The 112372-nt window shown below is 45.4% G+C and overlaps 1 protein-coding gene and 1 pseudogene across 2 annotated transcripts; both read left to right on the top strand.

Annotated features, from left to right (window-relative positions):
• The first annotated feature begins 4764 nt into the window (after positions 1 to 4764).
• MYO5C (myosin VC) lies at positions 4765 to 112040 on the top strand. 2 transcript variants are annotated; one of them, XM_064365687.1, is made up of 41 exons: positions 4765 to 4809; positions 17087 to 17197; positions 20280 to 20445; positions 20920 to 21064; positions 24183 to 24339; positions 27325 to 27468; positions 28214 to 28295; positions 30451 to 30558; positions 35373 to 35479; positions 38867 to 39132; positions 42998 to 43079; positions 46163 to 46303; positions 48039 to 48164; positions 51475 to 51558; positions 52864 to 52998; positions 53425 to 53522; positions 54648 to 54734; positions 55206 to 55317; positions 56097 to 56308; positions 58574 to 58739; positions 60592 to 60738; positions 62483 to 62647; positions 64240 to 64333; positions 66963 to 67026; positions 70614 to 70794; positions 72722 to 72815; positions 73116 to 73179; positions 73264 to 73344; positions 74517 to 74697; positions 77007 to 77100; positions 78750 to 78813; positions 79896 to 80064; positions 84053 to 84140; positions 86047 to 86145; positions 87442 to 87596; positions 91083 to 91172; positions 93631 to 93781; positions 94459 to 94741; positions 107326 to 107500; positions 108293 to 108373; positions 110267 to 112040. In XM_064365687.1, the coding sequence occupies exons 1-41, from the start codon at positions 4783 to 4785 to the stop codon at positions 110417 to 110419; spliced, it is 5229 nt and encodes a 1742-aa protein (XP_064221757.1). In that variant the 5' UTR covers positions 4765 to 4782; the 3' UTR covers positions 110420 to 112040. The 2 variants fall into 2 exon arrangements, with proteins under 2 accessions (XP_064221757.1, XP_064221758.1); XM_064365688.1 differs by lacking the exon at positions 86047 to 86145.
• Positions 13456 to 14308, top strand: LOC105710007 (nucleophosmin-like; annotated as a pseudogene).
• Positions 112041 to 112372: the final 332 nt, after the last annotated feature.

The following is a 112372-nucleotide window of genomic DNA, read 5'->3' as shown; positions in this document are numbered from 1 at the left end:
ACAGGCATGAGCCACTGTGCCTGGCCTGTTTTGTTTGTTTTTTAGTGGAATTTTGACATCCAGTATGGCAGACTAAGGAGCTCAGCAAATTCTCTCCTCAAAAAGGCAAAGACAACACTGCAAAAACAACACTGCAAAAACAAAACAATAACTTTAGGACTCCATAAATTGACCAGCAGCATACAATAAGTTAATGACCGTTACTTATGAAAACCACTGAACTCTACAAAAGCAGTGGGAATCTGGTAGTCTTGCCTGGGGCTGCTCCAAACATCCTTCCCTCCTCTACATTAAATAGCATGGTGGTTCTAGCAGGGTAGGGCAACCTGTGAAAACTGACAGCTTTGCTGCTGGAGGGGAGTCACTTGATTTGGAGAAGTGAGCAGTAAATCCTCAAGACCAGAAATTACAACGCGATCTCAGAACTGTGAGAGAGCAAATTGTGTTAAGCCACTCGACTTGTAGTACTTTGCTACAGCAGCCTTAGGAAGGTAATACAATATTAAGCTGAAGTATCTATGATAAGATGTATATTTTAATCCCTAGAGAATCACCGACAAATTAACTCAAGCAAGAGAGTTCTGTGGCCGGGTGTCGTGGCTCACACCTGTAATCCAAGCACTTTGGAGGCCAAGGTGGGTGGATCACCTGAGGTTGGTTGTTCAAGACCAGCCTGACCAACATGGTGAAACCCCGTTTCTATTAAAAAAGAAAAAAAGAAAAAAGAAAGAGAGTTATTTTTTAAGGGTGGAAATTTTTATATATATATATTTACACTCACCAGACTATGGAGGATTCATCACCAGACTGGGAGGCAACAGCCTGGGCTCCAGAGTCAGCCACTTGTCCGTGCACAGAAGAGGAGAGGTCTCATGAAGCTTCAGTGCGGCCTGGGACCCTAGCTCTTTCTGTAACAAGTTGTTTGACATGAGGCCCAGTCAGGAGGGCCCTTTGCAACTGGGCTCGAGGAATACAAAAAGGTCAACTTGTTTTTGCGATTGTCTGTTGTTTTTCAATAACTAATGTATAGGAACAGATTGAAATAGAAATTTCTCCGAAACAGTGCTGGATGAATGCCTCAAGGGACTCACACAACCTGTTCTGGGACTTGGTGACCACTGTTTGTGTCCATGTTCAATGGAGTTCAAATTTAATTTTTTTTTCTTTTTGAGACAGTCTCACTCTGTCGCCCAGGCTGGAGTACAGCAGCCCAATCTCAGCTCACTGCAACCTCCATCTCCTGGGTTCAAGCAATTCTCCTGCCTCAGCCTCCAGAGTAGCTGAGATTACAGGCACCTGCCACTGTGCCTGGCTCATTTTTGTATTTTTAGTAGAGATAGGATTTCACCATCTTGGCCAGGCTGGTGGTGAACGCCTGACTTCAGGTGATCCACCTGCCTTGGCCTCCCAAAGTGCTGCGATTACAGGCGTGAGCCATAGCACCTGGCCAAATTTAATGTTTAACTATTCCTCCATAGCAACATAGTAAGACTCCATCTCTATATAAATAAATAAATAAATAAAATTTAAAAATTAAAAAACTGGCCAGTTTTTGTGGTCAGTTTAAAAAATAGCCTTTCTGCCTGGTGCGGTGGCGCGTGCCTGTAGTTCCAGCTACTCGGGAGGCTGAGGTGGGAGGATCGCTTGAGCCCAGGAGTTCTGGGCTGTAGTGCGCTATGCCGATCAGGTATTTGCACTAAGTTCGGCATCAATATGGTGACCTCCTGGGAGCCAGGGACCACCAGGTTGCCTAAGGAGGGGTGAACCGGCCCAGGTCGGAAACGGAGTAGGTCAAAACTCCCGTGCTGATCAGTAGTGGGATAGCACCTGTGAATAGCCACTGCACTCCAGCCTGGGCAACATAGCAAGACCCTGTCTCTATAAAAAAAAAAAATAGCCTTTCTGATTAGTGTGTTATGATGTCTCACTGTGGGTCCAATCTGCATTTATTTCTATGATGACTATTTATGGACCACTTTGGTATTCTCTTTTGTGAAATATCTGTTCAAGTGTTTAATCCACTTGAACTGGTATTTAAACAGATATTCAACCAATTCCTCTGTTTTCAGCCATACACACTGTTGGTAGAAGTATACATTGATATCACAATTTTTTACAAATCTCTTTAGCATTATCTGCTAAAGTTGACCATTGCATTACATACCTGTGATCCAGCAATTCTGTTCCATTTATGTACCCAACAAAAATACATATATTTGTGCATCAAAAGACACCTAAAAAATGTTTATAGCAGCATTATTCATAGTAGCTGCAAACTGAAGCGACCCAAATATTTATCAATAGGAGAATGCATACATTGTAGAATATTTATACAATGGAATACCAGACAGGAATGAGAGACCTCAAACCACAGCTACATGCAACAACATGAATAAATACCATTTGGCTTTTTAAGCTGAATGCAAGAGTTGCACATGTGATTCCATTTATTAAAAACATCCAAAACAGGTAAAACTCATCTATGGTGATACAAATCAGAACAGTGGTTATCTCTGAGAGACAACGATTTGAAGAAACTGGGAAAGTCTTGGGAAATTGGTAACATTCTATGTCTGGATCTGGTGATGGTTACTTTGATGTGTTGATGTGTTCCATGAATAAGAATACATTGAGCTGTACACTTATTTGTATACTTTCCTGTATATAATTTTATTCTTCAATAAAAATTTTCTTTAAATAAAAAAAAGCAGCTAGATTCTCTTTTCAACTCTGAGCAATCAGGCAACTGTTGCTACTCACCTTATAGCTTTTCTTTATATAAAATAGAATTATTTGGGGCAATAATGTAAATAATTTTGTATATAAACAAATACAAAACGGAAGTTACCAAAATCCTCTCTCTGTGGCATTTGTGGCATTTATCATTATTGATCAATGCCAGGCCCTTCTTTATATTTTTGATCCCCTTTTTGAAATCTCTGATTCCATTTCCCTCCCTCATAGATATCCACTCTTGCATATTTAATGAATGACTTTGTAATTTGTCCTCCACACACACTTGTACCCATGAACAATATTTAGTATTGCAGTAAGACTTGGGCTAGACTTCTATTCAACATTTTTTAAAATTTCTCTCCGAGTTAAGTAGATCGTGTCTATTCCTGCTAGCAGCTGTAGGGTTTTACATGTATATGCTATTTCTTTTTTTATTTTTCTCTGCTGTCTGCCATGTATATACTATTTTATTTATTCCCCTGTTGATATTTAAATGCTTCCAACTCTTTGATATATAACCATGTTGTGATGAACATCTACTTGTCTCTTTGGGTGACCATGTGAGAATTTTTCTGCCTACATTTATTGTCATAACTATTCTCAAATTGCTCTCTAGGATGGCAGTATAATTCCCACCAGCTATGTGAGCAAAAAAAGTTTTTCTCACATCCCAGATGGTATCTGATATTGTCTAACCTAAATATTTTTGCCAATATGATGGGTATAAATATCTCATTGTTGTTTTCCTTTGTATTTGTCTGATTACTGCTAAAGTTGACATCTTCTTATATGCTAACAAGCCATTGAAGTGTCCCCATCTGTGAATTGCCTATTAATTTTTGTCAGTTGTAAAAATTGGATTTCTTTTGCCAATTAACAGTTCTTATATATGGAAACGACTGTAACCCAACATTTTTAAGATTGTCCCTCTTTTTTTTCTAATAATTTCCTGGTTTTAAGTTTTAATCGTGAAAACATCTGGAGCATATTTTTGGCTGCAGTGTTTGCCATGGATCTGCCTTTATTGTTTTTCCATATAACAGGCCCGTCTAATAAGTATTCTTTTCTTTCCCTATCTGGTCCTTAAGGCTACTGTATAATGCAGGGCTCTGTTGGTGGGCTCAGCATGTTCCCGTACTCATGTATCCGTTCTCATGCAAGTGTCACACCGTTTTAATGACACATACTGCTTTGTTAAGTCCCTATACATATGGCAGGGCAAATTTCTCCCCTTTTAGAATTGTCTTATATAGGGCTTTTATTCTATATGAAATATAGAATCATTGCACAATTTCCCAAAAGTTCTGTTAGGATTCTGATCTCAATATATTAGGCATATATATTGATTTGGGTAGAGGTGACACCTTAACCGTATTAAACATTCCCATCCAGGAAAATGGCATGTCTCCGCGTTTACTCGGGCCTTCTTTTAAGGTCTTTAGGAGAAATTTAAACATTTTCTCCACAAAAGCCAAGGGCATTTTTGCGAGTGTAATCTCTGGATACTTTACATTTTGACTGATATTGAAAAAAAAAATTGTATTGCATAGACAATGCTCATATAAAGGAACATTACTTATTTTTGTATTTGATTTTGAATACGATGACCTTGCTGGACTCTCTTTAACACTTTCTTTGTGTTCAGTTCGTTGATTCCCTGGGGTCTGCCATGTAAATGGTTGTGTCCTCTGCTCGCTGAGGCGCTGACTCTCGGGCCAGGCAGCCTCTGGATGCATCTGTGCCAGCCCCGGAGTCGAGCCCCCGACCCCGGCCTTCTCCACCCGCGCTCCCGCCAGGTGCAGCGGCAGCGCCCAGCCCCGGCCAATGGCAGCGCGGACTCGCCGGGCCCGGCCTGGAGCGACCAATCCCGCCGCTGCCCCCTCCCCTCGCCGCCAACTCGGGAACGGGAACGCCAGGCCGCTGGAAAACTTTGGGCAAGATGGCCCGGCGGTGATTTCCGTGGCGGTCTCCTGCGCCTCAGGCCCAGCCCCCGAACCTCGCACGTGCGGCCGCCCCGGCCTGGCCCGGCCCCGGCCCCTCCTGCCCATGGCGGTGGCCGAGCTGTACACGCAGGTAGGAGGGTCCGCCGGGCTCCCGGGGGCGCTGGGGGGGCCGGCCCTGCTAACGCTGACTCGACCTGGCGCCCGGCCCACACCTGCGCACCTGACTCGGGCAGAGCTGGCGGGCGGGCGCGCGCTGGGGGCCGCGGGGACCGGGGGCACGAGCGAGCGTCTCCCCTCCGGCGCCCAGCCGTGCTCCGTCGCTGCCCGCGGGGATGCCCCCTCCTGGCCCCGCACCCTGGCCCGGGTGCCCTGGGGGTGGGAAGACCCTGTGGGAGGGGCCCCCTCCTCTGCCGCTGCAGCCTCGGGGCCTAAAATTCCCAGTCCCCAGGGGTCGCGCGTGCGTCCCCATCTCCCGGGACTGGAGCGCCTCGGCCCCTTCCTCCCCAGCCACCGGTGGAATCAGAGTTGCCCATGGGGACGTAGGAAGCGGAGACGCTGGCAAGTCTCCCGGCTCCTCCTGGGACCCCATTGAACGACTTGGCACAGAAGCTTATGGTCGCAGTGTTCAGGCTGCTTTCTAGAATTCTGTCTTCAAAGTGCATGAACGTGCATGTAAGCTCATCAGATGCCTAAAGCTGAAGCAGCCTGGGCCACAGGCTTGAGGGCACTGTAGTGGCACCAAGCGCTTGGGGAGCCCAGGGGCCACGACGTGCAGTCGTAGGATCTTCGCCTAACACGTGTACTGTTAGCAAAAGTACGAACACTACGGTTTCTAAAGCGCCTTTCACATACCCTGACTCGGGACAACACTGGAGCATTAGTCAGAAACTTCCTCTTTCTGCTGGCAGGGGCTCCACCTCTTACCTCGGAAGGGCAGCATTCCCGCATGTGCCCCAAACCTTCTGAGATGGGCTTGGGTAATTATTTGGATAAAGAGATTGTGACAGTGTTAGCACTTTTGGAAAAAAAAATCCATTTGAATAACCGTAAAGCCTGATCCTCCTGTACACCAGTGGGGGAAATCTAGAGTCCTCAGTATTAGGACGAGTGGGACTGGAATCCATCTATTTCCCCGCACATGGGCTGTAGCTTTCAGCTTTAAAAGACACTTTCGCCGTAGATAGAAAAGATAGTTATAAGAAATCATGTTTCTATGGTTTAAGCAAACGTTTTTCTTCTACTTTGATTACTTAACAGTCCAAACACAAAGCAACCAAACTGCACTTTCTCTGCTGTTGCATCTGCATTTAACTGGAGTTCTAAATGGACAGGGTTTGAATTGCCCTAGTTTTGTTCTAGAATATTTTCACCAGTGAGAGTGTGAGCCCTCAGTCAACCAACCGTGCTTCTTCGGCCTTCAACTTACTGGAAGTTTAAGAAAAGTCTTGAACTATTCTTAGACGATACTTTGGAGGACAGAGAAAAATGCCGCTGCTGCACCTGTTTTAGGTGGCGGTATTTCCAGAAGCAGAAAGACACAGGTGCAAGCAGCCCTATCTTTGGGTGCCTCAAACCTCAAAAATTTATTAAATGTCTAGTAAGTACCGTGTACAATGTAGGAAAACTGATAGGAAGGAGTTTAAAGGTACAAGCTTGGAGGGAATGAGAATCTGTGAATCCCAGAGACAGAAGCAGCCCTGATGGCCATCCCCACTGACCTTCTGTCCAGGTGGACACCTGCGTTCCTAGGCTGCCAGCTCCCTTCCAGGTGGGTTGTCGGCCCCATTTTGCTGGAGATGGGAAGGGGTAGGGCCATGGCAGCCAGAGAGCGAGGTCAGGGCTTTATTCCCCAGTGGTGGGTTTTGAGTGGGCGCTGGCAGGATCAAGGGCGGTGTGTTAGGACTGAGATTTGTCGTGTATGACAGCAGCACCCTTGGGCTGTGGAGGAGAGACGCTGGGGTCACGTAGCTGAATTCTCAGTCACTCCAGCTGTTGGAAAAGAATTAGAGCTGCAGTGTTGGCCATTGTTGGAAACAGATGCTCGGTGCTGCATAGAAAAATTAGCACGGAGACAAAGGATTTTTAGCAATGCAATTTTTACTTCCTGGACTGCAAGAAAGGTATCCTTGCTAGCCATTTTGCCACGAGAGTACAATGAACAAAGGGAAACAGACATATCTATTTCTTACGCATTTGGGGTTGTTCTTACTGCTGTGTTTGATTTCCGTTGGCTGCAACAGACCTTACAATTTAAACTAAAACCTTTTAAGTTGGCTAACAACTGAAAACTTTTTTAACAGGTAAAAGCAGTGGAGAGCTGGCATGTGCCCGTGAGCACGTCCAGCACAGATATTTTGGTTAAAGTACAAGGATGTAGAATGTACTACATGCCTGTAAGCATGGCATGTCTAACAGCCACATAGGATAGGGCTTAACAAAGAGTTATTAGATTACTTATGATTTATTCTTCAACAAGAAAGGAAACTTTAAAGAGGAGCTTTTTAAATTCCCACAGCCAGCCGGGCGTGGTGGCTCACGCCTGTAATCCCAGCACTTTGGGAGGCCGAGGCGGGTGGATCACGAGGTCAAGAGATCGAGACCATCCTGGTCAACATGGTGAAACCCCATCTCTACTAAAAATACAAAAAATTAGCTGGGCATGGTGGTGCGTGCCTGTAATCCCAGCTACTTAGGAGGCTGAGGCAGGAGAATTGCCTGAACCTAGGAGTCGCAGGTTGCGGTGAGCCGAGATCGCGCCATTGCACTCCAGCCTGGGTAACAAGAGCGAAACTCTGTCTCAAAAAAATAAATAAATAAATAAATAAATACATTCCCACAGCCGTGGAGGGTGGAGGCAGGTGAGATTGTGATGCTGGACTGGGGAGTGGGGTGGGGGATGGAGGGACCAGCCAAGGATGACATTTGAGGTTAGAGTCTGTATGAAAGAGAGCAGCAGGTTGGTGCCCTTGAGAGAAAGAAGGATGTGGCATGAGGAGGAAATATTTCTTAGGAAAGTCGTCAGGCAAGTTTTGTACTTGCAGGGGTTGAAGGGGTGAGGGGGCTTCCAAGGGAAGGTGTGTTGCAGGGTGGGAGGTGTCAGAGGGAGGGGATGGGTCCTGCCGAGGTCTTCGGCTCAGAGGTGGTCACTGAAGCCAGCAAGACAGTGAGGGCCTCACCAGGGTGGGAGGAGGCAGACAGAGAAGAGGGCCAGGGACAGGCCAGTGGGGAAGGCATCTGTGCAGGGAGTGAGAGGAAGCAGAAGGGCTGAGATGGAGCCATCCAGAGGAGGAGCAAACAGGGGAGCTGGAGGGTACCCTGTGAGAACAGGGAAGAGGGAACTCCCAGAGAAGTCTTGGTGAGGGCAGCGATCACTGCTAAGTGAGGAGTAAAATCATCCATCTCTCTTCAGAAGCTACGGGCACCATGCCTTAGAAATGTTCAGAGCAACAGTTCCACTATTTGACGTCTCCCTAAGAAGAATCGGTCTGGCATTCTCTGCTTGAAGGTGTTTAGAAGCTACCATTGCTTTCAGACTCACTGACCAGCCACGAGGTCCTGCCTCTCTCCCTGCCTTCCTGCTCTTACCTGGGTTCACATTCTGCCAAACCTCTGCCGTTCCCTCAATGTCTTGCCTGTACGTTGCCACTGCGTGTCTTGACACATGGAACTCCACCAATCTGACCTCACACAGTGCCTTCCATATTGCCTGTTACCAGCTCGTGAACTCTGTGTCTCCCTCATTGACCAAGAGCTGTCAGTGAGCAGGGGACAGTGGGGGCTTCATAAATGTTTGATGTGCACCTGTGTGCACGACTGAACGTTTCTGCTTACAGAAAAAAGCTAGGACCACAGAGACGATGATACGGATGATGGTTATTTTTATCTCTAAGTCATTGAGTACTTCTTAGGTGCCAGCTGCCATCCTCAGGGTTTTATGTGCCCTCTCTCGTTTAATCTGAACCAACAACTCTGTGTGTTAGATGTTCTCACAGTTTTAGAAATGGCTCAGGTCAAGTAAGTTGCTAAGGTGATGTGCACGTGATGGAGCCAGGGTTGAAAGCCTGTGTTCTTAGTGCCTCTCACCACCACCACCTCCGTTCAACTGCCTTTATCTTCCTCTTCCTCAAGGGATCTGACCTTTTCCCCGCACACAGTGGGCTTGTGGGAAGTTCATCCACTTTCTACCTACCTCTCCTGACACCTGTTTATGTTATTCCTTATAATAACTAAGTTGGAACCAACTCCAGTGTCCAGCGAGAGGGGCAGAGTTGAGTAAGTTCCTGAAGACTCACATGACAAAACAGCACGAAGCCACTGGAAGTACTATTTCTGAAGCGTCCATAACATGAAACTTGGTTATGTGAAACATGGGGCACAACAATTGTATATGCCATGTGTGGATAAACCCACAATCTGCAAACAAAGAAAAAGACCACATATATCGCTGCCTAAAGACTGGGCGGCCTTTTTTTCTAGTAGCTGCAGAGAAGTCCCCAAAGATGAAGGCTGGGGACGGGTCGTTAGGTTTGGCCACTCGGTTTGGTCCTTGGCGTCATTCCTGTTTGGGTAGAACTATGAAGGGGACACGGAAGTCCTGACGTGATCGGTGAAAGCGGGGAAACCAGCAGAGGACTGCAGTCTGAAGACAGAAGAAAGGCAGCAGGTGCGGGTTAACCTCAGAAAGGAGTGAGGATGGGAGGCCGCGGTGGCAGGAGTTGAAGGCACAGAGATATTGAGAGAGAAAGAAGAAAGCCCAGAGGGCTTGACAGCTGCTGAGAGGAAGAGTGGGTGGGAGCGAGGGCTTGAGAAGAGTCACAGTGCCACCAGCCTTTCCTCTGAGAGTGTCCTTCCAGACCCTCAGCATCCGGGCCACCTTCCTCTGGGTGAATTTTCACACCTTGATGCCCATGTTAGTGGCATTATTCTCTAGCCTTGGTCTGCTCAGCCCTGAGAACGGTGCAATTCCCGTGGGCATCCCTCAGTGCTTCCTGGCACTATGTTAGCGCTTCGTTTGTGCTGGTACATGCTCTGCCCCTGGTGGGTCAAGTCCGGGTCCTGCCCCTTACTAACTGGGCAAGTTATTTAACCTGAGTTTCCACACCTGTATAGTGGACTGAATCGTGCTTACCAGCTTGGGAGGGCACTATGGGGATTAATGCATGTAAAATCCTTAGCACAACACCTGACACACAAAGGTTACTTTTCTAAATACTGATGCTATTATAATCGTTGATTTTTTTTTGTACCTAATTAACAGACTTTACATTTATCCCTATAAAATTTTCCATTTTGTTGCTTAGTGTTCAAAGTTTCTGTAGCTTGTAAAAGCCTTTTGACTCTTGATCATCTTCGGCTAATCATTTCAGCCGCTTCTTTGATACGTGTGTTTTGTTTTCTCATCTACGATACTGGTGAAAGTGTTGAGGGAGAGCGGAGGCAGTAGAGCTCTGCGGCATGCCTCTGGAGACTTTTTGTTTTTAAGGTTGCTCTTGCTCATTAATTAGAACTCGGGTTATGACTGTTTAGACAGGTTCACTAGAGTCATTCCACCATGTATTTCTTTCAGTTGTGCAAGAGGAACTCACAAACTTCTTCAAAGAAGTTCTGCTGAAACTCAGATGTGCAAGGTCAAGAGAAGTGTCTTGACTAGCAGTCCAGGGCCCCTGTCTAAGATGCGATCGAAGTTCAGTGTAATGATTTTTTTTTTAATTTGGCTATTCGAAATTGTTTTTAGACTTCTATATATCATTAATAACTGTGGAAAATTAAATGTATCCATTGTATTATGTGTGGGTAGTTCAAAGAGAAAAAAGGGGTGAAAAGACTGAAATACTAAGTTTAGTCTTTAATTGGTGCAACGGAACCACTGGGAATTTGAATTTTTGTTCAAAAGTTGTTTATGGAGTGCTAGCTTTGGGAAGTCATTGCATGGAGTGCTAGCTATGGGAAGCCAAGCACTAAGACTCTTGAAGTTCAAATGCCAGTAGGGGAGATGGGAGGCAGCCCAGATACTGGGGCAGGGGCCGAGAGCACTCAAGGGGAAGCATCCAGCCCTGCTAGATGGAAAGCGGCAGGGAAAGTGCCACAGAGGAGGAGCGTCTCCAGCTGCTCCTGACTGTTCAGAGCTGTTTGCTCATGGATGGGGAGAGGATGGGTGGGGCTAGGGTGGAAGGAACAGAAGTTCACAGCAGAAAGCCAAGGAAGGCCTACCATGTTCCAGAAAGTGCTAGTGGTTTGGGGTGGCCACTGGCAGAGGGTGGATTGAAAAGAGGGTGAGGCCTGAGTAGGGAAATCGCCCAGAATGTTGGTTGCCTAGGTCTGGCTGTTCCTCAAAAACCATGGGGTGGTGATTTGCAAGGCTTTTCTCTTGCCAGGCCCCACCTACAGGAATTCCAATCAAGTACGGGTGGGTGAGGGACAGGTGTCTGTCTGTTCAAAGAAACCTGGTGCTCAGCCTGGCTGAGGATGCCCCCAGGGGCTGCTGCACCAGTCAAGAGAAGATTGGTGGGGATAGGACTGGGGGCTGATTTATGGCCTTGGCAAGGGGGCTGGTGGGTGGGGGGATGGGAGGGGCCAAGAGGAGAGAGCTTTTAAAAGATAGTCTTTCCAGCTCCTGGTGACCATTATGCTGTTGGGGGTAGAGACACGGCGGTGCCCAGCACTGTCCGAGGCTTCTGACATGAGGGCAAGAGAGCTAGGGAGGAGGAGCGTCAGCATCACCAGAGTTTGGAATTTATGAGTCTACGAGGACATTTAGGGGCTGACATCTTGGAGGCAATTGGAAACTTGGTGTAGAGTTCCAGTGCACGATCTGGGCGGGAGGTCTCAGATGCACAGGTGCAAGGTGGTTGCAGAAGCTGTGGAAATGGGTGGAACTCTCCAGAAACAGCCTATTATGAGAAGAGGCTGGGAAGGACCTCGGGAGACATGGACATGGGGGAGTGGGAGGGGTAGGGGAGCCAGGGAAGGGGCCTGTGAGGAGCGAGCGAAGAGGAGGAAGAGAGGGGCATGGTGTGGCAATCTGGCCTGGCTGACCTGGAGTGTGGACACTCCCAGCCCAGAAAGCAGTTCTAGGAGGGAAACTCATGGCGTCCCATCTTGTCCCATCTTCCACGCAAGTCTTCAAGTCATCTCTGTGGCTAATGCCAGAAGAGCCCTCAAAAAGTGGGCGACGGGAGAAGAGGCTGTTCTCATCTCACCTGTGTGCCTGGGGGGTGGCTGGCATGCTCTTGAGCACATGAGGTTCAGTGGTCCCGAGCCTCAGCTTGGGGCCTTGGCACGGGAGGGCACTCGGGGAAGGTAGGAGGTGGCCCTCCCTTTCTTGGCTCTGCTGCAGGGCTTGGCAAGCCGTCCCGGTCCCAGTCCACAGGCCCCTGCCCCGTGGGACGGCCCCATATTTGGGAGATCAGGTGACAGCTGGTTACATTGTTTGCTTGGACTGCGGACTGCATTTATTTCTATGAATGCTGTAAAGTTAGATCTTCCTCCAGTTTGAAGCATTGCTTTGTGGGTAGAGGAATGTGAGGGAGGAGGGGATGGGAATGAATGGGTGGAACTTACCTGAAGCTGAGTAAACTCATCGTGTTTACTTACCAGGCTGGGTTTCAGCTGCAGGACGCTCAGTGCCAGCAGACACCAGGATCGCAGGGTGTGGGTGGCCTTGGTTACTGGGCTGAGGAGTCATTGGTCTTCACTCCAGAAGAGAAGCCGCCAGTGGTTACATATGTCCTAATACTGCCTGTCATTTAATACCACTTTTAGCTGAAACCAATCCGAAACTGTTGGTAAGAGAGCATGTGGACTCTCAAGTAGGTGGTTCAGTTGAGAGTTCAAGATTACTTTCAGGGCCAGATTCGTTGACTTAACAAGGAGTTCACACTGGGAGTCACAGGCCCTAGCTCCGCTGGAGCCCCGGGCCTTTGAGACTCTCTGTGTGCTGTTTGGTGAGTTATTGTTCTCTCTGGGCTTCAGTTAGGGGCTCAGTAAAACTAAAGGATTGGTTGGCCTAGCGACTTTCACATTACCTCTCAGACCCCCAGGCTTCCTTGGAAGGCCCCCAGGGCCCTCAGCTCCAGCTCCCATCGGAACACCTCCAGTTTCAGCAGCTTCACTTAGCCAGCTGTCACAACTTCCTTTTGAAGTAAGCTTTCTGCAGCTCTAAAAAGGAGTTTCACAAGCAACTTGGAGTAGACAATCAGTTCTGAGATCCTGTAGTGGCCAATTCTTGATAAATTTGGTAATTCATGTACGATTCTTTTTGGGGGGCATATATTTTGACATTTGCCTTTAAAGATTAATATTCATTGTTCTGATTATGAAAGTAATAGATACATATTGTAGAAAATACATCTAACTCTCAGATACCTCTTATGAGGACCCCAATCCTAATCCATTTTAATGGAAGTGAGCTTCATGAGGTTAGTCACAAATATTTTCAGTAGCAGACCTGGGGTAGGAACTGTGTAGCCCGTGGCAATAAGGATGGGTGTGGGTGTGTGTGTCTGAGACAGGCGTGTCTGTGTTTCTTTATGAGGCTTCCATCCTCCTATCTGCACAGGAGTGTGTGTCAGCGCCTGCCAGGTCATTCTTCCATTCTCTCTCTCTCAAAACTTAACCCATCCATGTCACATTTCAGCAAGCTCCTACTTTTTGCTATCTGTTAAAGATTAAAGCAACTCTTCCCTGGTGTGATTCCGTCCCGCGTGGCTGTTCTTTTGAGCAGTGGTCATTTATCTCCGTCCGCCTTCTCTTCCACCTAAGTGCGTGCCGCCACCCAATGGAAGATTTGATGGACATGGACATGAGCCCCCTGAGGCCCCAGAACTGTCTTTTCGGTTGTGAGCTAAAGGCCGACAAAGATTATCGCTTTAAGGTGGATAATGATGAAAATGAGCACCAGTTATCTTTAAGAACAGTCAGTTTAGGAGCTGGTGCAAAGGATGAATTGCACATTGTTGAAGCAGAGGCAATGAATTACGAGGCAGTCCAATTAAAGTAACCCTGGCAATGTTGAAAATGTCTGTACAGCCAACGGTTTCCCTTGGGGGCTTTGAAATAACGCCACCAGTGGTCTTACAGTTGAAGTGTGGTTCAGGGCCAGTGCGTTTAAGTGGACAACATTTAGTAGCTGTGGAGGAAGATGCAGAGTCAGAAGATAGAGGAAGAGGATGGGAAACTCTTAACTATATCTGGAAGGCGGTCTGCCCCTGGAGGTGGTAGCAAGGTTCCACAGAAAAAAGTAAAACTTGCTGCTGCTGAAGATGATGATGATGATGATGATTTTGTCGATGAGGAAACTGAAGAAAAAGCACCAGTGAGAAATCTGTACGAGATTCTCCCGCCAAAAATGTACAAAGTCAAATCAGAATGGAAGAGACTCAAAACCATCATCAACACCACGATCAAAAGGACAAGAATCCTTCAAAACACAGGAAAAAACTCCTAAAACATCAAAAGGACCTAGTTCTATAGAAGACATTAAAGCAAAAATGCAAGCAAGTATAGACAAAGATGGTTTTCTTTCCAAAGTGGAAGCCAAGTTCATCGATTATGTGAAGAATTGCTTCCGGATGCCTGACCAGGAGGCTCTTCAAGATCTCAGGCAGTGGAGGAAATCTCTAAGAAAATAGTTTAAACAGTTTGTTAAAAATTTTTCATCTTATTTCATTTCTGTAACAGTTGATATCTGGCTGTCCGTTTTATGATGCAGAGTGAGAACTTTCCCTACCATGTTTGATAAATGGTGTCCAGGTTCCATTGCCATGAATGTGTTGTCCAAAATGCCTGTAGTTTTTAAGATGGAACTCCACCCTTTGCCTGGTTTTAAGTGTGTGTGGAATATTATGATATGACATAGTAGTAGAGGTGGTCAGATGTGGAAATGGTGGGGAGACAAAAATATACGTGTGAAATAAAACTCAGTATTTTAATTAAAAAAGAAAAGGTTAAAGCCACTCAAATGATTTAGGAGTAGTCATGATTGATATCCATCCAATGACTTTTTTGTTTTATTGATTAAGCAAGGTGATTTATATTAACTAATAGGTAGGTCCCTCATCCAACATGTCCCAGTCTAGTACTTGTACCCTGAACGTCGTTGTTTTGGATTTTTTTTGCCTTTGAGATGGAGTTTCACTCTTGTCACCCAGGCTGGAGTTCAGTGGTGCGATCTCGGCTCACTGCAACCTCCGCCTCCTGGATTTAAGCGATTCTTCTTCCTCAGTAGTTGGGATCACAGGTGCGCACCACCATCCCAGCTAATTTTTGTATTTTTAGTAGAGATGAGGTTTAACCATGTTACCCAGGCTGGTCTCAAACTCCTGACCTCAGGTGATCCACCCACCTTGGCCTCCCAAAGTGCTGGGATTACAGGTGTGAGTCATTTTATTCTTATTCTTTTATTCTTATTCTTTATTTCCTGTTTTATTCTTATTCTTTATTTCCTCCAGCATTTTTTTTTTTTTGAGACGGAGTTTCTCTCTTGTTACCCAGGCTGCAGCGCAATGGCGCGATCTCAGCTCACCGCAACCTCCGCCTCCTGGGTTCAGGCAATTCTCCTGCCTCAGCCTCCTGAATAGCTGGGATTACAGGCACGTGCCACCATGCGCAGCATGATGGCTCATGCCTGTAATCTTAGCACTTTGGGAGGCTACGACAGGAGGATCACTTGAATCCAGGAGTTCAAGGCTGCAGTGAGCTATGATCACGTCACTGCATTCCAGCCTGGGCCACAAAACTAGATCCTGTCTCTTAAAAAAAAAAAAAAGAAAGAAAAGAAAAAAAATTTTATAGTGAGCACCTGTTTTACCACCTGGATTCTGGCATGGACATTTTACCATATTCATTGTATCACATGACCATGCATCTTTCTGTCCTCCTATCCAACCTTCAACTCATCCTATTTTTTTGAAGCATCGTAGAGTAAATCATATATCAATACACCTTCTAAATATTTTAGTATGCATATTAACTAGAGTTCCATATTTGTTTAATTTCTATGTAAAATTTACAGACGATAAAATGCACAAATCTTAAGTCTGCATTGTCAGAGGTTTGAAAAGTGCTTAACCCCTATGTAACCCAAGCCCCATCAAGATACAGAATGTTACCATCACTCCCAGAAGATCCCCTCGTACACCTTCAGTCACTCCCTGGCCCCAGCCACCCACCCTCAGAGGCAAGTACTGCTGTGAACTTTTTCCCAGCATGCATTAGTTTTAGCTGTTCCAGAGCTTGATTTGAAGAGACTCACATAGGAAGTGCTCATTTGGGTAAGGCTTCTTTAACTCAGCACACTTTGGTGACTCACCCATACTCTTGCTTACATCAGTAGTTCATTCCTTTTTGTGGGGAAGTTGTATTTCATTGTATGGGTATAACTGTGGTGTTTTTTAAAATTCATTCTCATAAATGGGCATGTTTGTTTCTAATTTTTGGCCATTATCAATAAAGTTACTGTGCCCCATATCACAGAATTTATATATCATTCTTTTGAGGGGGCATATATTTTGGTATTTGCCTTTAAAGATTCATATTCATTGTTCTGATTATAAAAGTAATAGATGCATATGGTAGAAAAATACATCAAACTCTCAGTTGTCTCTTTTAAGGACACTAATTTTAAAATCCTGTTGGGTCAGTGGGCTCACCCTTAGGACCTCATTTAAACTTAATTACCTTCTGAAGACCCTGTCTCCAAATATAATCAGTTGGGAGTAGGGCATCAGCATATGAATTTGGGGGACGCACAGTTCAGCCCTCAGCAACATGGCTCCACCTAAAGACTTGTACATCGGCGCTGAGCCCGGCGTGCCAGTTGCCTGCCGGAATTGAGCTGGGTGGCTGTGTCTGGACTTTCGCATTTCCCACTGTGGGAATCCTTGACAGCCCACCAGTGTGGTAAGATTATGATGACATTGCTGTAACCGTACTTTCATAGCATTTTACAAAGTTCTTTGAAATACGAAGTCTAATTTAACCTCCCACTGAACTTGTGAAATAGGTGTTGTGCCGATTTTATGGATGAGAAAAATGAGGCACTAGAAGTTAAATGTGTGGCCCAGAGCTCCATAGTCAATCCGTGGTGAAAGAAATTCCTCTCCTGTAACTCTGTATGGCCCTGAGATGTTTCCACTAAGGGACTCACAAATTTCTTTCCCACATCCAGGCTTTCAGCGTTCAAGGTTTATCTAGGAGGCTTTGGGAGTTCCGTTGCCTGTAAAATGAGGCAGCCAGGCCTGGTGCGTTGCAGATGCATGAAAGATCACCTCATAAGCAAAATTAGGTAGACGTATTCCTAGTGAAGGAGTGGACCTAGTGGACAGAAACAAACCTTCCTGCGTCTAACCATGCAGAGATCTATGCTTTTAAAGTCCTGAAGGTTCAGCTTTTCTTTTTCTGTTGGTCAGTACAACAGGGTTTGGATTCCTGATCCTGAAGAAATTTGGAAGTCTGCTGAAATAGCCAAGGACTACAGAGTTGGTGACAAGATCCTGCGACTCCTGCTGGAGGATGGAACGGTGAGGGTCCCTGCTGTTCGTAGCTCTGACGATGTGTAAAGCGGTAGCTGGGGTATGTGTGAGGACAGGGGCCCATGGACCCCCATGTGGGATGTGGGAGGAGCCCAGAGGAGGGTGCACATGTGGGCACCAGCACCATCTTCAGATGCCCCCTGGTGCCAGGAGTCACTGATGTGTCTGTACTCCTTCCCTCCCACCCCATGCTGCCCTGTGTCCACCGGGCCTCTCTCTGTAATGATGGCCCAGCTGCAGGAGCCAGGTCTGTGCCCGGCGTTGCATTTTCAGGCACCCAGCATTGCTGGGAGAATGCTGAAAAGTGATTCACCATTTTGGCTTTATGAGTCTCAGCCCAGAGATTGGGCAAAGATGAAAAACTTTTCTGAGCCCAAGGCATACATACACTGGTGGAGAAAAAACATCAAGATGGGAAGGGGAGGAAAATGAGAAGAGGGAGAGAGAAAATAAGGCAGGGAGAGGGAGGAGTGGGAGGAGATGACGTACAGAAATGTGTAAGGGAGGGAGTGTGGCAGGGACAAGAAGGCAGGGACACCCAGCTTTGTGTGACATTGTGAGGCGCCTCTGTTGGTGCTGGTGTGCTGAGGAGGAGGTGAGGATGAACTTTAGCAATTGCTCCCGTGGTGGGATGAGCCAGTGAGGAGCTTCCTTGCAAGGCTGCATGTGCCTTCTGATGACGCAGCTTCTGAAGACTTTGCATTTGCTTTGAGTGCCCCTCATGAGTCGATCTTGCCTGCCATTGCTGTAGTGACATCCCACTAGATTTGAGCTAGGGTGATTGGATGAGTTTAGAATCAAGTATCTGGATACAGAACTGGGCAGGAGATTTGTGCACCATCTAGATCCCAGAGGTGTGTCTGGGGAATGTCATGTGAGGATTAACTGACAAAATAGGTACATGGGTTCTGCAGAGACAGGACACACTATTTCTAATCAGACAGTCCTGGATTTGGGAGACATTTCCTGAGATCTTGGGAAGGGAGAAGAACATACAGGTTAAAGACGCATCCTCTAGAATCGAATGATCTGGCTTCAGATCCTGGCATGGCCACCTGTTAAGTCTTTAACAGCAGGCCCCCAGTATTCTCATAGGTACTAAGGAGGTAATGACTGTGCACTGTCCCAGGGCTGCGGAAATGTGATGAGACAATCCAGGAGCCCTGGGAAGAGGTTGCTGCTCCGTAGGACTTCCCTTCCCAGCAGGAGCTCCTCGCAGCTTTTATTGAGTATCTCCTGTGCACAGTCTGGGCTCCAACAAGGGATCAGATAGCTTTGTCTGGGGAGGAAAATCTCAAGGCAGCAGCTGCAGTGGCAGTTTGCTGCTTTAGTAATACCTGCAGGGCCTCAGGTGGCTACATTCCTGGCCTTGACCCTGCTGCAGAGGCGAGTAGGATGGCGGGCAGCCAGACGGCTCTTGAACTCAACCCTTTGTCAGTACCGTGAGAGACAAAGCCCGTGTGCGGTAGGACAGCATCACCTCTGCCTCCACCTGTCAGCATAATGTTCATCACATTTTCTCCCCTCCCCCAAAGACTGCCGGTCCCGTCTTTCTGTTTCTCTGTTGTTTTCACACATAACATACACAGAGGCCAAACCAGAAGTGGAGGTTGTGGATGTACAACTGAAAAACAGAGACAGGGAAAGTAAGTATGTATGAGAAGCATTTTTCCTGATTTTATTCTCAAAATAAAAGTGTTTAGGTTGAGACTATTCTGGTCGGGGTTAGGTCACAATACAATTGCATTGGTAACAGGGGAGCGGGAGCTGGCCTGAGGACCCATGTCCAGGTGTGGATTGCCCTGAACCGCTCGCTTTACGCAGAACAGACCAACAAGCAAGACCCCTGCCAGCGTCAACAAGGAGGCACTGTGCTAGTGAGAGAGCACAGGCTTCAGAGTGAGGCCCAGATGAACTGCGTGACCTTGGACAACAAACTCAATCTTTCTGAACCTGTTTCATTCATTTTCTTGGTTGGAGTAGTCCCATCCTCCCTGGAGGGCAGTTTTGAGGATTAAGTGGAACAATCCATGCTGAGTGCTTGGCATGGGTCGTCACAGTGGCACTTGCTAAGGGGCAGCTGGGCCACCTTGTGGAGCTGGTCCAGGACCAGAGATCAGAAGGAGTCCAGAGATGCTGACTGAATGGCAGGAAGACGGCCTGGGAGGGTGGAAGAGAAGCAAGCTTGCTGGGTAGCCAGCTCAAGTCGCTTTAGTGGGGCTTCACTTCCCCCAGCGGTGAAATGGGAATGTAGGAATTAGAATACGCTGACATTGGGAAGGCCCAGCCGTCTGTGGCACAGATACCACGGGGCATGCTCAGTTCACCTTCATTCTGCTCCAGCAGCCGCTTTAGGAATACTAGGTTAAATCCAGCAGAAGAGGAGCGAGCCTGGGAAAATTACCTGGCCCAGGGCTGAGAATGATAGGAATAGACGGGCCTGCTGGGGGAGCTGTGAGCCCGTGAGCATGTGGGCGGCTGCAGACAGGAGGTACCTGCACCGGGGCTTTCACAGAGAGACCACCACCTGCATGGACTCCTTCAGGTGTTTGTCAGCACCAAGTGTGTCATCTTTGAGCAGAGACTCAACAACCTTAGAGCTTAAGGGACCTTAGTTCTTTGTGTCGTTTTAGCTGCGGCCTCTTGTCTTTAAATGAAAACTTGCATGGCCTCAGCATTTAAACCACATACAGCTAAAGCCCCTGTGGGAGATTCAGGAGGGAGCACCTGGATCTCTGCCCATGTAGCTTGCCCAGCACCTTTTACTGAGGCCTCTGTAGCTCTGAGGACCCCCGGTCTGGTCTAGCTCCTCTTCACGGATGAAAGAAGTGAGGCCCAGAGAGGGCGAGTGACTTGCCCAAGTGCACACAGCCAGTGCCCTTGTCTCCTGCTCCTACTTTTCATTATTCCAGGAGTCAGCTGTGGAGATTTTCTTGTTGCTAAACATACATTCGCTTTTCAGGGTCAGTGATGACTCGAGTGGAAGGCTGGATAGGACAAAGGACAGTGCTTCAGCAGAAACACCAAACATCTTTTCTTTCTAGAGCTTTAATTTTCCCTTTGTCCACAGGAGCTGGATTATTCTGTCGATCCAGAATCTCTGCCTCCACTTCGGAATCCTGACATCCTCGTGGGCGAGAATGACCTCACGGCCCTCAGCTATCTCCACGAGCCTGCAGTGCTCCACAACCTCAGAATCCGCTTTGCAGAATCCAAACTCATTTACACCTACAGTGGTAAGGAGAGCATTTCTAGGAGGTGAGGGGCAGTGCTGGAATGTGAGCGTGCTGTCTACAGCCTTCTGGTTGTTCTGTGTTTATGCTGAGCACCCAGAGTTTGTTGTAAACAGTGTCTAGGTGGGGAGAATCTTCAACAAGAACTAAGACTGGAAAAAGAGGAGATGTAACACAGCTAGCGTCTGAGTTTCTCATCGGAGTTGATACATTCATTACTTATTTTGGGCAATGATATTATTTACATCGTGAATTGCAAAAGCCTCTCTGTTTGGGGGGCATTTCCACCTGTCCTGTCATCCAACCATCAGACCAGCTTGGGGGTATAGGTGACTGGCAGGGAATTAATTCAGTGCATAAAGTGACCTGCCCAAAGTCACACGAAAGGTTTAATGAGTGACAGAGCTGGGGTTTCTCAAACCTGGGGAGGCAGGTGGCAGTAAGAATCTTTTAGCTGCATCTAATATCTTTCCCCAGGAATCATTTTGGTGGCCATGAATCCTTACAAGCAGCTGCCGATATACGGAGATGCCATCATCCACGCCTACAGCGGGCAGAACATGGGCGATATGGACCCACACATATTTGCCGTGGCAGAAGAGGCATATAAGCAGATGGCCAGGTAGCTTCCTGCCAGGCTGGACTTCCCCTTGCTCTGCCAATGCTCCCTGCATTTACCAGATTGTCACAGTGGAGGGGAGGTAACCAGGTTGGGCTCATTAAGAGACAGGCCAGAGGTGGCGCTTTGTTGAGCCAGCTACCTGGAATGAAGAGCAGACAGCTGTTACATGTACCTGACCTGTCCAGACTAAGTTTCCTGGGTTTTGTTCCTTCAAGGCAGTCAAGTCAGCCCTGCCAGTCTGGGAAGAGCAGATGCTTTTCTTGCAGTGTGTTTGGTTGGAGAGGATTGATTTATTCTCTGCTATGAGATATTTAAGTTTTTATTTTTTTTAACCTATTCAAGGAAGCAGAATCTGATGACGGACAAGCACAGGTTTTAGTAGCAGGAGACTTGGAATTGTATCCTAATTTCACTAATAGGGACTGTAGGGCCCCCTGGAGTCCTCGTTTTCACTAGTATGAAAAGCCTCCTGTGAATGAGGTACCGTGCGCACGTTCCCAGCTGTCATCTGGGATGGCCTCAGAACAGCCCACGATGTAGATGTCTGGGCTGTAAACAGCTTCGGGGAATAACCCACCCAAGTTAGGCAGCAGGTAAAAAGGCAGATCTGGGATTTGGGCTCAGATTTTTAAACTCTAGTTTATTTTCCCGTAACTGTCACTTTTGTCTTTAATGTCTTCCTCTGTCAAGTATGGAGAATAAAAGCACGACCCTATCTTTGTAGCTGCCTTTACAGTTTGCAAAAGAACTTTCATGTACAGTGGTCTCCCTGGAGTCTTACAGCAGTCCTGTGAAGTCGACTCACTTCACTGCCCTCATTTCACAAATGGGAAAGCTAAGGCACAGGACCTGGACCTGCTTGTTCTTCACCTAAATCCTTGCTGAATAACCCCAGCCACAGCACCTGAGCTCTTTCTGCTTTATGTCTTCGTCTGTGAGCTGGACTCTCAGGGGCACCCATTCCTGGTTCTGCTGCTTATAGTGAGGAAGCAGGTGGTAACTTACATGAGGTAGAACACATGCTGCTTTCCTGCACAGACGTCTGATGGGCAGTCTGGGGCTAAACCGAGCCTCTTCAGAGTCATCAGAGACCTGGTACCGTGGAGCTCCCTGTCCCTGGGGTGGGGCGGTCATCCTCAGGGAGAAGCTAGTGCTCAGCTCTGTCTTCCATATTCTAGGTGACAAGGCATATGAGGGGAAGGGTTCAACCCTCCAGGTTAGGGAGACTTTCCAGAAGCCCCACAAAGCCCTTCTGCTGACAGCTCATCCGCCAGGACCTAACTCACACAGGGAGCCTGGGATGTGCAGTCTTTCACATGCACAACGGAGCGCTGGGTAACCACTGGGGCGTAGTTTCTAAGAAGGAAGAGGAGATGCAAATGCTTGCTGGGTTGAGAATTAGCAGCTTCTGCTGCACTGAGATTCCTTCTAACCCTGAAATCCTCACGGTTCTGAGATTTTCCCTGGCTCCCTGCAGGTCTCCCAGGTATGGTGGAGATTAGGATCTGGGTGTCAGTGGGGTGAGCTCTTTTGCACTGTAGGGCAGTGCTCACTTCAGCCCTGAAGAGCCGGTTTCTCCCTGGAGGTCCATCTGTGTAACTGCAGTAATAGAACGGAGCCTAAAGCAGGCTTGTGTTGGCCTTGTTTGATGCTAGACAGGTAGTGTCCCTAGGGGCTGTAGAACAGGGCTGGGATTACTAAAGCCTGTTCTGTGCCCTGAGGGACACTGAGCATGTCATTCCCCTTCTCCAAGTCTTCATCTTCTCTCTTTGAAATGAAAATACTGGACCGGGGCTCTATACCCAAAGTCTTCTCCAGCATTCACATGGGAGGCTGTGGCTCTGTGGTCAAGTCACTCCACCCTGAATCACCATTTTCCTCCCCTATAAAAGAGATATCTATGTCATAGGATTTTGGTGAAGCTTAAATGAGAATCTGTATTCACCCAGCACCTGGCATGTGAACGGTGCTGCATCCACAGAGTAGTGTTAGAAGCTTATACCATCACGGTCTTATGACATGAAAAGTTTAATGCATTTTTAAGAATCTCTAAATTATATAACACAGCATGTTGGCTTACAGAGCGCATATGTTCCCAAGCATCTTTTGAATAATTGCTCTCAAAATAATGTCCTTGAAAATGTTTTTATATTTAAGTGGGATGTGCAGGAAGGAGTTGACATAAGGCCTGAGGCTGCTATCTTTAGAGGCCTGCTTGCAAGGCGGCCTGTGGCTGGCCTCTGATTTCATGATGATCCCTGGCATTTCTTGGTTGATAAAGTGGCTCATTTGACCTAAACTTAAGTTGTTTGTGTAAATGGTGTTCTTTATGCTGAATACCTGCTTTCCTTCTGGGAGCCTGCAATGTGGGCATGTGCTAGGCAGAAGGTGGGCACTGCATCTCTAATGAGCTTCCCTGGCAGCCAGCATTTCACATGTGCCATCAAATTCCTTGCTGGGGGAGTTGAATGTGTCCTTGTGACCCGACTGGGAGAGGACCCCTGGAAGTTTACACCTGGGTTCCACTGGACCTCACCCCGTGTGCCTTTTCCCTTTGCTGCCTTTGCTCTGTATCCTCTTGCTGCAGTCAGTCTCAGCTGTGAGTATGACTGTCTGCCGAGTCCTGCGAGTCCTCTTAGTGGATCATTGAACCTGGGATTGGACTTGGGGCCCCTCAACATGGTGCTCAGTAAATACATATTGACAGGCAGCATGATGACCTGCGCAGGGTCCGTCTAGAAAGACGGTGCTCAGGAGAGGGTGGGGAGGGCAGAGGAGAGGTGAATTCAAGAACAGAAGTAAAAAGCAAAAATCCTGGCCAGAGACTGGGAGGCATGGAAAGGAGCAGGTTTTTGGTTGGGTTCAAACGTTGAGTAGGAAAGCAGTAAGCAATAGGGATTGGAATAAAGGTTGGATGAAAGATGGGAACTTTTAAAATTCTGTGTTCTGCACCATCACATAGAAAAAAATATCTAGAAGGAAATAAATTGAGATTTAAAAATAGCAGAGTGACAAAACAGTTTCCCTCCTTTGTCTTGTCCGTGTTTGTCTTAATTAGCACCTATTGCCTTCTTGATGGGAGGAAACTAATATTTTAAAACTCTTTTATTTGCTTTAGAAACAACAGAAACCAGTCCATCATTGTAAGTGGGGAGTCAGGTGCTGGGAAGACAGTGTCAGCTCGCTATGCCATGAGGTACTTTGCCACCGTCAGCAAATCAGGCAGCAACACTCACGTGGAGGACAAGGTCCTGGCATCCAACCCCATCACCGAGGTGCGTACCACGGCGGAAGGCAGCTGTGTGTTGATGATGGAAATGGGGTCGGTTGGTTTGTGTGCTGTCTAGGCTAATTCAAGTTCCCACCCCTTAAAGACCAAAGAAGTGAGGGCAGGAAAGACCCAGGAAGCCTGTTCGCTGATGGGATTTGAAGGAGATGGGGGCAGAATCGCTATTTCCAATGCTCTCTCCTGCTGTATCCGCTGGGCTGAAAATCTACCACCAGACAGAGTCCTCTGTTTACATTTACATCCCAGGGGAAATGTCTTCAGCCACAAACATCACTGGTACACTCAAGTCACTGGTGTGCTCCAGCCAGCTGGCGTCAGCTTTCATGAGCTGATTGTTACAATATTCAGGAATTTTGCAAGCTGATTGATAAACCTTTGGTAGTTTGAAATCAGTCATGGGAGGAGCATTTATACCTTCTGGCTTGGCAAAGGCCAGATGTCAAGACTCTTCCTCCTGGCCTCCCCCAGAGCCAATTCATCAGCACACTGCTGACTGGGACAGAGGGTGGGCAAGGCCAAGCGTGGCAGTGCCCAGGGTAAGGAGACAGCCCTCAAGAAGGGGGTACCCAAAAGGCACAGAAGAGGGTCCTGCAAGCCAGCTCCAGCTGCCCTGCAAAATGGGAAGAGGATTGATTTGAATTTATCTGGAAACAGAGCAAATAATTAATAACATTGGACTCCTAGACCTCTTTCCCCTGTTTTCTCAAATCATAATCCTCAATGAATATTTATCAGTCCACCTACTCTGTTGAGGCCACTGCGTAGCTAATGTGGGAAGTGATGGAAAAGAATAAGACCTAGTCTCCAAGTATAAGATTCTTCTAACCTAACGTAAGAATATTTTAAAATTAAATAGAAACATAAGAGGGGAGGCGGGGACTAAGAAACACTGCAAAACTCTTAGTCCAGAGGCATAGGTTTACTTAGAAACGTAAATTACAATTCAAGATACCAATAGAGAAGTTATCAAGGCTGGGTGTGGTGGCTCACATCTATAATCCTGCACTTTGAGAAGGTGAGGCAGGCGGAGCTCAGAGGTTCCAGACCAGCCTGGGCAACATGATGAAACCCCATCTCTACCAAAAATACAAAAAATTAGCCAGGCATGGTGGCATGTGTCTGTGGTCCCAGCTACTCAAGAGGCTGAGGTAAGAGGATTGCTTGAGCCAGGAGAAGGAGGTTGCAATGAGCTGAGATTGCACCACTGCACTCTAGCCTGGATGACAGAGCGGGACCCGGTCTCAAAATAAAAAAATGTCATCAAGAGTCAGTGCCAAGTTAAATGCCCAGTGGATGATCTTGTGTAAATATTTAGGGTTTGTCTCCCCCAATAGACTGTACACTCCGTGAAGGCAGGACCACACATCTATTTAGTTCACCGGTGTTTACCTAGCACATGGCACATAGTAGGTGCTCAGTAAATACATGTTGACAGGCAGCATGATGACCTGGGCAGGGTCCATCTAGAAGGACAGTGCTCAGGAGAGGGTGAGGAGGGCAGAGGAAGGGTGAAATTCAAGAACAGAAGTAAAAAGCAAAAATCCTGATCAGAGAATGGGAGGAATGGGAAGAAGCAGGTTTTTGGTTGAGTGGAGAGGTTGAGTAGGAAAACAGTAAGGAGTAGGGATTGGAACAAAGGTTAGATGAAAGATGTGAACTTTTATTTATATATTTATTTATTTATTTATAAAGACGGGGTTTCACCATGTTGGTCAGTGATCCGCCCACCTTGGCCTCCAAAGTGCTTGGATTACAGGCGTGAGCCACCGCGCCTGGCCAGATGTGAACTTTTAATTGAGCATCGTAGGTATCTGGGGCCCGAATGAGGCCAAATACCTATGAGGCACCTCATATTCTCTCATTTAATCCTCCCAACTCTGTAAGTGTTCTGGTCAGTCTGGGCTGCTATTATAATAATCAATATACTTTAGTATAATATACTTTAGTGTCATCGACTGGGTGGCTTATAAACAACAGAAATTTATTTCTCGCAGTTCTGGAAGCTGGAAGTCCAAGATCAGGGTGCTAGCAGGGGTCGGGTTCTGGCGAGGCCGCTCTTCTGGGTTGCAGACTGCTGTCTTCTCACGGTACCCTTACGTGGAAGAAAGAGAGCAGGAGAGGTCTCCGGGATCCCTATTTCGCAGGCATTAAAATCCCACTCCTGAGGGCTCTACCCTCATGACATCATTACTTCCCAAAGGCCCATCTTACGATACCAATACATAGGGTTAGGATTTCAGCATGAGGATTTTGGGAGGACACAAACATTCTGTCCATAACAGTGAGATGCTTATTATTCTCATATGACAGATAGAGAAATTAAGAGCTGGAAAGATGAATTAACTTTTTGGTTTGTTTGTTTCTGAGACAGGGTCTCGCTCAGTTACCCAGGCTGGAGTGCGGTGGTGCAGTCAGCTCACTGCAACCTCCACCTCCTGAGTGCCAGCAGTCCTCCCACCTCAGCTTTCTGAGTAGCTAGGACTACAGGCACACGCCACCGTGCCTGGCTAATTTTATTTTTTATGTTTTGTAGAGATGGGAGTCTCACTGCGTTGCCTTGTCTGGTCTCAAACTCCTGGCCTCAAGTGAATTTCTCGCCTCAGCCTCCTGAAGTGCTGGGATTATAGGCATGAGCCACCGCCGCCCCCAGCCAATGAATTAACTTTTAAGACATTCCAGTCTTAAAATACAGATAGCAAAGATGGAACCCGGGGACCTGAAACATCAGAACCTGTGCTCTTTCTAGTGTTTCCCAGCGTCTGCCAGTGGGACCGAGGAGAGCCTTGAGCAGCAGGCTTGGGATTCGTCATGTTCCCTGCCAGCCTGGGGTTGCTTTCTTTCCCCAGACCTCCCTCTGCCAATCAGACCTCCCCCTAGGGTACAGGATTGTGTTTTACTAAAAACCCCTCCAGTAATTTTGAGGCAAAAATCTTTTAATGTGTTTATTTCAAGAGAGTCTTATGTTTTTTAGGCTGTTGGAAATGCCAAGACCACACGCAATGACAATAGCAGTCGGTTTGGGAAGTACACAGAAATCAGTTTTGATGAGCGAAATCAGATTATAGGAGCCAACATGAGAACTTACCTCCTGGAAAAATCCAGAGTTGTCTTTCAAGTAAGGATAAAAGTATTAAATTTCCTTTCTCCCAACTTTTTTTAGCATTATTTACGTTTACATCTCATTATATGTACTCAGGCAAGCAACATGATGCTGAGTTGAAAAATAGGGTTTTCTTGCCTTTGATTTGCAGTTCGGATTCCTTTTTCTATTTATTAAAAATTGATGGATGAATAACTGTGATATCAGATGAGTTGTATGACTGCAGGAAAAGGTTACGACTTCTTTTATTTGGGGCATTTACAAAATCCTGATAGTTTAAAAAGCAAGTATATCTTTCTAGAACACAAAAACTGTTTGAAATAGACAAAGCTGACGGACTGGCTTTTCTATCTGGAAGGGAATGGAATCAGAGCTATTGAGGGGGGTTTTAAGAGAAAGGCTTTTCTGCCAGTAACATGGAGAAAATTCTCATTGTTTTGGCGCAGGAGGGGAGCAACAGTAAGCCTTGTATCGCAGGAAGTTTCTAAAAATTTCATCTAGGATGAGTTACATCATTCCCATTTCATAGAACGTTTTCATTTACTAACACTTTCTCTGGGTCGCTCGTTACTTGGAAGGCCATCTCAGGCCACCCAGTTCTCAGCTGAGAGGAAGGGCCTGCCTGTGAACCGGCCAGATTACATCCTGGACAGCAGAATTGTCCATCCAGATTAGCCATCTAGGACCCTCTAATTAAAAACCTGGCATTTTTGCTTGTAAGGATTTGGTGTAATTTTGAGGACTTTTCTTTGTCTTACAGTCGGAAAATGAACGAAATTACCACATTTTCTATCAGCTTTGTGCATCTGCACAGCAGTCGGAATTTAAACATCTTAAATTAGGTATGTGATGGATGGTGTGTGGAAGGGTCTTTCTCTCATGTGGGGGCTTAAATTCTAGATTAACTTTCTTTGTATAGTAATATGTCTTTTTTTGAAGTATTTGCCCAAAGATACAAGATCCTTTGGTTTCAAGGACAGAATTGGTGCATCTAATTAAGGGGATGGATTAGGACTTGGGGGATGAGTTCAGGGAGAGAAGGCACTCTTAAGCCTGAGGGTTATTTTTAAAGCTCATTGGGGCCAGGATGGTGGCTCACATCTGTAATCCCAGAACTTAGGGAGGCCAAGGTGGGTGGATCACCTGAGGTCAGGAGTTCAAGACCAGCCAGGCCAACATGGCAAAACCTGGTTTCTACTAAAAATACAAAAAGTAGCTGGTGTGGTGGTGCATGCCTGTAGTCCCAGCTACGTGGGAGGCAGAGGCAGAAGAACTGCTTGAACCTGGGAGACAGAGGTTGCAGTGAGCCAAGATCATGCCACTGCTCTCCAACATGGGCAACAGAGCGAGACTCCATTTCAAAAAACAAAAAGGCTCATTGGGTGGTTGTGGTCCTCCAGCTAGAACCGTCTGAATAAGACTTCCTGACAGCTGGAACATATGGTGTCACCAAACTTGCCTTTTTATTTGAACATTTATAGATAGTTGTTTTTCTAACACATATGACATGTTAACTCACTTTTTTTTTTTTTTTTTTTTTGAGACGGAGTCTCGCTCTTGTTACCCAGGCTGGAGTGCAATGGCGCGATCTCGGCTCACCGCAACCTCCGCCTCCTGGGTTCAGGCAATTCTCCTGCCTCAGCCTCCTGAGTAGCTGGGATTACAGGCACGCGCCACCGTGCCCAGCTAATTTTTTTAGTATTAATAGAGACGGGGTTTCACAATGTTGGTACCAGGATGGTCTCGATCTCTCGACCTCATGATCCACCCGCCTCGGCCTCCCAAAGTGCTGGGATTACAGGCTTGAGCCACCGCGCCCGGCCTAACTCACTTTTTAAAACAAAGCACCTCTATCATCATCTGAACTCCCTTGACGGCTCAAGGTCATTAATTATTTGTAGTCATAATTAATTATACTTCAGAGATGGCTAAAACATAGGGCTGTTTGTCCTTAAATACAATAGTCCCCGAGCCCTGTACTGTCACAGCTCACCTGCCTTGGCCGTTTGTGTTATGCTGGTAGGTGAGAATTGTCGGAGATAACTTTGAGTGTGTTGGAGTTGAACTCACGCTCTCTGATTTTGGAGAAGTGGCTTGTATTCTTGGAATCTAAGTTTCTGCAGATTTCACATGAAGGTGATATCCTTGGCCTTGTCTACCAAACAGAATGTGAATAGCAAACCTGCAGAAGGGCTTTTCGAAGGATCCTCTACTATTTAAACATTAGGGGTGTGTGTGTGTATATATATGTGTGTGTGTGTGTGTGTGTGTGTATGGGTATATATAGTCATTATCCTGATTGTGCTAATGGTTTTATAAGAGTGTATGCATGTCAAAAATTCATCAAACTGTACATGTTAAGCATATGCAGTTTATTGTACATTTAGTAAACCTCAGTAAAACTGTGTAAAAATGTTAGGTGCAGGAACAAAAACCATGAGCTTTAGAGTTAGGCTTGCATTTAAATTCTTGCTTGCCATCAGCTATGGGAACTTGAAAAAGTCACTTTACTTTTCTGAGTCTCAGCTTCTGTGTCTGTAATGTAAACTTGTTTTTTTTTGTAGTTTCGTTTTGTTTTTGTTCTTTTGAGACAGGGTCGCCCAGGCTGGGGTGCAGTGGCGCCAACATGGCTCACTGCAGCCTCTAACTCCTGGGCTCAAGTGATCCTACTGCATCAGCCTCCTGAATAGCTGGGACCACAGGCATGTGCCACCATGCCCAGCTAATTTTTTGTAGACATGGGGTTTTGTCCTGTTACCCAGGCTGGTCTCGAACTCCTGGGTTCAAGCGAGCCCCTTGTCTCAGCCTCCCAAAGTACTGGGATTACAGGCACAAGCCTTTGCGTCTGGCTTAATTCAGAATTCCGAGGAATAAATGGAATCACCTATGTAAAGTGCTTCACACAGCTTGTTAAGTATGAACTTCCCTGCTTTTGATAAATGTGTATGTCCAAATTTCGGTGTTACAGACATAACAAATCTTACTTTTTGATTTCAGGGAGTGCTGAAGAATTTAATTATACAAGAATGGGAGGCAATACTGTCATTGAAGGTGTGAATGATCAAGCTGAAATGGTCGAAACTCAAAAGACCTTTACGCTTCTGGGTAAGGGAAGATATCCCATCTAAGGATGTAGCCATTTTCTCTTAAAAAAAAATTAAAAGGTGGGCATTCCCAGTATAAGTGTGTTCAGAAGGCTCCTAATCAATTCTAATTTTAGGATAAACCCTCAGAAGATGGTTTGGAGACTAAGTGGTCAAGACTGTGCTTTTGCTTTTCCCTTAAAAGAGCTAGCTAGAAATTAACTCATTTTTTCCCTCAGGCTTCCTGGCTCACTGTTAGAGGCATGGGCTGCAAGCCCTGTGAATGCTGTAAGCTCTTCTAGGCTGAATACAAGGATGACTGGTGAAGCCAAGGTCCGATTCGGTTCAGAAGTGTAGCGTTGGCCTTCATAGGTCTCCTGATGATGACAGTAAAATAGTGGACACTCATGTGGAGCTTACAGTGTGCTGGGCACCATCCCAAGCACTGCACAACCCTGTATTAACTCATTCAAGCCCTCCAACCAGCCTAGGATGTCGGTGCAGGTATTTCTCCCATTTTACAACAGGAAAACTAAGGCACAGAGACGGGAAGTGATTTACCCAAGGTTAGGCGGCCCATACAGAGTAGAACTGGCTTTTGCACTCCAGGGTCTTCAAGCATCTTGTTTTGTTTCCTTTTTTTTTTTTTTTTTTAAAGACAGAGTCTCTCTCTGTCCCCAGGCTGGAGTGCAGTGGCATGATATCCGCTCACTGCAACCTCCACCTCTCAGGTTCAAGTGATTCTCCTACCTCAGCCTCCAGAGTAGCTGGGACTATAGGCACGCGCCACCATGCCTGGCTAATTTTTGTATTTTTAGTAGAGACAGGGTTTTACCATGTTGGCCAGAATGGTCTTAATCTCTTGACCTTGTGATCTGCCTGCCTTGGCCTCCCAAAGAGCTGGGATTATAGGCCTGAGCCACCGTGCCCAGCCCAAGCATCTCATTTTATACAAAAAACCGCGTATCTTCTGTTGCTCAGATGCCGGCACAGGTGGACCAGGCACGACTCTCACAGGACAGCCAATTGTTCCCAATCCGTCTCACCTTACTTTTCCCACACAGAGCTCCTGTTCAGAAAGGCTGTCTAGCAGCTGGTATTTATAAAATCAGGCATGCACTCTCTCATTTTGTATGAGTCTAGACATCCACATGATGCTGCCAGTCAAAGCTTCTGATCAGGGTGATGCTGTTGGCCATTTCTGCGTCTTGCTGAAATCTCCCACCGATTCATTCTGAGTGCTTTCATTCTCGTGGCCTGGTTGACTGTATCTTAATGTAAAAGGCTAAGAATTTCAGGTTAAATACATCAAAGTAATAGGCAAGATGATCACAGCTGGATAATGGAGAAGGAAAACAAGATGATTTTCTAAGCAGAATCACTGTCAGACTCTGTTCCTTCAAACCTGCCTCAAGGAGAAGGGCAATTTAAGCTTTTCATAAAAAGATAAACACGTTTGGCACTGATTAACGTTTTCTGAAAATAATTATAGTCGTCATTTCAGTCTTTGTATAATGTACTCCATGGAGAGGGGGCTTGGTGTTTGAGGAGGGGACAGGTGGCCAAGCTCTGGCTGGGCTGAAGGGGACCTTGGGTCACATGCCCTGTCCTGCCCAACCCCCATCTGCCTTATCCTTCTGAGTCCTCTCTCCCACCTCCATCGTGCCCTCCTCACAGCAAGATAATATAGGGCCAGTAGAGTGAGCTTTGGGATCCAGTGAACATGAATTCAAATCCCAGTTGGCATGAGTCTAAGGCTCCCCTCTCTGAGACGTGGTACCTTGATCTGTGAGTGGCAGCACACCTTGCCTTTCATGACAGCTGGCGAGGAAGTGTATGTAAAAGTCCCTAGCACCAGGCCAGGCACATAGCAGGCGCCCGGCAACTGCTGCCCCCTGCCTTCTCTCTCCCTCCGTTCCCAACTGTCCAAACCCTCAGCGTCCTTTGAGTAAAACCGTCTCTTCTTCTATGAAACCTTTCCTAATTGTTGGAGATGAGCAGTTTGCAGCCATTTGCCCCCATGTATCACACAACTTAGGTTATGTTTACAGATTTCCACATCACATTTCTCAGTCCCAGAGCCAAAACTAGGACAAGGCAAGAGAGGCACTCATTCTCAGGGCCACTTATGTGCGGGGTTGGCCCTGGACACTTAACCTGGGCACAGGCTTAGACGTTTTAGACAAAGCCCTCCGGAGTTTTGTAGAGAGTTGGAGTACAGGGTCCTCTCCTGGCCATAATGGTGATGGCTGCCGGCGGTGCCGTGTGAAGTTGGGGCCACCGCACCTCTTCCCTTCGAGAGAGGGTACCTCAGCAAGTGCCCCTGCTCAGAATTTTCCTTCTCCTGGCACGAGGTCCTCGGGGCTTCTCTGTTTAGACATGCTGGGTTGAAGCCAGATGGCTTCATGAATGCTGCCGGTCTTTTCTCATACTGCGGTGGGCGCTGGTGTTAAACTGCTTAGATACGCCTTACCCAGCGTGACCTCGGGTGAGTTCCCTAACCTTCCAATGCCTTAGTTTCCTCCTCTGTGAGTTGGGAACAATGCTAGGATTCCTCCGTGAGGCTGTAGTGAGAATGAGATGAGCTGATACAGGGAAAGTCCCGAGGACAGTGCCTGAGGCAGTGTTCCATCCACTTTCCCCTCCACTTCTGCTGCTGAGGTCCCTCAGCTAGCAGCGAGATTACTCCTAGAGAAGCACGAGGGGATGGATTTTGACTAAAAAGTCCCTTTCCTTTGCTCTTCTGCTGTGTCTTTCTCTTGTGATTCATCCACTGATCCCTGCCATTTGGGTGTTGCTATGACCTTTTCTCTCTGATGAGAAGAACACCTTGGACCTCAGGCTCTAGGAGCTTGACCAGTGAGCTCCTCCTGGAAATCTGATTGAGGCTGGCATTGCTTTTGTGTGACAGGCTCGCTGAGGATGATTACTTAACACAGGTCTTGAATTCTTTCTTTCATATTATTGCTTTGGAGTTGTCATCTTTCTTTTGTGTTTCTGGAAGGCCTGGAGTAGTTAAGGGATTTAGTCACGGATCACAGAAAGCAGGGAGGAGTGCCAGAATGGAGGCTCCCACACTTGGCATTTTAGTTCCTTCTCATGATTACTTATCTGTCATTGCTGTGGTGGAGGCCTGGGGGTATATTTCTGTTGGACACATCTGTCCTTCAGATGGAGGCGTTACCTCCAAATGGAAAGGCAGCAAGTGCCTGGACTCAGCTGGAGCTGGAGTCCTTCCTATGTTCTTGAACTGAAATCTTTTGAGACTGATTTTATTTAATTTTTGTAGTAGAGGAGACTCTGGGCCGGGTACAGTGGCTCACGCCTATAATCCCAGCACTTAGGGAGGCCGAGGAGGATGGACCACTTGAGTCCAGGCATTAAAGACCTGCCTGGGCAACATGGTGAAACCCCATCTCTACAAAAAATTATCCGGGCATGGTGGCACACATTTGTAATCACAGCTACTGAGGAGGCTGAGGTGGGAGGATTACTTGAGCATAGGAAGTTGAGGCTGCAGTGAGCCATGATCACGCAACTGCACTCCATCCTGGACAACAGAGTGAGACCCTGTCTCCAAAAAAAAAAAAGATTGTAGGTTTTTGAAATTATTGAAGAGCGTGACCTACCTGCTAATGAAAACTCCAGGTATCCCCAAGTGAGGGGTCACTGGCTTCCGTTCCAGGGTGGACCAGGCAGCCACAATGCTAATGAACCTGCCCACCTGCCCGAGCGCGTCTCTCAGCTCCTCAAGTCACCACAGTGTCATCAGCACACACTGAGGGGATCCCGACCTGGCAAAGCCAGGCTCACAGCGTGCAGGTCTCTACTGTGATTTACAGGGTTCAAACAGAGTCCTTTCTAGCAGCTGGCTTTGTTTCTTTTTGGCTCCAGGAAATGTGCCAATCCCCTCGGTGAATGAATATGATATGTAGTCATAATTTATATTCTATCTACAGCAGTCAAAGCCCCAATGGGAAACATGGGGCAGGCTCGCAGTAGGATAAAAGAGGGAGGGATTGTTTGTTATTTACAACTACAAAGGCGTGAGTGGAGTCTAGGGGAGCTGTTAAGACGAGCGGCAGTGGGCACCTGGGGGCAGCAGCAGAACTGTTCACTGCTCCTTCCCATGTGGGCACCCAGGTGTTTCTGGAGCCTGGAAGGAGAACTGGGTAAAGTCAGCCCCAGAGGAGTAATGACCTTCTGTCAGTCAGGCCGTGCAGCCAGCCAGTCGGAGGCAGCCTCGCAGGGAAAGGGACTGAGGAGGACGCCCTCAGAACCTTCACTGCTCCTCTCTGCTCTCCTGCCAGGCCTCCCCATGAATCAAACCCAACCACAGGCCAGAGGGCATGAAAGGACATTGCCTTGGTTTATACCAAGTTCCCTGGGGCAGATGGCAGAGGATCTGGAGGGGCAAACGGAATCCCTCCAGCAGTCCCACCTTAAAAATAATTCAGGGATTCCGAGAGCTTGTGAGCAAAAAGAAAACTGGAAAATCATTCAAAATAAACCAACCACAGGATAAAGGCGAGATGACTCTCCAAGGAACCTGTGAAGTGGTGACTCGGATAATAATTTCTGTGTTGAATTTCCTAGCAGCCATGTCAAATTGGAAACTGCTGTGTGGACACGTACGGTATGTGTGTGCTACCTGCGTGTCATGAGTCTACAGAGGCCGACTAGAAAGAACGGTGCCCAGATGCCCCCGGTGTCCACTTCCGTTCCTGTCCCAGGGCTCGGCACTGATGTTACCTGCATGTCTCTAGTGAGTCCAGGTGCCCTTCTAGGCAGAGAAGAGATGCAGCATTCCTAACCTGGGAAATTGTTTGTTTTCAGGTTTCAAGGAGGATTTTCAGATGGACGTTTTTAAAATCCTGGCAGCCATCCTACATCTGGGCAACGTGCAGATCGCCGCGGTGGGCAGCGAGAGGTCCTCCATTAGTGTGAGATGCTCGTTTGTTTTACTTTCCGTTGGTCGGAGGGTCGCAGTGGAACCGGCTTGCAGCTGACCTGCCTTTGCTTTTTAGCGCCAGGCATAGTCAGGTCTCCTGGGTAGACTGGTTTAACAGGAAGCAGGCGGCAAAGTGTTTCCAGGGGTTGCCTTCAAGGAGTCAAGCCTCCTCCCCTTGCAACAGTAGAGGAGGGGAAATGTATCCATGTGTCCTGTGTGTTTTTCTTTTTCTTTTTCTTTTTTTGAGCTGGAGTCCCCAAGCTGGAGTGCAGTGGTGTGATCTCTGCTCACTGCAACCTCCGCCTCCCGAGTTCAAGTGATTCTCCTGCCTCAGCCTCCTGAGTAGCTGGGATTACAGGCACCTGCCACCATGCCTGGCTAATTTTGTACTTTTTCCAGTAGAGACGGGGGTTTCACTATGTTGGCCAGGCTGGTCTCAACCTCCTGACCTCAGGTGATCTGCCTGCTTCAGCCTCCCAAATTGCTGGGATTCCAGGCGTGAGTCACCACGCCTGGCCTTTGTGTTTTTCTTTTATTCAAGTATGTATGGAGCATCTACTAAGTGCCATGGACTGTAATAGGATCTGGGGAAACAGCAGTGAACAAAACAAAGCAAGAAGCCCTTCAGAGAGCTTATGATCGGGGGAGGGAGAAGACACACAAGCAAGCATGGGCCCCAGCAGCTGGTGACGGCTGGCACAGGGGCAAGTAAGCATGCAGAGGGGCTGCGTCTTCCATGTGGGGTGGTCAGAGAAAGTCTATTTGAGAAGGTGGTGGTGGGCAGCAGCCTCAGGGGATGAGGAAGCAGGTCATGCCTGTGGATGGTGGAGAACGTTTGAAGTGCAAACGTTCTGCAAGTGCAGAAACCTTCAGGCAGGAGATGTCATTTGAGAAATAGCTGGAAAGTCCGTGTACATGATACATGGAAGGTCCATGTATCCAGAGAGGGTGAGTGACAGGGAAGGCATGGATGAGACCAGAAGGGGAAGGGGGGATCGCAGACCACATAGGACCTTAAGGGTACTGGGTAGTTTTCAGCAGAAGGACACCCCTACCTCCTTACACGTGCTTGAATTGGACGTCATTGGTGCCAGCTTCCTGGGAATGTATTCCCGTGTAAGTTTTGTGATAGGTTTCTTTGTTTAATGGACACAAGTTGATGTGTGTTTCTTCTATGACACACATTATGAGCGGTGATTCTTGGGAGAGGGGTATGTGTTTAATTAGTCTCATCAACGTCCACGTAAAGGAGAAAACAAACACAAGTAAAAAATGTTTCTAGGAAACGCAGACTCTGCATACCTTTAAGCTGCGTTAACAGTGACATGTCCTAGTCAGCGCAGACGGCCGTATCAGAATGCCACAGGCTGAGTGGCCTAAACCATAGACGTTCGTTTTCTCACAGTTTTAGAGGCTGGGAGTCTGAGAGCAGAGTGTCATCCTGGTCGGTTCTGGTGAGGGCTTTCTGCCTGGCTTCTAGACGTCCCCCTTCTCATTGTGTCCTTGCGGTGGAGAGAGAGCAGACACTGCGATGCCTCTTAGGAGAACACCGATCCCAGCATGGCAGGTCTCACCCTCTTGACTTGAGCCAACCCTGATTACCTCCCAAAGGCCCCTCTCCAAATACTGTCAAGTTGGGGGTTAGGACTTTAACATGTGACTTTTGGAGGGACACAAATATCCAGTCCATAACGATGTTGATTTTCATGTCCTTCAAATAACTGATGGGAATAAGTTGATCATCTTGTGTAACCGGTGAGTTCCTGGCTCTCTGGTACCAATGATTTGCGGAGAGAGAAGAGCCTAGTGGAGCAGGAGCTCCTGGGCTCAGGACTCGAGGCCTGTTGCCGTGACCAGGAAGTAATTCTCCTTCCTCTCCCCCAGCTCTCACCTCAGCGCCCCTCCCATCCCCCTGCAGTGTCCAGACCTCCCAGTCAGTCAGTTCCAAAAGTGGGAAAGCAGGGAGAGGGGTGAGGAGAGGCCTGGGGGAGAGTGTGGTGTGTCTGAAGTGCCAGCTCCCTCTCTGTTTCCTTGCTCAGTTACCTCAGAGAAGCTGGGCCTCTGCCCTTTCTCCCCTAAACCCCCATGGACTAAAAATGTGATGTCTGCCCAACAAATGCCATCACACTGAGCCCTCTCCCGTGAAGCTTGTTATGAAGGTAGCATTTTGGAGGAGGAATTAAAATTGATTGACTGAAATTCCTTTGGAAAGTCTTCTAAGTATATTTGTAGAAAATTCCCAGTCCTATAATTATTGGTCCTAGATTTGGGATCCATTACCATCCATTTGTATCAGGAACCTGAAGTGTTGGACACATTAAATTTGGATGAAGCCATCTGACTTTTTGAAAAACTGCTGCCCCTTTGCATTTTTTTCCCATAGCAGTGCCTACAGCTGAATTGTTTTTGACTCAGAAGGTTTCACTCTTTCTTAGAAGGAAGGAAACCAAATGCCTCTGCCAGTCCCTTCCCTTATGAGCTCAGGCACATCAAGGCCAGCTCTGTGTTACTGTGATGTTGATCAGCAGGGGTGTGGGTGGAGTGCAGGGAGGGGCCAGCCTGTTTCCTTGGCTTCCTCCACTGCATCCCCAGGCTTTCTAGTGCAGTTCTGTGCGTTTCCTGGTGGGCCGGAATGGTGCCCGCAGGTGAGCCTGCCTTGGGAGTTGTCCTGCCTGAGAGAGGAGCCAGGAGTCACATCCTTGCCTAAGGACAGGAGCCGTTTGTCCACACCAGCTGAAGGGAAATGGGGGCATGTCTTCCCTCTTTTCATTTGCTGGCCAGTGGGGCAGGTCTCATGCCTGGGCTTGGGGGAGAAGCAAGATTTCACTCTGTGCATTTGGGAAAAGTCCCACCCCAGCCCTTGTGTCAGTGGAGGCACTGGCTCAGCCACAGGAACCCCACCTGCTTCTGCCTGGCAGCAACACCCAGGTACCTCCTGGGCCAACTATCCGGGCAAACCCCTGGCCATGCAAGGTGGGGCAGGGTGAGTGCACACTCTGACCAGTGGCCCAGGGTGGTACAAAGGGAAGAGAGAGGGCTGCATACACACCCACAGGAACAGGGCGGGGTCCAGCGAGGATGGCTCCTTGGCCTCAGTCACCGCTGACATTCTTTGGTTAAAATGAAAAATCAGTGTGGGACTCCCAGGCGTTGCGGCAGGGGTGGTCTGCCAAGGGCCAGGTACAGGACCCACGCCACTGCAACCTTCTCGCTCTCCTCCCTGGTCTGTCTCCACCTCCTGAGGCCTGTGCATCCTTGTGCCAGCTACTCCTCAGCTCTTGCCCAGGCCTGAGTGTGGGCACAGGGGCCGTTGCCGGGTAGGATTGTGTGGCTTTAGATGGCTGGGCCGCCCTGATGGGGCTTGTCCTTGTTTTTGAAGGAGGATGACCGTCACCTGGAGGTGTTCTGTGAGCTCCTGGGTCTCGAGAGTGGCAGAGTCGCTCAGTGGCTGTGCAGTCGCAAAATTGTCACGAGCTCTGAGACGGTGGTGAAACCCATGACCAGGCCTCAGGCTGTCAACGCCAGGGACGCACTGGCCAAAAAGATCTATGCTCACCTGTTCGACTTCATTGTGGAGAGCATTAACCAAGCGTTGCAGTTTTCAGGCAAGCAGCACACTTTTATTGGTGTTTTGGACATTTATGGGTAAGATTCTCTTTGGTGAGCCTGTCTTTCCTCCTTTAAATGTTGAGAACCCCATGATTTTTAGATCATTTTGTTCTGGTTCCGTTGTATTTCGCATGATTAGAAAGATAACATTCTCTGCTTTTGCCCCAGTAGATGCTAAGTACACTCTCCTGGGCTATGGTGCTGTGTATTTAAAGTGCATTAAAGAGATGCCGCATTAGTAATGACCAATGTCAGGAGCTTACTGGGTACCAGCTCTGAGGTTGCTTGCTTTCCAGGGGCTTTCTCGCCCTAACCCTCAAACAACCTTGTAATGATCCCCATGTTAGCGATGCAACAACCACAGCTTAGAAAGACTCAATCACTTGATCACAATTGCTCCGCAAGTGGGAGCACCCAGCACAGTGTGAGGCTCTTGCTGCTGCTTTTCCCACCAAAGGCCCCGAGGTCCCTTCCCATTCGAGTCTCAGGGGATTACAATTCACCTAGGCCTGCACCTTGCCCAAGCCCAGCGGCCAGAGGTGAATTCAAAGCCAGGTCTCTGATCAACCGCCCTCCACCCCTCAGTCCTTTTCTGTTCTTGGGTAAGAAGATCTTGGATTTTCCCCAGCCCCGTCTCCAGGAGGTCTTACCCTTCATCCCACTCTGGAGTTGGCTTCTTTTTCACTCTCTCTGCCTGGTCCTCCTCTAAACCCCAGGCCCAGCTCATGCTGCTGAAGCTGCTGTGGAGTAGCCAGCGTGGAAGCTGGCATGGAGGGCTCCATGGAGATTGTTGTCCCTCAGGCTTTTCTCAGCAGCTGGCCCCGGTGCCCAGCCCTTGCCCCTCTCCTGGAACCCACCCTGGTTTCTTACCAGGAGAAGGGGAAGATGGCCCATATAAGACTGGCCCATGACAGGCATCATGGGGTATTCCACCTGGATTGGGGGATCATCCCTCACACCCTGGCAAAAAGCAGCTCAACCCCATTCCCCAGGCAGAGGCGAGAGCCCAGCCCTGGTCTTCATGGCTCTGTGGCTGCCTCCTGGGGTTGAGGAGGACAAGGCCACACCATGCTGTTGGACTTGCACCCAGCTGGAGAGGCAGCTTTTCCTAGAGCTGTGGAATAGGAGACTCAAGGGAGTTGCTTTGTTTAATTTAGATCCTAAGTTAATACATATGGCTCCCAATTAATAGTACATGTCAACAGTCATAATACACTTAATACATTACTGGGATAGTCTCGTCAATTATTTACCTCGTCTTGTGCCAAGAAAGTGCTTGAGCAGCCTGTAAAAACCTAAGTGAACTTTTAAAAACTGATAGTCTCGTTAAAAATAGTCCTGTTTCATTATGGTGGAGATACGTGATTGTTCTGTTATTCCCTGTTCTTTTGGGTATTTCCAAAATGTCTTTTTACATGGCAGTCCTTTATTTTAAGAACATATTGTTTCATATTTTTATCCAATAGTTGTTTATGTCCCAGGCACTGTGTTGGGCGCGATTGCTGAGCAGAATAGACACGTGGCCCCTGATGCCGTGGGACTGAGGCTGTGGGGGAGGCAGGCGGGCAGGAGAGGTTGGGAGGAGTCCTGGGAAGGGAGGAAGGTGTGCTGGACGTTAGCAGCGGGTAAGGATAGAGCAAGGGCAACCACGTGCAAGGAGTAGCAAGCTGGACTGTGGTCCCCAGGCGGGATCCGGGACCACTGTAATAAGGAATTAGAACTTTTCAGCTAAGTGGAAAAACCTGAGTTTTTATAAATTCACAAAGACTTGTTAAAGTTTAAGATTTCTCTCAGAATTGCTAACAATAGCATGTTTGCTGCCACCCTTCAGTTCATGATACACCTCCAAAAAATCAGCTTGCTTCTAAGCAGCCTGGCTGCAGCCTGGGCCCAGGCCTTTCCCACCCGCTCCAGCAGCCTCCCTTCTAGGCTAACCCTCGCACAGGCATACCTGCAACTTTTGAGAAAGCTCAGTTTGACCTGGAAATAAGGAAACCTCAAAGGAAGAGTTAGCATATTTGAAAGCAAGTAAAGCTGAAGCTATGAGCTTCGAGGTCTGAGCTGAGAGCGAAAGAAGGCCGGTGACTCCCTGGCCTGTCGTGTCTTTATATTCTTTGGACTGAGAGTTGGAAAAGCCTGGGTCTGCGGGTCAGACCCCCGGGAGTGAGCTCTGTAGCATACCAGTTACGTGACCCCAAGAAAGTCATAGAACCTCTCCAAGCCTCAATTTCTGCATCTACAAGATGGGGCCTCTCTTGCAGGGGGATTTTGAAGATGAGATGAAAAAATTATGTTGTGCAGGTACCTTGAAAACCATAAGCACGATTCCAGTGCAAACTGTTACCATAGCCAATGTGCTTCTGGCATTTTAAGTCACAGATCTAGATCTTTCCATGGGTCCTAAACTTCAGATCTTTGTGCCCAAACATAATGCGTTGATGTTTGACATTTTGCCGGGTTCTAGAAAGCTCTGTCCTTGGCCCCAGCTGTAGGCTGCAGAGCTCAGTGAGACCCTTTTGAATCTCCCCCAGGCCTAGCCCTTGCCTTGCTCCCATGAGCAGACCAGCCTCCGAATCTCTGAGCAACCGAGGCTGCACGTGGAATGGGGCTGTCAGAGCTGCTATGAGTCACCCTGGGGCTGTCTAGAGGACAGTTCAGGTTCTTACCTGGCCCAGGAATTCCAGATAGAGCCAAACTGGCTCCGTCAACCTGGGGGACCCGTGGTTGGAGCTGGCAGGAACCTCTCAGGATTAGAGCGATTCAGAACGAAGCTTTGGAGGCACCAAGCACTGGGGTCGAATTCCGTTTCTGGCACCACTTGCTGGCTGTAGGTCCTCACCATGGTCACCCCTTCTCTGACCCTCCTGTGTGGGAGGCACAGGAGCCCTTCATATAGGGCAGTGTTAGGGTTAAGGGAGGTGAGATGCATAAACGCTGACATCTTAAAGTGCTCAGCAAGCTTCCTTCCAGCAGGATCTCATCCGGCCAGGTGGTAAATTTGGTGCATCTGTTTTGTGCGGCCCACACCATGTTTTGCAGAGTGGGATCATTTACTTAAAAGTCCCAGTTTTCTGACTTTTCTTGAGAATCAGTTGATCTAACATCCTGGCCTGCATTTATTCAGGGCCACAGCTGGCAGGAGCCGAGCAGCAACTGCCCCTTGGTCAATCCTGACGGCTCTGGGCCCCGTGCGGCTCGCCCTTATGCCGTATCCAGCCTGCTTCCCAGGTCTGTCCCCAAGGGCTCCTCTCAGTTCTTGAGCCTGCAACTCCAAGGCAACTGCAGAGGCAGCTGATGAAAGTCTGAACGTGGAATCCAGCCGCGTCTGTCTCATCCCTGTCGGGGTGTGCTGGGCTGTGGGATATGAAATGACTTTGCCCTTTTCCTCCAGGAACTATGAAAGCAGCCCTTAGGGAGGCAAAATTGTGCTGCAGTTGTGCTGCTCCTCCCCTCCACAGACAGGAGAGAACAGAAAACCACATTGCCTTCTCATTGGAGGCACAGGCCTCCGAGGCAGCTTCGCAGCTAAGTTCTGACACAAGCTGTGTGACCTTTGGCAAGTTTCTTAACCTCTCGGTCTTATTTTCTGATCTATAAAGTCAGAATAATAATGCCGACGTCGCTGTTGTGTGGACTACATCATATCGTGACATGCCTGTCTTATGGCCTGGCGTGGGGTAGGTGTCTTATACCTATCAGATTCCTTCCAGGGGACGACCAGGAAAAAGGTTATTTATAAACTGACTACCAGGATATCATTAAAACCAGAAGCTTTGAGGGGTACTTAAAACTTGTAGATGACATAGCAAACGTTTAAGCTTCTAAGTGTTAAAAATATCTCTAAACAAATGCATATGTCCTACTTCAGGTTATATTTTAACTTGTTTAAATTTTATTTCAGTTTTGAAACCTTTGACGTGAACAGCTTTGAACAATTTTGCATCAATTACGCTAATGAAAAACTGCAACAACAGTTTAACATGGTAGGTGACCTTTCTGCCTTCTTGACTAGTTCTCAGCTGTGTGTGTGTGTGTGTGTGTGTGTGTGTGTTCATGGAAAGAGGCATTTTTCCTTTAGGTTTTGAATTTTTCTGCAAGGAGCCTCATGCTGGGTCACTACACCACCTTGTGGCCAAATCTTGAAATCACACTCTCTCATCTATTTCATCTTTTTTGAACCACCTGCCAAACGTGTGAGCCTTGGATACAGACCCTCTGTGCAGCCAGACAAAACTACTTAGTTGGTTGCCTGAGACCTCCACTTTCTTTCTAGCCTCTCTGCCTTTGCAATTGCTGCTTTCCCTGCCTTAACCTACCTTCTCCTGTTTTTCCCCATTGCTTTATCTTCATCTGAACAACTCCAGCATGCCTTTTGAGATCCAGCTTCCCTGAGAGCCTTTTGTGACACCTCCTGGCCTCTCCCTGTGTGCTTCCTTATCACAGGCTCGTCACATGGAATTATTATCATTTGCATGCATGTCTCCAAATAGACTTGGTCACCTGGAGAGGCCGGGACTGGCATTCTTTGTCTCTCAGCCGAGTGCTTATCTAGGCGCATGCAGCACTAAACAGCAGATGGCCGATGGATTATGGGAATGAGTTTCTCCAGCCTTAATTTAGAACAAGACATATATGGTACCTTCCTAACTACCACCAAGATCAAATGTTCTTCCCATGGAAACAGACAGGAGATGGATTCCAATTTTTTCCCCACTGGGAAGATTTATTTATTCAAAAGACGTGGAGTGCATAGTGTGTATACCAGATAGCAAGTTAATTGCTGAGATAGAGAGATGAATAAGGCAATTTTTAAAATGTTGACTAAATGCTACTTGTGGCTGTTTTGGCATTTGTTATTGCTATGTGTATTAAATACAATTTTAACCTCTTACATAGGTTTCCTAAATGCAGGAACTATATTGAATTCACTTTTGAATTCCCAACAGTACTGATGCTTGTCTGCTCCTAACAGAAATCAATGAAATTAAAAGTTGATTGGACATCATTCTACATTGGCTTTACCATGAAACTACTCTCATGTTTTTATAATTACCTCCTTAACATTTATATTTGGCTCTGTTTCTGAAAAGCCATGAAATTTAAAATGCTTTTTACTAACTCGTTTTCTTTTTAGCTTCCATCCTAAACTTCGGCTACATGTTCATGGGAAGAATTTTGATTCCAGTTCATAATAGAAATCACACTTTAATATCCTAACAGTTACTTCAGGGAAAGGCTATACCTTTGTTAGTGTTCAGTCTTATTCTCCCTCAGAACCCCTGAGGAAAAATAGCGTGATGTCTTGGAGAGCGTGGGCTTTGGCTCAAACTAAATTGGGTTTGAATCTCAGCTCTACCACCTCCTCCCTCTGGGACCTTGGGCTCTCTGAGCCTCTGTTTCCATGTTTTAAAAATGAGTCATCATTACACATTGTATGCATGTGTCAAAATATCACATCTACCATATAACTGTGTACAACTATTATGTATCAATTTTAAAAGAGTCAATATTGTGAGAAGACCTAATATTGAATCCTACTCAGAAGTTTCTTTTTTTTAACCCAGAATTAATGTATAAGCATTAAATTTCATTCCATTATAAATTTTTATTCCTTTAGCATTTGCAAGGCTTTCCTGGAAGTTTAACATGAACAACTTCAGCTGAGGTTTATTCCAAGTACCTATTCAGTATATCTCACCTGAAGTCAAACTCTCTGTGGCTGCTGCCCTGCCCCCTGGCTGCAGTGCCGTGCTGCTCCCCAACACGTTCACCTTAACCTCAAAGTGAGGATGCAGATGCCTTGCCAAAAATCACAAGCCAGAGGCTACAATTCTATTTTTGCTTTTCTCTCCTCTCCTGTTCCTCTTCCTCTTCCACTTCCTCTTCCTTCTCTTCTTTTTACCTCTTCTCTTTTTCCTGAGTCATCTGTCAATGTGTAGATCCTCCCAGGATGGGTAGTACCTTCCGTTTTTGGCACAGAAAGCTTTGGTTAGGACTCTCCTGGTCGCCAGTCCCCCTCATCTGCTGCCACTGTCCCCTGCACCTGATGCCCCCAGGGAGCTCAACAGTAGCAAGTGTAGAAGTGCTGGCACCACCTTCCCCTCTCAGCCCGCTTACCCTCCACGTGACTTTCTGTGGTCAAGTCATGCCATGGACCCCGTGTCCTGAGCCTGACGTTCATCCTGACCTTTCCCCTTCTCATCCTCCTCCCCAAGTCCCAGCCACCAAGGTCATCAGGCTGAGTTGTTGTTGGTCTCACTCCCTCCGGTCTTGTCCTCTTCTAAGCCATCCTCCAGGTCTCATCTTAACCCCTCCACCCTCCAGTGGCTCCTCACTGCTCCTAGAGAAAGGCCATAGGCCCAGAATTCTCTAGGGAGGGTGTGAAGGTCTCCGGTGATCTGACGCTTTGCCGCCGCTTTGCCTCCTGTCCTGTTTTTTCTAACCTGCTTGAGGTGCGTTTCTCAAGCGCCCATTGAGCTTTCATGTGGTTCCCACTGGGATTCCTCCATGGGAGGCTTTTCTTCTTGATGCCCCCCCACCCCACCCCCACCACCTGCCAGCCAAACTTCCTTTCATCCTCCATGGTAAACCTGAGTACATCCTTTGGGAAGGATACTTACTGCCCGAATAGGTAGTGCACAAAGATCTCTACGCAGTGGGCTTCTCCCACTGGCCCTGCAACTAGCATTCTCAGGTAGCTGGCACCACCCAGCCAGGCTGCATTAGGCCAAAGAGGCTGGATTTGTCCTCGGATAGCTGCTAGCGGGAGGGGGCCCTAGGACCACACTGAGTACCATGTGGTGCTGGTGGTGACATAGGCTGGCCCAAACCACATCCTAGGAGATGGGGACCCATTCAGACCAGGTGGAAAGATGACAGCTAGACCTGCTTTAGGAGCTCTGCGGTATTGATCATCGTATGAGCGTGGTCTGTACTTCAGGGTCCTCGTGTTTAAACATAAACATTACAGATCAACTGTTTACGTTTTCCAAATGCTTACCTCCTGCTCTCTGGAAACACATTTTAATATTCTGTTTTACTTTCTGTATTAACTTTGGATTCCCAGCATGTCTTCAAACTGGAACAAGAAGAATACATGAAGGAAGATATCCCTTGGACTCTGATAGATTTCTATGACAATCAACCGGTTATTGACCTGATTGAAGCAAAAATGGGAATTTTGGAGTTACTGGATGAAGAATGCTTGGTAACTTTTAAGAATAATTGTTTTTCTCAGCTTTTAAGTTGTAACAGATGAGCATTTTGCAAAGCAATTTTTTTGAAGTGTACTTGTAAGGTCCTGATATTTACCCAATTGGTTGGATATTAATGCTGGGACGGCATCCACAGCAGGGACCCCAGAGGGCCTGCCAGGCCTCCCGCCTCGGCCTGCGTAGACCACCCCTGGGGAGCTGCACCGCCTCTTAGGTAACGTCCGACACGGAGGTGGACTCCGAAGCTGTCCCAAGGTGTATGTAGAAGTAGGCACGGAAACAGCAGGTGACTCCACTCCACTTGTCGGTGACTAATGAGAATTGAGTTTTCTTTTATATCCTGGTTCTTGTGAGTCATCAGCTATAGCTGAAAAATCAGCGTCATATGATTCACGGCAAGAGCTCTCTAGGAGCTTTCTTACCATTTCCGTCTGGAAAACTGAAGTGGGCAGCCTAGCAGTGTCTCCCATGGGGCCACAAGAACAAATAATCCCTAGGAGAGTAGTAATAAGGTTTTGGGGTTAAAGGATTTTTTTTTTTTTGAGACAGAGTCTTGCTCTACACTCAAGCTGGAGTGCAGTGGTGCGATCTCAGCTCACTGCAACCTTCACCTCTTGAGTTCAAGCAATTCTCTTTGAATCAGCCTCCGAAGTAGCTGAAATTATAGGTGCATGTCACCAGGCCCGGCTAATTTTTGTATTTTTAGTAGAGATGGGGTTTCCTTCTGTCTAATAAAAATCTGTATCAAGAATATATATATATATATATTTATTTATTTATTTATTAGATATATAGATAAATATATATATATATTTATTAGACAGCTATATAAACGTGTATCAAGAACAAACTTCTCAACTAGCTTAGTACTAGGAGATATGCCCTTATTTCAAGGAGTGAGTTAATTAGGAAGTAAAACAAAAGAAAAGCTCTTTTCCTGAGTTAGGGGAAGGGGAGGACTCTATTCAGGTGGCAGTCTTTTCCCGTTCACCTGTGAATAAAAGTCATGTTTATGTAATGGAAGCCACACTCTTTTTTCCTGAACCTTTAGACTTCTTTGGGAAGAAATAAAATACTGCCTATTTCATAGAAATAAAATTCTTCATTCTAAAGTCATTCTGTGACCATTTCTATTTAAAGTTTTGTTCTTCTAAAGGGACATTGATGTATCTATTAAAATATCACCTCAAATACCCCACAAATATATCTATAATTATTATTTGTCAATTAATAATAATTTTTAAAGTGCCCTAAAGATTAAGATCAAAGACAAATTAATGCCTAAAGTTGCTTTTTAAAAAGCCTCTAAGGCCAGGCGCAGTGGTTCATGCCTGTAACTGCAACACTTTGGGAGGCCAAGGTGGGTGGATCATCCGAGGTCAGGAGTTCAAGACCAGCCTGGCCAACATGGTGAAACCCGATCTCTGCAAAAATTAGTTGGGCGTGGTGGCAGGCACCTGTAATCCCAGCTACTTGGGAGGCTGAGGCAGAGGTTGCAGTGAACTGAGATGGTGCTGTTGCACTCCAGCCTGGGTGGCAGAGCCCGACTCCATCTCAAATAAATAAAAATAAATAACATTAAATAAATAAATAAATAAATAGCCTCCGATTGAGAGCAGTTAACTCTAAGGTGCCGAATCATCTTGGTTTCTTAGAATTAGTGCTTTTTCTCGCCTGTATGAATCTCTAGTTTTCTTACTTGCTATTTGCTTTATTTTTCTTTTCCAGTTACCACATGGAACTGATGAAAACTGGCTTCAAAAGCTGTATAATAATTTTGTCAACAAGAACCCCTTGTTTGAAAAGCCTAGAATGTCGAACACATCCTTCGTCCTCCAGCACTTTGCTGATAAGGTACTGTGAAGGTCTCCAGCAATGCTTCTACCCAGAACCAGCACAGTCTCCAGAAGGAGTAGGCAGGCCGGGAACGTTTCTGGTCAGATTCAAGTCATACTTGCCCTGTAGCTTTGATGAATGTGTGTTTAACGGTTCCTGATTTGTTTTTATGACAAAATACCTGAGTTTCAACTGTACTACTTTAAAGACGAATGTGTTGTTAGAAGACCTCACTTCTGATTTTGAATTTCCTGTGAATTCATTAACCTCTTATCAGTTTGTTTTCTGTATGAAGTTGTGATAATCAAGACAGCATAATTCTTTCCTATGATGAAAGCCATTACCTTTTTCTGAAGTTCTTTTTGATTAAACTGAACTGTATTACGATGGTAACCTAGGTTAACTCGAGATGATGATGGGTTTTCTAGGTTATCTTTGTGCTTTTTTTCATCTTTTTTATCTTTTTTCTTCTTTATATGTCTCCTTTTTCTTTTTACTAAACAAATGTTATTTCTCTAAAATGAAAATTTTTTTTTTTAAATCACATCACTGAAAGCTTAGCAATTAGAAGGAAAAAATCACCATAACCACCTGGCCTCCATGCACATTCTTACTTGTTTTCCTTTCTTAAGGGAGCTTGTACCTCCTCCCATGCCCTGGTTGGGTGTTGCCCTGGTGGCCCAGCCTAGTGTCAGGGCTCATGGGAATGGCTCGTGCTTGTCTGTGTTTATTGCAGAGGCTGGTGCTGTGAGTCAGAGCTGGTCACACCCAAGTGACTGGTGGAGGAGGGAGGGGACAGAAACCTGGAAAGCTGTGATCTGGCAGAGTACTGTAAATATAGGATTGGCTGGGCATGGTGGCTCACACCTGTAATCCCAGAACTTTGGGAGGCTGAGGTGGGAGGATTGCTTGAGGCCAGGAGACCAGCCTGGCCAACATGATGAAACCCTGTCTCTACTAAAAAATACAAAAATTAGCCAGGCGTGGTGGTGTACACCTATAATCCAAGATACTCCGGTGGCTGAGGCAGGAGAATCGCTTGAACCTGGGAGGCGGAGGTTGCAGTGAACTGAGATCATGCCTCTGCACTCCAGCCTGGGTGACAGAGTGAGATCCTGTCTCAAAAAAAAAAAAAAAAAGGATGGAGACAGCAAACCACCATGGCATGTATGTACATATGTAACAATCCTGCAGGATGCAGGATGTGCACATGTACCCCAGAGCCCAAAGTACTATTTAAAAAAAAAAGGGATAACATTTTAGTGCTTAGACTTTTTCAGATGGGTTCCTGAAAAGGTGCCTATGAAATGAATGATCATATGTTAAATTGTATTTTCTATCTATTGTCTTATAATTTCAGTGTTCTGGTCCCATGGGGAAAAGGAAGGGAAAAGACCAGACTCCATAAAAAACACATACAGGATTTTTTTTTTTTTTTTTTTTTGAGACGGAGTTTTGCTGTTGTTACCCAGACTGGAGTGCAATGGTGCGATCTCGGCTCACCGCAACCTCCGCCTCCTGGGTTCAAGCAATTCTCCTGCCTCAGCCTCCCGAGTAGCTGGGACTACAGGCACACGCCACCATGCCCAGCTAAGTTTTGTATTTTTAGTAGAGACGGGGTTTCACCATGTTGACCAGGATGGTCTCGATCTCTTGACCTCGTGATCCACCCGCCTCGGCCTCCCAAAGTGCTGGGATTACAGGTGTGAGCCACCGCGCCCGGCCTAGCACATACGGGATTTCTTTCAAGGGTCTCTCTCTATAGGATCTAGTTTCTGTAATTCTCTCACCTGCCACTTCCAGGAAGTTTCCCTTAAAAGAACTATGCAGCGTTTGGGCTGGATTACAGATTGGTGGGAAGAACTCACGCTCACTATGGGGTTGGATCAGGTTTTCAGGTTTTCAATCTCACTGGCCAGGGGAATCAGGTCATATTGAATGCAAGACAGCTTAGCTTAGATGTAGCAACTCTGCACATCTTCCCTTGGTCCCAGAGTCCCCAACAGAGGCACCAGCTGCCTGTGACACTGTCCCACAGATGCTCGCCCAGATCAGGAAAGCTCTATGTTTGCTGCCTTTGCCTGGCTCACACCACCATTCTGGAAGAATTTGTACAGCAGTCCATGTACTTCACTCACAAAGAAGTGTTTACAAACAGCCAGTATTCCTGGATCTTAACCTACCAGCAAGGATCTTAACCTACTACCAAGGATCTTAACCTTCCTTACCTGGGGGACAAAGCAGAGGCCATCCCCAGGGAACCCTCTGCCTCCGGATTCCAGCACCCTCCAAAGCTTGTTTCCTCATTGTCGATTTTTTAAATTAATTTTAATATACCTTTTTAATTTATGAAAAGTATATTATCACATATTAAGATATGCAATCCAGAGGCATAAACTAGGGGGTGTTGACTGTTTAAGCATTCACTCTGGATATGCCATGGTTTGAGGGATTTGAGAAGCCTTACTCATCAGAAAGGGCGGCATGGAGAGGTCTTCTAAGCCAGATTAGAGTGCAGATGTCTGTCTACTCTAAATCTGACTCTGAGGGCTTGGTGGCTCTTGAAGGCTTGGTGGTCAGCTGGTCGGCTTTTCTTGTCTGTTTTTTTTGTTTGTTTGTTTTTGAGATGGAGTTTCGCTCCTGTTGCCCAGGATGGAGTGCGAAGGCATGATCTCGGCTCGCTGCAACCTCTGCCTCCCGGGTTCAAGCAATTCTCCTGCCTCAGCCTCCTGAGTAGCTGTGATTACCGCCATGCACCACCATGCCTGGCTAATTTTGTATTTTTAGTAGAGATGGGGTTTCTCCATGTTGGTCAGGCTGGTCTCAAACTCCCGACCTTAGGTGATCCACCTGCCTTGGCCTCCCAAAGTGCTGGGATTACAGGCATGAGCCACCTCACCCAGCCAGTTTTTCTATCCTTTCTACCATATTGATGTTGATTTAGGAAAAGATGTCTGTTTGAACCCAATGAACACCACTGAGCTTTTTCCTCCTCCTGGTGGCTTCAAAGGCAAAGGGCACCCTAAGTCAGGTGTTCTTGTATGAATTGCACATACCACAGGGAGCAACTGGACCCCTGTGGCCAGAGGGAGCCGACAGGTGAGTGCAGAGTGATCAGCAGGTGGGTGAGAAATCCAGGTGGTGGGAGAGAAGACACATTCCCAGCTTATACGTAATGGTCTGCTGCTGTGACGCACAGACACCAGACCTCTTTTTGTAAGACTGCCTTTATAGCCTTTTTATTAATCTTAAAAAAGAGATAGAACTTGTACTTAGGTGCTATCTTCTTTGGCTTCTTTGAGAATAATTAATTGCTTTCTCTGTATAGGTAGAATATAAATGTGAAGGTTTCCTTGAGAAAAACAGAGACACCGTCTATGACATGCTGGTTGAAATCCTGAGAGCAAGCAAGGTCTGTAAAGTCCTAGGGGCAACTAAAGTTATTTTATAATTGACATGGATCTAGATATATATAAGGAGAGAGAGAGAGAGGGTGTGTGTGTGTGTGTGTGTGTGTGTGTGAGTGTGAGTGTGTGTGTGAAGTCTCTGAACAGTGGTAAGTTATAGCTCACAGATACAAAAAGATAACTATTGTAAATCTCTACCATATGCCAAATCAGAAATCAAACATGCAGATGACAGGAAGGACAGCTAACACAATCATTAAAGAATCACAATTCCAGCGAGACGTGGTGGCTCACACCTGTAATCGCAGCACTTTGGGAGGTAGAGGTGGGTGGATTGCTTGAGGCCAGAAGTTTGAGACCAGCCTGGCCAAAAAGGCAAGACCCTGTGTCTTCTAAAAATATGAAAAACATTAGCAAGGAGTGGTGACACACCTGTAGTCCCACCTACTTGGGAGGCTGAGGTGGGAAGAGTGCTTGGCTCTGGCAGGTGGAGGCTGCAGTGAGCCATGATGGCACCACTGCACTCTAGCCTGGGCAACAGAGCAAGACCCTGTCTCAAAACAAAACAAAATACGAAATTCACTCTGAGAGAAGATAGAACATTCAAAGAAATGACTGAAACAAGATAGAACATAGTAAGTGCTTTAAAAGAGGTACAAATACAAAAAATTAGCTGGGCATGGTGGCGCGTGCCTGTAATCCCAGCTACTCAGGAGGCTGAGGCAGGAGAATTGCCTGAACCCAGGAGGCGGAGGTTACAGTGAGCCGAGATTGCGCCATTGTACTCCAGCCTGGGTAACAAGAGCGAAACTCCGTCTCAAAAAAAAAAAAAAAAAGAGGTACAAATACAAGATGAAGATGGTTCAGAGAAGTTAGGATTATTCATTCATTGTGAAGGGGGTGGGGCTGGAAAACATTTTAACAGATTCATGGGTAGGGTTTGGATCTGCAGGGATGAGAATGTGGAGTAGGAGGGAGGAGATTCCAGGTGGAGACACAGTGTGAGCCAGGCATGGAGGTGAGAATAATAGATTTTCCACTTTCTGACACAGTGATAGCCACACAGAGCGATACCCACACAGAGATATTCACACACTTTTCTTCTCTGTTCCTGTTCCGGGGAAAGAAGCCACGGGCCATCCCTAGGGAAGATGATCCTCTTGCGGAATTGAGATTTGGCTATAGGCGGTGGCGAGGTTGTTTTCCGCCCACTAATGTAGCTGGGTTATTGTCACCATTTGTGTGGCTTGTATGACTGAGGACTGCGGACAGTTGCTTTTGGACCTTGAGATCCTCTCTGTTCTTTCCAGTTTCATCTCTGTGCCAGCTTTTTTCAAGAGAATCAAGTTCCTCCTTCTCCTTTTGGTTCGATGATTACAGTTAAATCTGCCAAGCAAGTCATCAAGCCAAACAGCAAGCATTTCCGGACCACCGTGGGGAGCAAGGTACTGAGAAGGTGTTTGAGAGCGAGGGGGCTGAAGGCAGGGCCAGGTCCTGGGGAGCCAGGGCACTCAGACATGGACGGACGCTGGGGCTCTTCCAATCTAACTTGCGCTCCACTGCAGAAAGTTCATCATCATCATCCTTCCACCTCCAAGGCAGCACGCGCTGGAGCAAACCACACTTGTGCACAATGACATGGTTTATTAAGTTCTCCACTGTTTGGGAGTGTTAGAGAAGTGTTCTGTCCAGAACAATAGAATATGCTGATAAACCACAGTCATGGACTGAAACCTTTCATAATAGATGTTTATGTGCGAAGCTATCTTTTCTTCCTATTGAGTAGCTTAACAAGGTTGGGCTGCTTTTTACCGGGATGTAAGCAGTAAATTATTTCAGAGCCATGTTTGATCTCTAGCTTTGTTTCCTAGTTCCGCAGCTCTCTGTACTTGCTCATGGAGACCCTCAATGCGACGACACCGCACTACGTTCGATGCATTAAGCCAAATGATGAGAAGTTACCCTTTGAGTAAGTGTTCTTACACGACACACAGCGAAGATGCGGGGAGGCAGTTTCTGCCATAAAGTTGGAGAATTTGCTTCCAATTGTCTTGAGCTGTAGCCTGTTTCTAGGTTTTTTTAATGATTCAGAACAATGCTGCCCTTTACATAAAATGTTAGCCTCTCTGGTTAAACCCCCTCATCTCCAGGGCTAAGCAAAAAGGCTAGATTTGAAAAAATCATACAACTAAAATTTTTGCAACTGCGCCAGAACCTTTTACTTGATTAAAAGAAGAATGACGGTGGCTCATGCCTGTAATCCCAGCACTTTGGGAGGTTGAGGCGAGCAGATCACGAGGTCAGGAGTTCGAGACCACCCTGGCCGATATGGTGAAACCCCATCTCTACTAAAAATACAAAAATTAGCCGGGCATAGTGGCACTTCCTGTAGTCCTAGCTACTCGAGAGGCAGAGGTTGCAGTGAGCCAAGATTGTGCCACTGCACACCAGGCTGGGTGACAAAGCAAAACTCTGTCAAAAAAAAAAAGAAGAATGAGATGTATGTTTGTAGAAGGTCATAAAAGATCCAAAGATTTGTCCTCCTACATGATGGCATGAGGCATTAGGCTTGTTCTCAGGTGCCCTGTGGAAGAGACCCAGAGTCTGTGAATGTAAGGTGTAAAGAGTCCCTTGTAGCTTACTAGAGCTGAAAGAGGCGTCTGAAGGGGGATGCATTGTCTATGGAGGTGGGGAGTATGTCTGGGGGTCACTAGATGGGTGAGACCTAAGCTGCAGAGCCACCTGCTGGGTGTTTTGTAAAGGAAATTCAAGCATCAGTGGGTGCTTGGGCCAGGCAAGCTAGCACATTTCTTTCTACCTGGTTGTCGTTTGAAGCTCAACCCAAAGGCCAGTTCCCCCAAGGCCGTTTCCCTGCTGCCTCCATCAGAGTCAGCTGCTCCTTTCTCTATCTCACTGCACCTTGCTGGACTGTTCTGCAGAGGGGCTATTTTTCTTGGTCATGCAACAGAAACTTATTAAGTCTCTGCCGGATACCTGGCATGGGGCCACGGTCTAGGCAGGTCTGCTCTGCCTGTCTAGCGGCATATTCAGCAATTACGATGCCTTAACACATAATAACATTGTCTTCTTTAAGATTTGACTCCAAAAGAATTGTTCAGCAGCTGCGAGCCTGCGGCGTGTTAGAAACGATTCGCATTAGTGCACAGAGCTACCCCTCCAGGTATGTTGTCCATCCTTGTTTTGGGGGAGGAAAATGCCCGACTTTAGAGCTGTGCTGAGAACCAAGGATGTGGCTGCCATGATTTTTGTCACATACTTTCGGCTTCTGTAAAGTGCCCCCAAGATTTTCCCACTGCCCTTTGGGAAGTCTAGAAGAGGGTGAGAAATAGGCTTTGTGGGGGACAGAGGCCACCAACACCTCCTCACCCCATCACTGCATCTCACCGCCTCTCCGGGGTGCTGGGAAGACACTGAGTGGGAGAAGGAGGACAATTGCTGGGGCAGACAGGTGTGCTCGGGGTGTCCTGGTAGTGTCTCAGGCAGGCGGGGTATCAAAGATCAGTGCCATCATCCTCAGGACAGATTCCACCACCCGTGCCCTGTGACAACAGTGGCAGGTAAGGCAGCGGAGTCCCCAGACACAACATGCTTCCTCTGACACACCTGGCTTTGATCCCCTTTGATTTTCCAGGTGGACATACATCGAGTTCTATAGCCGCTACAGCATTCTCATGACCAAGCAAGAGCTTTCCTTCAGCGATAAAAAGGAGGTGTGCAAGGCGGTTTTACACAGATTCATCCAGGTCAGTTTCCCCACCTCCTGGGATCGTGGTCTCCTTCCTGGAAGCACGTCTCCCAAACATGCTGTTTCATCTTTGTGTCAGACGCTCAGGACTGTAATCATGAACACCTGAGAAGAAAGAAAAGATGCCCCGAGCATTTATCTGCTAAGGAGACCATAGCAGAGCACTCCCTGGGCCATGAATCCCCGTTGGGAATCCACATCCAAACCCTGGCCTCCCCAGTGTCCTCATGTCCTGCTTTGTTCTCCCACGATCTAACCCCGTCCTCTGTGGACCAGGCTCATAGGATATGGTCAGCTGGGGTGGCTGTTGAGTCACGTGGCTCCAGGCATGGTGCCCAGTGTGGATTGATGTCATTGCTGCAGTGATGAGTTGTGATGGGAAAGGATGGGGAGTTCCAAGGTCCAGCAAAGGCGGTGGTGAAGAGAACCCAGAATGAAGACAGAAAACCAAACTTCCCCAGTTTTCTTCTACTCTGATATGGAGACCACGTGAGAGCAGCTGAGGTTCCTGGGAGCCCAGCTGAGAATCGCTGCACGTGACCTTCACTCCCCTTCTTACTAACAGATGGATTCCACAGCCTAAGTCCCATTTTTCCTCCAATGTGGCTTTAAACAAACAACTCAAAGGATGCATTTCTAGATCACAATATGAATTTTTCTGCTCTAAATGGCAAAATAATAATATTTCTGGCACCTTTGAATCCCTAAAGGTCTTTTCCAGATATTATAGAAAATCTGAAAGATTTTAATTCTGACTCTATCATTTTTCTCTTCCAGGATTCTAATCAGTACCAGTTTGGTAAGACCAAAATTTTCTTCAGAGCCGGACAAGTGGCTTATTTAGAGAAACTTCGACTGGATAAACTGCGGCAGAGTTGTGTGATGATACAAAAGCACATTCGTGGCTGGCTCCAGAGGAAAAAATTCCTCCGGGAGAGACGAGCCGCCCTGATAATCCAGCAGTACTTCCGGGGTCAGCAAACCGTGCGGTATGTTGGAATCAAGGAACACATGTGGAACTGGGGGGCTTTCTGTGCAGATCATCTCCGGGGGGAGCACCCATCAAGGTCAAAGGACCTTTCTCCTGTGACCCAGGGTGCACCTGTGCATGGGTCCCTTTTGTGGTCACGAGCATTGAGGCAAGAAGGGTTCGTCTCTCAGGGGCAGGTAGTGCTGGCTCTGCCTGGTGTCTGCGTGGTGAGCTGAGATCCAGGGCCCTGCAGGGAGGAAGCCCTGGTGAGGGTGTTACTAAGGAGAGTCAGAGTTCCAGAAGCCCAGGGAGAGGCCCAGGGCCTCTTTCCTGGGGGAATTGAAAATGCCGAAGACCATCAAGGCCCTAGTGAAGATCCAAAGGACAGATGCCAAGAACAGCCAGCGACTAGCTTGCCTGCAACGTTGGAGGGTGCACCATGGCAGAGGGGGTCCCTGGCAAGGCCTGGTAGCAAACCCATTGCACAACCCCTGAGGAGGAAGGCTACAGCGGCCCCAGCCGAGCGGAGGGCTGAGGGGAGAGTGGTCTACCAGCTATGCCGATCCCACCCGCCTCAGGGGTCCTGAGAGTCCACAGGACCCTGCTAGCCCACTGAAGGACCAGGGTCATTCTGGGACTTTTGGGGCTTCAGTGTACCTGCTGGAAAGCATGAGACCAGGGTACTCCTAGATAAACTGTGTTTCTCTCTGCCTGCCCTGCTCCTTCCTTGGGATGCTGTGAGAATGCTTGAGAAGGCCAGCATTTAGGGTTAGGCTGCGTCTGTGAGCCTGACTTCTTCTTCAGCTTGAGGCTGGCCTGTGGCGCCATCTGGCCTCTGCATGACCAGCGTGGTGCGGCGTGGACACACGCCCAGGCTGGCTCACCCTCCTGTGCTTCCGGCTCAGCGGATAACAGCAGACTCTAGAGAAGGAAACCAGTTACCTTCCCCTCCAAGGCCGTGCTGCCTTTCCATGTGGGTCTCACCAGGGCCTGATCATCCTGCCCTGCTGGCCTCTTGCCTGTCCCATTCATTGCATCCCACTGCTGTCCCCAGGTTAGGCTCATGGCATCACCTGCCTTGCACTCTGATGGCACTGTGCTCCACCTGCCACCTCCCTCCCATCTTCCTATATCAGAGCCTGATTGAGCCACTGCTCTGCACCTGCCTTTAATCCATCTAAAGGCCCCTGTTTCCTGTAGAATAGCATTCAGTCTCTGACATGGTATTCAAATCCATCCATAGCCTGGGTGCATTCATAAGAATGGAAGCTCCATGAGGACAGGGATCACACTTGTCGGGTCATCCATACCTAGACCTAGCATGGTAGTTGTCATAGTAGGTGTTCAACAAATATATTTTTAATATAACAAATGGAGCCCATCTATTTTTCTAACCTCACTGAAGACTGATTTTCTTCATGCATCTTACTATTCTAGAGATTCTGAAAATACTCCTTCTCTGAGTATTTCAGGCACTGCTGGGCCTCCGTGCCTTTACTCATGCTGGTCCCTCATTCTGAAAGCCTTTTCCAGCCTCCACTGTGTACAGACATCCTACTCCATCAAGGGCTGGCTCATATCAGCTCTTCCCAAGCAGAATAACCGTTTTTTCCCCTCTCACTTACACATCTTGTTAGTTGGAATTTTACTTTTTCTCTTTCTTGGCCATTTGTTAGTCTTTCTGTACATGAGGCTGTGAACTCTAAAGGCAAGAACATTATCTTCATCTCTAGTCATTTAGACAGGGGCAGCAAACTTTTTCCGTAGAGGACCAGATGATAACTATGTAAGGCATTGAGGGCTTGCAATCTCTCCTGCTGCCATGCCATGAAAGCAGCCACGGATGAGGTGTATATATGGCTGTGTTCCAGTAAAGCTTGAAAATGGCAGGCGGCAGCCTGAGTTGGCCCATGGGCCGTCATTTGCCAGCCTTGATCTGGAGGCTCCAGCATGATTTCCCACATGAATGAATGAGGACATGAATGAGCAAGTGCAGCGCCAGTGCACAGTCTCATTGTCATGGTCTCTGTGGGCACCCAGGGGGAGGTGAGTCGATTGGCCTGAATAGGAAGAGAGTGAAAGTTCCCATGTGGTTCCTCAAGGAGAGGGAACTGGGGATTGACCTCGAGTAGGCATTGGGATAAACACTCCCAGAGTTTAATGAGGAGAGGTGCAACATATTTGAACCTTCCTTACTAAACGCATGCTAGCCAAGCCTGCAGCTCTGTTATGGAAGTTGATGCTCTGCGGATAACAGACTCACTCTTCATCCTTGTTAACCAAGGAAAGCTATCACTGCAATGGCCTTAAAAGAAGCCTGGGCAGCCATAATCATTCAGAAGCACTGCCGCGGATATCTTGTTCGCAGTCTGTATCAGCTGATTCGCGTGGCCACCATCACCATCCAGGCCTACACCCGAGGATTCCTGGCAAGGAGGAGGTATCGAAAGGTACAGCCAACCTCTCTGTAGAGGAGGAAGGGGCGTATAGGCCTTCCTTACTGAGAACGAAATAGGGCCCAGGGAGAGACTCCACTATGAGCAACCTCGCTTTGCACAAAATGTCAGCCAAGCCAGAAAGATTCTGCCAGGTGCTGTGGCTCATGCCTATAGTCCCAACTAATCAGGGAGCTGAAGTGGGAGAATCCCGAGAGCCCAGGAGTTCGAGGCTGCAATGAGCTATGATCACACCAGTACACTCCAGCCTGCGTGGGCAACAGAGGGAGATCCTGTCTTGAAATACACACACACACATCCCAGTAGGACTGTTAGTTTCTCTTGAAATACACACACACACACACACACACACACACACACACACACACACACACACACACACACACACACACCCCCAGTAGGACTGTTAGTTTCTCTTTCTCCCAGTTGGCCCCAAAGAAACCATACCAAAGGAAAGTATATTTTAGGCCAATAATGTGCAGGCTGTACCCCCAGCAGACCTCACCTAAAGCAGACTGAGTGGGGAAAGAAACTTTAAAAGATCAGCACACTGCCAGCCCACAGACTGGAGAGAGCTCTCACAGCCAGATGGGGTGGGCCAGCGTGCTCCAAATCCAAAGAAACAAATTATAATGTAAAATTGAACCAGTTTTGCACATATTCAAGATTGCCCTACTGACTAATACAAAGCACAATGAAATGGCACTTTTAGAGGCAACAGCTTCAGACCCAGGAAAGGGTGATGAGTTTCATATGGCAAAGACATAGTTTTCTTCCTTTCAAGGAGGCAGGAGAGCAGTTAAGTGTTGACTTCAACATAGGGGGGTATGATCCATCCTGTGAGTGGATGGGAAAGGGGTTGAAATCGGACAAAGTTTGGTCTCAGAGATTTCACCATCTCAATTTGGTCACTTCTGATGAAAAAATTAAAAAGTTGTCCAAAGATACTTTAAAGCTGAAAACCTGAACAGTGTATTTTGGGGGTTTCTTTCTGGCTAACTCCTGGAATCACCTTTTTTTAAAAAATATATTTATTTATTTTTGAGACAAGGTCTCACTCTTCTTGCCCAGGCTGGAGTGCAGTGGCACAATCACAGCTCACTGCAGCCTCAACCTCCCAGGCTCAAGCAATCCTCCCATCTTGGCCTCCTGAGCAGCTGGGACCACAGGCATGAGACACCATGCCCAGCTAATTTTTCTATTTTTTTTTTCATAGCGAATGGGTCTCTCTATGTTGCCAAAGCAGCTCCTGGGCTAAAAGGATCTTCGTGCCTCAGCCTCCTGAGTAGCTAGAACTACAGGTACATGCCACCAGACCTGGCTAATTTTTAAATTTTTTTGTAGAGATGAGATATTGCTATGTTGCCCAGGCTGGTCTTGAACTGGCCTCAAGTGATCTTCCCTCGTGGGCCTCCCAAAGCTCTGAGATTACAGATGTGAGCTATAGGATCGGCCCTAGTACAACTGCTTTGATGCTGAATATGACAAGTATGTTTTTGAAATAACTAGTCTCTGCAAAAAAAAAAAAAGAAAGTTATGGCAGAGACCAATTTCTTGGGACATGGGTTTCTCATACCATTTTTTACCAACAATAGCAAGACTGCTTTTCTGCATAAAGACCTTCCCGGAGACGAGGGGGTTCTAGTATGAGAGTGTCTGTTCATACACACCTGCTATAGGTAGGCTTTGGTTATTGTTTGAAAAGTCTAGGTGTGATACAGCTCTGCAGGTTGGGAAGAAGAAACTCATATTCTACACTGTGGCAGTTACATCTTCCAGCGTTAGAGGTGTTGGTTAGAGGAAGAGTTGGGGTCCAGTTTATATTTCACAAAATCTTGTTTTAAAGATGCTGGAAGAACACAAGGCTGTGATCCTGCAGAAATACGCACGGGCGTGGCTGGCCAGACGCAGATTCCAGAGTATCCGACGATTCGTGCTCAACATTCAGCTTACTTACAGGGTCCAGCGTTTGCAGAAAAAGTTGGAAGATCAGGTAGGTGCTCATAGTGCATCTTTTATGTCTACGTTTTCTTACATGGGTGTATTTTGTTCTGGAGCAGTTTCTTAGCTGTGCTATTATATGTATGCCTATGTTAGGAGGTTCACACAGTTTACGTGGACCCCGTGAGCTAGGAAACAGAAGTACACTATAAAGAGCTGCTGCCTGTGGTGGCATAGGTTGTATACTGCACAAGTGTGCCTACTTCAGATAGCAGGTGGGGCTGAAATCCAGCCTGCCTCCACTTATCAAGGCAGGTGTCCCTGTGTGAAGCTGTGCTGCCTTGAGGCAAAGATACCTCCTGATTTGCTCAAAGATGCTGTCTGCATGCCAAGCATGCTGCCTTGGGATTGCATCAGCTCAAAGGAGCTGCCAGTTCTAATTTTCCCACAGGTGCCTTAGGGTCTGGCTGCAGCCCTGCCTAGTTTGGGAAGATTCTCCATACCATTCCCACTGGTAGGAAAAGAAACATCCATATGCTCTCAGCTGGTGGGGAGGGCTATGGAACACACAGTGTCCAGATCCATAAAACTCACTCCCAGGCCTGTCTCAGATAATCCTGAGGCTCTCCTAAGGTGAGCTTTAAACTTAGCCCTAAGCTATACCACAGGGCTCTTGAATGAACAAGTGTGTGTGTGAACCAATAGACTTGGAGTCAGGTGGGTTTCCCTTCTTTGTGCTGTTGCATGACAGGCCTGCATGCTACACAGTTTGTACAGAATAGTGCTTAAAAATAGCCGAGGCCGGGTACGGTCACTCACACCTGTAGTCCCAGCACTTTGGGAGGCCAAGGCGGGCGGATTACCTGAGGTTGGGAGTTTGAGACCAGCCTGACTAACGTGGAGAAACCCCATCTCTACTAAAAATGGAGAATTAACCAGGATGGTGGCACACGCCTATAGTCCCATCACTCAGGAGGCTGAGGCAGGAGAATCGCTTGAACCCGGGAGACAGGTTGCAGTGAGCCGAGATCGCGCCATTGCACTCCAGCCTGGGCAACAAGAACGAAACTCCGTCTCAAAAAAAAAAAAAAAATAGCCGCGGCAATGCCTGGCAGGAGTCCCGATGCTGCCTGAGCTCCGTTTTAGGTGTGTTTGTTAGTTTGCAGGACTGTCACAGCAAAGTATCATTGACTGGGTGGCTTAAACAACAGAAATTTACTGTCTTACAGTTTTGGAGGCTGGAGGTCCCATATCAAGGTATTGGCAGGGTTGGTTTCTTCTGAGGCCTCTCTCCTTAGCTTGTGAGTGGCTGCCACCTCCCTTTGTCTTCACATGATCTTCCCTCCATGCCTGTGCCTGTGTCTTAATCCCCCCTTCTTCTAAGGATGGCAATCATATTGGAGTAGGGCTCACCCTGAGGGCTTGTTTCACTCAATTCCCTCTCTAAAGGCCTGTCTTCAAATATAGTGATATTCCTAGGTTCAGAGGTTAGAACTTCAGCAAACAAATTTTGGGGGGCAAAGTTTGGCCCATAACAGTAGGGTTGTACTGGTTCTCCAGGATTGGAAATCTCCCACGTTAAAATAGCCACCAGTTTGGGAAGACATGTACCCAGCAAGATCTTGCCATGCTGGTTTCACCATGGAGAAGAGCAACAAATGTCAGTGCAGTGATAAGTGTGATCAGCCTAAAGCAACCTCTCAGATTTGGATTCCATGTCAAAGGCTGTGAGAATTAAATGGAACAGCATCTCTTTTTGGATAAACCTCTAAACATCTGGAAATTCTTTTCTCTAGAACAAAGAAAACCATGGGCTGGTGGAGAAGCTGACCAGCCTGGCTGCTCTTCGAGCTGGGGATGTGGAAAAGATTCAGAAGCTGGAAACAGAGCTGGAAAGAGCAGCCACCCACAGGCAGCATTACGAGGAGAAGGGGAAGAGATACAGGGATGCCGTGGAAGAGGTCAGCCGTGGGCTTGTGAGCCGGGAGGGAAAGACACGGACTCTCTGTGGAAAAGAGGAGCCCTACAGGCTTTTCCTATGAAGCGGATTTCTGCAGAGCACATCAGATTTTGCTTTCAACTTCCATTACCAAAGGGAACCTCCCTTTGAGGAAAAGCGAGATCAGCGCATTAAAGTCTAGGGGAAGGGAGGGGGTTAATAATTAGAAATGCAACATAGGTTTTCTTTTTCGAGTTTTGCAAAGTGATGAAAGGCCCAAAGAGCTCTGGCTGGCCCCTTCCCTTTCTTCCAGATGACCCTGGTCCCCTGTGACTTGTCTTTAAGATCTGTGCCCTGGAAACATCTCTCCCTGAACAGCAGTGCAAAGCTAGGGTAGGGTTTTCATCTCCAGTGTAGTAAAAAGAGCAGTCAATGTAAAAACCAGATGCCCTAGATTGAAATCTTGCCTTTGTCTGGCTGGACAGCCTTGGCTAAGTCTCTTACCCTCTCTGAATTTTAGTTTCTTCATAAAAAAATGAGAATAACAAAAAAGGGCTGACGGAATTGTTGTGAGAATAAAATGGTCAGATGAAATACTTTAGCCAAATGCCTATGGTGAGTCCCTGCAAAAGTGTGAGCTAGTGTGTTCTAGGAAGGTGGTCTTTATTACCATTCACGCTGCTGCATTTTTTTTCTTTTTTCTTTTTTTTTGAGAGGGAGTCTCTGTCACCCAGGCTGGAGTGTAGTGGCATGATCTTGGCCCACTGCAAATTCCACCTCCCAGGTTCAAGCAATTCTCCTGCCTCAGCCTCCTGAGTAGCTGGGATTACAGGTGCCCGCTACCACGCCCAGCTAATTTTTTGTATGTTTAGTAGAGGTGGGGTTTCACCCTGTTGGCCAGGCTGGTCTTGAACTCCTGACCTCAAGTGATCCGCCTGCCTTGGCCTCCCAAAGTGCGGGGATTACAGGCGTGAGCCACTGCACCTGGCCTCTGCTGCATTTTCAAAGTCTTAGCACCCAGGTTTGGTAGCTTGGAGGCCCAGAAGACATCCCTTTGCCCTCCCCGTGACCCAGTGCTGGGTGCACCAACACTGCTGCCGTGGGCATCAGCAGCTGCCTGTCACCATCAGTCAGCACCACGGGGCCTGCTGCCAGCCCAGCAGACACTTTACCAGGAGAATTTGAAATGATAGGAATTCTGCTGTGCTCACACATCCTTCCTGAGTCATAACAATTGCAAAGTGTGAATCCCCTTTATGCCATCAACTGCGTAATCATAGCATATTCAATATATAAAGTCCCCTGGCTATTGAGAAGCTCTGCAAAAGGAAGAGGTATGTCCTTGACATCAAGGAGCCTCTGGATGTATCCTTTCTCCTTGTTTCAGCCCTTGCTTACCGGGTCAGGAATAGAGTCACCTTTGAAGCCACATTGAGCCCTTGCATGTGGAACTAATGGCAGCATCTTACAGTGGGCTGGTGCTGGCTGTTATCTAGGGACAGGAGCTGAGAAAAAATAAACTAATTTAAGAATATACATCTTTTGCCAAGGCAATGGTGACAACTTGAAGTGAGGTTTTCAAAAAAGTTTGCTTTTCCCCCTTCCCTCTGCTAGAAATTGGCAAAGCTTCAGAAGCATAATTCAGAACTGGAAACAGAGAAAGGAAAAATACAGCTGAAGCTTCAAGAGAAGACTGAAGAGTTGAAAGGTAAAGCTCCGGGGGCTTACAAATCCAGACATTCACTGATTTGCCACTCAGTAAACAGTATTGGGGGTGACCAGTTTTAGAACCAGGGGTCTCTGGCGTACACTTAGTTTAGTGAGACAGTTTTCACTCCACAAGGAATAACTACATTTAAGTCATGGTAACTTTGCCCTACAGATTCATCTATTTTATTTCCATCTTTTGTCAGACAGCACAGCAGTTCCTCTCTGTGCCTCAGAACCTCCTGGACCCTTTGCAAAGTACAGATGGTCAGACCATGAGCCCAGAGCTTTTGCATCAGAAGATGGGTGTGTGTGTGTGTGTCTGTGTGTGCACATGGGTGTGTGGTGGTGTCAGAGGTGGTTCAGACATCTGTAATTTAGAAAACCTTTATGGTGATTCTGATGTACCATCAGGGTAATGCCGCAGTCATGTTTGGTGCTCGCCAAAGATTTGCAGAAAACATTTTGATCTGTGAGAGTTAGTTAGCCCAAGTGACACCCATGTCCTCTGCCACTGTCTTGCCCTGAGTGAAGGGCAGACCCTGGAACCAGTAGGTATCACTTCCTTTAGGGGTGTGGCACAGCTATGCTTAGTCTCACTCCATCCATTTGGGCTTTCCAGCTCAAATTCAACTTGACAGTGTTTGCTGTATCCCAGAAGAGGCAACAGGCCACAGAGCCTGGCAGTCCCTGACCAGATGGGTTTAAATCACCACTCTCAGTGATCTTGTCTAGGGATCTCTTCCTTAAGCTCCAATGGGGGCAGCAGGGGCGCGAGGGTTCAGGCCTGGGATTCTACTTGCACCTGTGGCCCAGCAGATGGTGGATATGACAGGACCCAGAGGAGCGCAGAGCCCCGGGAGTTCTGGGCAGGGTGGGAGGGGCGGATGTTGATGAAGAGGGAGTAAACCACCTGAGACCAGGCACGGGGCAGGAAAGGCCATGCAGGTGCTGATAGGAGCAGGGCATACCCTCTCATTCCAATGCCGTGAGCCCTCCACCCTGTCTCTGTAGGGCTGATGGTGTGGCACAGGAGCCATGTGAAGGTCAGAGATGAACAGGAGCAGGTCAGGTCTGGAGTAAACCTTGAACCTGAGTTAGGAAAGGGTTTCCCCATCTCCACCCTTTTTATAACAGCACACTCCTCTTGGGTAGTTGTTTTGGGGGTTTCCCCCCTAATTTCAAGTAGAATTTCCCACAAGGACATTTAAATTCTCAGGAATATAACCTTAAAATTATATTTCTGAGACCATGTCATGTTTGGATAAGTAACTTTATATCCTCTTCCAAAAAGTCCATGACAACTTTCAACCTAATAATTATAAGCTGCTTATCCTGTGCGCCTCCCCCGACATGGTAAACAGTGTTTTCTGAGCAGCACCAACTTTTACCTATGCTTGTGACCTGTGACCCACGGATGCTATCAAATGGCATTTCCCCTTTTTGAGATTCCAACTTAACCTGAACATAACCCCGTTCCTCTTAGGAAGTAAATCACATTTGAGCCGCTTCTTTAGCTCATTTGCAAATGGCCCAAGATGGTAAGCACCAGAATTAAAGCCAATGCTTTTGGTTAATTGAAAGTTGAAGTTATATCAGATGTGTTGGCTTCGTCTAAATTAAAGCTTGAGCACTTCCCCCAGTATTTCCTGGCTGCCTTACAACCTTCTGAAGCAGTCGTTTTGATTCAGAAACATTTAGCACTATGTTAGACAAACTATTAAACCATTGGCTTAAAAAAAAAGTAATTTGGAGAATTGCTATCGACACTACACCCCAAGGACCCCTTCTGGGGTGGGGCTCAGAGGCGAGGTGGAGCTCGATGATGAGATGTCAGCTCAGTGCAAATAGAGACATCACCGTTGAAAGGCTGCATTGCCAGTCTCCCATTTTGATGGCCCTGTGGCATATGGGTGTGCTGAGAATGTGGGGTTGTCACAGCCACGGAATGTCCTGCCCTTCAGCCTGCAGACTTTGTGTTTACGACTCTTGTATTTCAGTGTTAACAGCTGTCTTTTTTTGTACTTCTTCTTCCCCAGATGAAGACAGACACTTAATTATTTTCTCGGTTATCACAGATGAGTGGTTCTCAGCTTTGCTTGCTGTCGCCCCACCCCCAGACATTTGGCGATGTTTGGAGACAATTTTGGTCGTCACAGCTGGAGCAGAAATGCTACGGGCTTCTAGAGGGTAGAAGCCGGGGATGCTGCTCAAAATCCTGCAATGCATGAGACAGCCCCTCTCCACAGCAGAGAGTTATCCAGCTCAAAGTATCAATAGTGCCAAGATTGAGAAGCCTTGTCACAAATAGATCATTTTCTCCCCAAAGGGTTTCTATTTATTTTTAATAATATTCATTGTCTCACAGCCAATAGACCTATTTTAATAAATGACAGTCAGTCATAAATGATAAAAGTACTATAAATGAAACTATTGATAATTCCAGCTTGACAGATTTGTGGGAATTATTTTGAAACCCTCTCATCTGTATTTCATGTTTATAAAAAATGATCTACACTCTCACTGTAAGCCCTTTTAGTAATAAACACCACATGATTGTTAAACTTAACATGAAACAATCAAGTTATTGATTTGGCAGACATATCTCAAAAAGCATTCTCTTTTTACAGAAAAAATGGACAACCTCACCAAGCAGCTCTTTGATGATGTACGAAAGGAAGAACAACAAAGAATGTATGGAATCTGGTTTGCCTTAAAGCTACTTCTTTCTTCTCTCCGTGCTGTTTTATATTTTCCTTCTCAGCTTGCATATAGCAGATCACAGATACAGGAAAGTGGGGTGTGACTATTTTTAGGAAATGAGATTAGAGATTTATGAGAGCCGAGTTCCACAATGTGTGCTATCAGATAGTGCACACATTCTGGAGTAGTCCGTAAAGCTTCTGCTGGGTGTGTACAGCGGACTACCAGGAATTTCTTTCTTTCTTTCTTTCTTTTTTTACTTTATTGCTAAGACAGTGCGAAACTCAGAGACTACTACCCCCTTCAACTTCCACTAAATCCAAGAATTAACATTCTTGCCTAGGAAATGAACCTCCCTCCCTTCCTTTCCCACCTATTGTACTTGTTAGTTTGTCTTTTATCCCAGGAGGTAAAGTAAGTAACACACCTCACAGAAATTAAGGCGGATGCCTGACCTTGTACTGTACCAGCCTACCTTTCCTGTCTCAATAGCAAACCCTTGCTAATCTCCAAGGACTCCAATCTGGGCTTCCCTTCTCTTAAGGAATTGGGGTACATGGCAGGGTACCTGGAAAGAGATACAACATTCTAGGCATGTCTCTTTGTGGGGGGACCTAGAAGGCACAGGGCTGCCTGGGGTGGTAGGATACAAAACTTCCCCATGCAGTGAGCAGGACAGCCTCGGTCTGGGTGAGGAAGTAGGATTCTAAAGAGAAGAGGGAATATCACAGAATCACTCCAAGAGTTAACAAATATATGATGTGTTTCATGATCCTCCATCAGCTTTTAAATATGTCTAATTAACTCATTTACCTAGAAAAATATAATTGTCGATGAGCTTTTAATTCAAGGAGAAGAGCTTGGTTTTCGGCATCTGTTCCTGTGCAGGGCCCACTTGGGAGTGATCATTTCCAGCAGGGCGCTTGGAGAGCCAGGCTGAGGCCAGGTCATTTTGGGCTGTTTGCAATCCTAAATGGGTCAGGGCGAGGCAGGCCAGTGAAGGGAGTAAAACTCTTCACCCTCTCTAGGCCTGTGTTCTGCCCGTGCTCCTCATTAGCACTCATCTGTAGCTTCGTTCAGTCCTTGGTCAGCCAACTGGGGAATTCCTGGCCCCTGTTACAGTTCTTAGGAGGTTCCAAGAGGCCTGGAGTCTGTGGGCACCCTCCTGACCAGCTCGGGTTGTGTGTCTAAGATGCTTTTTACATGGCCAGGCGTGGTGGCTCACGCCTGTAATCCCAGCACTTTGGGAGGCCAAGGTGGGCAGATCCCTAGGTCAGTAGTTCAAAACCAGCCTGGCCAACATGGTGAAACCCCGCATCTACTAAAAATACAAAAATTAGCAGGGCGTGGTGGTATGCACCTGTAATCTCAGCTACTTGGGAGACTGAGGCAGGAGAATCGCTTGAACCTGGGAGGTGGAGGTTGCAGTGAGCCAAGACCACACCATCGCACTCCAGCCTGGGCAACAGAGCAAGACTCCATCTAAAAAAAAAAAAAAATACTTTTTGCATAAGACTTCTGGACCAGGCGTGGTGGGCTCACACCTATAATCCCAGCACTTTGGGAGGCCAAGGTGGGTGGATCACCTGAGGTTAAGAGTTCAAGACCAGCCTGGCCAACGTGGTGAAACCACAAAAATTAGCTGGGAGTGGTGGCAGATGCCTGTAATCCCAGCTACTAGGGAGGCTGAGGCAGGAGAATCACTTGAACTTGGGAGGCAGAAGTTGCAGTGAGCTGAGATCGTGCCACTGCACTCTTGACTGGGCGACAGAATGAGACCCTGTCTTAAAAAAAAAAAGATTGCTGCTTGCAGTTTTCATTTTTATAGGCATTTTCCTGGCCTCTTGGGAGCACTGCAGTTTTTTTTAAAAACCAGGAAACCAAGTTTGTTAGTATCTATAGAAAAAAGAGGCCGGGTGTAGTGGCTCATACCTGTAATCCCTGCACTTAGGGCGGCCAAGGCTGGCAGATTACCTGAGGTCAGGAGTTTGAGGCCAGCCTGGCCAACATGGTGAAACCTCGTCTCTACTAAAATAAAAACGTAAGCTGAATGTGGTGATAGGCGTCTATAATCCTAGCTACTCAGGAGCCTGAGGCAGGAGAATCACTTGAACCTGGGGGTTGAAAGTTTCAGTGAGTTAAGATTGTACCACTTCACTCCAGCCAGGGTGAAAGAATGAAACTGTGTCTTTAAAAAACAAAACTTCTAGGCCGGGCACGGTGGCTCAAGCCTGTAATCCCAGCACTTGAGGAGGCCGAGGTGAGCGGATCACGAGGTCAAGAGATCAAGACCATCCTGGCCAACATGGTGAAACCCTGCCTCTACTGAAAATACAAAAAGAAATTAGCTAGGCGTGGTGGCATGCGCCTGTAGTCCCAGCTACCCAGGAGGCTGAGGCAGGAGAATTGGTTGAACCTGGGAGGTGGAGGTTGCAGTGAGCTGAGATCGAGCCACTGCACTCCAGCCTGGTGCCGGGCGACAGACCAAGACTCTGACTCAAAAAAAAAAAAAAAAAAAAAACTTCTATAAAAAAGAAATCAAACAAATTTATTGGGAATGTGGCTCTCTTAGAGTTTTTCCCTTTGTTCTATAAAAGCAAGTTATGAACTGAGTTGATAGCTCAGCAAGTAGAATGGTTTAATAAAGCCATAGAGCTGGTGCTTCAGGGGCCCTGTGGGCTGTGTTGGACCTGTCTAGGTTATGTATCTGTCTTCAATTATTTTCTTAGTTAATCATCAAATTTTTAATTGAGCAAACTTCTAGAGCAGTTGGATTTCCATGTACTTTGGGGCACCTGGATTTGCTGCCATTTATTCTCAAATTTTCGAAGGGCTAGACTCCTGAACATATCAGATAGCTCTCTTGTTTGGGATCAAACAAGCCCCAGCAGGATCCTTGGAATGACGAAGGAGCCAGGACTTGGCAGAGCACACCAAGGTATTAGCTGAAGAAAACTGGCCCCTCTGGGGGGCTACATGGGTCTTTTAAGTTCAGCCTCCCTATCCAGTGTCCCCTGTGTGTGGTCATTGTAAAGTCACACCTTTCAGATCAGGAGGCGTAAGAAGTTGCCTTTCACCTAATCGAAGGGGAAACAGTTTGCTAAAAATAAGGCCATTATCTGCTGGAACTGTCACAGTAGGTCCTAATTAACTTGTCTCCTCTTGTTGCTTTCAAAATGATGTATTGTTCTAATTCAAAGTAAAGACTGTGGAGACAATTCTAAATTATTTTCTTCCTTTTTGTGGGGGCGGTGAGAGCCGTTACAAGGAGGGGTCTCGCTCTGTCACCCAGGCTGAAGTGCAGTGGCCTGATCTCAGCTCACTGCAGCCTGGACCTTCTGGGCTCAAGCGATTCTCCCACCTCGGCCTTCTGAGTAGCTGGGAGTACAGGTGTGCACCACCACACCTGGCTAACTTTTGTATTTTTAGTGGAGACGGGGTCTCTCTCTGTGTTGCCCAGGCTGTTCTCAAACTCCTGGTCTCAAGGAATCTGCCTGCCTCGCCCTCTCACCGTGCTGGGATTACAGGTTTGAGCCACCATCCTCGGCACTCAATTATTTTCTTCTTTTGCTGCCTAGGCTTCTTGAAAAAAGTTTTGAACTGAAAACACAAGACTATGAGAAGCAGATTCAGTCTTTGAAGGAAGAAATTAAAGCTCTCAAGGATGAGAAGATGCAACTCCAACACCTGGTGGAGGAGGGACGCGTCACTTCGGATGGCTTGAAGGCGGAAGTGGCCCATCTGAGCTCGCAGGCCAAGGTAGAGCTGCTCTCGAGCTCAGCCCTGCCCTCTGGTTAAGTGATTTGATTGCAATTCCAAGTTCCCACAGATCAGACAGCTAAAAGCTTCTGTGTAAAGGCCACAGGCAAATGGAGCCTAATTCCTTCGGTCCTTCCACCTGTGAAACTCCAGGCTGCCTTTGATTTAGCAATCATTGTATTCTGTATTTAAAAGTCAACTTTCTAACTTTTTTGAAATTACATTTATGTAAAGTTATTTAAATATGTTATGTAGAGACTACTTCCAAATTAGACTGTCAGTTGAGGTGAATCCTTATTATATAATCTACACATCTATAAACACCTGCATTAAAGTTACCTTATCAAAATCTTCCATTTAAACTGTTACTAGAAAACTTACAAAAACAGTTATCCATTGCACAGTGTGGTGAATGTAGTTAGTAAGAGTATATTGTGCATTTCAAAATCGCTACGAGTAAATCTTAAATGTTCTCATCACAAAAAATGACAAGTATTTGGGGTTAATTAGGTTGATTTAATTATTCCACATTCAAAATTATAACATCAATAAAGCTATAAATTGTCAATTAATGGTAGAAATTTTTAAGTAAATTTTTATAAAGCTGAGAGGGAAAAATCACATGGTAGAATTTTTAAAACTGCATAATCATACATAAAAATATTAGTTTTTACCTGTATTTATAATTAAAAATATATAAATATTCCTGGGCAATTTAATAAAAAGTTCTTGAGAAAAATGAATGAACAGACGAAGTAATGATCCATGCTTGGACAATCAAGGCTTAAGTGAATTGTTTCCCTACCAGAAAACTTAATGTTCCTTTGTTCTTAAATGTAAGACATTTCTTCGTTAAGTTGGGAAGTAGAAGCTTTTAAGCTTCTACTAAATACGTGAAATACATATTAGTAGAGTATTTGTAGGAGTATGCAAATATTCTCTGTAATTGTCATGTATTAGCCATGTGTGGTTTAGAAGAACTTTTGGAAACGCGTCTGGGTGGCCGCTGAATTCCACAGCTGAGGTGTCTGTCTTCTCTGGGCCTCGTCCCCTGTTGTTTAAAAGTAGGAGGTCAGACCACATGATCAGGAAGGGCCACTTTCATTCCTCTGACTGCTTCACTCTTAGCAGCCACATGAACCTGGTGTCAGTCTGTGGGAGTCCTGTCATCTGGCTGAGGTCTGAGGTCTGTATCTTAAATGTAGAAAATTGTGAGGCTGTGCTTGCAGGGAGGGACCAGTAGGTGGCACTCACTTCCTCTTTGGTAGGTAAGACTGGGTTACTCTCCAACTTGATCTATTAAGATTATTCTGTCCTCTGAAATCTAGGTAGAGGCTTCCAAGCCGCAACTCTTGTAGTCTGCTCACCTGCAGGCTTAACAGTACAAGGAAGCCACCAATGGATAAAATATTAAAATAAAAAAAAATTATTCTGGTTTTTTTTTTTTTTTTTTTGAGACTGAGTTTTGCTCTTGTCGCCCAGGCTAGAGTGCAGTGGCGCCATCTTGGCTCACTGGGACTACAGGTGCCCACCACCTAACCAGACTAATTTTTTTTTTTTTGTATTTTTGGTAGAGACAGGGTTTCACCATGTTGGCTGGTTGAATTCCTGACCTCAGGTGATCCGCCCACCTCAGCCTCCCAAAGTGCTGGAAGTACAGGCATGAGCCACTGCACCCAGCCCAGGGAATTTAATTCTACTGATACAACCCAGTAGATCTGGCATTTTGAGTAGTTAAGCATGCTTCAAAGACAAGCTGTGTGAGCAGTAGGGCTTAACAAGATTTTAACTACAAAAGAAACTACAGTGAGGTCTTGCTTACTGAGTCTTGCATAGACACCGTACACTATAATAGTGTCCCCTTTGTGTTATATAAAGCTTAATCGCCGTTTTTTCTTTACCTGATTCCATCATTGCTGTGATTCAGACAATCTCTGAGTTCGAAAAAGAGATAGAACTACTTCAGGCACAGAAGATAGACGTGGAGAAACATGTGCAGTCACAAAAACGGGAAATGAGAGGTAATAAAAATATGAGTCTCTTAGACCATGGGTGCAGGCTGAAAATCATAGCTGTGTCACTGCTGAGGAAATGTGTCGTTTGGTATGAATTTGGTTGGACATATGGTAGATTGGTTAGTTGGTAGGTTGGATAGCTAGTTGATTGAATAGCTGGAAGGTTGGTTAGTTGGTTGATTGGATAGCTGGTAGGTTATTTAGCTGGAGACTCTATGAAGCTAGAAAAGTGGCCCTGGAAAGGGAACGGGAAATGGTAGCTCATCCACAATGTAATGTGTATACAACTCTGCCCTTTCCTTTCAGAAAAGATGTCAGAGATCACCAAACAACTTCTTGAAAGCTATGACGTTGAAGATGTAAGAAGCAGGTAATGATTTCTGCATGATCAAACATTTTAAGACATGTAAAACATGAGAGGATGATAGGTTTTCTTATCTTCCTTATTTTCTAGGCTCTCTGTGGAAGATTTGGAACATTTAAATGAGGATGGAGAACTCTGGTTTGCTTATGAAGGACTAAAGAAAGCGACACGGTTAGAAATTCTCCTCAAGGTTCTTCTTTATTTTTCAGAGATAATAAATAGACTATTGGAAAGTCCAAAGTTTACCTTACACAGATTGATACACAAATTCCTTATGGTAAAATGACCAAATAGCCACTAGAAATATTTCTCTGAGAATTAAGTAATTTGCTTATTCATGAAGAGCAGTCTCTTCACGGGATAAAATGCCTAGTAAAAAACCCCATAACCCATACAGTGAAAACTGATTATCAAATAAGTTAGCTAATGTTGCCAGAGATATGTAGGTACATTTAAATTTAAGACATATGCTGCATTTATTTACATTAATAAACTATTTTTTACAGCAGTTTTAGGTTCACATCAAAGTTGAGCAGAAATACAGAGAGTTCCCGTATACCCCTGTCACCACATGCACACAACCTCCCTCGCTATCAACTTCCCAGACCACACTGATGAACCAACACGGACATGTCACTGTCACCCAAAGTCTGTAGTTTACATTAGGGTTCACTCTTGGAGTACATTCTGTAGGTTTTGACGAATGTATAATGACACGTATTCACAACTGTAGTATCACAAAGAACATGTTTTATTTTGTTTTGTGTTGTTTTGTTTTTGAGGAGTCTCGCCCTGTCACCAGGCTGGAGTGAAATGGTGCAATCTCGGCACACTGCATCCTCCACCTCCTGGGTTCAAGTGATTTTCTGCCTCAGCCTCCCCTTTAGCTGGAACTACAGGCGTGCACTACCACGCCGAGCTAATTTTAGTATTTTTAGTAGAGACGGGGTTTTGCCATGTTGTCTAAGCCGGTCTCAAGCGCCTGACCTCAAGTGATCCATCTGCCTTAGCCTCCCAAAATGCTGGGATTACAGGTGTGAGCCACTGCACCTGGCCAATATTTTTTAAACTATTAAGAGTGTAAAAATATAATAACGTCTAAAATTTTCTTCATTGTTAACTATGTGTTAACCCCCACATAATGCTTCCTAACTAGCTAGAAAATTTTATAATTAGACATTCCTGATTCCGTAGCCTGTAAGTGTGAGTGCATAAGTAAACTTGATGTACCTGGTGCACCACTCTTGCTGTGGGTCTTCGTAACTGCCACACACGTGCACCCTCCTAGCCATCAGCACAGAACAAAGGCCGTGTGGTTTACTTCTTGACCCCTCCTTTAATAGTGTTTTGGAGAGCCATTTTCAGTCTCAGAAGGATTGCTATGAAAAGGAGATTGAAGCTTTGAACTTCAAAGTGGTGCATCTGAGTCAAGAAATCAACCACCTGCAGAAGTTATTCAGAGAAGAAAATGACATCAATGAAAGCATCCGTCATGAAGTTACCAGGCTAACGTCAGAGAACATGGTATGGTCTCAGCCGGGGGCCCCAGTCATGGCCATCACACTAGAGATGTTCTTTGTCAGTGGCGTAAAATTCAGTTTCTTGGCAGTGAAACAGTGGTTATAAATTACTTTTTCCAGAAGTGAAATCATACTATAAAATGACTGCAGGCCAGAGAGCACTCTGATATAAGAGTATGTATGTTCACCTCAGGATGGGTTCATGTGCTGTGATTGTGTGTGTGTGTGTGTGTGTGTGTGTGTGTGTGTGTGTGTGTGTGTTTAAGAGTGTTTTGCTTGTTTGTTTGTTTTTGAAACAGTGTCTCGCCCTGTCGCCAGGCTGGAGTACAGTGGCTCGATCTCAGTTCACTGTAACCTCTGCCTCCTGGGCTCCGGCGATTCTCCTGCCTCAGCCTCTCAAGTAGCTGGGACTACAGGCGCGTGCCACTACACCCAGCTAATTTATGTATTTTTAGTAGAGACGGGGTTTCACCATCTTGGCTAGGATGGTCTCGATCTCTTGACCTCGGCCTGCCTTGTGATCTGCCCGCCTCAGCCTCCCAAAGTGCTGGGATTACAGGCATAAGTCACTGTGCCCGCCCGGTGTGTATGTTTTAAAGTCTCTATATTTAAATCCAGCCCTAACCCCTTGGAAAGTGGCCACAAAATTAAGGTGAAAGGGTAGCTGAGACAGGAGTGTGTCAGAAGGCCAGTCCTGCTCATGCTTTAGATCTCACATTTTCGAGAGTTTCTTCCTCTGTGATGAGCATTCCTATCCACTGCATTTGTCTCATTCTTTCTTCCAACTCATGCCTACTGGCATGGAGAAATGCTTTAGGAATCTCCTCACTCAAAAGCCATCTCTGTATCAACCCCACACCCCTGTGGCCATCACTCGTTCCTTTGGGGAGTTAGTCAGACTTACAAAGACCCTGTAGGCATACTCCCTCCACGCACCTCCCATTCACCCACTCCATTCTGTCGTGTGCCCCACAACTAGCTGACTGCCTACACAGAGCTGAGCACTCAGGGTTCCTTTGCACCTGAGTCCTACTTAGTGTCTCAGGAGCCCCTGGCGATGCTAACCCCATCCTCTCCACCTTGTTCTCTTGGCTTCCAGGACGCCCTGCTCTCCCAGCTTTCTCATCCGGCCTCACAGGCTGCTGCTCCTCTACTTCCTTACTACCCCCTCCTCTCCCTAAACTGGGGGTGTTAGGAAATCTCAGGGCTGTAGCAGCAGTTGAGGACCTGGGGTGGACACAGGGAATGGTCATGGGGGACCTTTACACCTTTGTTATTCCCTGGATGAAACTTGAAGGAGGAATTTGCAGTGAGACCTAATTGCACAATCAAACAAGTGCAAATACTCCTCAACTTACCATGGGGCTGCGTCCCAGTGAACCCATCGTATGTGGGAAGTGTTGTGAGATGGAAATGCATATAAAGCGCCTAACCTACCCAGCACTGTAGCTTAGCCCAGCCTGCCTTAAACGTGCTCAGAATGCTTACATTAGCCTGCAGTTGGGCAAAATCATCTAACACAAAACCGATTTTTATAATAAAGTGTTGAATATCTCATGTAATTTATGAAATACTATAATGAAAGTGAAACACAGAATGGTTGAAGGGGTACTTGAAGTATGGTTTCTGCTAAATGCATATCACTTTCACACCGTCACAAACTCGAAAAAATAGTAAGTTGAACCACTGTAAATCGGGGGCCATCCGTATTCTTCAGTTAGACTTCAGAGGTCTGGATCTCAGCCACTCAGTTTTATAAACTTCCCCAGTGTTTATAAACTTGGGGAGGGAAAAAAAAACTGGTTTTACCTAACTGGGGGTGGAAGCAATGGACATGTAAAAAAATATGCAGATAGACAGGGACAAAGGATTGAGAAATTTACTGGGTGATTCCAGACCTCCACTAACAGAGCAGTGTATGGCCTGGAATTCAGGAGTTGCAGTGGGACCCTTTAAGATGGCTTTCCTGTTCCTGGATGAGGAGATGATGGATCTGGGCTTGGATCAAAGAGGCCGGCTGCCATTTCTTCACCTAATTCCTCCCTCAGTTCAGCATAGGATTTCTATACATGTACACATCCTTCTTTCCCTGACATAGCTGTGTGAGAACTGCTTTCTCTGAGCGTACTAGTGTTTCCTGAGACTATAGGTTTTGAGGTTTAAAAAAATGATGTCAATCCAGTCTAATGTTGTGGCTAGCTCTTTTACACAACTATGTGTTCCACAGGCTGAACACCTAGACAGTTTAGTTTGCTTCTGAGATTTTAAAGTTCACAGATCACAGTATTTAATATTTCTAATTCTTCTCTAAAGATGATCCCAGATTTTAAACAGCAAATTTCAGAACTAGAGAAGCAGAAGCAAGATCTTGAAATCCGCCTGAATGAACAAGCTGAGAAAATGAAAGGTAACTCAAACCTTCATGAACCTGCTTTTAGAAAACAGTTTCTTCTACTCAGGAAATGATATGGAAATGTCGCTGTACTTAGGGGTTTTAAACTCTGGTTCTCCAGGGGGATGGGCAGGTAACAAATGTGAGAAAGGGGCTAGTTGAAAGATATGGGAAGGTATGTGGGACATTTAAAGGAGATGCAGGCTGAGTGCTGTGGCTCACACCTATAATCCCAGCACTTTGGGAGGCGGAGACGGGTGGATCATCATTTAAGGCCAGGAGTTCGAGACCAGTCTGGGCAATATGACAAAACCCCATCTCTAGCAAAAAAAAAAAAAAAAAAAAAAAACACAATTTTTTTTTTTTTGAGACTGAGTTTCACTCTGGTCGCCCAGGCTGGAGTGCAATGGTGTGATCTCGGCTCACTGCAACCTCCACCTCCCAGGTTCAAGTGACTCTCCTGCCTCAGCCTCCTGAGTATGTGGGATTATAGGCACCCACCATCATGCTTATCTGATTTTTTTTTGTGTGTGTATTTTTAGTAGAGACGGGTTTTTGCCATGTTGGCCAGATTAGTCTCAAACTCCTGGTGTCAGATGAGCCGCCCACCTCAGCCTCCCAAAGTGCTGGGATTACAGGCGTGAGCTACCACACTGGGCCCAAAAATTGTTTTTAAATTAGCTAGGCATGGCAGTGTGCACCTGTGGTCCCAGCTACATGGGAGACTGAAGTGGGAGGATCACTGGAGCCCGGGAGGTGAAGGCTGAAGTGAGCCATGATTGTGCCACTGCACTCCAGCCTGTGTGACAGAGTGAGACCCTGTCTCTGAAAAAAACAATAAAGTAAAGAGGTTGCTGCCTCTGAGCTCCACTGATTATGGCCCATGGGGAATGTGGGCCCAGTATTGCTAGAGATTCCTATGTTTAAAGAAAACCCAGGAATCCAGAATTTTATATGAAATATTACAATTTTTAAATGATGGTTTAAAAATGTTTAAACATTGTCCAGACCAAATAAAACTTAATCTCTGCCTGGATACAGTTTAAGACAAGCTTGTTCAAGCCACAGTCCGTGGGCCACATGCAGCCCAGGACAGCTTTCAAGGACAGCCAACACAAATTCATAAACTTTCTTAAAACGTGAGTTTTTTGGCGATTTTTTTTTTTTTTTTGAGATGGAGTCTCACTCTGTCACCCAGGCTGGAGTGCAGTGGCACGATCTTGGCTTACTGCAACCTCCGACTCCCTGGTTGAAGCTATTCTCTTGCCTCAGCCTCCCAGGTAACTGGGATTATAGGCATATACCACCATAGCCAGCTAATTTTTTGCATTTTTAGTAGAGACAGGGTTTCACAATGTTGGCCAGGATGGTCTTGATCTCCTGACCTCGTGATCTGCCTGCCTTGGCCTCCCAAAGTGCTGGGATTACAGGCGTGAGCCACTGTGCCTAGCAGCAATTTTTTTTTTTTAAAGCTCATCAGCTATCGTTAGTGTTAGTGTATTTTACGTATGGCCCAGACAATTCTTCTTCCAATGTGGACCAGAGAAGACAAAAGATCAGATGCCCCTGGTTTCGGACCTCTAAAAATTGTAAATAATACCAAACCCAAATCAGAATGCAGTGGTTTGTCCCCCTCAAAGTATTGACAGTTCTTCTCATTATAGGAAAACTAGAAGAATTGTCTAATCAGTTAAGTTGCAATCAAGAGGAGGAAGGAACACAAAGAAAGTAAGTGTAAATGTGTACCTCAAGTTCACGCTCATGTAATGCTTTTCGGAAACTGTAGAATATACCAAGATGCGTTACTAATCCCAAAAAGCAAGATGCTAATTAATATGTGTGATATATTGCCATTCAAATAGGAAGGAAAGAAACGCATGTGTGCACAACACACTCATCGTCAGCAGCAGCCGTAGTAGCATCTCTGGGAGATTGTTGAAGGAACAAAACATTGGTTGGTTCCAGGGAGGATAACGTGGTGATCGATGCACAGAGGAGGGGAGGACACGTACTTTTCACTGTTTATGTACACTCTGTACCCTTCAAATGCCATAGCATGCACTTGAATTGTCTGTTTAAACAGAGTGTGTGAGAGAGAATGGTTTCTATTAGCAGACTATTTAGGGTAAGAATTAAAAGCCCATTTTGATGGAAAAATCTTCATTGCTATCCCCGCAAATTTCAATCCTGAGCAACAAAGGGTCTCATGCCCTGGCAGAGCCCTGTGGGGAGAATGTTCTGTTTTGTTGCCAACTTATTGAGACACTTAGTTTTCCAGAACAATAAATGGACACTCGACATCCCTAAGAGCATCTTTAGTCATATGACTTCATCAGTAGGATGAGGATGAGGACCCGAAGTAACGGAAAAGGAGTGAGGCACCATTTTAGAACTCTTCTCATGGTATCCCTCCTCTCTTCTATCTGATCCCTGGCTTTGTGTCTCGTCCCCAGGCTGATCACAAAGGGGATGACTGCCAAGTTGTCACAGGGTATTGTGGGTGTGGCTGTCCCATGGGTGGGACACAACACTCCCAACAGTACGTGAGTGGGGCTGGGGTTGGGTGGAGAATGGAATCTCTTATTAGGTGAAGGAGACTAGAGCAGTCCATGGACAGTTTTATACCCCAGCCAGTCCTGGTCTCTTTTCATTCCCCTGGAAGGACACCCCTATTCAAATACTATTTGCTTTCCACATACATTGTCCAAGGTGTTCTTCCATCTTTGGAAATATCAGCACTTGCTATGACAGTGAGTGACTTCTCCTTGATGGTCGTACTGATACCAGCCATTCCTCCCTCCCTTTCCCAGGGCCATAGAAACCCAAAATGAAATACATACCAAAGAGAAGGAGAAGCTGATTGGTAAGATTCAAGAAATGCAGGAGGCCAGCGAGCACTTGAAGAAACAATTTGAAACTGAAAGTGAAGTCAAGAGTAACTTCCGGCAGGAAGCATCTCGGCTCACTTTGGAAAACAGGGTGAGAATGAAGTCTTCTAACTTGGTGATAAAGACTGTCTGTGTTTTGATGTTGCTAAAGCGGGGATGTGTCACCTAAAATGTACGATTAACGGCTATCGACCAAAAGTCCTTCCATCAGAGCAATCTGTTTTCTTATCCTAAAAGACAGGTGGTCTCTGGGGTTGGCTTTGGGAAGGCCTTGGGGACTTATGGGCCTCAGGGACTCCCAGGCCAGCCTGGGGAGGGTGAAGGCGGAGAGACAGTGAGGCACAGGCTGTGGTTCCCCAGCATTATCAGTGGACGGCACCATCCAGGGTGGAGTCACCGTGGATCACACCGAGGCTAACAAGGCCTACGCCTGAGCGCTTTGCCCAGCAAAACTCACCCCATAGAAATGCCCATGCTTTCTTCTGAGGGTATGGCCTTCCTACAATTTTTAGAGTCAAAATGTTCTTCTATGAAATGATCACAATGTTAATGGAAGTCTTAAAAACGTTTCAAAAGTGTTTAAAGTCTTTTCCAAGTTTTAAATGCTGTTACCAAAATGAAATTGGGCAACCCTACATCAGTCCTCAGCAATTATTTTGAAATTGTGATGCTGTGTGGCACCCAGAAGACTGAGGAGTGCTGAAGTGACAGGCCACTTTCCTGGGAGCTGGGGCCCTCTCAGGCCCCTCCAAGACCTGAGAGCTTCCAAGAGGGTGACCCCGGAGGGCTGACGAGTCCAGTGGTCAGTGTGGACATGCCCACCTGCCCTTCTGCCCGGTGATAGGGCCCTATTTCCGATCTCATAGAAAAACTGTGATAGAGGAAAAGCACATTTTGAGTGTCAGGATTTAACTTTGAAGAGTGGTTACATCCAAAAAGAGAAATTCCAGGAGTTTAACATTTAATAGGAAGTAACAAATTCCAATCAGTGGCATGTACATGACGGCTGCCTTTTTTGAGGTAGATACAACTTTCTCAGAGACTGGAATCCTCACATCACACCAGAGAAGCAGCCACCTGCTGTCTGTGTGTGCGAGGCTGCCTTGCCTTCCTTGTGTGGGTCCCTGGGGTCTCGGTGGAGCCAGCGGTCAGGGAGAAGCTACGTGGGTGGGTCATGTGTGCTGCGCATGTTGTCCCACACGATCCTTTACACTGACTGTCCCTGTGCATCGTGATGGATTTATGAGTTTGTTCCTGGTGCCCCAGAGCGCAGCCCGGTCCTGGTCTGCATCCTCCTCTGGAGCTCCCCAGAGTGTCTGGCTCTGCTCCCCACAGGTGCGCTGAGCTGGGGAGCCGACAGGCCTAACATGCTCATTTCAATAGCTCTTACTGAACCCGGAGTAGTCTCACTGTTACAGATAAGCAGAGGGACATGCAACAAGAATACCATCTCTATTCATTAGCATCATCTCTATACATTGTGGAGTCTACCCACAAATGAGACCTGAGCTATATTAGTTTGCCAGGGCTGCTGTAATAAATGACCATAAACCAGGTGCCTTAAAACAACAGGAATGTGTTCTCTCAATTATAGAGGTCAGAAGGCTAAAGTCAAGGTGTCAGCAGGGCACACTCCTCCGAAGTCTCTAGGAAAACCCTTCCTTGCCTCTCACAGCTTCTAGAAGGCTCCAGGCATTCCTTGGTTTGGGGCAGTGTAACTCCAGCCTGTGCCTCTGCACCTGGCCTTCTCTCTGTCTCTGTGTTCTTTTCTGTCTATTATAAGGACACCTGCATTGAATTTATAGCCCACCCTAAATTGTAGTAGCCGCCTCTCATATTGACCCTTAGCTTACCACAACTGCAAAGACCCTGTTTCCATATAAAGTCACATTCTGGAGTTTGGGTTGGGCATGAATTTCAAGGTGACACTGTTCAAGCCACTATGTGATGCTTTGAATTAAAGAAAGTTTTTTTTTCCCAGACTCTTTTGTCACTGAAAAGAAGATTGTTATTAAGAGATTAAAAAAGCTTTTAGTAATCATTTCACTGTTTATCAAAAACATTCAAAATTAAAACTAGGTATTATTTTTACCCATCAAATTAACAGAGACCTGGGCCTGGCACAGTGGCTCACAACCATAATCCCAGCACTTTAAGATGTCATGGCAGAAGTATGACTCGAGGCCAGGAGTTCAACCAGCCACGGCAATGTAGCAAGACCCCATTTCTACAAGGAAAACTTTTTTTTAAATTTAGCCAAGTGTGGTGGTGCATGCCTACAGTTCTAGCTACTCAGGAGACTGAGGCAAGAAGACTGCTTGAGCCTAAGTGGTTGAGGCTGCAGTGAACTATGATCACACTGCTGTGCTCCAGCCTGGTGGCAGAGCAAAACCTGTCTCTAAAAATACTACTACCAATAATAATAACAATTAATAGAGGAGATGTTCTGCTGGAGAGAACATGTTAAAATGGGCACTGTCATACATGGTTGCTGGAAACATAAATTGGTGTAAACTTTCTTGAGGGCTTATTCGAAGGCATGAATCATGAACCTTTGGAAAGTACATTCTGTTTGACTCAGTAACACAACTTGTAAGGTTCTATCTTAAGTAAATACTTGGACATGTGGACCAAGATTTTTGTTCAGGGTGATCATTATAGTGTTATTAATCATAGAGGGGAAAAAAAGCAACCCAAAGGAAACAAGTGGATATCTACCAGTAGAGCAAAGGTTAAACTGCTGTATGCTCTAATATCATTTGGCTGTTACAATGATGGTTTGGGTATATTATCAATGACATGGCAACCAGTCATTTCTTTCACTTAGCATAAGGTTTTCAAAGTTCATCCATGCTGTAGCATGTATCAGTATTTTATATATTCTTATGGCTGAATAACATCCTATTGTATGGATAGACTACAGTTACCCATACATACAGTGTAAGAAATGAGTGCTTGCCAGGTCATTATCAAACACATCTGCAGTATAGCTAGAGAAAATGTAGGATTTAAAATTTTGCATGTACTATGATGCCAGTTTTATAAAATGTACCTTTACCATATTGGGAAAAAAGGAATGAAATGAAAATGTGAACAGTGGTTTTTTTCTAGGTTATGAGTTGATAGGTGACCCATTTTATTAGATGTAAGATGGACTCGAATTGGAGGAAAGAAGCTGTACTGACTCCTCCAATTCTAAGGTCAGCAGAGTTCCTAACATGTGAAGCCAGGGACGCAGAATAGTGGCAGGGAGAGAGGTGGCCACACAGAGTAGAAACTGCACAATGTCACTTGGCTACGAAAGTCCCTAGAGGGCACACAGCTGCAGTGGCCATGCATGGTGGATCTTGCTGGGTCAGAGAAGCCTAGATTATTTCTGTGTCAAATGCTCAGATCTGGAAGAACCTAAACACTATATGTCCCTTATAGGAAATATTTCTAGGTATCCGAGGACTCTCCTGGTTCTTGAGCCAAATTCAGCATGGGCAAGGCCACCTCCTTATCAGGAAGGAAAGGCAAAACCATGCCCAAATCTCTGAACATTTCTGTGGCTCCAGCCTCTGACATTTAGAAAGCCCATTTTCCCACACACATATTTTAAAATTCTCTATGATGGGCATTCCTTTGTAATAAGAGCAAGATAAATGTAGTCAATCCATACAATAGGATATTATTCAGCAAAAAGAACATATGAAATACTGACACATGCTTTGAAAACCTCATGCTAAGTGAAAGAAGCCAGACACAAAAGACCACCTATTCTATGATTTTATTTGTATGAGATGTCCAGAATAGGCAGATCCACAGAGACAGAAAGTAGATGAGTGATTGCCAGGTGCTCGAAGGGAATGAGGAACTAGAAAGTGACACTAAAGGTTAGTTTTCTTTTTGGAGTAACAAAATATTCTGGAATTAAATAATAGTGATTGTAGCACAACTCTGACTACGCTGAAAAACCTTTGAGTGTACACATATCATAAGATATGTGAATTGTAGCTCAATAAAGCTGTTACCAAAAAAAAAAAAAAATAGATTAAAATGCTTCTAAGCTAAATCCTGGTTTCTTTTTATTGCTGCAGGATCTTGAAGAAGAATTAGACATGAAAGACAGAGTGATAAAAAAGCTACAGGATCAAGTTAAGATGCTAAGTAAGACAGTTGGAAAAGGTAAAAAATAATACTCGTTTTCTTATTCTTTTGAGCTAAGGCTAACTTGCACTTAAGTGTTTATTTTCTATCTGGTCCAAAGCTTATGAAACCCAAAGGAATGATTCTCAAGTGGTGAGGTTTGGGGCCTAGTGCTGGGCTAACAAAAAGATCCTTTGGGATAAGAAGACAGTTGTCTCCCCTCAGATGATACCAGATACACTCATGTACTTGCAAGGGACATCCTACAATTAATACATTCACCTCTTCCTGTTAGCTTCCTTTTATAAAAAGTGAAATTGTGAAAAAGTTTTCTATTAACTGCTTTGAAATTCACCTTCTCTCCCTGTTACATATGTAGGATCAGTAATATCCAAATTTCTATTAGAAAAGTAGAGAACTGGCCTGGTGCGGTGGCTGACGGCTATAATCCCAGCACTTTGGGAGGCCGAGGTGGGTGGATCACCTGAGGTCGGGGGTTTGAGAGCAGCCTGATCAACATGGAGAAACCGCATCTCTACTAAAAATACAAAATTAGCTGGGCATAGTGGCACATGCCTGTAATCCCAGCTACTACTCAGGGAGGCTGAGGTAGGAGAATCACTTGAACCCAGGAGGTGGAGGGGTTTTTTTTTGTTTGTTTTTTTCAAAAAAAAGAAAGAAAAGTAGAGAACTTGGCTGGGTGTGGTGACTCATGCCTGTAATCCCAGCACTTTGGGAAGCTGAGGCAGGCGGATCACGAGGTTAGGAGTTCGAGACCAGTTTGGCCAACATGATGAAACCCCATCTGTACTAAAGATACAAAAAATTATCCAGGCATGGTGGTGAACACCTGTAACTACTCAGGAGGCTGAGGCAGGAGAATCACTTGAACCTGGGAGGTGGAGGTTGCAGTGAGCCAAGATCACGCCATTGCACTCCAGCCTGGGCGACAGGGTGAGACTGTGTCTCAAAAAAAAAAAAAAGAAAAAGAAAAGTAGAGAACTAATAAGCAGACATCCTGAATGTAGACTGCACGGCACACATGAAGCATCCTCGTGAGTCTCTGTGAAAGGGACCCTCAGCCTTCCTTCCCTTCTTCTGGTTCTGTCACTGAACTTTGCCAGTGATCTGCTCCTGCTCACATTCTTCACTCTTGCATTCTTTATTACTTTTTCCTCTTCCTCCCAGCCTTATTGCCAAGGCCATATCTTGTCTGTTCCTTTTTCTGTATTCATCTCTTTGAAGAAGTACTTTATTCTTACTTATCCACCTCTCACCTCAAATTTGAAATGTCCACAAGCAAACTGAGGATCTTTCTCCTTCAGTAATAAATGACGAATGGCAGTCCAGTCCACCCCATGAGAGCAGGGCCCAGCTCTGTGCTTCTCAGCCCCCACTGCATCCCCACTTTTGGGATGAATGAATGAAACACCATTCACCACCCTGGCTTAGCTTTCAGATGTCTGACCTCCAGAGCTGTACAATTAAACATCTGTGTTGTTTTAAGCCACTGTGTTTGTGGTAACTTTTTACAGCAGCCGTAGGAAACTAATACAGCCCTCTCAGTCAGGGTCATGCACATTGGTACTTTGCACACCAAATGTTTCACGAGTCTCCTTTCACAGTAGCATCAGCATCTTGAAGACAAGGCAACATCTTGGATTTCTTTCCTGTTACTGTGTGCTGGATACATATCAGGCACTCATACAGCTTTTCAAAGGATAACTGGGCCTTTTCAGCAGCAGCTGTACTCACTGATGTACTCGCAAAGAGGAATCGCTGCTTGGAGAAATTCTTCAGGATACAATACAGTACAGTTTTAATGTATCTGAAAGCCACAGACATTCATGTGCAAACCAGCCAGAATGGGGCAGGAGAGTAGTCGCATTATGAACCTTGAAAGCTGCTTTTGTGTATTTAGCTGATTGTTTACCTCTGTCTACAGCCAATGATGTGCACTCATCCTCAGGACCCAAGGAGTACCTTGGAATGCTGCAATACAAGAGAGAAGACGAGGCCAAGCTCATTCAGAACCTCATTCTTGGTAGTGAAACCTGGAACTCTGGATTTTTGCTTTCTCTTTGAGAACTTGCACATCAGTCAGTGCCAAAGTCCTGGGCAGGGGTGGTCCTTTCTCTGCTTTCTTCTTCCACTGCTTCTTCCCCCAGCCCAGAGTTTCTCAACCTCAGCACTGTTGGCTGGGAGTGGGGAGTAACAAAGGATGGAGCAGCATCCTTGACTTCTCACTAGAAGCCAGCAGCAACCCCCAGTCATGACAATAAAGATGTCTCCAGGTATTGCCCAATGTCCTGTGGGGGCCAAAACTGTCCTCAGTTGAGAAGCATTGCACTGACCTTTTCCAAAGTCTAATTGTAGGACCAGGGTAGAAAAGAGCCATCACCTCATTCTTGTGTCTCAGCACAGGAGCCATCATGGAAGTAACTGTGGCTCTGTGCTCCGTTTGACTTCTGAGAAATTTCTCTGCAGGCAGTGTGATGGGGCTTCCCAGCCATGCGTCAGTTACAGGAATGTCCCATGTGCATACTCAAGAGTTGGTGACCGTAGAACCAATGTTAGTGCACTGTCTTCACTGTGACCTTCCACATGGTTTTCTAGAATAGGGAGAAAATCTGCCTCCCTCTCAGCTGGTCCCAAGATCTCAAAACAGAAAGCCAACGTGTAGCCTGCCTTCTTCTTCTTCAAATGACCCCCTCAGCTCATGTGAGCACCCCTACCCTTTTCTTTCCCTCCCTCTCACTGGTGTAATGCAGTCGGAGCCTCTTCTTTGTTCCTCTGTTTTCATGCAGCTGGGGGGACATCCTTGTTTGCTTATCTTAATTTTTCTATAAGATTTCTCTTTCCCCTTCATCCCCACTCTGCGTCTCTGCCATTCTCTTCTCCCCAAGACCAGCTGGACATCCTCTGCAGCACTGGTGTGTTCCTGCTTTCCCTATTCAAGGCAGCTTCCTGTGATTGTGGACACTGTATCCCATCCCCATCAAAGAGTTTGGAGTAGGGGTGCATGGAACTGGAGTTCCTTTCTTACAATGGGGGTCTGAAATCCAGGGTTTCCACACCAGGGAAAAATAAAGATTCTGTCTGTTATTCAACCTTTTAAGAAAGAGAAAGTTCTTTGTAAACAAGAAGAGGAACAAGTGTCACCTGTGTATTTTGTGCCAAGAAAGCCAGATGAAATTCCTCAAAGAGGAAAGAAATCCGTTTACATTCAGGCACTGCATCAAATACAGAAAAGCAAACAAGCCCCTGCCCCTAGTCAGAGGTTCCTTAGGAGAAGAACTGACCTGTCAGCTGTAATCCTCATTGACTCTCTCTGCTCCAGACTTGAAGCCCCGTGGTGTGGTGGTGAACATGATCCCCGGGCTCCCGGCTCACATCCTATTCATGTGTGTACGCTACGCAGACTCTCTAAATGATGCCAACATGCTGAAGTCCCTCATGAACAGCACCATTAATGGCATCAAGCAGGTGGTTAAGGTAGGGAATGCCTTTGACATTGGCCCTTGGTATCACATCTACTTTAGGAACACCTATGGGAATGACCAGATGGCCCAGTGTTTGCCCATCCTGAGCCTCCAGTGTGTGGTGAGCCACATGATTCCTCAAACAAGTTTGAGGCCCAACTAGTGAAGGGATCCACACTGTTAGGGAAAGATAAATGGGTAAGCATCTGCCATAACCCTCAAAGCCTTCCCGGCGAGACTGCAACCTGCTATCCACTGCCTCCACCCTGCTATCCCCTTAGGGTGTAAAGTTATCGGCTGTGCGGGGTATATGTTTTATCTATGTAACAAGGGTAAATCATGAGAAATAGAAAGGAGTGAAAAAGTAGTCATCTCTTCCCTTGGCAATTATATAATTCTTTGTAAAAGCACATTGTGTATTCTTATTCCCAGTCCACAAATGAAGATGAATTGTGCGTTAGTTAGGTTAGTTACTTAGTAAAGCTAAGCTGTTGTAGCTATAAGACACCTACCACCTCCCTTTGCCAAATATACAGTGTCTCAAAAAAGATGGTGGATTTATTTTTGCTCATAGCAGTTCCATAATGAGCCATCTAGGTTGGAAGGTGGCTCTGTTCTATGTGATCATGCAGGGACCCAGGTTCCTTCCAACTTGCTGTTGGCCATTCCCTACGTCAATGTCCTTACTCGAATGATTGGACAAGCAGGCAGCCAGCAGTTTACTTACCACTGGGCAAGAGAGGACACAGACCATGTGTGTATGGTACACACATCAGAAGTCACCAGCTGAGCTCTTTATGAGCAATCACCTCTTATGGTGTGACAAGTGGACAACGATCAAAAATGACGATGACAAAGAGCGGGACTTTGTGAAGGCTAACTTAACAGTAACAAAGTTTATTGCTTATTTCCTTTCCAACTGTAGCATAATCCTAAAATCATTCTTAGCTTACTGATTGTTTTTCCTGGAAACCCCAAAAGTTATCAATGAATAAATAACTGTATCTAAACCTTAAAGTTTTTTTTAAACAGACCTGGATCCTTGCTTACAGGGATAGTTGCTTTGTAAAAAGAGCTCTCTGCTAATTCTTGGCTTATACTTGAATCTTGGGAAGGTGAGCTGCCAGAGCGTGGGTAGGGTGTTGACTCAGTACAGAGCCAGACCTGGTGCTATCCTGAGTTTGGAAATTCCATTAGCCACAGTGGAGTTAGTACAAAAACCTTTCTCTTTCTAGGAAATGACCAGTTTACAGTTATGTTTAAAAGTACCCATGTCTGGAGGTGGAGGTTTCAGTGAGCTGAGATCATACCACTGCACTTCAGCCTGGGTGACAGAGCTAGACTCCGTCTCAAAAAAGAAAAAAAAAAGTACCCGTTTCTGGGAATTATAATGTACTGATCCATTTTGGAAGGGGGCAATAAGACATAGATCCAGTGTTTTTCATGCACCTCCAAAAGAGAAGTGATGTTCAATATTAGGATATATTTGAATTTTTAGTTAGTGGAGAGCCTTCCTTATTTTTAGTAAAATATATATTCTAAAGAGTAATAAGGAATTAAATTCTATTTTAAACACTCTAGGGAAGGCCAGGTGTGGTGGCTCACACCTGTAATCCCAGCACTTGGGGAGGCTGAGGTGGACAGATCACTTGAGCTCACGAGTTCAAGACCACCAGCCTGGGCAACGTGGTAAAACTTCATCACTACAAGAAATACAAAAACTGTCCAGGTGTGGTGGTGTGCACCTGTAGTCCCAGCTACTCAGGAAGCTAAGGTGGGAAGATCACTTGAGCCCGGAAGGCAGAGGTTGCAGTAAGCCAAGATCACAGCACTGCACTCCAGCCTGGGCAATAGGGCCAGACCTTGTCTCAAAAATAAATAAATAAATGAACGAACTCTAGGAAGAAAGAATCATAAAAACTAGATTTATGAGAGGTCAGAGTATGGTAATTCTCCTCTCCTTCCAGAAATATCAAGAATTCATTATTTATCTGGAGTTAGGAATAGAAAATTCACATTTGTTTGGTGCTGGATACTTCATAGTCACTGTTTTCACAGGAGCCACCAGTGTTTTTGGAAGGGCTCCCATAAATTGATGTTTTCCCTGTACATATTTGCATAAATTGGGTCTTCTTAAGATACAGGACACACAGTATTTGTCTCCCCTTGCTACTCTGGGGTGTTCAGCTAAATATTCATAAACCAAGAGATGGATGGCCTGAGGACTATAAAACCCCTTTCTTTCTTTTTTTCTTTTTTTTTTTTTTTTTGAGATGGAGTTTCGCTGTTGTTACATAGGCTGGAGTACAATGGCGCGATCTCGGCTCACCGCAACCTCCGCCTTCTGGGTTCAAGCAATTCTCCTGCCTCAGCCCCCCAAGTAGCTGGGACTACAGGCGCGTACCACTGTGCCCAGCTAATTTTTGTATTTTTAGTAGAGACGGGGTTTCACCATGTTGACCAGGATGGTCTCGATCTTTTGACCTCATGATCCACCCGCCTCAGCCTCCCAAAGTGCTGGGATTATAGGCGTGAGCCACCGCGCCTGGCCTATAAAACCCCTTTCTTACCAGCACCATCAGTCTCAACTTCTCCGTGGCCCCCTCCCTCTGCCTTTGCCTGTGCCCAGGACCTGCCCCTCCCACCTCCAGCACACAGCAGTTACAGCATTGTGCCCACATACTCTCTTCAGCCACTGTTCCCTTCCCTCCACCCCAGACTGCCAAAGTGCTTAAACTAGTGGTCTCCACCAATTCTCTTTGTCACTCCTTGTAATCTGCCTTCGAACCCATCACTCTACAGAGAGATCACCAGTAATTCCTCTTGCTAAAACCAATCGTATTTCTTTACTTTTTATTCTCTTTAAACTGGCCAAAGCATTCGCACCATCTCCTTGAAAGGTTCCTTCCTTGTCTTTTAAATCTCAGGATTTTCCCTGTTTTCCTCTTCCCCATCTGATCACTGTATACCTCTGCCTTCTCTGGTTGTTCCCCTTCTTCCTCCCCTGTAAGTGGAGGCCTTCTCCGCGACAGTCCTAGTCCTGAGCTCTTGTCTCTACCCCCGTTTCCCTCAAGGGCTAGACCTGCCTCTCTGAGGTTTCCTCGGCTGCCCCACCTCCCCATCCTCTCTCTCTGTCCTCTGAGCTTTGGTGGCACAGTCTATAGCCATCGTGTGGGCACTTGACCACATTCTGAACTCTATCTTCCCAGTGACAGTGTGAACTCCGGGGAGAAAGAAGTGAAACTTACACTTCTCATGCATTCCTTCAGGGCCCGCTTCACATTTCATAATGAGTGACACAAAATGTACAGAAACATTACAAACTGTGACCTGCTAAATGAATATAAGCTGTTATCATTAGAGTATGAATTGGACAAAGGCTTTAGTGAATAAAAGAAAAATTAATTTTGGTCAAAAGCTACAAATAACCAAACAGGTAAGATGCTTAGAGGCACAAGTTATCATCAAGTCCAATTTTGTCTTTTCTTATTTTTCTAAGGAACATTTAGAAGACTTTGAGATGCTGTCTTTTTGGCTTTCCAATACTTGTCATTTCCTCAATTGCCTGAAGCAGTACAGCGGAGAAGAGGTAGGGGGCACCTGCCTGCTTGTTGTTTTGTGCCGACCGTCCCTAAACCTCCTGAGCCTCTGTTATCTTCACCCAGGAAGCCAACAGCACATTATCGGTTGGATTTTTGGGTGTACACCACAGGAAAGAACTTCTGGAAGCAGCTTAGATTTGGGGCTCAGTACTAGGCTTCCTAGGTTTCCATTACTTTTAAATCAATAGGTAGATAAGATGAATTTTAAGTTTCCTTCTGGTTGTAAGACTTTTAGCATTATGACTCTAAAATACAGCCTCTGGTTTCAAACGCCTGTTTCTTCACAGTTGTTCTCTCTACAGGACTCTGACTGCTCTTCCATAATCTATAAATTTGTTTCCTTTGCCATTCCAACTCTGCTTCCAGGAGGCTGATGTCATAAAAGAGGTCTCCACCTTCAAATACTCTTAGAGAAAAATTTCATTGAACTAAAGTAGCGAAGTGGCTTTAGATTTTAGTGCCCTCCAAAACGGCTGTACCATTTCATAGTCCCACTGGGAGTGTTTGATGTTTCCATTGTCTCATACCTTCACCAGCACTTGGTATTGACCAACATTTTTATTATTTACCAGTGTCATGGGTATAAAATTATATCTCATTGACTTAAATTACATTTATCTGGTCTCTAGAAAAGTCAAGCATGATTTTATGTGTTTATTGGTCATTTGAGTTTCCTTTTGAATTGCTTAGTCACATCCTGTCTTTCTTTTTCTTAGGGTTGTTTTTTGTTATTGATTCGTAGAAGGTCTTTATGTAATATGCATAGACTGTAGTTTAGCTTCTAATTTTCTTTATGAAGTCCCTTGTCAGACAGTTTTTGAATTTTGATATGCTTAAATCTGTCAATCCTGTTCATTTATGATGTGTGTCTTGTTAAGAAATTCTTCCCTGCCCTGAGATCATGAAGATACTCTCTTCTAAACTTTTGTAGTTCACATTTAGAGTTCACAATTAATTATGTTTTAACCTATCCAAAAGCTGTCGCCCAGGCTGGAGTGTACTGGCACGATCTCAGCTCACTGCAACCTTCGCCTCCCGGGTTCAAGCAATTCTCCTGCCTCAGCCTCCTGAGGTGCTGGGGCTACAGGCATGCACCACCACACCTGGCTAATAGAGACAGGGTTTCACTATGTTGGCCAGACTTGTCTCGAACTCCTGATCTCAAGTGATCAGCCTGCCTCAGCCTCCCAAGTGCTGGGATTACAGGCGTGAGCCACCACGCGTAGCCTTATAATGTCCTATTCTTAATGTTTTCTTTTTCTTTAGTCTCTCTGAACATGTTAAACATATTCCATTAGTTCACTCAGGCTACTATAACAAAATACTGCAGGCTGACTGGCTTAAACAACAGATTCATTTCCTTACAGTTCTGGAGGCTAAACATCTGATATCAGAGTGCCAGCATGGTCACTTCCTAGTGAGGGCTTTCTTCCTAGCTTGCTGACAACCACCTTCTCCATCCCTGTGTCCTCACAGGAACTTTCCTGGGTGCCTGGGTCAGAGAGAGGGAGAGAGAGAGAGGGCAAGCTCTATCTGGTATCTTTTTTTTTTTTTTTTTTTTTGAGACAGGATCTCGCTTTGTCACCCAGGCTGGAGTGCAGTGGCGCAATCTTGGCTCACTGCAACCTCCACCTCCCGGGTTCAAGTGATTCTCCTGCCTCACCTCCCAAGTAGCTGAGACTATAGGTGTGTGCCACCATGCCCAGCTAATTTTTGTTATTTTTAGTAGAGACAGGGTTTCACCATGTTGGCCAAGACGGTCTTGATCTCTTGACCTCATGATCTGCCCACCTCAGCCTCCCAAAATGCTGGGATTACAGGCGTGAGTCACCACGCCCAGCTGGTGGCTGGTGTCTCTTCTTATAAGAAGGACACTAATGTTACTATTAGATCACAGACTTATCGTTATGACCTCATTTAACTTTCATTACCTCCCTAAGGGCCCCATCTCCAAGTACAGCCACGCTAGGGAGTTAGGGCTTCAACATATGATTTTTAGGAAGACACAAACATTCAGTCCTTAACACAGACTTTAAAATATTTCAACTTTGTCTGTACCCTGTAATTATAAGGTTATGAATCTCATTTATTGTATCTTCCTTTTAATGGCAGTTTGTTTCCTTGGATGCTCTGCAGTTTTATATTGTTGTGTTTTCCTATGCACTTCCATGGGCATTCTATGAGTTTTTCCACTTAATCTATAGCTTCCAGGGACAATGTTTGTAGGGAAGTGGGAGGGACAGTGACACTATGACAGACTGGGATCGTATAGGAAATCAGTGCAATTTTTTCTTATAGAAGGTACATGCTACCCCAAGCATCACGAACTCATTTGATATAAATCAGACATTAAGTTTTAAGGTAAAAGTTATAGTAGAAGCTGATTATTATATTAATTTCCTACATGTTTGTATTCTTATATTTCATGTTTAATATTACTTTTAGGAATTCATGAAGCATAATAGTCCACAACAGAATAAGAACTGCTTGAACAATTTTGACCTTTCAGAATACAGACAGATTCTCAGTGATGTGGCTATACGAATATATCATCAATTTATTATCATAATGGAAAATAATATCCAACCAATAATAGGTAAGAAGAGAATTGACTACCAAAAAATATAGTCACATTAAGACTTTTTAAAACATAAACTTGCTATGTGTAATGTGTGCTTACGTGTAACATTGTTTAAAAAGCCAAGGAAATATAATCATGTAAATATTTACCTTTTAATTCTTCGCTTGCTTAAAATGATTCCATAAATAATAGTACACTGCTGGTAGTTTTCTTTCCAGAAGGATGATTTATCCTAAAGGAAAAAACTTGGGGGAACTTCTAGCACGACTATTATGTAGTTCTTATACTTCTTGGCTTAGCCAAGTATTTTTGAAATCCTAAAGCCCCATCTGAATTATTGTATACTTTCCTTAACTTTCTGAAATTTAAATACTTTAGGCTTTAATGCCAGGCCATGAGTTGTCATGCTAACCGGTTCTGTTTCCTGTGAAGCTGAAAAAAATGCTGCTTCAAACCTAGAGCTGCAGCCCCGCTGGAAACAGCTGCGCATCCCTACCCCTCCAACCCCCACCCCCCCCACCCTCAAGCACACACCCTGGTGTTCCAAACCCTCGATTCTTTTGCTTTCTGTATCACAACTACATTCCCTGACTCTTGTAGAGAAATGTTCCATCTCCTGAAACAGAAGAGCGTCAGGAACGTTCCGCGCGTGTCTCCTGGCGTGTCAGCACAGCCTCCCTGTCTCTCCACAGTGCCGGGGATGCTGGAGTATGAGAGCCTGCAGGGCATTTCCGGCCTGAAGCCCACGGGCTTCCGGAAGCGCTCCTCCAGCATAGACGACACGGACGCCTACACCATGACCTCCGTCCTGCAGCAGCTGAGCTACTTCTACAGCACCATGTGCCAGAATGGCCTGGACCCAGAGCTCGTGAGGCAGGCTGTGAAGCAGCTCTTCTTCTTGATCGGGGCGGTCACGCTGAACAGCCTCTTCCTGCGCAAGGACATGTGCTCCTGCAGAAAAGGGATGCAGATCAGGTAAAACCCATAAACCGCCGCTCACGCAGCGTCCAGCAGAAAGGATGCTCTTAAAATCCGAGGCCACGCACTCCTGACCATCCCTGCTGTGGCGTCAGACCCCTGTTTAGGCCCTACTGCTGAAGGGATATTCGAGTCAGCCTGAGTGTCCCGGGATGCTGGCACCAGGGTCTACTCCCCTCGCGCCACACCCTGCCAACTTGATGCGCTGGCCCAGCTACCTTAACCGAGAACCAGTAAATGTGTATCTTAAATTCAGGCCCTCTAGGATGATCATGCGCTCAACCAGTAGTGACCGCCTTCTCTCAATAGCACTGCCAGGCAGAGAAGACAGAACAAGGAAAAATCGATATGATCCCTGCCCTTGAGGCACTCAGAACAGCTAAATAATAATTAAAGGCGACTATGATTAAATTACAAACAAGTGGTGCAGGAAGTGCGTCAGAGCGGAGAGATACTGCAGACAGAAAAGTTGGGGAAGCCAGAGAGTTGTGCCTGGAGTGATACAGGAAACGGAGAAGACGTTCCAAGCAAGAGACATGGTCAGAGGCATTGGGGAGAGTGAGTGAGGACCCCTGCTCAGGCTGCATGTGGAGTAAGCAGAGGCTGGTGTGGGGAGCAGCAGGACCAAGGTAGAGAGGTAGGTGGATCCAGACTGGGAGGGTCTGGAATGCCCGGCTAAGGCATTTGGAGTTCATCCTGAACACTTGGTAATCTAGTTTTGAGGTATGTCTGTTATCTCTTAATTGAGAGACCATGGACCCTGAGCTTCTATTTGAATTAACACTGATCAAGTGATTGGAAAACACATAAAATGGGATAGATATTTAAGTTTCTTATAATGTGTGTAAGAATTCGATACCTGTATCTGTTACGAGAACCCGGGGTAGCGATGATGATAATGATGTAAGGGAAGGTGACAAAGAAAGTATCTATCATTATGCTAAGTGAAATAAGCCAGGCACAGAAAAACAAACATCAGACATTCTCACTTATTTGTGGGAGCTAGAAATGAAAACAATTGAATTCATAAAGATGGAGAGTAGAAGGATGGTTACCAGAGGCTGGGAAGAGTCGTGGGGGACTGGGGAGAGGAGGGAATGGTTAATGGGTACAAAAAAAGATGGAAAGAATGAATAAGACCTACTATTTGATAGCACAACAGGGTGACTGTAATCAATAATAATTTAATTGTATATTTTAAAATAACTTAGAGGCCAGGCGTGGTGGCTCACGCCCGTAATCCCAGCACTTTGGGAGGCCGAGGTAGGTGGATCACTTGAGGTCAGGAGTTTGAGACCAGCCTGGTCAACATGGTGAAACCCCATCTCTACAAAAAATTTAAAAATTCGCCCGGCGTGGTGGTGCGCACCTGTAATCCTAGCTACTCAGGAGGCTGAGGCAGGAGAATTGCTTGAGCCTAGGAAGTGGAGGTTGCAGTGAGCCGAGATCATACCATTGCACTCCAACCTGGGTGACACAGTGAGACTCTGTCTCAAATAAATAAATAATAAAAAAATAAAATAACTTAGAGTGTAATTGGACTGTTTGTAACTCAGCATAAATGCTTGAGGAAATAGATTTCTCATTCTCCATGAAGTGTTTATTTTACATTGCATGCCTGTATCAAAACATTTCATGGGCCGGCACAGTGGTTCATGTCTGTAATCCCAGGACTTTGGGAGGCCAAGGTAGGAGGATCATTTGAGGTCAGGAGTTCAAGACCAGCCTGAGAAACATGGTAAAACCTTTATCTCTACTAAAAATACCAAAAAAATTAGCCAGGCTTGGTGGTACATGCCTGTAATCTCAGCTACTCAGGTGGCTGAGGCAAGAGAATCCCTTGAACTGGGGAACCGGAGGTTGCAGTGAGCCAAGATGGCACCTCTGCACTCCAGCCTGGGTGACAAAGCAAGACTCCCTCTCAAAAAACCAAAAAAAATTTCATGTACCCCCTAAATATATATACCTACTATGTACCCACAAAAATTAAAATTTTTTTTAAAATTTAAGTATCTTAAGTCAAAAAATAAATGTGAGAGGCATCCTTTACACCCTTTTTAGCATTAGTGAAACTTGAGTTGCAGTCAGTCCCCACAGACCATTCCCACAAATTCCCATGACACCAGGACGTGGTTTTCAGATAGGAAGGAGTATTCAGAAGGACTAGTCTTTGTGGATCTTTATCTCTTCGTTGAGAAATGAAAGAGTTATGTTTATTTCTCAAGCTCCAATCAGATATCCTATAGCCCTCTGTGGGAGGTTTTAGCCTTGAAGTAAAGACACGTCAGAGCCTTTGCTAAACTCAATTCTCACTCCATCAGTGGGTCCCCCAAGACTGAGTAGAGACAAGAGTGAAAAGGATCGTGAGGAAGACTCATGACTTTAGGTCTTAAAACAACAACTTTGAGGACAGGCAAACATCTGCCCCCTCGAGGTACCTAGTACTTTTTCCCTTCTACCAAGTGGAAGTGGCCATCAGAGAAGTAATACTTTGACAGTGCTGTGCTCTGAGTAGCATGTGCATTTTAGAGGCTTTCATTTATTCATTTGGATATTTGTTAAGTGCCTGCCATAGCAAGGTCTACAAAGAATCCGAAGTGGCTTTACAATGAAAACACAAGCAATATATAATAAAAACATGAACACAAGTAGAAAACTATAAATAGTAGGCAGAGTAGCTTGAAAACTGGCTCTGGGCTTCCTGGCTGCCAGGACAAAAAGTAAAACATGATCAGCTCTTTGGTTTCATTGAGTATTATGAAGCAGAGCAGTTCCTGGGAAGATATGAAGATTTTCCTAGTACCTAATTATTTTTAGTTCCTAGTCACGAATTACAAAAATAATGCCTCAGGTGGAATTTTATCTCATAATTACCGCATTTTTGCAGCAGTTTCCATTGTCTCTGCTTTGCCCAGTGTCTCATGGAGACAGTTCTCTTACAAACTAGAATAATGCAGGCTGAGGAAATCTGGGGAGAATATGAAAGTTAAGAATTTGAGTCTTGAAGCAAGTAGGATTTCAACAGACCAAGAATTACAGGGTGAAATGATGGAAAACTGAAGGCAGGATATGAACAGCCCCTTTTGAATGGAGCACACCAGGAATGATGGGAAAATTGGTTAGAAAGAGAGTGGAATGCGAGGGTGAGAAATACATGGTTTTTGTTGTTATTTGTTTTGAGATGGGGTCTTATTCTGTGGGTAAGTGCAATGGTGCACTCCCAGGCTGGAGTACAGTGGTGCAGCCCCGCCTCCCAGGCTTAAGTGATCCTCCCACCTCAGCCTCCCAAGCAGCTGGACCCACAGGACAGTGCCACCATACCTGGCTAATATTTTGTATTTTTGCTTGAGACAGGTTTTTGCTATGTTGCCCAGGCTGGTCTTGAACTCTTGAGCTCAAGCAATCTGCCCGCCTTGGCATCCCAAAGTTCTGGGATTATAGGCGTGAGCCACTGTGCCCAGCTGAGAAATGCATGCTTTAGTCCCTTAGCAGAGGCAGCCACTACAGATGTTTTTCTTGAACAGGTTTGAATTATGAATTCAATTTCTTTAATAGCTGTAGGACTCTTCAGGTTATATATTTCATCTTACTTGAGTTTTGGTAGTTTGTGGTTTCCAAGGAATTGGTCCATTTCACCTAATTTGCTGAGTTTATGTGCGTAGAGCTATTTACAGTATTTCCTTCTTATCCTTTTAATTTCTGCAGGATTGGTAGTGATATTTGTCTTCCATTCCTGATGCTGGTAATTTGTGTCTTCTGTTTTTCTATTGGTCAGATTTGCTAGAGGTTTATTAATTGTATTGATTTTTTTCAAAGAACCACTTTTTGAATTCATTGATTCATTGATTTTTATTATTATTGGTATCACACTTTAAGTTCTGGGGTACATTTGCAGAATGGGCGGGTTTGTTACATAGGTATACACATGCCACGGTGGTTTGCTGCATCCATCACTCCATCGTCTACATTAGGTATTTATCCTAATGCCATCTCTCCCCTATCCCCTGACTCCCTACTATCCCTCCCCTAGCTCCCCACCCCCTGACAGGCGGTGCATGATGTTCCCCTCCCTGTGTCCATGTGTTCTTACTGTTAACACTCACTTATGAGTGTTTGGTTTTTTATTCTTGTGTCTGTTTGCTGAGGATGATGGTTTCCAATTTTATCCATGTACCTGCAAAGGACATGAACTCATCCTTTTTTATGGCTGCATAGTATTCCATGGTGTATATGTACCACCACATTTTCTTTATCCAGTCTGTCATTGATGGGCATTTGGATTGGTTCCAAGTTTCTGCTATTGTGAACAGTGCTGCAGTAAACATACGTGTGCATGTGTCTTTATAATAAAATAATTTATAATCCTTTGGGTATATACCCATTAATGGGATTGCTGGGTCAAATGGTATTTCTAGTTCTAGGACCTTGAGGAATCACCACACTGTCTTCCACAATGGTTGAATTAATTTACACTCCCACCAACAGTGTAAAAGTGTTTCTATTTCTCCACATCCTCTCCAGCATCTGCTGCCTCCTGATTTTTTAATGATCGCTGTTCTAACTGGCGTGTGATGGTATCTCAATGTGGTTTTGATTTCCATTTCTCTAATGATCAGCGATGATGAGCTTTTTTTCATGTTTGTTGGCTGCATAAATGTCTTCTTTTGAAAAATGTCTGTTCATATACTTTGCCCACTTTTTGATGGGGTCCTTTGTTTTTTTCTTCTAAATTTGTTTAAGTTCTTTGTAGATTCTGGATAATTGCCCTTTGTCAGATGGGTAGATTGCATTTCTCCCATTCTGTTGGTTGCCCGTTCTCTCTAATGACACTTTCTTTTGCTGTGCAGAGGTTTTTTAGTTTAATTAGATCCCATTTGTCTATTTTGGCTTTTGTTGCCATTGCTTTCTGTGTTTTAGTCATCAAGTCCTTGCCCATGCCTGTGTCCTGAATGGTATTGCCTAGGTTTTCTTCTAGGGTTTTTATGGTTTTAGGCCTTATATTTAAATCTTTAATTCACTTGAAGTTAATTTTTGTATAAGGTGTAAGGAAGGGATCCAGTTTCAACTTTCTGAATATGGCTAGCCAGTTTTCCCAACACCATTATTGAATAGGGAATCCTTTCCCCATTGCTTGTTTTTGTCAGGTCTGTCAAAGATCAGATGGTTGTAGATGTGTGGCATTACTTCTGAGTCTTCTGTTCTGTTCCATTGGTCTACATCTCTGTTTTGGTACCAGTAACATGCTGTTTTGATTACTGTAGCCTTGTAGTATAGTTTGAAGTTTGGTGGCATGATGCCTCCAGCTTTGTGGTGGTGGTGGTGTTGTTTTTGCTTAGGATTATCTTGGCTATGCGGACTCTTTTTTGGTTCCATATGAAATTTAAGGTGGTGGTCTCACTGTGTTTCTCAGGCTGGTCTCAAACTCCTGGGGTCATACAATCCTCCAGCCTCAGCCTCCAAAGTAGCTGAGACTACAGGCATGTGCCACCATACCTGGCTAACTTTGTTTGTTTCTTTGAGACAGAGTTTTGCTCTTGTTGCAAGGCTGGAGTGCAATGGTACAATCTCAGCTCACTGCAACCTCTGCCTCCCAGGTTCAAGTGATTCTCCTGCCTCTGCCTCCTAAGTAGCTGGAATTACAGGCATGTGCCACTATGCCCAGCTAATTTTGTATTTTTAGTAGAGACAGAGTTTCTCCATGTTGGTCAGGCTGGTCTCGAACTCCTGACCTCAGGTGATCGACCCACCTTGGCCTCCCAAAGTGCTGGGATTATAGGCATGAGTCACTGTGCCCAGCCTCATACCTGGCTAATTTTTAAAACAATTTTTTTGAGATGCAGTGTCTCTATATTGCTCAGGCTGGCCTTGTACTCCTGGCCTCAAGTAATCCTCCCACCTCAGCCTCCTTAGTAGCTGAGATAACAGGTGCCAGCCACACCCAGAATTTTTTTGTTTTTAATTTAATTGATTTCTGATATTGTCTTTGTTATTTCATTGCTTCTGCTTAGTTTGGATTTATTTTACTCCTCTTTCTAGTTTCTGAAGGTAGAAGCTTTGATTATTTTCTTTGAGCCCTTTTTTTCTAAGCATTTAATACTATACATTTTTCTCTTAATACTACTTTAGCTCCATCCTACAAATTTTGATATGTTTTCTTTCCATTTTTATTCCGTCCTAAATATTTTCTAATCTTCCTTGAGGCTTACTCTTTGACCGGTGGATTATTTATAAGTATGTTAGCTTCCAAGTGTTTGGAGACTCTCTTGTTATCTTTGTTTTTGATTTTGGTTTGATTTCATTATAACCATATAACATACTTTTTCAGTAAAACTCTTAGAAAGTAGAATAGTGGTTAGGGGATTTGGGAAGTGAAAAAAGGGAGTTGCTGTTCAGTGAGGATAGAGTTTCAGTTTTATGAGATGAAAGAGTTCTACGGATCTACTGTATAACAGTGTGCATGTGGTTAACACTACTGTACTGTAACAATGGTTAAGATGGTAAATTTTATGTTATACCCTTTTTACCACAGTTAGAAAACTCTCAAGGTGCATACAGGTAGAAATACACCATAGATTTTGATATGGACTAACCTGTATGGACTTACCATTCCACTTTGCCTGGGACTTTCCCAGTTTTATTTTAAAAATAAAAACCTCTAAATATTTTTATGTTTTTTTAAAAAAGAACATACTTTGTATTATTTAAACTCTTTAAAATTTGTGAAGATTCGCTTTTATGACCAAGAATACGGTATGGTTTTGTGAACATTATACACGTAGTTGAAAAGAATATGTAGTCTACTGTTGTTGGCTGGAAGGTTCTATAAACATCAGTTAGACTCAGTTTGTTCATGATATTGTTCTACTAGTTCTATTTACTAAGAGGAGTGTTGAAGTTTCCATATGTAATTATGGATTTGTTTCTTTTCTCAGTCTGTCAGTTTTTGCTTCATGTATGTTAAAGCTCTCATTTGGTACATACACATTAAGAATTGCTGTGTCTTCTTGGTGAATGTACTCTCCTATCATTGTATAGTGTCCTTCTTTATCCCTCTCTGGTAATTTTCTCTGCCTGCCCCAAAGTCTACTTTGTCTGAAATAACTATAACCACTACAAATTTCTTTTGATTAGTGTTTCCTTAGTATATATATTTGCCTATCCTTTTACTTTTAACCTACCTATATCGTATTTGAAGTGAATTTCTTCTAGGCAGCATATATTTGGATCTTTTTTTTTTAATCCAACCTGACAATCTATGCTGCTGCTTCTTTATTTTGTTTTTGTTTTTGGAGTCAGGGTCTCACTGTGTCACTCAGGCTGGAGTCTAGTGGTATGATCATGGCTCACTGCAGCCTTGACTTCCTGGATTCAAGTGAGCATCCCTCCTAAGCCCCACAAATAGCTGGTACTACAGGCATATGCCATTTTTGTAGAAACAAGGTCTCACTGTGTTGCTCAGGCTGGAATATATGCTTCTGCATTGGAATCCTTAGATCATTTTAATGTAATATAATATTTATATTTAGAACTACTATCTTATTTTCTATTTGTTCCTTCAGTTTTCATTTCTCCAGTTTTCTAAATTTTCTGCTTCTTTTGGGTTGAAATTTTTTAGTATCATTTTCTAAATTATGTATTTTTTTAAGTATTATCCCGTTGTATCTTTTTTTTTTTTTTGAGATGGAGTCTCACTCTGTCCCCCAGGTTGGAGTGCAGTGGTGTGATCTTGGCTCACTGCAACCTCCGCCTCCTGGGTTCAAGTGATTCTCCTGCCTCAGCCTCCTGGGTAGCTGGGATTATAGGCATGTGCCACCATGCCCAGCTAATTTTTGTATTTTTAGTAGAGGCAGGGTTTCACCATGTTGGTCAGGCTAGTCTCAAACTCCTGACCTCATGATCCACCTGACTCAGCCTCCAAAAGTGCTGGGATTACAGTCGCGAGCCACCACGCCCGACCCGTATCTTTTTTTTTCTTAGTTGTTGCTCTAGGGATTCCAGTACACATACTTAACTTTTCACAGTCTATTTAGAATCAATATCTTACCACATCAAGTAGAATGTAGAAATCTTACCATCACGTAGGCCCCTTTGGCCGTCCTGCTTTATGTTGTGTGGTCTTATATATTAGATCTACATACATCAAAAACTCTACCATATGATATTATAATTTTAGTTTTCAACCATTAAACACATTTTAAAGAACTCAATAAGAGAAGAATAGTCTTTTGTACTCAACCAGGTATTTACCAGTTCTGTTGTTTCTTTATTCCTAATGTTCCAAGTCTCATTTTTTTTCCAAGTCTCGTTTTGATATAATTTCCCTTCTTTTTAGAGCAGGTTCATTGGCAATAAATTCTTTGTTTTCTTTCCGTTGAAAATGTCTTCACTTTACCTTTATTCCTAAAGGCGTGTGTGTAGGATGAGGAATTCTAGATTGACAGTTCTTTTCTTTCACCACTTTAAAAATGTTTTGCTTTTTTTTAACTACTGTGGTTTCAGATAAGAAATCCACAGTCATTTGAATTAGTTTCCGCATAAATAATGCATGATTTTTCTCTGACTTTTAAGATTTTTTTTTTTTTTTTGTCTTTAGTTTTTTACAGTTTGTGATGTGTCTGGGTGTGGATTTCTTTGGGTTTAGACTCTTTGGAATTTCCTGAGCTTCTTGAATCTGGCCATTCACCAAATCTGGTACATTTTCAGCCACTGTTTTTTCAGATATTTTGTCTGTATCATACTCTTCGTCTTCTCTTTCTGGAACTTCCATGAATCAGTTGTTAAAGACTTTTCATTATTGTCCCACAGGTCTCTAAAGTTCTGTTCCTTTTCTTAGTTCTTCTGTGCTGTTCAGATTGGATGATGTCTATTAATCCTTTCAAGTTCACTCACTGCTCTGTCATCTCTATTATTTCTTTTTTTTTTTTTTTTTTTTGAGACGGAGTTTTGCTCGTTACCCAGGCTGGAGTGCAATGGCGCGATCTCGGCTCACTACAACCTCTGCCTCCTGGGTTCAGGCAATTCTCCTGCCTCAGCCTCCTGAGTAGCTGGGATTACAGGCACGTGCCACCATGCCCAGCTAATTTTTTTGTGTGTGTTAGTAGAGACGGGGTTTCACCATGTTGACCAGGATGGTCTCGATCTCTTGACCTTGTGATCCACCCGCCTCGGCCTCCCAAAGTGCTGGGATTACAGGCTTGAGCCACCGCGCCCGGCCCTCTATTATTTCTTTTATTGTATTTTTCAATTCTAAAATTTCCATTTGGTTTTTCTTTGTATCTTCTGTTTCTTTTCTGAGACTTTATATCTTTTGATTCATGGCAAGAGAGTTTGGCTTTACTTTCTAGATCGTTTTTATGATGACTTCTTTAAAGTCTTGATCAGATAATGTGAATATCTGGGTCATCGCAGTGTTGACTCCTATTAGTTGTTTGTTTAATGTGAGTTGAGATCTTTCTGATTCTTCATATGCCAATTTTGAATTGTATGTTGGACATTTTAAAATACTGTATTATGCGGTCTTTATTTATTTTTTTTGAGACTGAGTCTCGCTCTGTCGCCCAGGCTTGAGTGCAGTGGCACAATCTCCACCTTTGGGTTCCAGCGATTCTCGTGCCTCAACCTCCCAAGTAGCTGAGATTACAGGTACCCACTGCCACGCCCAGCTAATTTTTGTATTTTTAGTAGAGTCTGGGTTTCACCATGTTGGCCAGACTGATCTCGAATTCCAGATCTCAAGTGATCCACCTGCCTCAGCCTCCCAAAGTGCTGAGATTACAGGTGTGAGCCACTGCGCCCAGCCAGGACTCTAAGCCTTTAAATCATATGGAGAATGTCGATATTTTCATCAGGTGAGCAACCCACTTGGGTCCAGGCTGCAAGTTATGACCATCCTCTATGTTTTGTGGTTCCATGTCATTTCCATGTGTAAGGGTTTTGGGGTGCTCTTTGGGTCCGTTTCATATGTGTGAGAAACAGTGGCCAGCCTGGAACTTGGGTAATGATATGTTTCATAGTTCAGTCCTGAAAGTCTGTGTATGCTGTTTAGGGTCAGATTCATGCATGGGCTCAGGGATAAACCCAGGAGTTAATAAAGAACTTTAACAAACTGCTTTACTTGACTTTCCCAGGCTCCTCCCTTTCTGCAGCATTCCTATTACTTTCTGCCCCCTTTTTGGTGCTTCAGCTAGAAAACTGGAGCTTTCCCTAACTTGCTCTGCGTGTACTTACTGCAGATGTCCCCATCTGGGGCCCAAGAGTGAGAGGACAAAGAGAGAACCTCGAACCACAGCTCCTCCAGTTGGAAAGGAAGTGTCCCTTCTCTTCGAGTTTTAGGTTCCTCCTGGCCTCCTTTGCCAACACTGCTGTTGACATGGGATTGTTTGGAACTTGAGCTTGAGAGAATAGAGAAAAAGGGGAGAGGAAAAGGGCATTTTTCCTGTCTCTCCGAGCAGTAGGAGGCGCCTTTTCAGTTCCACGAGCCAGAACCAGAGGGCTCCCCCTGGAGGTCTTTGTTGGCATTGACACTTACTTCTGAGTTTCAAACTGGTGAGTTGAGACCAATGACTAGGCAGAGGGGAAGACTGATCATCTCACTTTTGATTTGGAAGTACTTCAACTTCTGGTCATCTTCCCCAATACACCAGATACCGTTTGCTTTTCCAAGTCCTCAAATAGCTGCCTAATGCATTCTGTCCAGGCTTTATAGCTGCATTCAGTGGGACAGCCTAGCTGGAGTGTGCTTACTCCATCTCACCAGGAACTGAAACCCCACCGCACATCTTTGAGTGGGAGAATTAACATGCTCAAAATTCAGATTTTAGAAAAGACTATGCCCAGATTTGAATAGGATGAATTAGAAGAGCTAAGATGGGAACCCCATTAGACACCCGTAATAAAAACTAAAAATAATAAGAATTCAAACTAGTGGGACAAAAGTGAAAATGCAAAAATGGAGGATAGTGAGAACCAGTGCAAGAGATGTTTTCTCACACCCGCTATCCTATGGAATACATTAATTCAGCATCACTGTCCAAACGTTACAACCAGAAAGAAGACCCACATGGGGCACTGGTAATCCTTAAGGTCAGAGCTGGGACTGACTTTGTTTATTTTGAGACAGTCTCACTCCGTCACCCAGGCTGAAGTACAGTGGCACAATCTTAGCTCACTGCAACCTCTGCCTCCCAGGTTCAAGTGATTCTCCTGCCTCAGCCTCCACTGGGATTACAGGCGTATGCCACAACGCCCAGCTAATGTTTTGTATTTTTAGTGGAGACAGAGTTTTGCCATGTTGGCCAGGCTGGTCTTAAACCCCTGACCTCAAGTGATCCGCCTGCCTTGGCCTCCCAAAGTGCTGGGATTACGGTGTGAGCCACCGTGCCCAGCCCTGAGCTGGAACTGACTTTAAAGATCACTTTATTCAACATTCAATTTTTTTTAGCAGTTTCACTGGTATGTAATTTATATACCATACAGTTCACCTGTTTAAAACACATAGTTCAGGCAGAGCACAGTGGCTCACACCTGTAATCCCAGCACTTTGGGAGGCTGAGATCACTTGAGGCCAGGAGTTGACCAGCCTGGCTGACATTGTGAAACCCTGCCTCTACTGAAAATACAAAAATGAGCCAGGCGTAGTGGCAGGTGCTTGTAATCCTAGCTACTCAGGAGGCTAAGGCAGGAGAATCACTTGAACCTGAGAGGTGGAGGCTGCAGTGAGCCAAGATCGGGCCACTGTACTCCCACCTGGGTGACAGAGGGAGACTCTGTCTCAAAAATAACAAAGTGTATAGTTCAGTGGGTTTCGATATATTTACATAGTTGTGCAACTATCACCATAATGTAATTTTAGGACTTTTTCATCCCTCCAGAACAAAACCTTACAGCAATTAGCAGCCACTCTCATCCCCTACCCCAACTCTCTGCCCCGCCCAACCTAGGAAACCACTACTGTGTTTTCTTTCTCTACCGATTTTGCCTATTCTGGACATTTAAAAATAAATGGAATCATAAAATGTTATCTTTTGTGGATGGCTTCTTTCACTTACGTAATGTTTGGAAGGTTCATCTATGTAGCAGATAGCAGCACATCATTCCTTTTTTATTGCTGAATAATATCCCATTGTATGGATAATGCCACAGTTCATTCATTCATCAGGTGATGGATATTTTGGGTTGTGACAGTAATAAGAATAAAAACTGCAGTTGACTGAAAGAAAGCTTTCACTAATTGAAAGATTTCTGCCAGTTCAGGAAGAGGAAACCAATTTTTTATATATATGGAAGTCTTCTCTTCAAATGTTACTGTTTCTTTCCTTTAATTGATTTTCCAAATTCTATTTCATAAGTGATTGCAATCACTGTTCTTTGCTCAGATTTTCCCCAATGTCTATAGCTGTTCCAGCCCCTCAGCCTAGACCACCATGAGTCTTAGCACTATGGATTAGGAGAGCTGATCATCGGTCCAACCCCCTCACTTTACACATGAGAAACTCACTGAACTCTGGTACCCTCTCGGGACACAAAGGGGGACGTGGCACCCTTCCCTAAAGTGTTCTCTGTTTTTCTGCCTTTCCCTCCAGGTGCAATATCAGCTACTTAGAAGAATGGCTTAAAGATAAGAATTTGCAGAACAGCTTAGCAAAGGAAACTTTGGAGCCCCTCTCTCAGGCAGCCTGGTTGCTTCAGGTCAAGAAGACCACAGACAGCGATGCCAAAGAGATCTACGAATGCTGCACCTCACTGTCTGCTGTGCAGGTGACCAGGCTTGCTTAGTGTCTCCCTGGCTCTTCCCTGACACATCAGTGCAGTGGGCATTACCTTTCTTAGCCAGCTGTGAGCACCCTGATTCTGTCTGTTCTCTCAGGAGCATACCTATCACCCATGGCCCACCCTTTTATCTAATAAATATTTGTTAAATACTAACTCTAGGTCTTAAAAACGTAGAAATGGGCTGGGCAAGGTGGCTCACAGCTGTAATCCCAGCACTTTGAGAGGCCGAAGTGGAAGGATTGCTTGAGTCCAGGAGTTTGAGACCAGTCTGTGCAACTAGCAAGATGCCGTCTCTACCAAAACAAAAAAAAAGCTGGGTGTGATACCACACACCTTTGGTCCCAGCTACTCCGGAGGCTGAGGCAGGAGGATCGCATGAATCCAGGGGTTCAAGGCTGCAGTGAGCCATGATCATGGCACTGCACCCCAGCCTGGGCAATAAAGGGAGACCCTATCTCAAAAAAAAAAATCACACACACACATACAGACAAATGTCTGTGATGCATTCCCTGCCCACTAAACTCACAAATGTGTATGTGGAGGGGTGGGCACATGGGAGGTAGGCAGGCTGGAAGAGGCTCCTCTGACTGTACGATTGTCTGATTTGCTCCCTGTGGCACGTTTTTCCCCCTTGTTGTCTTTTCTTGGAAATAGGTAACACAGGATTCCTGAGCCAAATTATGTGCTTCCCAATGGTTCCCAATGACCAGAACAATTATTTTATGAACAGAGTTATTATTTTGCATGGTCTAACACAATGTTGTGTAATGTTTGCAGATCATAAAGATCCTTAATTCATACACACCTATAGATGACTTTGAGAAGAGAGTGACTCCATCCTTTGTTCGCAAAGTACAGGTGAGATTCTTAAGGCTGTGCCTCTTAATTTTACCTCCTAACTATCGTATAAGATGTTGATATTTCGGTGGCTCACGCCTGTAATCCCAACACTTTGGGAGGCCGAGGCAGGTGGATCACGAGGTCAAGAGATCGAGACCATCCTGGTTAACGTGGTGAAACCCCGTCTCTACTAAAAATACAGAAAATTAGCTGGGCATGGTGGCGCGTGCCTATAATCCCAGCTACTCAGGAGGCTGAGGCAGGAGAATTGCCTGAACCCAGGAGGCGGAGGTTGCGGTGAGCCAAGATCGCGCCATTGCACTCCAGCCTGGGTAACGAGCGAAACTCCATTTAAAAAAAAAAAAAAAAGATGTTGATATTTAATTAACATTATAGAAATCCAGGATTTGCAAGGACTGTTCAAAAATAATAAAATAAAAATAGAAATCCAGGATTTAAGTACATTTACCCACATATACAAATGAAAGACACCCAGAGTAAGCAGGAAATTTTCCTGTGAAAATTTTCAGAATCCACCTTAGTCCGAATGGGAAGGGAATAAAAACACCAAAACCATGACTCCCTTGCTGTATTCCTTCAACATGTCTTATTTCTATCGATCTTTGAATACTGTGAAAGTGGGCAGGGGCTGAATGGAAACAGAGACCATTTTTCTTTTAAAATCATTTGCATAACCATTTTTTCTTGTATAATTCCTAAAGTTTCTCCCCTAATGAACTCTAGGGCAGCAGTTCTCCAAGTCTGTCTCAAGAATCCCTGGAAGTCCTTGAGACACTTTCAGGAGGGTCTGAAAACTTCAGTTTTCTAAATACAGACCTGTGGATTTTCTAAATAGATATCTGTGGATTTTCTTCATGTACTTCAACCAAAATAACATATCACAAGAGATTGAATGCAGAGGCAGATATATAATATATGATATGTATATAATATAGCATATATATTAAAATATGGCATATATAAAATGATTATATTTTTGATAAAAGAATTATATATTAAGTTAGACATTAAAGAGGTTTGCAAAAATAGAAAATACCACTTCTCAGCCGGGCGCGGTAGCTCAAGCCTGTAATCCCAGCACTTTGGGAGGCCGAGGCAGGTGGATCACGAGGTCAAGAGATCGAGACCATCCTGGTCAACATGGTGAAACCCCGTCTCTACTAATACAAAAAATTAGCTGGGCATGGTAGCGCCTGTAATCCCAGCTACTCAGGAGGCTGAGGCAGGAGAATTGCCTGAACCCAGGAGGCGGAGGTTGCGGTGAGCCGAGATCGCGCCATTGCACTCCAGCCTGGGTAACGAGCAAAACTCCGTCTCAAAAAAAAAAAGAAAATACCACTTCTCACTAAATTGTCTTTGTTTTGAAAACTTATGTTTAACATGTATTGAGCTTATTTTAATGAATTAATAAATTATTTTAATTACTAATATGGCAGATACCAATAGTCATACTCATATACACAAAAGCTTTTGGGACCTCGGTAATTTTTTAGTATAAAGCGGTCCTGAGACCAAAAAGGTTGCAAACCTATGAATGAAGAAGAAAGGAGTCAATAAAAATGGAATACTTCAAATCTACTCATGTTTGACCTTAGAATTATGCCATGAGAACAGATTAGAATAGAAAACAGATTTATCATCAGCTCATCCCATGGGAAATGAACTTCTGAAGTGAAACAGAGCAAGTTAATTGTTCATGGAGCTGATCTGCAAGCCCTGGGTAGACTTTGGAATTCTGCCGTTGTTAAAAAGCTCTCATGTATGTCATTTCACGTGATTGTGCAAGGAGTTCCTCACTAGAGATAGTTGTGTTTTGCCTTGACTTTCAGGTAGCAGTAAAGCAGAACATGTTCATTTCCTTACTAATTTGTCCTCTGATTCTAATTTCAGGCTCTCCTAAGTAGCCGGGAGGATTCATCACAGCTGATGTTGGATACCAAATACCTCTTTCAAGTCACATTTCCCTTTACCCCCTCTCCACATGCTCTCGAAATGATTCAGATCCCTAGCAGTTTCAAGCTCGGCTTTCTGAATAGGTTATAGCAGGAGAAAAAGTCAGTGTACTAGCTGGGCACGGTGGCTCACGCCTGCAATCCCAGCACTTTGGGAGACTGAGGTGGGTGGATCACAAGGTCAGGAGTTCAAGACCAGCCTGGCCAAGGTGGTGAAACCCCAATTCTACTAAAAACTACAAAAATTTGCCAGGCATGGTGGCAGGCACCTGTAATCCCAGCTACTCGGGAGGCTGAAGCCAGAGAATCGCTTGAACCCAGGCGGCAGAGGTTGCAGTGAGCTGAGATTGTGTCACTGCACTCCAGCATGGGCGACAGAGTGAGACTCTGCCTCAAAAAAAAAGTCAATGCACTTTTTCCTCAAAAGCTAAGTGAAGGTTCAGTATGAGGGATGTGGTTTATTAATTGGCAATGGAAATTGGAATGTGATTTAAGGAAGAAAATAGACTTTTCCCAAATGGACCATGTCATTTCTCACTCACAGTGACAGTGCTGCTGCTGTAATTTTGTTAGAATTCACACACACCAGCTATAGTTAGAAAAGCCGTGTCTCACTCTCAAATCTCGGCTGGTTTTTACTGAAATTCCTGGAGGGCTCATGTTTTCATCCCCGTGCCTCTTGATCTGTTCTGTATTGTGGCAGTGCCCTTACCAGGAGCGAGTCAGTGGCTTCCAAGTTTTCTGAGGTTCATGTGGAGCCTGGGTACATTTACAGAGCCGCAAGTGGATTACAGGACTCAGTCTTCCAGGAAATAATCCCATTTGGCCACCATGGCCTGCCAAAAGCTCTCTTGCCCCATGCCTGCTGGGGACGGGAGGTTTTCATGAACTCTTTTTACTGAAAATGCCCTGCATTTAAAAATGTTTATTTTAGACCCTTCTAATTTTTAAGAGAGTGTTCAATCTGAGATGAATCACATGAAGTATTTTTACGTGTATGTCTATTTAAAAGTAATATATTATTAAAGCTTAATTGCCATGTCATTTATCTTCTCTGAAAGAACTTTTCTTCAAATCTTACCTGCCAACATATTCATCATAATTTTTTTATTGTTTAATACCTTTCATACAATAACTTTTTTTAAAAAACTAAGTTTAAAAATGCAACCTAAATTATTTTTTAAAAAACTTAAGTTTAAAAATGCAACCTAAATTATTTTTTAAAAAACTAAGTTTAAAAATGCAACCTAAATTATTTTCTCTCTCTAATCAGCATTTCAATGTATTTATTTTAAAATTTTCTCATAAAAGTAACTAAAAAATTATGTCAGAACCTCCTTTTGAGAAATCTCTGTTTCCCAAGTTTTATGGGAACTGGCTATTCCTTGTCCCGGCACACCTTCTCATTCCTTCCTTTCAGAGCCCAAAACCTCATTTGATCAGCACTCCTAGTCTCCGACCCGCAGATCCAGTGCTGTTCTGTTACCACCCAAGGATCCCAACAGTCACAGGTGCTAGCTGTGATTCTATAATACAGACTTGTGTCTTAGGAGTAGGAATACTATATGATTATGAAGCAATATCACCCTGCTAATACGTAATAATGCCTTTTCATATTATAAGTGATTTCGTTTAGCTCATTTCCATACATTGTACATGAAAAAATGAAAAGTAGAACTTTGTAATACTTTAATCAATAAAATTAATTACCAAATGAATTGGGTCAGATTCTTTCATTGTGAGGAGATGATGTGTCTTAAGTGCACAAGTTTTATGCCTTTCTTTAGGGGCATACTGAAAGATGCTAGAATCTTTATACATTCATAATATCTCATTTAAAGTATATTAAAATGTTTAGAGAGGAACTAAACATGTCATAAGTGCTGGCTCAGGCTGTGTCTCCAGGGGGCTTCCACACTGTGTCAGAATGAAGAGCTACTTGGCAGAGAATTGGCTGGGTTTCTGATCCTGAGCTGTGGCTTCCATGCCCTTTCTAGACCTTCCCCACACCATGAGAAGCCATTACTGTTGATTTTTGGCTTCC

The sequence above is a fragment of the Aotus nancymaae genome, unplaced genomic scaffold, assembly GCF_030222135.1.
Source record: "Aotus nancymaae isolate 86718 unplaced genomic scaffold, 86718_ANA_hifiasm-v0.15.2.pri h1tg000062l, whole genome shotgun sequence".
In the NCBI taxonomy this organism is placed as follows: domain Eukaryota; kingdom Metazoa; phylum Chordata; class Mammalia; order Primates; family Aotidae; genus Aotus; species Aotus nancymaae.
This window is presented reverse-complemented; position numbering and strand designations above follow the sequence as displayed.

What these genes read in the sequence shown, in the direction of transcription:
- MYO5C (XM_064365687.1), top strand. Translation starts at nt 4,783, where the DNA reads ATGGCGGTGGCCGAGCTGTACACGCAG. An exon ending in ATCTGAGCTCGCAGGCCAAG is followed by an intron (nt 70,795 to 72,721) that starts GTAGAGCTGCTC and finishes GCTGTGATTCAG; the next exon opens with ACAATCTCTGAGTTCGAAAA. An exon ending in ACAAGCTGAGAAAATGAAAG is followed by an intron (nt 77,101 to 78,749) that starts GTAACTCAAACC and finishes TTCTCATTATAG; the next exon opens with GAAAACTAGAAGAATTGTCT.